This window comes from Elgaria multicarinata, chromosome 8 (assembly GCF_023053635.1).
Source record: "Elgaria multicarinata webbii isolate HBS135686 ecotype San Diego chromosome 8, rElgMul1.1.pri, whole genome shotgun sequence".
In the NCBI taxonomy this organism is placed as follows: Eukaryota; Metazoa; Chordata; class Lepidosauria; order Squamata; family Anguidae; genus Elgaria; species Elgaria multicarinata.
This window is the reverse complement of record NC_086178.1, coordinates 8,245,779-8,374,326: the sequence shown is the minus strand read 5'-3', so window position 1 is coordinate 8,374,326 and position 128,548 is coordinate 8,245,779. Positions and strand designations below refer to the sequence as shown.

General features: G+C 44.3%; 1 protein-coding gene across 2 annotated transcripts; it reads right to left on the bottom strand.

Moving 5' to 3' along the window:
• Positions 1-13,717: 13,717 nt before the first annotated feature.
• LOC134402405 (cytochrome P450 2C39-like) lies at positions 13,718-110,331 on the bottom strand. 2 transcript variants are annotated; one of them, XM_063131834.1, is made up of 9 exons: positions 110,161-110,331; positions 96,954-97,116; positions 92,018-92,167; positions 91,653-91,813; positions 87,716-87,892; positions 70,604-70,751; positions 65,400-65,587; positions 60,763-60,904; positions 58,908-59,133 (listed from the first exon to the last, which is right to left on the bottom strand). In XM_063131834.1, exons 1-9 carry the CDS (start codon positions 110,329-110,331, stop codon positions 58,937-58,939), a joined length of 1,497 nt encoding a protein of 498 aa, XP_062987904.1. In that variant the 3' UTR covers positions 58,908-58,936. The 2 variants fall into 2 exon arrangements, 1 of the variants encoding a protein (XP_062987904.1); XR_010025707.1 differs by lacking the exons at positions 58,908-59,133; positions 65,400-65,587; positions 70,604-70,751; ... (3 more) ...; positions 96,954-97,116; positions 110,161-110,331 and adding an exon at positions 13,718-13,797 and having other exon boundaries at positions 60,763-60,844.
• Positions 110,332-128,548: the final 18,217 nt, after the last annotated feature.

Here is a 128,548-nt window from a genome sequence, read left to right as displayed (position 1 = left end):
GGTGGGAACATGGGAGAGGGCCTTCTCGGTGGCTGCTCCGGTGCTCTGGAACTCTCTTCCCGGGGAAGCTAGGCCGGCTCCCTCCTTGATGGGCTTTTGGAAGCAGACTAAAACTTTTTTGTTCCAGCAGGCCTTTGGAGAATAATCCAGCCCTCCATCTATGTTAATGTCTTACAATTTTGTTGTGTATTTTTTAAATTGTTTATGGTTTTGTTTCCCTCCCCCCCCCATGTATATTTTAAACTTTGTAAGGCCGCCTTGAGGCCTTACAAATAAATATAATAATAATAATAATAATAATAATAATAATAATAATAATAATAATAATTCTGTTTTACCAAGAGGCAAATGGTTCTTTTTTAGGATTCAGAAACAATAAGCACACCAGTGGGTGAAGGTAACAATTTATTAAGCAAAAACCAAGCTAATAACAATAAAAAAAACCAGAACACTAATGGTAGCAAGAAGAAATTACAAAACAAGTTTATAATGCTTATGTTTATATTTATAATGATCTGGCAGCTAGGATGCTGTGTTTCTCAAAACCTCCTGCTTTCTTGGGAGACAATAACAAGGCTTGCTAAGTAATCTACGAAGCTTTATTCAAGCAATAAACATATGTTCCCACCTGAAGATAGGCTAATCCCTAGGAATTTTTCCCTAGGAAAAACTATGCAAACTAAGCAAGATAATTGTCCTTTCAAGAAGAATAGAAAGCTCTTTCCCAAGATGCGTTAACTTCAGAGAGACTAGTTCTGAGGCAGCTTCTGTAGAGATGCCAGCAAGGCTGACTTTCTCTCGCCTTCCTTTAGCTCTGCTGTTTAAGACTGCAGCGTACTCTAGGATCAGCTAACCTCTCTGTGCTCTCCCCTTCGGAAGAATATTGGCTTCCCACTGACTGTGTATTGTTTGCCCTTGAAGAGAGAAGCTCTGGAAAGTGTTCACTCCCAGCTGGTGAAGAATAAAACTTTGCATAAAATGAAGCAAAAGTCTTTGTTTATATCTGCCTTATTTGTCACTTTTCTTCCATTCTCTGACCTTTTCTATTTTGATCTGTGAAGAGCATGACAAACTCAGAAATACGTTGACTTTGGCCACAGATTGCGTTCAGAGACTGTGTTTGGTTCTGCAGGGTGCAAACGGATTTGAATCATTTATAGGATTGTTGTTTCAATTATATTTCAATATTTAACAGAATGTATTTGATAGTGGGATTTTACCATTTACTGTTTGTGGGCAAAGAGGTGATGATAATGAAGGTGTTCCTTCTGCCCAAACTGAACCAGCACAGACTAGACTTATAGTTGGGAAAAAGAAAAGATTGGTGAAAGTAGACTTCAAAGATCTTTCCATCCCTACTCCAAGTAAGGATATTGCAACAGTAGAGGCACCGTCCTAATTTCCCAGTTGAAATTTCACTCACCACACTGGCAGAACCTGATAACAACTCTGTCCAATGCAGTGGCCATAGCTAGATGGGGCTTTATCCCGGGGTGATCCCCAGGATCATCCCTGTGCATCCACATGATGCACAGGGGATCCTGGGATCAGGGAGGGATCATCCCTCCCTTGCCCCAGGATATAGCCCTCCCCTTTGGCTCCAGTTTTTCCACGGTCCTAGGCTGAGCCTGAGACCACGGAACATGTCGCCGGGTGCCACAGGTTGACCAGCTCCATGCGATTCCTCATGAGGAGCTGGGAGCCGCACACAGGTTGCAGCACTCCTCAAGAGTGTTGCGCCCATGGAGGTAGGGTGGGGGGAGCAGGGAAAGTAATTTAAATTTTAAAAATTACTTACTATTTGCACACGAATGTTCATGCGTTGCTGCCCCTTTAAGTTAAAAAAATGGCAGGCGCGACACCTCTCTTTCTGAGATTGTCACGTATCGCATGTAAACAGAGGGGGCATCTCACAATAAACACATTGTGAGATCTTCCCTCCTCCATCGCGGGCTAACCGGTAGGTCTAGGTAAGACCAGGGAGGAAGTGGCATGGTTCTGGGTAGGAGCCAATCCATTATCTTTCCCAATCTGCCACATGAGCAGATGTCTGACTAATGAGAGGGCCACCACTGAGTCCAAGACATCCGGACTCCACCAGGTTGGGAAAGGCTGGCCTAGATCTACTTTGGAAGTGCCAGCTACAAGCTTTAAAAAGTGGGTTGTTTCTTCATTTCTGTTACATGTTAGGCTTGGTGCATAGCTGTTATAAGACAAATCTATCTGCCCCTCAGTTGTGGTTGGGAATTGTTCAAAGCTGGTGTGGTGAGTGTATGTGTGAACGTAGTTCTGGAAGAACCTTCACAAGGTTCAACTTCTTTTTATCTTGCTCATTAATACCCACATAAAGCCAGTAGATGTAGTCATCCAGAGGTTGGGGGTCATCAGGTTCAAACAATGTTGTTCAAATACAGCTTTATTTCTCCTTTTCTCCTCTTCTATGTCCAATGTGGGATTCCATGGATGAAAACATCACATCATTGAGATACCGGATGAGAGTGAGTAATATGAAGCTTAATCCAAATAAGATAATGACTTGTTTGTCCTGCCAAGAGGTGGATAAAGAGTTCTAGGGTGCCTTGTACTAGCTTTAGCCAATCACACCTTTTCCTCTGGGAAATTAAGACAGTGCCTCTACTGTTGCAATATCCTTACTTGGAGTAGGGATGGAAAGATCTTTGAAGTCTATTTTCACCAACCACTTCTTTTTCCCCAACTACAAGTCTAGTCTGTGCCGGTTCAGTCCACTTCAGTTTGGGCAGAAGGAACACCTTCATTATTATCACTTCTTTGCCCACAAACAGTAAATGGTAAAATCCCACTATCAAATACATTCGGTTAAATATTGAAACAGAATTGAAACAACAATTCTATAAATGATTCAAATCCATTTGCACCCTGCAGAACCAAACACAGTCTCTGAACGCAATCTGTGGCCAAAGTCAACGTATTTCTGAGTTTGTCATGCTCTTACAGATCAAAATAGAAAAGGCCAGAGAATGGAAGAAAAGTGACAAATAAGGCAGATATAAACAAAGACTTTTGCTTCATTTTATGCAAAGCTTTATTCTTCAGTGAATCCTTCAGATATGGCTGTAGATTCATACTTGAGCACAGCAGGGGGCTACCTAAATGGTGGTGGGTTGCGACACCTCTCCCTCTGGTTCGAGGTGGGGAACAACATTAAACACACACACACACAAACACACACTTTTGCTATGTCTGGCTGGTAACAGTGGCAAATCATGATGCAGCAGCAAAAGCACAGAGGTTCTGTTAGCTGCCCCCTTCCACAGGGGTCACCATCTGCCCGGCCTCATCTCCACCACAACTCCATAGTGAAGATAGATGGCAGGTGTGCCATACTGGCCTCGCACCAGAGAAAAAAGTTGGGTCATGTCCCCAACTTATTTGCTTCACAGCTTCACAGAAAATCCCCACAATGGCTGCAAGGTGGCTACTGTGTCATGTAATCGACACAGCATCACCACACAGCCATCCCAGGGCTTTCAGTGCATATAGAGTGCCCCCAGGAATCTAAACCATCACAGAGGATCAAAAATGTGTTTGTTGTTTTTAACTCAAGCTGTTACAAATGAGGAAACTCAAAAAGCAATTGAGAAGCTAAAAAATACATAAATCCCTGGGCAGTGATGAATTTTCAGGGAAATTCTAGAAAATGTTTAGTGAGCTTGTAACTCCACAGTTAAGAAGACTCTTTAGTGCTGTACTAAATGGAGCCCCAATAACAAACACCTGGCACACATTTCAAACAAAGTCCACCCAGTGTGCGGCCACTGTAAAGAAGGCAAACTCCATGTTAGGCATTATAAGAAAAGGAATTGAGACTAAAACTCCCAGTATCATACTGCCCTTATACAAATTTATGGTGCGACCACACGAATACTGTGTACAATTCTGGTCACCAGAATTCTGGTCAACCTAAAAAAGGATATTACAGAGCTGGAAAAAGTGCAGAAAAGAGCAACTAAAATGATTAAGAGGCTGGAGCATCTCCCCTGTGAGGGAAGGTTACATCGACAGGGATCGTTTAGCTTGGAAAAAAGGAGGCTAAGGGGAGACATGATAAAAGTGTACAAAATTATGCATGGTATGGAGAATGTGGATAAGGAGAACTTTTTCTCCCTCTCTCAAAATACTAGAACCCGGGGTCATCCCAAGGGACTGATTGGTGGGAGATCCAGGTCAAATAAAAGGAAATACTTCTTTACACAGCACATTGCTAGATTATGATGTAGTGATGGCCACCAATTAGGATGGCCTTAAAAGGGAGTTGGAGAAATTCCTGGAGGCAAGGGCTATCAATGGCTACTAGCCCTGATGGTTGTGTGCTATCTCCAGTATTCCAGGCAATAAGCCTGTGTGCACCAGTTTCTGGGGAACATGGGTGGGAGGGTGCTGTTGCACCATGTCCTGTGCTTGTTCATCCCTGGCCTATGGCAGGTTGGCCACTGTGTGAACAGAGTGCTGGGCTAAATTGGCCCTTGGTCTGATCCAGCAGGGAACTTCTTATGTTCTTATCCCCAATGCAATCAAATACCCTTTATTATGAAATCCTATTAGCCTACAGAATTGATCTGTCAAGATGATACCCTTTATTATGAAATCCTATTAGCCTACAGAATTGATCTGTCAAGATGCTAATCTTTTCCCAGCAATATTGGCTCCCAGAATGAAAACATTCATTGCACAATATTACAGAGAACACGGGAGTGTTCTCTGTGTTAAAGGCGTTCAGTACATATAGCATTCCACCATGTTAAGGCCCTAATTGGGGGTGGGTCATTCTAGCATCCATAAAATGGAAAAAGTTTCACCAATCTTTCTGAAATGAGACCTGCCAGAAAGAAATGCTGGTTTTACATACCCTGGGATTTTCAAGAAGATTGGTGAAATATTAAGGGAAGGATGGTGGTTTAAAGAACAAAAGGGGGAAACCTCTCTAAACTAAAATGACACTCAAAACTACTGCCGGCAACCTTTTTTGCACACGAAAAGCTCCGAATTGGGAGCCTTACCTTCCAATCTATTGGTGGGATTGTGTTCCCCTGTCCTTCTCATTGATGGAATGGCCTTTCTTTTTTCAAAATTCGATTCCGTTGATTTGAAATTAATATTTCTTTGCCCCATTTTGCCCCATTAAAGTCAATGGAGGCCTCATAGAGCAGAGCATGCTCAGTAGAGTTGCTCTCCCCCCTCCCTCCTGTCTCAGATAGATTGGAATGTTGGAAATAAGATGGCCGCCTGGCTCATCTAGCAGCCATTTGCTTATGCAGTTGAGCCAAGGCCCTGTCTGGGCCCTCTCCTTCCCCACAATGCTATGGAGGCCAGGGAGGGAGAGAGAAATGATCTGCCTTGCCTGGAGGGAGGCCCTTCCCTGGCCTCCAAGGAAAAAGAAAGCCTGGCTGGCTCAGGTAGGGGGTTGATAGAGGGATTGACTTTTTTGTGTGTCTGTGATTGTGAAGAGGGAGGTGTGTGGGTGTGGGTGGGTGTGTATGAGTTTGAAGTGCTGGTGCATCCTTCTTAATTCAAAGTAAGAATACATGGCAAACTTTCCTTTGGGGTGGCAGCTCCTCGCCCAAGCCTCTTAAAGTTTAAACTTTATGGAAAGAAATATTGAGACTAAGAATGATTTTCATCAAGACCACATGGAGGAGGAGGAGAGGAGGTTAACCCTGGCCTATCTGCCATGCATGGTCCTGATTAAAATAATTTCTAGCCTCTTTCAATATTTCTTTCCATAAAGTTTAAACTTCTTCAGGTAGTGTGTTTCTTTAAAAGGTGCTGAACTACATTTTAAGCTTTCTTTTATAGATGTGTGTGTGTGTGTGTGTGTGTGTGTGTGTGTATTTGAATTTGAACACAGATATAGGTCTCTTAAAAAAAATCTCTGGTGTGAAGGGAGGTGAATGGTTTTGATGTGAAGAAAGGTGAATGGTTTTGGTGTTATAAGATACATGGATGTACATTTTAGGAAATATTTTCCTTTCTCTGTGTACTTGCTTCTTATAAGCAAGTCTAAATCTGCTGCTTTATGTTTGTATGAAAGGAAAACATTTTCTAAAATGTACATCCATGAATCTTATACCCAAAACATTACTTCACACCAGAGAAATGGTTAAGGGACCTAGTTTTTGCTACAACCTGGCACCTTCCAGTGGCTGTAGACTAAGATTCACAGAATCATAGAATTCAATGCCCCTCAGTAGTTGCAGTAGTCCAGGGCATGTAGTCCTCTTCATCCTCATCTTCATTTTATCCTCACAACAACCCTGTGAGGTAGTGTAGGCTGAGGGAAAGCAGGGAGGGGAGCATAAGGAAAAGAGCGGGGGAAGGATGTGGTTGGTGTGTGTGTGAGGGCTTGGGGGGGAAAGGAATTTTCTTGGTTTGGGTAGGTGTGTGTTTTGGGGGGAGGGGTAAAATGCAATGGCTAATGCTTAAATCTTTCCTGCAGTAGCTTGTTTTCAAATCTTGCAAGTGATATCAAGATTTGAAAACAAACGACTGCATGAAGGATTTAAACATTAGCCATTGCATGTTTTAAAAGAGCAACGGTGTTCAAAAAATATATCACATCTCCCATTATTTGATATTCAGGATTGCCAAACAATTCTACAGCTTGGATTATTGGGGCAGGGTTGGGAACTTGTTCCTGTATTCCAAAGCCTGCTTTTTGGTGGGGGAAGTCACCACCAAAGTCACTGGGGAAAGTCCGTTCAGACTAAGAAAGAGAAGTTTCCCAGTATCCCAAGTTACTAGTATCCCGTTTTGCCTATCCCCAACTCCAACTTTGGGATCATGTGATCATGACTCTGCCTCTCAGCACTTCAAAAAGGTACCTCTCCCGCTTTTTTTACCCGATTTTTCCAAAAATTATAGCAAGCGAACCGCACCACGCAGAGCGCTGAGAGTAGGCTCAAAATGACCCCCAGCCACGACTCTTCTCTTATGGCCGCTTCTCTCTGCCATGCTTCTAAGAGTCCGCGGTCCGCTTCTACTTCGCCCCTGGGCAAAGCGGAGCAGGCCAATTCGCTTCTGATTCTCCTATTCTAATCGGAGCGGAGCACACCTCTAGTTACTACACCCCAGTGCAGGAATGCCCAATGGGAATGGTGAGGCAGCAGAATGTAACATAATATAAATACTTTCTTGCAGGTTATGTATGGATTACGAAAACTAGGATTCCCTTACTGCATAGGTATATTGCATCCAGTTCTGGGCTCCACAATTCAAGAAGGATGCAGAAAAGTTGGAGCATGTTCAGAGGAGAGCAACCAGGATGATCAGCGGTCTGGAAACAAAGCCCTATGAAGAGAGAGTGAAAGAATTGGGCATGTTTAGCCTGGAGAAGAGAAGATTGAAGGGAGACATGAGAGCACTCTTCAAATACTTAAAAGGTTGTCACACAGAGGAGGGCCAGGATCTCTTCTTGATCCTCCCAGAGTGCAGGACACAGAATAACGGGCTCAAGTTAAAGGAAGCCAGATTCTGACAGGACATCAGGAAAAACTTCCTGACTGTTAGAGCAGTACGACAATGGAATCAGTTACCTAGGGAGATTTTGGGCTCTCCCACACTAGAGGCCTTCAAGAGGCAGCTGGACAACCATCTGTCAGGGATGCTTTAGGGTGGATTCCTGCATTGAATGGAGGGTTGGACTCGATGGCCTTGTAGGCCCCTTCCAACTCTGCTATTCTATGATTCTCTGTCATGGTCAGCTTTTCTATTGTGGGGAATCACGTCTAGGATGTGTGACATGGATTGTCATGGTAAGGGAAGCAGTGGGGGAAAGGAGTGGCCATTGGCAGTGGTTGAAAAGAGGAGCAGGGAGAGAGAGAAGGGGAGAAAAAGGAAAGGAGGAAGTTTTTCAGGGGATTTGGGGAAGATAAGAAAGAGAAGGCGATGTTGGACAGAATGGCTGTAAGGAGAAGGGAATTGGGCAAGTTGCGACAGTGAACAGCATTTCAGGAGTGGCATAAGAAGTTTATCCTTGCAACACACAGGGGCCTGCGGGAACAGTTAAACAGCTGTTTAGGAGTTGAGATAATTCAGGTAGTCACAGGGTGTTAATAGTGAAGTTGTTACTAATAAATTCTTAAGTTTTGTAAAAAGAAGGGCTTCCATGTTTGTCTAAGTCCTGGTTCCTCATCCAGATTCATAACTAACAGTTACAGATGTTGGTGTGACCAGAGAGCTGTGGCTATTGGGTGGTATAGAAATGTAATAAATAAATAAATAAATAAATACTCTTCCTTTCCCCCCCCCTTTTTTTTTTCCTTTTTGGGCTTGGGGTTCAACTACTGCACTTTAATAGTGATTTCTGACTTCCCTCTCATAATTAGACCAATCAAATTTCCTCTTCATCACAACAATTAAAGCTGAAGGTGCCCTTCCCTCTTTTAAATCTGGTCACTCTAGTATAGCTCCTGCACTTTAACTGTTGTGATGAAGAGGGAATTTCATCAGGTTCTCCATATATACAAATGACACCTGCTGAAATTCCCTTTTCAATACAACTGTTAAAGATACAGGAGCCCAGTCCTCCTTTTCATATGGTCACCCTAGCTATAAGGTCAGGCTTCATTAGACCATACTGATTGAATAGTTATTGAATAGCTGTATACTCTGAGCCACTGGGATTTCTCTTTGAGAGACCAAATTATCCGTTTTGTGGTTTGTTTTTTGAAGCATTGCCTGGAGGACTGTTGCATGATTATCTATTAACCTGATTAAAGCTAATTCATGCTGCCTCCTGTTTGGATATTGCAACATATCTAGGAAAGACTTTGGCATTATGTTTCATCGCTGACAACTGTCTACCGTTCTCAGCAATGCAGTACATCATTATGCGTCAAGCAACGTTGTTGCCAGATTTTCTGTTTTTCCTGTTTCTGATCATCTCCATCCTGGTAGTAGTAGACAGTGTAGCCTTCTGGTTTGGAATTCCTGGGTCTGTAGAAGTAAAAAGAAAGAGAAGGTATTACACCATGAAAAAACAGTAACAAAGTAAAATATTTCCTAGTCGGTAAAGATGCCTTGCCCCAATTCACATAGAGTGCCATGGGTATCTTGCAATGCACAGTGCTTAACATACTTAACTCTGTAACTGGAAATGCTTTGAATAATTGAACCAAAGGTTTTGAAATCCAATTAGAAATGGCAGATAGCTTCTTTTCCACCCTAAAGAGCCACTCCCTTACACAAAAAAGATATAACCCGCTCCTGCATTGGCTATCTCATAAGTTCCAAAACATTTGGCCAATCCCCTGGAGAGGTAAAAATTAGGGCTGTGCTCCACTTCGCTTCGGATCATAGAAGCGGCATCGGATCGGCCTGTTTTGCCTCCATTAAAGGCGGAGGTGGGGCGGGGCGGGGGGCAGTGGAGCAACACAGGGCGGGTCGTCCATTTGCGGAGCGACTCGCTTCTCGCGAAGCTCCACCCTCCATGTTGGAAGGTTTTCCCCATAGGATTACATTGTGAGAACAAAGTGTGTATAACTTTTTTGTTTTAAAAGCTACATTCTTGAAACTTACTGTGCTGAGAGAGTGCTTGTTGGGGGTCATTTGTGTCAATTTTCAGAATTTTTCAAAATGCGATTTGCTTGCTATTAATTTTTATATGATGGGTAAAACAGGAGGGGGAAGCTCTTCTTTTCCACCTAAGCCAGAGGGAGCCAGAGACAGTTTCCTTTCTCGGGGGGTTAGTTAGTTCTGTACTGTAGCTGCATTTGTTTGGAGGAGATAGGATTTAGCTTGGGGGGGGGTGTTTGTGTGTTTGCTGTGCACTACTTGTTAAGTGCAAAAAGCATTCAAATAAAGTTTGAGCATTCAAATAAAGTTTGGGCAAAGCACAATAAACACTTGTCCCATTTCCCCAAATAATAAATACATTATTAGTATTAGTCCTTCCTCCAGATGAAAAAGGCATTGCTGCCCACTTGTATCTGTAAAAAATGTCAGAGCGATTTGCATACAGATGGTACTTGGCTCCAAATCCCCCAATAACCACTCCCAATGGCTTCATACAGATGCTGAGAACATTGTGGACAAAGATGGTAGCCTGTGGAACTCCTATAGCCCTTTATGGCCTTCACAGTTTGTGACCTTAGATCTATGAAAAGCCACAATAAAATGAAATGTTTTCAAGTCCTTCTTAAAAGCCTACAAGGATAGTGCATGGCAAACCCCCGATGGGAGTTTGTTCCACAGGTGTGGGGCCACTGCTGAGAAGACCCTCACACCCATGTTCCCCAGCAACTGGAGTCCATAGGCATACACTTCTGATTCTAGAGGTAGCATATAGCCATCAGGACTAATAGTCATTGGTGGCTTTATCTCCCAAGAATTTCTCTAGTCCCCTTTTAAATCCATCCAAATTGTTGTTCATCACTACATCATATGATAATAAATGCCGTCGTTTAACTATGAACCATGTGAAGAAGTATTCCCTTTTATCTGCCCTAAATCTCCCACCAATCAGCTTCCTGGGATGGCCCCAGGTTCTAGGTTTAGGAGGGAGAGAGAAAAGTGTCTTCCTATCCACTTTCTCCACACCATGTATAATTTTGTACACCTCTAACATGTCCATTCCTTACTTGCCTTTTTCCCTAAACTGAATAATCCCAGCTATTGTAACCTTTCCTCTTAGAGGAGTTGCTCCAGTTTTAAAAAGGTATTGGATAAATTCCTGGAGTATTAATGATAATAGTAGTATAATTAATGATAATAGTAGTATTAATGACTACTAGTCATGATAGCTATGTGCTACCACTAGTATCAGTATCAGTATCAGTAAGCATATAAACACCAATCACTGTTGAACATGGGTGGGTGGATGTTGTTGCACCAGTACGTGAGGTACTGGTTCCTCTCTATTCGGCCCTGGTTATGCCTCATCTAGAGTATTGCATCCAGTTCTGGGCTCCACAATAAAAGAAGGACACAGACAAGTTGGAGCGTGTTCAGAGGAGGGCAACCAGGATGATCAGGGGTCTGGAAACAAAGCCCTATGAGGAGAGACTGAAAGAACTGGGCATGTTTAGCCTGGAGAAGAGAATATTGAGGGGAGACATGATAGCACTCTTCAAATACTTAAAAGGTTGTCACACAGAGGAGGGCCAGGATCTCTTCTCAATCCTCCCAGAGTGCAGGACACGGAATAAGGGGCTCAAGTTAAAGGAAGCCAGATTCCAGCTGAACATCAGGAAAAAATCCCTGACTGTTAGAGCAGTACAATGATGGAATCAGTTACCTAGGGAGGTTGTGGGCTCTCCCACACTAGAGGCATTCAAGAGGGAGCTGGACAACTATCTGTCAGGGAAGCTTTAGGGTGGATTCCTGCATTGAGCAGGGGGTTGGACTCGATGTTCTCGTAGGCCCCTTCCAACTCTGCTATTCTATGATTCTATGTCCTGCTTGTGGGATCCTGTTTGATAGTTCATTGGCTACTGCGTGAACAGAACACTAGACTAGATGAACCCTTGGTCAGATCCAGCATGGCTATTTTTATGTTCTTATTATGAAGACCCAAAAATAGTTAATTTAGGAATCATTTCATCATTATGTACAATTAAATATTAATACTGAACTTGGTTCTAAGAGTGCTGATCCCTATGTAGCTAAAGTAGCACCATCCATAAACCAGACATGCACTAGATCAAGGTGTGCAGGAATACCCCCACCAAAAAAATATTAAGGGGAACCCCTCCCTAAGGTTGGGCAGGGGAACCCCAAACAAACCAATGAAGACCAATGCCAGACCTACCCCAAGCAGGATATTACACTTTGAAAACAGTTCGAAAATAGCATATGGAATGTGCCATGGGCCCCAACAGTTGCCAATACCATTATAAACTGTAATAAAGCAGGAGTGTAGATCCTGCTCAAGTGTGCTCAGTCGGCACAGAATGATGATGGACTATTGAAATGGGGGGATGAGTAAAAGTGGGGTGGGATGGAATAGAGAGACTGGAATCCTAAACAAGAGCACTACACACTGCAACATTTGTCCCACTTGGAGAACCTTAAGTTGAGTCATGAGAAACCCAGGACTTAAAAGCCTTTCTTATTCAATGGCAGACTAAGGGAGGTTGATTTGGGCCTGCTCATGAGGAACGTCAGAATGGTGAGAGCATAATTCTGTCTGGTTTCACAGAGGGAAGTAGGCTGAGAAAGTTGAATACTCCTCACTGTCATACCTCATCTCAAGGGAGTTTCCTCCGATGAGGAAGAGGATAGAGAGAGCCAGTTCAATGTGCTGCTACCAGAGTCAGATGGAGATTTGGAAGCTTCAGCTGACAGCAGTCCCCTGGGACCTCTGGAAGAGCAGCCTGGCACCTCCAGCAGCATTCTGGAGATTCCTCAAGTGCAGAAGGCAGAGCTGGACATAATCCACATGGTTGAACACCGAAGAAGCAAGCGACAGGAGCAGTGGAGGGAGAGAGCACAGCATGCAGCCTCGCTTAAGAACAACACATGGTCCTAATGAGCCAGCTGTGCTGATTAACCGCTGGCTATAAAACAGCCCACAGTCACACCTCACTGCAGGCAAACTGTCATTTTCCTCATCTCTCTGGCTTCACTTCATGAAGAGACTCCGATTCCTGGATTCCTAGACCCACAGCACTCTCCTAGACCATTCCTTTGGATGACCTCTGACCAGCTGCAATGCTTGGTTCCATGATCTCTTGACAATTGACAACCAGACTGTTCTGACCTTGCCTTTGTCTTCTGCTGCACTCCTGGAATTCCCCAAGATGACTTTGACTGACTGCTCAGACCCCTGCCCAGGACACTTACCTGCCTTAGAACACAACACTGACCATCTGCAAGTTTTGACCTTGAATGAAATGTCTACAGCTAAGATAGGTGATAACCCCTCTGTAGGAATCTATCAGGCAGCAGGGTGGGGGTGTGGGGTAGTCCAAGGAAGGAGGATCTCAAGCCAGTTTCTTAGGAATGACAGCATCTATAGAAACCAGAATACAAATACCTTCTTTAATGTACTGCTAGCTGACAAGCTAGACTCCCCTGTATTTAAGCTCGGGGAGAAATTGCAGAGCCTTTGCTGGGAACATCCATCTTTTCTGCCTGAAAACCTTTCTGCTTGGACTTTCCATAGTCTGAGCTGTACCTTCTCCATCAATCTGGACCCTTGTTGGTTTGAACCTTGTATCATTGAAAACTTGCCCAGAACTGCCCTGAATCCTGGACTTAGTTGGCTTGGGAACATGGGGACCTCTACACTTGCAGATGTCTGGACCCAGCTCCTGTCTCCTGGAAGAGATGGATATGCAACAGCAAATGCTGGCAGTACACTACTACATTTATACACAGGACTAGTACAGTATTGAGCACTTGTGCATAAACAGCAAAGTAGAGGGGAAACATAATAAAAAGTTTGTTGAAACTTGATAAGGATTTATTTAACAACCAATTACAGCACATATCTGTTTCCAGTTCTGAGGTGGTGGTGAAGTACTAGGACAGAAAGAACTGAGCAATTCATGATAGAACTTCAGATTACGTGAAAAGTAATGAGAGGGACATTTACAGCAAAAAAATATTGTAATTACATGGATATGGTTTACAATGAGCGAAAGCGGGGAACTGCACAGATTTTATAAGGATGGGGATTTGTTGTCAACCCTGTTATGGATTCTTGGTTGAGTTCTTTCACTTCTTCTGGCAACTGAAACCTGAATGCCCTCAGCAGGCTGGTCAAGAAAATGAAGAGCTCTATTCTTGCCAGCTGCTCCCCCAAACACACCCGAGCTCCTGTTGAGAAAGCAAAGGAAAGACAGCAAGTGAGTAACAATCCGTTCTCCGAGGCATACAGCCCAATCAAGAATGAGGTGTTTCTCTGAGAAAGGAATATGAGTTGGTAGGCCATGCATCCTTCCCACAGGACTGCCAATATTATTGGGGAAAAGGCAGGATACAAAGAGGAGGAGGAGGAGGAGGAAGAATTGGGAAAAGGAACATGTGTTGGTAGGCCAAGGACTCCTCCCAGCTTCCAAAGTGACAACCAGGAAGTCCTGGTGCTACAACTGCCCACTACATACCTCCCTTGCACTCAATTGGTTAGCACCCCTCAGGGTGAGGAGGGGTAGCTTTGGCCCAGGATGCACCAGTAGCTGACCCTAATTGTATAAAGTTTCAAAACAGGTCCAAGTACTGGACATACTTAGGACAGGGAAATAATAAGGGCTGTTTTCCACTCCACTACCTCCAGCTTTGTAATGGCAATGCTTCATAGTTGATCATTAAATATAATCCTTGGTCAATACTGACAACTAGCCAACCCAGCAATAGTGGGGTATGTCACAAATACTCAAATGAAAAGATTGAGAGAGATGGAAAGGGAGGGAGAAAAGCCTGGATTGATATTTGTTCTCCATGTTAGGCATTATAAGAAAAGGAATTGAGAATAAAATGGCCAATATCATACTGCCCTTCTACAAATCTATGGTGTGACCACACAAATACTGTGTACAATTCTGGTCACCACACCTAAAGGATGATATAGAGCTGGAAAAAGTGCAGAAAAGGGCAACTAAGGCCATAGCTAGACAGGGCGAAATCCTGGGGTAATCCCTGAGAACGTCCCTATGCATCCACATGACACACAGGGGATCCCAGGATCAGGGAGGGATGATCCCTCCCTTGCCCTGGGAACTTGCCCTACCCTTTAGGCCTGTTTTTTCCATGTTCTTCAGTTGAGCACGAGACCGTGGAATGTGTGGCTGAGCGTCATGGTTCGTCCTGGCTCCTCACGAGGAGCCGGGACCCACACACAGGGCACAGAGCTCCTCAGGAGCTTTGCGCCCATTGGGGGTGGGGTGGGAGAGCGGGGAAAGTAATTATTTTTTAAAAAAAATAACTTACCTTTTGCACACAAGCGTTTATGCACTGCTGTCCCTTTAACCAAAAAAAATGGCGGGCATGACACCTCTCCGTCTGAGGTCGGCGCACACCGCATGTGAACTGAGGGGGAGATCTCATGATGAAAAAATCACAAGATGTTCACCCTTCCATCCTGCTAGACTGCTAGGTCTAGCTAAGGCCTATAATGATTAAGGACCTGGAGCATCTCCCCTATGAGGGAAGGTTAAATCAACTGGGATTGTTAAGGGGAGACATGATAGAGGAGACATGATTGAGGTGTACAAAATCATGCATGGTATGGAGAATGTGGATAGGGAGACCTTTTTCTCCCTCTCTCAAAATAATAGAACCCAGGGTCATCCCATGAAACTGACTGGTGGGAGATCCAAGGCAAATAAAAGGAAGCACTTCTTCACACAGCGCATAGTGAAATTATGGAACTCACTACCACAAGATGTGGTGGTGGCCACCAATCTGGATGGCTTTAAAAGGGGGTTGGATAAATTCTTAGAGGCAAAGGCTAACAATGGCTGCTAGCCCTGATGGTTGTGTGATATTTCCAGTATTCGAGGCAGTGAGCCTGTGTGCACCAATTGCTGGGGAACTTGGGTGGAAGAGTGCTGTTGCACCATGTCCTGCTTGTTCATCCCTGGCCACTGGCTGGTTGGCCACTGTGTGCACAGAGTGCTGGACGAGATGCACCCTTGGCCTTATCCACCAGGGCACTTCTTATGTCCTTATGTTCTGATTTCTTGATCTTAGAAATTGAAAACCTGAGTTAAACCTCACAGTTTCTGAAAAATATGAACGTGAGATAGTTTTGTTTCTACCTCATTTGGGAATCTGGTTTCATGCCAAACTCACTCAATTATATCTGATGAAAAGAACTGCAATGGTTTTAGGCTTGCCTGAAAGGAAGTCAGATTTTCTGCATCATCACACAGGGGGAAATTGTACTTGCTTACCATCGCTTCTCCACCTGCGCATTTGTCCTGCATTACTTCTTTTGAAACAGGAAGTAAATAACTTGCATGTGGCTCATTCAGTGGGCTGTTTTGACCCTGCTGATTCTCCTGCACAAAGCAGGAGATAGCGGCAACTTCCGCCTTTAAAAGTAATTTGGACTTACTGGGGTGTTTTTTGTGGTGCGGAGAAGGCTAGAACGGGAGGGAGGCACACAGGAAGCAGATGACATAGTGAGAGGGACCTGCGAAAATCCGTGAGTGCCCAGTAATGAGTGTGCAATAAAATGCTCATTTGATGGATATCAGCATCTCCTGGAAGCAATCCATGAAATATGTCTATAAATCACAAGCAGGTTGGGATTTCTGCATTTACCTGCTCCAAATACCTAAAATTCTTTCCTAGCCACAAAATTTCCATCCTTGTCCAAAAAATGATTTGGGTTGAACTCCTCAAGAGTCTCCCATCGTGCACAATCAAGAAGAACAGAGCGCAGATCTGGAATAATTAGGGGGCCCTGCAAAAAAGAACAGCACATTTCACGATTGTTCCTCACTTCCACCGTATTAATCATTGAGAGTTTCTCATATACATACATACATACATACATACATGCATGCATACATACATGCATACATACCCATACCACTATTTCTTGGTAGAGGACACAATGGGGGTTATCTTAGCCCAGCTCCATATTTCTCCATAAGGAGCTGTGAGCTGAAAGAATAAAAACTGTTCCTTTTTAAAACTGTTCCTTGCCAAGCAACAGCAGCCAGGCAGATTGGTGCCCACCCAAGTTAAAAGAAAAGCCTCAGAGCATTTCCCCACCCTAACATCCCCCCTGGGATGATGCTAGCAAGTGGGAAAACGCGCCAGGAGCTCTTGCTATGAGGTTTTGCATTCATTGGGGTGGGAGAGGGGGGAAGTCAACTTGCATGCCTGCAATTGCCTCCACAAGCAGCTGTAAAAGTGTGGGTGGGGTATTAAGCCACCAGTGATAAGGATCCCTTTCAGCCCCCACCTTGAAAATAATCAAAGTGCCAATTTCCATTTTGAAACCTGCACATGTGTGATTGTGGGTGGGTGGGGTGGGGGTGTTTCAGTTCAGCCCTAGAATTCAGGTGCTCCTTCTAAAATAAACACTGGGAGCTTAACTTTGAAATCCATCAGGATTGTACTTTTCAAACCATAAAAAATAATTTATTTATTACCGTATTTCTTCGATTCTAAGATGCACTTTTCCCCCCATATAAACATCTCTAAAAACGGGGTGTGTCTTAGAATCGCTGGTGCGATTATTATTCTTAAAATCAAAGCTTTTTTTCTGTTGATGGTATTGGAATTAGTGTGTGTCTTACAATCGATGGCATCTTACAATCGAAGAAATACAGTATTTATTGCGTTTCTATACTGCCCAATAGCCGAAGCTCTCAGAGCGGTTCACAAAAATTAAAACTATTCAATTTTAGGGCTTCTTTAGAGTAGAGGCAAATTGCATTCACATACCAGAATTTTGTTTCCTGTTTCTCTTGCACAATTGTAATGAGCAGAATTACATAGGAGGAGAGGGGTAATTGAAAACTTCCCCTTCTCTCAGTGCTCATAGTATTGAATGGGACAGTGCCCACTAGTGAGTGTTTTGTAGTATAACTTTGGCTGCACACAGTAGGAAATCCCAAGATATTTCAGAAGAATTGGGATATCCAAGTTACCCCCCCTAAAAAAAAAAAAAAAAAAAAAAACGAAAGGAAGGACCCAAGGAGGAGCAAGAGACATGCAGGAGGTTCAAGATGTCATCAAAATGACCCACAAACTTCCATGAGTGGCCCATCACAAATATGCTATAAATTGCTCATTTCGAGAAGCTCTATGAATATGTGGGATATAGGAATGCAACCGTCACTATATTCTGTACCTTGGGAATGAGAATACCATTGACTTTCACATCCTTTGCAGGTTGTCTTGGGATTCCAAATAATAAGGCATATTTTGAACGCTGGATCTTGTGAATTACAGCATTAGTATAGGGGAGTTTGTTTTTATCTTCATAGCAGGTTGAGTGAGAAGAACCTAAAACATCTTCTATCTCCTTGTGTACTTTTATCTGAGGAAAATTATACAAAAAGCTTTATTTTGAATATTACTTTTTATTTCAGAAAGCTTAAGTAATCACTGATGCCTATTTATTCTACATGATATTATTCCATACGAAACCCATATTCTTAATGAACCGCATATTCCAACTAGTTTATGACATTTATATCCTCACTTATTTCCAAGAAGGTAAAGACAACATACATGGTTCTCCTACACCATTAATCCTGCTAAGTAGCCTGTGAGGTAGATTAGGCTAAGCCAGAGCTTTCCAAACTTTTCATGTTGGTGACACACTTTTTAGACATGCATCATTTCACAACACAGTAATTTAGTTTTACTAGCAAACCAGAGGTTAAACTTACCCCTTATAAGAGATATGGACACATACATAAATTGTAATACGTTCGTGCGACACACCTACGCACTGCAGTCGACACACTAACGTGTCACAACACACAGTTTGGAAAGCTCTGGGCTAAGCTATACAGATTAGCCCAAGGTCATCCCAGTGAATCTCATGGCTGTGTGGGGATATTAATCTGGGTCCCAATCCTAGTATGACACTCTAACCACTACGAGGACTTTCAGACCGAGGAAATCACGTTTTCTTACCGTTGCTCTGCTTCCTGCTTCTCTTCCGCATTTGAAATGACTAGAAATTACAGTACATGGGGAAGAGAGCAGTGACCACACAGCCCATAAAGTTCAATGGGACAGCACCCTCTGGTGCACATTTTATAGTTCTACTTCACCTGCACATGGCAGGAAATCCTGACAAATCCCGACATATTGCAGAAGAGTCTGAGGCTTATTTTTTAATGCTACAACCAGGAAATGGAGTGGGAGACCCACAGGAAGCTCAATGCATTGTCAAAATGACCCACAAACATCCCTGAGTGACCAGTCACGAGCATGCTATGAATCACTCATTTAAACTGAACTGGTTACACAGCCTGACCTAAGACAGGTGACAAGAACAGTGCTGTAACTATAGAAATAGATGGTAAAAATTAAGAACTGGGCAAAAGGTAAGTCCCAGACATGATTAGGTCTGAAAAAGTTGAAGAATTACTGCACTAAATTTTTTATTTAGTTATTTATTTATTTATTAAATGTCTATTAATACTGTTGTGTCTGTCATACCTCTTATGATTGCCGTTTCTTAGTTTGTCACTCTTTATAAACTGTTTTATTCAGGCTGTGATTTTGTGTTTCGTACTAATAGTTGGTAGTCCGTACTGCCTCTGGCCGCTTAAGGGAGGCTCATGGATACATGATGGCATGCACTGACATTGTGGTCATATACTTGGTTTAGTTTTTTGCACTGTAGAAATGCAAAATGGATTGGGATGGCAGACGTGGTTATAATTTCAAGTCATGATCAGACAAGGTAAGATTAAGACACACTAGGGTTTGCAAATTCTGCAGCGATTTAGGACCTGTCAGGACCATTGGCCATTAATGAATCTTGATAGAGTATTGAAAGCTCTTAAACAATTTGGGACCAGGATACCTGATAGAGTGCCTTCTCCCCTACCAACCTGCTTGGTCACTGTGGTCATCCAAGGGCATGCGCCTGGTGGTTCAACATAGACCCATCCTCCGATTGGAGTCCACCAGAGGAAGAGCCTATAGTTTGGTAGCCCGCCTCCTACGGAATTTCCTGCCTCTGGAGGTCAGGCAGGCCCCAACTTAATATTCCTTTCGGCACCTCTTGAAAACGTCATTATTCCAAGAAGCCTTTCCTTAATGACCAGGCATGGTTCACTGTACATTTTGCTGCTTTTTAAAAAAAAAAAAAGTGTTTTTTTCAGTTTTTATTTTATTTTAACTTGTACACCACTCCAAAATTTTCAGTTGGAAGTGGTATATAAATATTGTAAATAAAAATAAATAAATAAATGTTAACAAATTCAGTGCTCCTGTCAAATCTTGGAGATCTCTGGAATTTAGAGTCTTGTTTTGCAAAGCTTTGTTAACTGCCGGGAGAGCTTTGGCTATGGGGCTGTATATAAATGTAAATAATAATAATAATAATAATAATAATAATAATAATAATAATAATAATAGTTTTCATGTGTTGTTTTCAGTGATTTGACTGTCACCAAGTATACCAACTCCAAGTAACTTGGGAGGAGAGAAAACAGCTTACCTTGAACCCAACTTACCTTGCAGAGCAAACCATTTTTATCCCTCTCCTCAAGGATAACCATTCCCATCCCTTAGCCCATGATACCTCCTACGTTGATTCTTACATCCCAACTTCGATATTTTTATGGCCTTTTTCTCACAGTGTATTGGCAAAGTTACTTATTTTTGTATCTTTTTCCCACTCCCCCTTCTCTTTCTTCATCAATTCTGCCTCCCCAACCGCAAATATCCTTCCCTTTTCTTAGTTGCTAAGCCTTTTCTCTTCCCTCATTTAAATCTCTCTTAAAGGCCCAATTCTTCTACAAAATGTTCCTTGAGCCACCTAAGCCTCACAATGGAGGCACATAGCTGGGGCATGACTACACCAGCTTTTTGTTCCAGGGTCTTCCCTGGATCATCCCTGTGTGTCCAAATTAGGCATGTGCTCCGCTCCGATTAGAACCGGAGAATCATAAGCGAATTGGCCTGCTCCGCCTTGCCCAGAGGTGGAGTAGAAGCGGACCACGGACCCCTAGAATCAAGGCGAAGAGAAGCGCCCATTTTCGGAGCGATCCTCTTTCCACGGACCGCTCCGATCTCCATTATGAAACATTTCGCCCATAGGATTGCAATGCGGAAAAGAAAAGGGGATAACTGTGTTGTTTTTGAAGCTATCTTTCTGAAACTTTTTGTGCTTAGAGAGTCATGGCTGGGGGTCATTTTGAGCCTACTCTCAGCTCTCTGCGTGGTGCGGTTCACTTGCTAGAATTTTTTAAAAAGTAGGGTTAAGGTGGGAAAAAGATTACCTTTTCGATTGCTGAGAGGCAGAGTCAACTCCCGGTCATGATCACATGATCCCAAAGTTGGAGGAGGGGATAGGCAAAATGGGTAACTTGGGATTCTGGGAACTTCTCTTCCTTAGTCTGAACGGACTTTTCCCAGTGTTTTTTAAAACAGTAGCCCCACCAAATGCACAAACACAACCTGAAATCATATACTAAGCCAATAATAAGAGATAGAAAACAAAGCACTGCTACCCACCCTAACTTTGGGGAACAACTGAATAGATGTGGTGCAAGGGGATGAGCTCCCCTAGGGCATGTGGACGTGCCCTCACTCTCCTGTACTTGGAGGGCCATCAGAGCCCTCCAAAGAGTAACCCAGTGGAGCAATGACTATCATGAGTTGAAGTGAGCGTTTGCTTCTTAAAAGACTGGTACCTAGACTGGACCAGTCAAATTGGCAGATGATTCCCCCTTTGGGCACACTCACCCACCCACCCCATTACTGGTAAAAGACAGATATAGCCTTTTTAAAAAAGTTATTCTTGTTGTTTATTCAGCAACACTGCTGCTTTTAATTCCACCCCTCCTTTGTATATTTATTTATTTATTTATTCCATTTTATATGCATTACTGGCTTATCCTTGGCTCATTTCCTTATGCCCCCAGAAATGTCTGCTGCCTGCCTGCCTTCCCTCTCTCCTCCCCTGCCCACCTCGCAGGGATGGTTTGTGTCTGGCTTTGACTCAGGGGAGAAGTCCTTCCTGTGCTCAATTAGACTTTTGGAAGTTCCAAATCCATTTTTCAAGTGTGGAAGAAGATTCATATTTAGATTGATCTCTACTCCCCAATTCATGGCATCTTGGGATTTCCTTTGAAATGGCCCCATTGAGCTGTATGCAGGTTTAAGCTCCGCCAAAAATCAGGGGATGATGGGATTGCCTTGTACCTTGGCATGATTGTGGGTCTAGATGGCATCTGTGAGTGTGCCCACTTCTCTTTTTTTTATCTGTCCAAATGTCAGAGAACAGTCCACGTCTGCAAATGGGGTGCCCGATTTTCATAAATTCCCCAAAAATCAGGGGATGATGGAACTGCCTTGAGTCTTGGTGAGCATTTGTATCCCTGGATAAGCTATCATGGTGGTGAGTTTGAGGTTTCTAACATGCAAATTGACGGAGCTATCGAAAGGGGTGTGAATGGGGTGCCTGATTTTCATAAATTCCCCAAAAATCAGGGGATGCTGGGATTGCCTTGAGTCTTGGCATGCATGTGTATCACTGGATAAGCTATCATGGTGGTGAGTTTGAGGTTTTTAACATGCAAATTGACGGAGCTATTGAAAGGAGTGTGAATGGGGTGCCTGATTTTCATAAATTCCCCAAAAATAGGGGATGCTGGGATTGCCTTGAGTCTTGGCGTGCGTGTGTATACCTCCATGAGGTGTCATGGTGCCAAACTTGAGGTTTCTAACTTTAACAGAAAAAAGTTGTATATTTATTTATTTATTTATTACATTTTTATACCGCCCAATAGCCAAAGCTCTCTGGGCGGTTCACAAAAATTAAAACCATCATAAAACAACCAACAAGTTAAAAAACACAAATACAAAATACAATATAAAAAGCACAACCAGGATAAAACCACACAGCAAAATTGATATAAGGTTAAAATACAGAGTTAAAACAGTAAAATTTAAGTTAAAATTAAGTGTAAAAATACTGAGTGAATAAAAAGGTCTTCAGCTGGCGACGAAAGCAGTACAGTGTAGACGCCAGGCGGACCTCTCTGGGGAGCTCATTCCAAAACCAGGGTGCCACAGCGGAGAAAGCCCTCCTCCTAGTAGCCACCTGCCTCACTTCCTTTGGCAGGGGCTCACGGAGAAGGGCCCCTGTAGATGATCGGTCCAGGTAGGTACATATGGGAGCAGGCGTTCCTTCAAATAACCTGGAACCAAACCGTTTAGGGCTTTAAATGTCAATACCAGCACTTTGAATCGGGCCCGGACCTGGACTGGCAGCCAATGAAGTTGTAAAAGGACTGGCGTAATGTGATCTCGCCAGCCAGTCCCTGTTGTAAACGGGCTGCCCTGTTTTGTACCAGCTGAAGCTTCTGGACCGTTTTCAAAGGCAGCCCCACGTATAACGCATTGCAGTAATCCAAACGAGAGGTTATCAGAGCATGGATAACTGTAGCTAGGCTATCACTGTCCAGATGAGGGCGCAGTTGGTATATCAGCCGAAGCTGATAAAAGGTGCTCTTTGCCACTGAGTTCACCTGTGCCTCAAGTGACAGTTCTGGATCGAAGAGCACCCCCAAACTACGGGCCCGATCCTTCAGGGAGAGTGCAACCCCATCCAGGACAGGGCAAACATCACCTCGCCGGACAAATGAACCACCCGCTAACAGTACCTCCGTCTTGTCTGGATTGAGTCTCAGTTTTAGCTTAATGCAAGCCTATGGGGGGGGGGGGAAACAGAGCTCCAATCTGGATCCGGAGCTCCGCAGCGGAGCGGAGCGGACATAGGTGAAGCGGGGGCAGAGCGAAGCAGCCCGATCCGCAAATCACGGATCTGGAAGAGAAGCAGAGCGGGGGGTCCGTGCACACCCGTAGTCCAAATGACACACAGGGAGCCCGGGGTCAGGCAGGGACAACCCCTGCATTTTCCCAGGATAACTGGTTGCTCAGTTATCCCAATTTTTGTTGTGGTCCAAAGACCATCCCAAGGACCATGGCTGGTGTGCTGCGCATTCCCAGGGCCTGAAACAGGCACAGAGCTGAGCGGGGTAGCTCCATGCCCATGGTGGGGACAGCAATTTAGCCATCTCAGGGATGGCAGGGGGGGTTGGGCATGGGTTTTTTCTTACCTTGTTTTTAAAAGAAAATGGTGGCAGTGACATCACATGGCTGTCACCATTTTCCGGGACATCGCACGGCTGACAAAACACTGGGTGAGGATCATGGAAGCAGGTAAGTCCATGATCCTCCACCTCCCTCCCTCTATTTATTTTTTTTATTTATTTATTACACTTATATACCGGCCCCATAGCCAGAGCTCTCTGGGCAGTTTACAGAAATTCTAAAATTGAGATAAAAACAAGTATACAAAATTTAAAATTTTTAAACATAGAACATACACACATAAAGCATTAAAAACCATTAAAAAAAAGCCTAAACATGTGGGTGATTAAGATGTGCTGCTATTTATTTATTTACTCTACACCCTTAGGTGTAGAACTGCCCCTGACCCTCCTCCAACCCAGTTTCATTAGTCATTCGACAGCTACTCCATCTCTTCTCATCCAAATAATCACAGATTAGAAGCTTTCTATGTAGGGTCAGGGAGTTTAGAAAAAAAATCATTCTCTGGTTTATTTTAATTTTATTCAACTGGTTCATCTTGATTATAAGTTCAAGAAGCTGTGAGAATTTTTTTTTTATTATTTATTTATTTATTTATTTATTACATTTTTATACCGCCCAATAGCCAAAGCTCTCTGGGCGGTTCACAAAAATTAAAACCACAATAAAACAGCCAACAGGTTAAAAGCACAATTACAAAATACAGTATAAAAAGCACAACCAGGATAAAACCACACAGCAAAATTGATATAAGATTAAAATACAGAGTTAAAACAGTAAGATTTAAATTTAAGTTAAAATTAAGTGTTAAAAAATTGAGAGAATAAAAAGGTCTTCAGCTGGCGACGAAAGCAGTCCAGTGTAGGCGCCAGGCGGACCTCTCTGGGGAGCTCATTCCACAACCGGGGTGCCACAGCGGAGAAAGCCCTCTTTCTAGTAGCCACCTGCCTCACTTCCTTTGGCAGGGGCTCACGGAGAAAGGCTCCTGTAGATGATCTTAAGGTCCGGGCAGGTACATATGGGAGGAGGGGTTCCTTCAGATAACCTGGCCCCACCGTTTAGGGCTTTAAATGTCAATACCAGCACTAAAATTGCCCTTGGAATGGGCCATGTGGTCATTACTGCTTGCTCTTTCTCTCCCCATGTAAAGAGATCATCACTATTGTGGGACAGCAGCAGGAGGCCATAGCGATGGTAGGGAAACACGATTTCCCCCATCTGATGACACTTCTAGTTTCTATGCTCCCGGCTCACCAATCCTGTGGACGAGCACTGTATTTGGAAAAAAATATGGAGTAGGGCTAAGACAGCTCATTCCCAGTGAGGCCTCAGTTCTAAGAGGGGTGTGTGGGTGTGTGGGTGTGTGTGTGAGAGAGAGAGGCTTTTGCTAGACCTACTTGTGGTTCTGGGATGGATGAGGGGAGATCTCACGTAAATAATGTGAGATCCCGCCTTCGTCTTGACATCAGGCGAGGCGACTGAAGTATAGAGACATCACACCCACCATTTTTCCATTTAAAGGGGATGACGTGCATGAACACTCGTGCACAGAGGTAAGTTTTTTTAAAAAAAAAATTGGGTTTCCCAGCTCCCCCTGTCCATAATCCCCCTGTCCGCAATCGCCCATCTGCGATCTCCCCCGTCCGCAATCCCCTGTCCGCGATCTCCCCCTACCCTGCTCTGTCCTGATCTCCCCACAGCCTGCTCTGTCCCGATCTCCCCCCACCCTGCCTCGATGGGTGCAGCGCTCCTGCGGAGTGCTGCGCCCCATGTGCAGCTTCTCTCGGCTCCTCACGAGTAATCACTAAAGCTAGGAGAAGTCTTGGAACAGCCCACATGCTTGCGGTCTTGGACTCAGCCCAAGAATGCAGGAAATACTGGGCCCAAAGTGGAGCCTGTTATCCTGGGGCAAGGGAGGGCTACCCCTCCCTGACCCCGGGATCCCCTGTGCATCATCTGGATGCACAGGGGTGATCCCAGGGTTCACCCCAGGGTAAAGCCTGGTCTAGCAAAGGCCAGAGAGAGAGAGAGAAGGGGGGGGCTGTAATTAGTACTGTGAAAGTGAAGAACAATCCTGAAAAGTGCTGTCCTGGGTGCATTCAGAGTCTGCAGTAGTTTATTTATATTTAGCCATAAGTCCTTTCAATCAAACCACAATAAAACAAAGAAACAAAACAAAATAGCAGCAACGGCACAGGCTTATTCTTCACAAACTCCCTGTGTAATTTCTTTGCCTCTAAAGTAAACAGGGCTACAATGCAACTAACATAGGGTTGAGCGTCACACAAATTTATTTATTTATTTATTTATTTATTACATTTTTATACCGCCCAATAGCCGAAGCTCTCTGGGCGGTTCACAAAAATTAAAACCACAAAAAACATCCAACAGGTTAAAAACACAATTACGAAATTCCATAGTTTAACTACATGCTGCATGTAGTCCCTTTATCAGTCCTGAATCACCCACCAATCAGCTTCATGAGATGACCCTTTATGGTTCTACTGTTATGAGAGAGGGACAAAAATATCTCTCTACCTACTTTCTGCAGACCATGAATAATTTTGTACACCTCTATCATGCCCCCCCTTACTAACTTTTTTCTAAGCTAAACAGTCCTGAGGTTGTAACCTTTCTTCATTCAACAGTTGCTGCAGCTCCTTGGTCATTTTGGTTGCCATTTTCTGCAAGATTCCAACTCTACAACTTCCATTTTTAGCTGCACTGACCAGAACTGTATGCAGCATTCCAAGTGTGGTCATACAATAGGCCGTTTGATTTTCTATCCCTTTCCTAGTTATGCCTAACATGAAATTTACTATCTCTCTTTTCTTTATACAGCAGCTGTACACTGAGAATCAACATTTTTATCAAGCTGACCAGGACAGCCCAAGTTCTCTTTTTTGATCAGTCACCACTAGCTCAGATCCCATCACATATATGTGAAGTTAGGATTCCCTCTGTCCACCCAACATGCCTCATTTTACACTTTCTTACACTGAACCATGTTTTCTATCTTGATGTCCATTCTCCCAGCTTGGAGAGATAATTTTGGAGATTTTTCCAATCCTTAAGCAACTATCCTAAATAATTTGATGTCATCAGCAAACATAGCCATCCTAATTCCAGACCATTTATGAACAAGTTAAAAAGCATAAAACCACGCAGCAAAATTGATATAAGATTAAAATACAGAGTTAAAACAGTATAATTTAAATTTAAGTTAAAATTAAGTGTTAAAATACTGAGTGAATAAAAAGGTCTTCAGCTGGCGACGGAAGGAGTACAGTGTAGGCGCCAGGCGGACCTCTCTGGGGAGCTCATTCCACAACCGGGGTGCCACAGCGGAGAAAGCCCTCCTCCTAGTAGCCACCTGCCTCACTTCCTTTGGCAGGGGCTCATGGAGAAGGGCCCCTGTAGATGATCTTAAGGTCCGGGCAGGTACATATGGGAGGAGGGGTTCCTTCAGATAACCTGGCCCCACCGATTATTATTATTATTATTATTATTATTATTATTATTATTTATTTATTTATTTATATAGCACCATCAATGTACATGGTGCTGTACAGAGTAAAACAGTAAATAGCAAGACCCTGCCGCATAGGCTTACAATCTAATAAAATCATAGTAAAACAATAAGGAGGGGAAGAGAATGCAAACAGGTACAGGGAAGGGTAAGCAGGCACAGGGTAGGGAAAAACTAACAGTAGAAAGTAACAGTAGAAGTCTGCACAACATCAAGTTTTAAAAGCTTTAGGAAAAAGAAAAGTTTTTAGTTGAGCTTTAAAAGCTGTGGTTGAACTTGTAGTTCTCAAATGTTCTGGAAGAGCGTTCCAGGCGTAAGGGGCAGCAGAAGAAAATGGACGAAGCCGAGCAAGGGAAGTAGAGGCCCTTGGGCAGGCGAGAAACATGGCATCAGAGGAGCGAAGAGCACGAGCGGGGCAATAGTGTGAGATGAGAGAGGAGAGATAGGAAGGAGCTAGACCGTGAAAAGCTTTGAAGGTTAACAGGAGAAGTTTATATTGGATTCTGAAGTTAATTGGAAGCCAATGAAGAGATTTCAGAAGCGGAGTAACATGGTCGGAGCGGCGAGCTAAGAAGATGATCTTTGCGGCAGAGTGGTGAACAGAAACCAACGGACTGATGTGAGAAGAAGGAAGGCCAGAGAGAAGAAGGTTGCAGTAGTCCAACCGTGAAATAACCAGTTCATGAACAAGCGTCTTGGCAGAAGAGACAGACAAAAATGATCGAATCCTGGCAATATTATACAGGAAAAATCGACAAGATTTAGCTACTGCCTCAATATGAGGAATAAAGGAGAGCGAGGAGTCGAAGATAAAGCCAAGGCTACGAGCTTCCTTGACCGGAGTAAGCGTAACATCATTGACATGTTTAGGGCTTTAAATGTCAATACCAGCACTTTGAATCGGGCCCGGACCTGGACTGGCAGCCAATGAAGCTGGAAAAGGACTGGCGTAATGTGATCTCGCCAGCCAGTCCCTGTTAGTAAACGGGCTGCCCTGTTTTGTACCAGATGAAGCTTCTGGACCATTTTCAAAGGCAGCCCCACGTATAACGCATTGCAGTAATCCAAGCGAGAGGTTATCCGAGCATGGATAACTGTAGCTAGGCTATATCTGTCCAGATAAGGGCTTAGTTGGTATATCAACCTAAGCTGATAAAAGGTGCTCTTTGGCACTGAGTTCACCTGTGCCTCAAGTGACAGTTCTGGATCGAAGAGCACCCCCAAACTATGGACCCGATCCTTTAGGGAGAGTGCAACCCCGTCCAGGACAGGGCAAACATCACCTCGCCGGACAGATGAACCACCCGCTAACAGTACCTCCGTCTTGTCTGGATTGAGTCTCAGTTTGTTAGCCCTCATCCAGTCCATTACCGTGCCCAGGCACTGGTTCAGAACAGTCACTGCCTCACCTGGGTTTGATGAAAAGGAAAGGTAGAGCTGGGTATCATCCGCATATTGATGACACCTCAGTCCACATCTCCGAATAACCCCCCCCCCAGCGGCTTCATGTATATGTTAAACAGCATAGGGGATAAGATAGAGCCCTGTGGAACCCCATGGCTTAGGAGCCACGGCACAGAGCAATAATCCCCCAGCACCACCTTCTGGAATCAGCCATCCAAGTAGGAGCAGAACCACTGAAACGCAGTACCTCCAACTCCCAGCTCAGACAACCTATCCAGAAGGATACCATGGTCATTAGTATCGAAGCCAGCTGAGACGTCCAGGAGAACCAACAGGGTCACACTCCCCCTGTCTCTCTCCCGACAGAGGTCATCCCACAGGGCGACCAAGGCAGTTTCTGTTCCAAAACCAGGCCTGAAACCCGATTGAAATGGATCTAGATAATCCGTTTCATTCAAGAGTGCCTGGAGTTGTCCTGCAACCACCCGCTCAAGCACCTTGCCCAGGAAATGGATGTTAGCCACCTGCCTGTAGTTAACATCCTCCGTCTTGTGAGAAATCGTTTTCTTACATAAAAGGTGAGCCAAGACTTTCAGGTTAGTTCTGTCTTCTAGAACTCCAGCAATACAGTTTTTCAAGGAAGCTTCTAGGAGGCATTATTAGAGTTAAAGCTTTGCGAGCAGAGAACGAACTCATGAAATAAGACACAGACACCAGAGGTTGGGATAAATTAGGGAAATTCTCCCCTCCCTGGATCTGTACGTGAAAGTGCTGGAATCTTAACTGCTCTTACTCCAGGCCACTAGCCTGCATTTATTTATTTATTTATTTATTTATTTCATTTCATTTCATTTCATTTCATTTCTTACTGCCCAATAGCCAAAGCTCTCTGGGCGGTTTGCAAATAAAGGGCGAGCCACTCAGTTGAACACAGAGAGCTTCGGCTATTGGGCGGTATAAAAATGTAATAAATAAATAAATAAATAAATAAATAAAACACAGGGTTTGGGTAAACCCGGCCCCTTTTCCAAGCTACACTTCAGCATATGGAGGGACCACCCTGCATCATCCCCACCTGGGGTTGCACAGCTCCAGGTAGATGAGACAGGAAGGACCCGAAAGGCAAATCATATCCTGACACAAGAGCTGCACAGCCCCCGAGGAGCAGGACCTTTGGATTGCCAATCACCATAAAGGTAACAGAGTGCTCACCATCCCTATTCTGACCTCATGTAATTCCCGCACAACCCTGATATCCCCGAATTAACTTATTTATCCTCCAATGGTAATGATTAAGGCCAGTATGAAGCAGGCAAAAACCTGTGCATCACTAAATGCCAGGGAAAATTCCTAATCAGCCCCCCTTGCAAAAGGAGTGATTGGCTTGTCCCATACTACCTGCTAGGGAAGGAGGGTGGGGACAGAACTAAAAAGAGGCCGAGAAACACGAGCCTACAAAGGCTGGCCCCACTCAGGCCGAAGGCGGCATGCGTGCGACACACCTGTGCAGCATCTACTTGATTCCTCCCTGCCTGCAAAGACAACCCCCACCAAAGCTTTTAAAAGCTTCCTTATCTTAGCACATCATTTACGTGGCCCTTGCTCCCATGGGACAGATCTCTCTCACCTGGGATATCTGGATGATTTGTCAGGAGAAGCAATGCCCATTTCAGAGCAGTGGTGGTGGTGTCTGTTCCCACAAAAAAGAAGTCGTGAATACACTGAGCAAGGTTCTCTTCGTCATAGGTAGAGTTGGGATCATTCCTGCTCTGATGTTGAAAACAGGAAAGGTGAAATTCCATTTGCAATGAATTACAGTCTGCCCTTCAACATTTACTTTCTCGGAACCCCCTTATTATCCTAGTTTAAATCATGTTCCATAGTTGAGTATGATGAGATCATTGCACTCACTCATGTGCATCCCACATCTTCTGCTACATGTAAGGATCTCTGGATTGTGAAATTGTGCTTGGAGGAAAATGTTATATAATGTGATATACTGTGTCTGACATAAACATTAAACCACACCTTAATGTTGAATTACTAATGCTCTGTATTTCATATTCCTCATGCCCACTCCTTAATAACTCTAATTGTGAATTCAATAGGTTGGTTAAAGGATATTAAGGTTAACTGATCCCCATTAATTGTTGACCATGCATCAGGAACACCAATATTGTCAACTCTGACTGGCAGCAGCTCTCCAGGGTTTCAGGCAAGCTTTTATTTTTCCAGCTCTATCTAGAGATGCCAGAGATTGAATTTAGGACCTTCTGAATGCAAACAAGATGCTTCACCACTGAGCTGCTGTCCTATATCAGGATTCAAGATTCTAATCTGAACTTATAATAGTGAGGATGGAAGCTGTGTAATATTTATTTCCTATGCAGTATTAAAGAATGAGGAAGTACCTGTGGCATTACTTAAACTATGGTATTGTATTACTGTTTACTTTCAAGATCAGCTATGCTGGATTAGTTGTTCTTTCACAGTTTAACCATTTGTGCAGCAAAACCATTGCAACATACTGGCTAAAGTGCTAGATGAGTGACAGACAGGTTCAAATTCATGCTCAGCCATGAAACTTGGGCAAATAACATGTTCTCTTTAAAATAAAATAAAAAGTAATTATTTTAACATTCTATCTTTTTTTTTTCCTATTTGTATTTTTATTGTTCACTGCTCCAGAATCTGTCTAGATGTGGAGCTGTATACAATGGGCATGTCTACACCAAGGGAGGGGAGGGGAAGGATTTTGCGATATGGTGATTGCGAGATCCTCCCCCTTAGTCCACACGCGGCGCACAACATCCCGGGAGGAAGGAGGCTGTTGCACCCACCATTTTTTTTTACTGAAGATTTTTATTATTTTATTATTTATTATTATTTATTTATATAGCACCATCAATGTACATGGTGCTGTACAGAGTAAAAACAGTAAATAGCAAGACCCTGCCGCATAGGCTGCAAGAGCACTCCATCGAAAAGGTAATTTAAAAAAAAGATTCTGCTCCCTCCCTCCCACCTCCTCCTACTTGCGAGGAGCCAGGACAAAGCCAGGACAGCCACCCACACATCCTGCAGTCTCAGGACGATCCCGAAATGGCAGGAAAAACTGGGGTAAAAGCCATCCCTGTTATCGCAGGGAAAGGGAGGGATCATCTCTCCCTGCCCCCGGGATCCCCTGTGCATCATGTGGATGCACAGGGATGATCCTGGGGCGATCCCTGGGAGAAGGCATAGTGTAGACATCCCCAATGTTGTACATAAATAAATAAAATAATAAAACGTGGGGAAGAAAACATGAACGCATACATAAGATTAAAATGCAATCAAGAAATGATGTCAGGATGATTAAAAAGGTCAATCTTTTTGTTGGTTTTTCAATAATGCTTTTGTGTGAAATGGGCCCAAACCCATTGTCATTTTACTTATAGAAGCAAAGGTCCCTATGCAAGTTGCCTTAACCTATAAGTTCCCACTCAGCAACAGCCGTCCTATCACATTCCCAGTTGGGATTATGAAAATACCTGCCTTTCTTTTTTCCAGACATTTGTGTGGATGCACTTACGGATGATAACTTATTTTAGCAACTTAATTTAATATTGGTGAAGTTTGGGAGAGGGATTGAATGCAAATATTATGTGAGACCTAGGCCTAATCTACACCTGCCATTTATCCCAGGATAGTATCAAGGTCATCTCAGTGTGGCCACATGATGTACAGCTGATCCTAGGGTGATGCGGGAATGACCACTCCACTTTCCCAGGATATCAGTGACTAGATTTGTCACTATTTTTCCCCTGTATTGGGACAATCACAAGATCTGTGGGCAGTGTGCCCCCTCCTGAGTTCATTGCTGCTCTTTGTGAGTAACAGGGCTCAGCAAACAGGCAAACAGCTGTGTGGTGGCGAGCCCATGAGTATCAGAGCATTTTCACCATGTTTTGGATGGGTCTTGGTCTCTTCCACTCCTGAGAGTGTTTGTTTTTAAATATCACCACTTTGTGCATGATCGCAACTCTGCTCTTGCGCAAGTGTCAGGAGTAGTACAAAAAACCCACTTGCCCAGAACATGTGGTCCATGAGAGACAATCGCAGGCACAGAAAACTCCATGATCACCACCCCACTCCCCAAAGGGCTGCAGGTGTAGATTATGCCCTAGACTCATGATTTTACTATTCAGTCGCAGCAGGGAATGACACAGACACAAGTAGTAGTCAAATAAAAAGTGGGCACTTATTTTCTCTATCTGAAGTAGATAGAAATCCATGAAATCCTGAGGCTCATGGGAAGACAGTTGCTGCTTATGCTTCTCTATCTTCTCCTTTGCATGTGAAAGCACCATCTCCACAGCAGACAATGCTTTCTTGTGAGGCCCTGGAAGATGTTTCATAATCCATGGGAACATGTCATACAACTGTAGGGAAAACAAAAACAAAATCCGGACATCAGCAAGGAGGAGGCTGAATAACAGGGTCAACTATCAGCCAACCCCTTTGGATGAGCATTTCAGTATCATCCTCTGGATCATTCTTGAGGGCTAGCATATTAATTTGATTCTTCCTCAGTGAAAAGCTGGATCTATTATGCTTTAAGGTGGGTTCCTTCATTGAGCAGGGGGTTGGACTCAATGACCTTATAGGCCCCTTCCAACTCTACTATTCTATGATTCTATCTATCTATTCTATGATTAAGCATGGAGAAAATCAAGTGTTGCTGAGGAAAATCAGCATGACTTTTGCAAAGAATCAGCATGGCTCCTGCTTCACCAACCTCTGGAGGTTTTTGGCAATGTCAACAATTATGTGGGTGGGGTGATCTGGTCACCATCTCTTCTTATACTTGCTCAGAGAAAACTTTTGACTAGGTACTTCACCAATGGTTCTAGAGTAAATTAAGCAATGATGCTATACGATGAAGTATCCTCTTATGGACCAGTAAGTAACTGGCCAAATTATAGGAAGCAAGGGATAGGAGTAATGGATGGTTCTAACAACTGAAGGAAATAAGTAGTAATGTCCTTCCAAAGGATTTTTTTTATTGCAGCCATACATCTGAATAATCTAATCAGGCAATAATTATGGAGCAGGCAGACTCAATTCCTATATATCCACTTGACATTCAGTAAAATTATCTAGATTATCACTTGCACTGTCTAGAGGGATGGAAATTGTCTATGGAAATTGTTTTATTGCTTTTTTATATTATTCATATATTTATGAATAAATATATGTACATAGAATCATAGAATAGCAGAGTTGGAAGGGGCCTACAAGGCCATTGAGTCCAACCCTCCACTCAATGCAGGAATCCACCCTAAAGCATCCCTGACAGATGGTTGTCCAGCTGCCTCTTGAAGGCCTCTAGTGTGGGAGAGCCCACAACCTCCCTAGGTAACTGGTTCCATTGTCATACTGCTTTAACAGTCAGCAAGTTGGTCACTAATAATAGTTACCAATTATTTACATGGAACAAATATTAAGCTAAATGGATTGCACCATGTTCACTATCCTGTTTTCTACCATACAAATGTAAACCGCCCAGAGAGCCCTGGCTATGGGAGCGGTATATAAGTGCAATAAATAAATAAATAAATAAATAAATGAGGTTCAGTCTTGCCTACTTTAAAAATATCATGAACATATACAATGCTTTTTACCATTCTGACTGAAGATGATGTATGAGATATCTGTGACGACTCAGTACCTTTGTACTATAAATGGCCTCACTTTCCACACTTATAACAAATTCTTCCATCACCTTTATTAGGAGGTTTGTACAAATGATCCTGTCACATTCTCTTTAGGCTAAGAACTCAGTTCCTTACGTTTTAACTGCTCCCCTTTCAAACCCATAAAATGACCTCTGAAAATCAGTTTGTTTGTAAAGGTTTTCTCTGTGGAGACGGCCTGTGCCTCCCCTTCTGTTCAGCAAAATCAACCACCTCACGCACATTCTAAGGGCCTTTATCCCTTACTAGCAAATGGTAGGAGGATCATGAATTCTCCCCTTTGTGTCTGCTTTGGCACTGCTTATTCATTTACCAAATAAGTCAGGCCTTAGCTAGACCTACCTGTAAATCCAGGCTAGAGGAGGGAAGATCCCGCAATGCAACTATCGCGGGATCTCGCCCTCGTTCACACGCAAGGCGCAACGAGCTCTGGAGGAGACCCGTCGCGCCTACCATTTTTAAAAAAGTTTTAAAGGGCCAGCAGTGCAGGAGCGCTCCAGCAATAGCAGGTAGGGGTTGTTTTTTTTAAAAAAAAAAATCCCCGTTCCCCCCACCCCAGCCCGGATGGATGCAGTGCTCCTGGGGAGCGCTGCGCCCCATGCACAGCTCCCGGCTACATGCAAGTAATCACATAAAGCCGGGGAGAAGCCGCTTCAATGGGCTCAGCCCGAGACCGTGGGGAAAACTGGGCCCAGTGGTGCCCATTATCCCGGGGCAAGGGAGCGTTGACCCCTGCCTGAGCCTGGGATCCCCTGTGCGTCATCTGGATGCACAGGGGCAATCCCAGGTATCAGCCCAGGATAACCCCTCGTCTAGCTAAGGCCTCAGTGAGCTTCGCACCCAATTCCACATATGACTCACCGTACTGTAAATGACAAGATCTAAAATGTTTTCTGAAGTAAGCTGGCCCTAGTCTGAATCTTTTATACACAGCTTCTTTGTGTTCGTCATAGTTTAATGGGTGATCTGAGGAGAAACTATGGTATATTTCTGCCAATTCTGCTTTTATTAAACTGGGAAGCTATTTAATATATTCCTCTTTAGGAATGTCCCACAAATGTGCTCCTTTTACAAATGTTGAAAGGAAAACGTGGAGATCTTCACTTGCCACATACAGCAAAATCTGTGGGTGTTATTTTGGGATTTTAAGGCTCTCTGCCTCTGCCCTCTCTTTTACTTTTCTCTGCTTTTCACTCCACCTCTATAAGTTTCTCCAGCTCAAATTGTTGTTGTGTCTCCTTTTCCTCAATTTCAATTCTCAGTTGCCTCTTTTCCCCCTCCGTTTCCACTCCCTGCCTCAAATGTATGTTGTTTCTCCTTTCCCTCTAGCTCCATGGTTTTAACACTATTCTGTTCCTTCAGAATTTCTAAATACGCAGGGCCTGTGTTCTTTACCTCAGGGTTTTTCCTCTACCCTCCTCCCCCCCACTTCGCTAGAGGCTTCCACCTGGTGTTGTATCAACATCACTCTCAATTCTCCACGCTTTTCCCCTCAGGAGAAAAGTTTTGGACTTCTCCCTTAGGTGCCTCTCTTTCATGCGTATACATTTTGCCGTTTTCCCTCACACTTTTCTCTCACATTTCAAATTCAACAACTCTTTTCTCATATCTTGAAGGACCTGCAACAAAATGTTGTAGTTTGAATGCTGCTGTTCAATGCTCCAGCTAGCCAGCCAGCCCTCTTTTGGGGTATTCTATCTTATTCCCCTCTCCCCATTTCCTGGTTTTCTGTTCCCCATATATTACTTGACTCTTGGTATTCTGCAGCCTGTAAGAATCCTCTTTTCCAATTTGGGGTTGCTTTAGGGGTTTCTTGCTCCTTTCATTTTTCTCCCCAAAGATATTTCTATCTAGGCAAATTTTAGGGTTCCACCAAGAATACTGATACTTTACTTTTGTTTCCCAATATTTTCTTTAAGTTATATATCTGTTATAAAACAGCACCTGATTGCTACTACCGTATTTCTTTGATTGTAAGACGCCATCGATTGTAAGACGCACACTAATTTCAGTACCACCAACAGGAAAAAAAAAACCTAAGACACACCCGCGATTCTAAGATGCACCCCATTTTTAGAGATGTTTATATGGGGGGAAAAGTGCATCTTAGAATTGAAGAAATAGCGTAGTATATTCAAGGAGACTGGAACAAAATGTTGCAGTGTGAAGTGATCCTGTGCAGGGTTCCAGCCAGACTCCTAACCTCTTCCATCATACCTCATTCATTCCGTTCCTCCCTCCCCTCTCATTTTCTATTCCCTCCCACTAGCAAACACTCGCTGTTCTGTGACCATTGAGCATGCTGATTGGGGCATTTGGGGGAGGTTTGCTGCCTTAGATTCTTTTTCCTTAAGGACATTTTGTACATCTGCAAACTTTAGACTTCCGACCTTGCAGATACCTCTTATTTCTCAGTGGTTCTGTTTTGTTTACGATTCTGTTGGCATTCACTAACTGAGTTCACTATTACAAAGAGTGATGATTTAGGAGCCTTGAATCCAGAAGTGTGTATGCAACTGGTTGTAGTAGCAGTTGCAGTCTAGCTAAAGAGCCAGATACATGGGGGGCATGTCTAGATGGGGCAATATCCCGGGGATTGTCCCGGGATTGCCCCTGTGCATCCACATGACACACAGGTCATGCCGGGAGCAGGGAGGGATGATCCCTCCCTTGGCCTGGGATATCACCATACCCTTTCATTCTGATTCTTCCCATGGTTTCAGGATTGTCCCAAGACTGTGGGAGGTGTGGGCAGCCATCCTGGTTTTGTCCTGGCTCTTTGTGAGTAAATGCAAAGAGCCAGGAACCGGGCATGGGGCACAGAGCTCTTCAGGTGCTCTGTGCCCATCAGGGCTGGGGAGGGGAGCAGGGTCGGGGCTTTTTGCTGGAGCGCAAGTGAGCTCCAGCTCTTTTTCTCTCTAAAAAAAATGGCCTCTGGGACACAGATGTGTTGCCCGGGATGTCGCACAGCCCATGTGGACTGAGTGGGGAGATCTTGCCATCAGCATATCACAAGATCCTCCCCCTCCCCTCCCCTGGTGTAGACATGCCCCTGGTCTCACTTGTCTTAAGTCCAGCAGTCTATCCACTATCAAAAAGATTTTCAGAATGTGACTCCTCTGCTGAGAGAAATGCACTGGCTGTCTATTTGCTGCCAAGCCAAAGGTTAATGTTTTGTTATTGGTGTATAAAGACAAGGTTATTTTAAAAAAGAACACCCCTTCTCCTCTATCACTCTTCTGAGTCACTGAGGTGATCAGAGGAGGAACTCCTGGAGGTTCTGCAAGCGCCTGAGATCTGGTCAGAATCCTCTTGGAGTAGAGCCTCTGGAGTATTGACATCCTCTCTGTGGAATTCCCTACAAGTTGATGTCAGGCAGGCACAAACATTGCTTTGTTTTTCAAGTCTCCTAAAGACATTTTTTATTTAAACAAGCTCTTCCTGAATGGCCAGCTACAGTTTTACTGGTATAACATGATCTTAAATATGTTGATTCTTTTGTATCTTTATACCTTTTTACTGTTCACTGCTCTGGAATCTGTTTTTAGATATAGAGTGGTTTACAAATTTTGCACATTAAATAAATAAGATTTTCAAATTACTGAAAAGGAACATAGATCTTTGGGAGGCCTGTCTGTCTCAGAAAGAAAAAGACTACTCACAAAATTAAATAAGGTGCCTCCAAATTTTAAGCCAACATCAACAGCTTCAATCAGTTTCTGCAATTTTTAATCTTCAAGAGAAAACCGGTGTCCAAAGGTCACAGCACATATCACATTGGAGACTGTATTAGTGATGGGCAAGGAAGGGTCAAATGGCTGTCCTGCAAATTAAGATATATTAATATTAATCCAACCTCTCCTATTAATAATGAGAGTGAGATTTCAGGGTGTTACATGGAAAACTATTGGGATATCAGGCAATTTGTTTTTGAGTTAGAAATCAAGTAAAATACAACAGATTCCATTCCACTGTGTGCAGAGTACAAGAAAACATTTATGCAGACTGTGATACATGTTAGGCCGGCATCATCTCTTGTACTACATACCCTTTGCACCAGCAAAAGTCTCCACAAGCTGATAGGCCTCCTCTTCTATTTGGCATTCCACGCCTTTGTTCCCCAATCCCAGCTTTCGCATAGTAACTTGTCCAAACCATCTTTGCTGCTTCCAGGTGTGCCCATTTGAAAGTACCAAACCCGAGGTCATCAGGAATCAATGAGGAATTATTACCCTCAGAATTAATGTAAAAAATCTTTAAGTCCATGAACTAGAAGAGGCTCATGACCGTGCAACTAAGAGCTGCCTATTCTTTCAGATGTTTTAAACTGCATTGCTGATGCAGACCCAGGGCATGTCTATACCTTAAGGGTGTAGAGGAAGGGGGGAGGATCACAGACTTACCTGCTTCCATGATCCTCCCTCAGCATCTTGACGGCCATGCAACGTCGTAGAAGGAAAGAGGGATATCGCAACCACCATTTTATTATATAAAAAGAACAGCCCCGTGCACACACGTAGCAAAAAGCAAAGGTAAAAAAAAATCCTATGCCCAACCCCCAACCCCCACCATCCCAGGAATGGTGAAATTGCTGTCCCCAACCCCAACCTCATGGGCATGGAGCCACCCCTTGCAGCTCCGTGCCCATTTCAGACCCTGGGATCATGCAGCATACCAGCCACAGTCCTCTGGATGGTCCTGGGACCATAGCGAAAATTGGGATAATTGGCCAACCAGTTATCCCAGGAAAATGCAGGGGTTGTTCCTGCTTGCCTCCTGTGCATCATTTGGATGCACAGGAACAATCCAGGGATGTGATGTCCCTAGAAAAAAGGTCAGTCTCTGTATGCATGCAGCACCTAGTGAAATTCATTCATCATAACAGTTAAAGCTGCAGGAACCCTACCCTAGAGTGACCAGGTTCAAAAGAGGGCAGGGCTCCTGCAGCTTTAACTGTTGTGATGAAGAGGGAATTTCACCCAGTGCTGCATGCATACAAATGACACCTGCTGAAATCCCCTTTTCTATGCAACTGTTAAAGATACAGGAGCCCTGTTCTCCTTTCCATATGATCACCCTAATGGCATACTCCGCTCAAAGACCTGTAAGTAAACTTCAGCTGCCTTTCACCATTGTTCTTGCTAAATTCTTGTCTGACACTAGGCTCTGAGAACTTGCTTGCTTTGTCCTTGGAATGACTTTACTTTGCTAATTGCCTGCACTTTGACTGAATTGGACTTCATTTGTGGACTCTTTGATGTTTCAACTTGAGATGTTATTCCCTATCCAAGCCCCAGCCCTATAAACAAGACATTATTACAAATAGTTCATATCAACTTTATTGTCTTCTGAGTTTTGGCGATGTTCTATATAACACAGATCTTTTGTCCGCTTCAGTTTTCTCTGGATAAAAGACCAGTAAAACTCTTCACAACTTACCCCTTTCTCTTCCTACAGCTTTAAAAAAAAGGAAGCACTGGTCACTCAGAGAACTCTTCTGAATGTTTGATCAGCCCTTCTTTCACAGCTTGGAATCCAGACAGGACTATCATAGGTTGGTGTCCTATCCATATAGTGTAAATGTTTCCATATTGCTTTGCCAGCTGCCATTTGTGTCCAAGTATGGAAGAGAAATGTTACAGTTAAACAAGTTCCTATGTGAATGTTAACCTTCCTCAGATCCTCAACTTCACAACTCCCGGCCATGTGCAATTCTCCTCTCTGCCGTCTCTCTCACAGATTATCTTTCCCCCTCAGATTCCTGCCAAAACCTTATCTTTTCATCTTCCTATCCACATTTTCCAGCAATATTCCCTCTTCCACTCTCCCTTATGTATTCCCAATCCATTTTGTTACTCCCTCCTCCTTCCCACCTTACCTTGCTTAGGTTCAGAGTAACAGAGAGTCCCATCAGTTTTCCCAGCCTCACTATGACAGACAAGTAGGTACTCAGTCCACAGGCTTCTTTGCAAACAACAAAACCTTTAGTGCATCACCATTTTGATGGCTGAGGGCCAGAACAGACATTACTTTAAATGCTAGTTGAGCAGCTATGTCAAAGTGGAGTAGAGGAGGGTGGGTTTAAGATCCAGACTTGGGGTAGGGGGTGGGTTTTTACTTACCCTTGAGTAAAAATGAAAAAAAGATATAGCAGCTAGTCACACAGCTAAACTTAATTTGATTTTGGCCATTGGAGCAACCTTCTGCAACCACATGTTCCCCAGATGTTTTGGACTACAATTCCCACAATTCTTGAAAATTAGCCATGCAGGGTGGAGCTGATGGGAGTTGCAGTCCAAAACATCTGGATTGCACCAGGAAGGAAAGACTGAGTTAGAGCATCGGTCTCCAACTGGATGGCCAGGACCCACTATTGGGTTACAGCTCAAGTTACAGAAAGCCAGATTCTGGCTGGACATCAGGAAAAAACTACCTAACTGTTAGAGTAGTATGACAATGGAACCAATTACTTAGGGAGGTTGTGGGCTCTTCCATACTAGATGCATTCGGGCGGCAGCTGGACAGCCATCTGTCAGGGATGCTTTAAGGTAGATTCCTGCAATGAGCAGGGACTAGATGGCCTCATAGGCCCCTTCCAACTGTACTATTCCATGATTGCAAGAACAACAGCAGCACTGTACAAATTATATGATAAAAAATTGAGAAGTTGGTCCCAATTGCATATTCAGCTTAAAGTTGGGTTCCTGGTTTGAAAAAATTGGAGATTACTGGTTTGGAGAGAGTTAATGGGTATTTGGGCCTGCTTGGAATTTAGTAGGGATGTGCTCCGCTCCGATTAGAAGCGGAGAATCAGAAGCGAATTGGCCTGCTCTGCCTTGCCCAGAGGTGGAGTAGAAGCGGACCAGGGACCCGTAGAAGCACGGCGAAGAGAAGCACCTATACGCGGAGCGCTTCTCTTTTCGCGGACCGATCCGATCGCCATTTTGAAAAATTTCGCCCACAGGATTGCATTGTGGAAAAGAATAGGGGATAACTGTATTTTTTTTAAGCTATCTTTCTGAAACTTCTTGTGCTTAGAGAGTCATGGCTGGGGGTCATTTTGAGCCTACTCTCAGCTCTCTGCGTGCTGCGGTTCGCTTGCTAGAATTTTTGGAAAAATCGTTTTTAATACTATTTAATACAGAAAGTGGCTGTGAAAGAACAATGTCCCTGCTCCTTAGGACTTCTATCACAATCCACAAATTTTAGTTTTGGCTGTCTTGTTCATTAATATCTGCATGGTTATAGTCATCCAGAGGATTTGGGGCGCGGTATCCTAAATATGCTGATGACACACAATTCTATTTCTCCTGATCTGCGTGTAGCATGGGATTCCATGAATGAGTACTTAAAATCAATGAGAAAGAATAAACTGAAGCTCAGTCTGGACATGACAGAGATGTACATAATGGATTATTTATCCTATCAGGAAAACAGTGTGTCCTAGAGAGCCTTACATCACCACTTGCTAATCATACCTGGAAAATAAGGAACAGCACCTGTATTGTGTTGCAACATCCTCACTTGTAGTTCTTCGGAACTATTGATGGTATTCCAGAAACAACAGAGCATAAGATGAGCCATGCTGGATCAGACCAAGGGTCCATCTAGACCAGCACTCCATTCACACAGTGGTCAACCAGCTGTCCACCAGTGAACCACAAGCAGGACATGGATGCAACAACACCATCCCTGCCCATGTTCCTCAACAACTGGTGTATATAGGCTTGCTGCCTAAGATATTGGATGTAGCACATAGCTATCAGGACTAGTAGCCGTTGCTAACCTTCTCCTCCAGGAATTTATCCACCCCCTTTTTAATTTTTATTTATTTATTTATTTTATTTACTTTATTTATATACTACTCCCCATTCAGAATTTCGGAGCGGTATATAAATATTGTAAATAAAACTTGAGATCTCCTCTTTAGCCCCATCAAACCCTCTTGTAAGGAGATAAACTTGTGAGCAGCCCAATTTGGATACAGAATGGCTCATCTTTTCTGCCCATGAATCTTTCCCCATATCCTCGTGTGTGGCCATAACCAGTGGAGAAACCAACTGGAACAATATCTTTAGCCAGAAGAAGATTGCTGCTTTTAGAGCTAACGTTTGAATTGAGTGACACGCTGTTTCCAGCCGGACAATATCTTTGGATGTAGATCTGGGGACCCCAAGCGCTCTGGATAGAAATTTATGTTGCTCAATCGCTAATGGTGTAATATCAGCAAGGGCCCATACAGGCACCCCATACAGAATCTGTGGGAGTAATTTAGCTTTAAATAGTTCTATTAGGGGAGCTGTCATCTTCCCTCCAGGCCCAGCTGCAAAACGGAAGAAAGCATTTGCAGTTACATTGGCTGATAAAGCTGTTCCTTTTAAGTGCTCGGACCAAGATCCCAAACTCTGGAATGTTATTCCTAAGTATTTGTCTTTATTCACCTGGTCGAGCTGGCGGTTGTCAATCTGCCAATGGTATATCTTCCTTTTTTTCCCAAAAACTAAAATTTTGGTTTTGTCATAATTAATCTGGAGAGCTTCACTCGTACAGTATGCGCTTAGAGCTCTTAGCATCCTTCGCATACCCACTTGAGTGTATGTGTTATCTGCATACAATAACACAGAGATGTTCCTATCCTTCAGGTGGGGTGGGTTGAAATCAAGGCTGGACAAGGAGGAAACAATATCATTTACATATAAATTAAATAGCAGTGGAGCTAACAAACACCCCTGCCGTACTCCTTTGTTAGTGGCGATGGGCTCTGATAAATCACCATCATTGGAGGTTCTCACACATAGGCTAGAGTTATAGTACAACCCCTGTATTCTTCTAAGTAACCTCCGGTCTATATTTAGTAGTGTTAACTTCCGCCACAGGCGGGGTCAGGGTATGGAGTCAAAGGCCGCTCTAAAATCTACAAATGCGGCAAAAAAAGAGTGGTAAGGGGGGGATGTATACTTCCCTGCTAGATGTTTTAATAAAAAGCAATTATCTATTGTAGATCTGCCGCATTGAAAGCCTGCTTGTTCTTCAGCCAAAAGATTTTCTCCAGTCACCCATGATTCCAACTTGTCTAAAAGGTGCCTTGCATATAGTTTGCTAGAAATATCGAGAAGGCTTATAGGGCGATAGTTTTTGGGGTAAGCCTGGCCCCCTTTTTTAAAAATAGGCACCACAATTGCCATCGCCCAGTCTTTAGGGAATTTCCCAGAACTATCAATAATTGTAAATAAAGCTGCAAGCATGGGGATCCACCAGTGGGGGTAGTCAATAACTCCTCCTTATCTTCAACTCTTGATAATCTTGCTCCATCTACAACTCGGATAGTTCGCCCCTCTCAACCCCAACCGTGGCTCACCTCTTTCCTCCGCTACCTTCGCTCTTGTTCCCAGGCAGCCAAATGCCTGTGGCGTAAGACCAAGGATTGGGCGGACTTTGTCCACTACAAATTTGTTCTCTCCTCTTTCTCTTCTGCCATTTCACTGGCCAAACAGCAGCACTACTCAACGTTGATTCAGTCAAATGCTAAGCACCCTCAGCGGCTCTTCGCGTCCTTCAATTCTCTTCTGAAGCCTAATCCGCCATCTCTCCCCGCCTCTCTGTCTGCCAATGACTTTGCCTCTTTCTTCAATGCTAAAATCCAAACTATACGCTCCGATCTAGCCAGCTCTGCTCCGCTTCCAGCTCCTGTCCCTCACCTGTCAGTTCCTCCTGCAACTCTCTCGGCATTCCCTTCGGTCTCAGCTGATGAACTGTCTAAAATACTGCGCTCGTCAAAGCCTTCCACTTGTTCTCGTGATCCGATTCCCTCTCGCGTCTTTATTAATCTTATCCCCGCTATCCTCCCATCCTTGCTTCACATCATTAATTCTTCTCTGTCCTCTGGTTCATTTCCTTCTGCTTTTAAACATGCTACAGTCTCTCCCATTCTCAAAAAACCCACTCTTGATCGACTATCCCTGTCTAACTACCGACCTGTCTCTCTCTTGCCCTTTGTCTCAAAGATCCTGGAACGTCTGGTCTACTCTCATTGTCTTGACTTTCTCTCTAATAACTCTGCTCTGGATCCCTTTCAATCTGGCTTCCGTCCTTTGCATTCCACTGAAACAGCCCTTACCAAGATCACCAATGATCTTCTTACTGCCAAGTCTAAAGGCCATTATTCCATTCTTATTCTCCTCGATCTAACCGCAGCCTTTGACACGGTTGATCACGATCTTCTCTTAGATTCCCTCCATGACCTTGGACTCTGTGGCTCTGTCTATAACTGGTTCGCCTCCTATCTAGAGGGTCGCTCTTTCAGCGTGTTGGCTAACGGCAGCTTGTCCTCCTCTTTTCCCCTTTCAGTTGGGGTTCCGCAAGGCTCGGTGCTTGGCCCGTTGTTGTTCTCTCTATACATGCTGCCCTTGGGTAAGCTTATTCAATCTCATGGCCTCCAATATCACCTGTATGCCGACGATACACAATTATATCTCTCATCTCCGGAACTTTCTCCTGATGTTCACGATCGTATCTCGGCATGTCTTTCAGATATCTCAGCCTGGCTGCTTCATCGTCGTTTGAAACTTAACATGGCAAAGACTGAATTGCTTGTTTTTCCTCCTAAACCTTCTCCTCACCTCTCATTCTCTCTTACTGTCAACGATGTCACGCTTACTCCGGTCAAGGAAGCTCGTAGTCTTGGCTTTATATTTGACTCCTCGCTCTCCTTTACTCCTCACATCGAGGCAGTAGCTAAATCCTGTCGTTTCTTCCTGTATAATATTGCCAGGATTCGACCATTTTTGTCTGTCTCTTCTGCCAAGACTCTCGTTCACGCACTGGTTATCTCTCGGTTGGACTACTGCAACCTTCTTCTCTCTGGCCTTCCTTCGTCTCACATCAGTCCGCTGGTCTCTGTCCACCACTCTGCCGCTAAGATCATCTTCTTGGCCCGCCGCTCTGACCATGTCACTCCACTTCTGAAATCTCTTCATTGGCTTCCAATTCACTCCAGAATCCAATATAAACTTCTCCTGCTGACCTTCAAAGCTCTTCACGGTCTAGCTCCTGCCTATCTCTCCTCTCTCATCTCACACTATCACCCCGCTCGTGCTCTCCGCTCCTCTGATGCCATGCTTCTCGCCTGCCCAAGGACCTCCACTTCCCTTACTCGGCTTCGTCCTTTTTCTTCTGCTGCCCCTTATGCCTGGAACGCTCTTCCAGAACACTTGAGAACTACAAACTCAATCACTGCTTTTAAAACTCAGCTAAAAACTTTTCTTTTCCCTATAGCCTTCAAATATTGAGTTTGTTCTGACTCTATACTGTTAGCTTCTCCCTACCGGTGCCTGTTTACACTTCCCTGTGCCTGTTTGCATTCTCCTTCCCTCTTTATTGTTTACTACAACTTATTAGATTGTAAGCCTATGCGGCAGGGTCTTGCTATTTACTGTGTTATCTGTACAGCACCATGTACATTGATGGTGCTATATAAATAAATAAATAAATAATAATAATAATAATAATAATAATAATAATAATAATAATAATAATAATAATAATAAAGGTCTGGTGGCATACCGTGCCTGCCTGGGGCCTTTCCAAAGTATAATTACTGCCCCGGGAAAAGCCCCTTTATACCTAACTTCTGTTACTTCACATGAGTTGAGATGGTTATTTACCCGGTGCAGATTAAACTCACTCCAGTTAATGGAGGTGAAAGCACGTTACAGGACCCATCCACGCGCTAAAGCTGACTGCCCTGCCGGCTGCCCCAAAACTGAGGACATGACACACTTTCTAGTTGAGTGCCCAGTGTATGTCGAGCTGAGGAAGCAATACCTTGTGCCCCTGATTCCCGGGTTCAACCACATGTCACCTAAAAATGTAACCCAGATATTATTGTTAGGCTCTGATCATTATATATCATACAGGACTGCAAAATTTGTACAGCGGGCGCTGGAGGTACGGAAGCTTCTGTTTGCCATATAGGATTAAATTTTACTAATCTGAGATTACTTGCAGGTACTCCAATTGAGCCTACTATCAGTTTTATATTATTAGCTTGTATTATTCTTCTGACTGTGGTGAGATTGAGTTTGGATATGCCATTATGTTATTATGTTAGTATGTTATTCTGCTACTATTTTATTTGTTTGCGAATGGCCTGATTGGCTAACAAGCAATAAAGTTTAAGTAAATAAAACTGGTGTCCATTGTCCTGCTTCCCCAGGACTCCTCATTGGAGAAATCTCCAATGGATCCTGGGGAAGGGACTAGCAGCAAGGTAGGACAAGAGCCCTTATTTTCAAGGGGCAGGTAAGACCCAGCTGAAGCCCCTTTAACAGAGCCTGACAGTGATGAAGGGGATCAGGAAGTTGTTCCAGCCCCAGCCAAGTGCTGGCTAATGAGGGTGAGGGATCAACCAGAGCTTGGAGGCTACAGGGCTAATTCCAGCACCTGATGTCAAGTTGTCAGGAGCTAAAAGATTCTGAACAGCCCAGGAAAGACGCTGGAAACAATGTGCGACCCCCAGTGGTGGACCCATCCAGTTCTCCACGTGTTTGGACTCCACAGTGAACCTAGACTCCTTGAACTTCGAGCCCAACTCTGCCTGTATCTAACATCCTACTCAGTGACCACGCTATTCAGCTCTGCTGGCATACCAGGCAACTAAGGAATCCAGCTGCAGTTTTCCTGCTTGGTCCACACATTTAATAAGGACAGCCACAAATCTCCACTCTTAGCAGGCAAAAATTGAGTTTGTTTCAAGCCCTTAAAAGAAAAGGGAGATAAGGTAGGAGGCTTAAGTTAAAGGAAGCCAGATTCCAGCTGGACATCAGGAAAAACTTCCTGTTAGAGCAGTATGACAATGGAATCAGTTACCTAGGGAGGTTGTGGGCTCTCCCACACTAGAGGCCTTCAAGAGGCAGCTGGACCACCATCTGTCAGGGATGGATTCCTGCATTGAGCAGGGGGTTGGACTCGATGGCCTTGTAGGCCCCTGCCAACTCTGCTATTCTATGATTCTATGATTCTATGAAATACGTATGGGATTGATTTTCCTATTTATTCTTTTCTGGTCCTTACCTACCCTTTAAATAAAATCCATTTCCCTAATAAAGTACCTCATGACCAGCTATCTTAATGGCATGCTATATAGGGTGACCATATGAAAAGGAGGACAGGGCTCCTGTATCTTTAACAGTTGCATAGAAAAGGAATTTCAGCAGGGGGGAATCCGCACGTCGTACCGAGACCGCTTCTAAGCGACCCCAGTGCGACGTGAAAGCGATCGTGTAACTTGCCTTTGGAAGAGCCAAGGAAGAGCCGTCCTTGCTGCCGCCTCCACCCACAGACCTCCTCGCCGGCCGGCGAGGAGAGCTCGGCTGAAGAAGGTGGGGTGGAGAGCGGAAGAAGCTCTCCACCCCGCCTTCTTCCCTCGAGCTCTCCGTCCCAGCCGGTGAGGAGGTCTGTGGGTGGCGGCGGCGGTGGTGGCGGCATGGACAGCTCTTCCTTGGCTCTTCCAAAGGCAAGTTACACGATCGCTTTCACGTCGCACTGGGGTCGCTTAGAAGCGGTCTCGGTATGACATGCAGATTCCCCAGGTATCATTTGCATATATGGAGAACCTGGTGAAATTCCCTCTTCATCACAACAGTTAAAGGTGCAGGAGCTATACTAGAGTGACCAGATTTGAAAGAGGCAGGGCATCTGCAACTTTAACTGTTGTGATGAAGAGGAAATTTCACCAGGTTCCCCATATATACAAATGATACCTGCTGAAATTTCCTTGTCAATGAAACTGTTAAAGATACAGGAGCCCTGTCCTCCTTTTCATATGGTCACCCTAATGCTATATTACAGCAAAAATATATCAATGATGATATTAATGTAATAATACCTTCCACTCCCAAAAATAATAATAATTTTATAGATTGATTATAATTATATACCACATGTTTTTCCTCTAAAGAACCCAGGGCAGGTTACATAATAGTCATCCTCTCCATTTTATCATCACAACAACAACCTTGTGAGGTAGGTTGGGCTTAGAGTCCCCACGGCTGAGTGGGGACTGGGACCCAGATCTCCCAACTCCCATTCCAACATTCTAGCCACTACACCACACACTTATTATTATTATTATTATTATTATTATTATTATTCCATAGTAATAATAATAATAGTAATAATAATAATAATAATAATAATAATAATAATAATAATAACTCTTGTTCACACTTCCAACAGCAACAATGTACTATCAGTGTACAGAGCACTTTGGAGGATGCAGTAAGGCCACAGGCTGAGTTCCCTTCTTTAAAGGGGAGCAGTGAATTGTGAGGTGCAGCAAAGGGAGAAAGGCTGGTAACGAGCAATTGCACAGCTGCAGTTGATCTGGACTATCAGTAAAAAAAACAATTGTGGATGCTTCATTTGGTAACATTTGTCACAATTTTCATAGGCATGATAGGCATTGGGCTGGATCCATTGGTGAGGGACAATGGGAATGGGCTTCCTGATCCCCCATGGTGAGGATTCCTGTAAGGGATCTTGGGGACATGGCAACAAGACCAGGCCAGTATGGGGGCTGAGAGCTGTCCACATCCAAGGTGATGTAAAGGGGTTCCCATTAGCCATTCATGCCATCCACCACCAGTGTCCTTGACACGCGGGCTAGGAATGGAATCAGTCAGTAGGTGGGCGGGTTCATTTTAGGATCCATGCCCTTTTTCACTGCCAACCCTATTCAAGTGAGTCCATAAAGTTGTGGCCAATTTATTATCCCAGCTGTGGCTGTGTGTCTAATTTGTTCTTGTCTCTTTGCCAACCAGACCCACCGAAGGACTGCCCACACAATGAGCACTCAGTCCCTGGTGGTTGTATCTCTCTCAGCATGAGATCTGTATCTCTAGCTCTGAACTGTGCATATGAAAGGAGAGAAGTTTTGCCTGCACGTTTGCCCTGGTTAACATTCTAATTATCCGCCCTCATTTCCGTAGCATATGAAAGCTCGCAGACTTACACTTGTATGTTCCAAGCGTCTTTACACTTTTCCTGTACTGCACGCTGAGGTTTACTCTCAAAATGTTTTTGCCATCGCCTCCACTCATTGATCTCCTTTGCACCTCCTCCTTACAGTTTATTCGTTGTTGGAAGGTGGAAGTTGGACAACTCCACCTCCATTCATCCTTACCGACAGCCGGGTCTTGCAGTACTTTTTCATTGGGAGTAGCTTCTCTTGTTACTGAACAGTTTGGGAAAAGAACTCTTTGTCCCCTAAGTATTGGCAATGTATATTCACAAGGCTTGACTAACTGTTTCTGCCTGGGGGGTTAGGCACATTGCATACATAGCTTTTAATAAAACTATTTCTGAAATCCCAAGCAGCGGTATATCTCCCAGGACAGGGTGGGTGTCTCTTACAGCTGGTACGAAATATTTCCAAATGAAGCAATACTTTTTGCTCCAGAGTGACTGCTTATAACCTACATGAAACATTTCCCCATATATTAACTCATTAATCAACTACAACCACAATCAGCTGCCAGTGGAGGATGGAGTGTTCCCAGAGCACTTCTTTCCAGTTTGCTGTTTTATAGGGTGACCATATGAAAAGAAGGACAGGGCTCCTGTATCCTTAACAGTTATATTGGTAAGGAAATTTCAGCAGGTGTCATTTGTATATATGGGTAACCTGGTGAAATTTCCTCTTCATCACAACAGTTAAAGCTGCAGGTGCCCTGCCCTCTTTTAAATCTGGTCACTCTAGTATAGCTCCTGCACCTTTAACTGTTGTGATGAAGAGGGAATTTCACCGGGTTCTCCATATATACAAATGACACCTGCTGAAATTCCCTTTTCTATGCAACTGTTAAAGATTCAGGAGCCCTGTCCTCCTTTCCATATGGTCACCCTGTTTAACATCAATCCAATGTTCTATTAAGGCACTGCGCAAGATTTTACTTGTCCCACATTTTACCAGTGCCACTAGGCACAAGGCTCATGCCTGCCAGGAAACAATATGAAAGCCCTAATCACTACACATGTTAAGTGATTAGGTGAACTAACTGAAGTGTTATGAAGAAGGTTAGTATTGTTCAAAAGTAACTCTTTCAAGATGCCAGAGGGTTGATGTTTTCTCCATCCTTTTTCAGGAATCTGGGGCTTAATCTGCACCTACATCCCTATTGCAACAGAGAAGGGGTAATTGCAAGGGTTCCTGCTTCAACAGTCATCACTCATGGGGCACAAGCAAGGAAGTTTCCCACAAGTAAAGGAGAGCCATTGCAGGAGGACAGGTGCCCTGTGACGGCATTGCTGAATGTGTATTGGGAGAAGTGGGTGGGACTGGACAAATGACTACGGAGCACAGAATTATTTTTTTTAAATATCTCCTTTGAGATTCGCACCAGCGCAGACACACAGCAATGCAGTTAGCTGGCAAACCATGCCCGCAAAGGCTTCTGGGTGAATGGCTGCTTCTGCTTATAAGCTAGCAAACTGTTATTTCCTTCCGTACCAGTCAGCAACGTTCCTTTGTGTTATGGGAAAGATGGGTCAAAACCACAATTACAGTGATCTCATGAGAACCTCAGGTGTCTTATCTATGTAGCCTGGTACTGTATCTGGAGGCTCTTTACGAGCTGATATTCCAGTATTGCCCTATTGAGGGGCCATGTCATAACAGCCCATCCATCCAATTAGTAAGTGAACCTGGGTGAAAGAGATGTGCTTATGTGTGCCAAAGAAATGCCAAGTAATACCTTGTTTACATTTGTTTATTAATAACAAAGCAGTTCTCCTCATCACAAGAATCCATAGCACAAGTCTACAGTAATGCCTTGTTTACCTGTGAGTCTGACTACTTTGTCTCCTTGGCAACCCTGAAAGAACCTGAAAGCTCACCTCTGAAGCTAGAAGGATTGGAACGACTGGCGCAGTGAGGAGCAGGATAAGCCAGGTGATTCAAGTATGTTCAGATTCAGAGGGAAGGAGGGAGCAGGGGCAGCCAGGAGGAGTAACCGGCTCCCAGGGCAGCCACACAGTGAGATGTGGAGTCTGGCCACTCAACACCTGGCTATTCTCTGTGGGCCTGTAGCCTGGCCAGAGGTAGAACAGGAGTGCATGCCTGCTAGCCTATTGACTGCAATAGAGTCACTGCAGCTTAGTAAGCTGTCAGCTAAGAAGAAGCAGGGTGCTGGCCCTTTAGCCTGGCTGTTGCTGACAGCACTGAAGACTGTAGGGCGGAATGAACTAGAGTAGAAAGTGAAAGTAGAGCAGCTACAAGACAAATTAAGCAAAGAGCAAGTTTTTCAGAGTCCTAACCAGAGAAACTCTGCAGGGCAGCCTTGCTACTAACGAGGTATGAGAGCACAAAGCAGAAGAATTGGCAGTCAGGCTGATTTGCAGGACAAAGAAAAAGTGTCCTAGGTGCTAAAAAATGTGCAGTCTGATTACAACTCCCGGCTGGGGTCCAGCCAGATGGTATCCGTGGGATGATCTGTCAGAAGAGGAAGATCTTGCCATATGTGAGAGTGAAGAAGAAGCTGAAGCTGCGGCACAGGCTAGACCCCTTTTAAAGAAAAGAGCTCACCAGAAGACAGTCCCAGGGCAAAATGCACCTGTGATAGACATGTTGCAGACTATGAAAGACAACACCAGCCAGGAGTTCATTGCTTTGCAGCAGCAGTACCAACAGAAACGAAGTGATTCTGGCTTGGTTAGTCAGGATTCAGGACACAGGTGGTGATTCTGTGCAGCTAACTGGGGATGAAATGGTAAAGCTCAGTGGAGTCACCACACAGCCAGCACTGAGGCAGATACTTTGCATGGCTCCCACAGTTCCAGGAATATGTAGCTGTGAATTTGGTCTTTTTTAACCTCCGAACCTACACCAAATGGGTCTGAAACACCCCAGTGGGGAACCAGTGCTAATCCAAATAGACAAACATTTACTCCCAACTGACCAGCATCACCACAGACATGACTGTAAATAAGAATCTATTTATTGTAAAAATTGCAAAATTAAACAAGTGGCATGCGAGATGATGCTGTCACGGTGATGCATGCCATATACCAGCAAATTTGGAAAACACAAGAATGGCCATCAGACTGTAAAAAATCAACTTATATCCCCATACCAAAAAAGGGAAACACTAAAGAATGTTCAAACTATTGGACAGTGGCACTTATTTCACATGCCAGCAAATAATGCTCAAGATCCTGCAAGGTAGACTCCAGCAATTCATGGAGCGAGAATTGCCAGATGTACAAGCTGGGTTTAGAAAAGGCAGAGGAACCAGAGACCAAATTGCCAATATCTGCTGGATAATGGAGAAAGCCAGGGAGTTCCAGAAAAACATCTATTTCTGTTTTATTGACTATTCTAAAGCCTTTGACTGTGTGGATCATAACAAACTGTGGCAAGTTCTTGGTGGTATGGGGATACCAAGTCATCTTGTCTGCCTCGTGTAGTATCAAGTGTAGAATCTGTATAACAAACAAGTAGCAATGGTAAGAACAGACCATGGAACAACGGACTGGTTTAAGATTGGGAAAGGAGTACGGCAGGGTTGTATACTCTCACCTTACCTATTCAACTTGTATGCAGAACACATCATGCAACGTGCTGGGCTTGACGAATCCAAGGCTGGATCCCTGGGGAAGGTAATGGCAACCCACCCCAGTATTCTTGCCATGAAAACTAAATGGATCAGTACAACCAGAGATATGTCAGTATACCATCGGAAGATTGACTACATCCTTTGCAGCCAAAGGTGGCAGACATCTATACAGACAGTAAAAACAAGACCTGGAGCTGACTGTAGTTCAGATCACGAACTTCTTATTGCACAATTTAGAATCAAACTAAAGAGAATAGGGAAGACCCACAGATCAGTTAGATATGAGCTCACTAATATTCCTAATGAATATGCAGTGGAAGTGAAGAACAGATTTAAGGGACTAGATTTAGTAGATAGGGTCCCGGAAGAACTATGGACAGAAGTTCGCAACATTGTCCAAGAGGTGGCAACAAAAAACGTCCCAAAGAAAAAGAAAACCAAGAAGGCAAGATGGCTGTCTGCTGAGACACTGGAAGTAGCCCAAGAAAGAAGGAAAGCAAAAGGCAACAGTGATAGGGGGAGATATGCGCAATTATATGCAAAATTCCAGAGGTTAGCAAGAAGAGATAAGGAATTATTTTTAAACAAGCAATGTGCGGAAGTGGAAGAAGACAATAGAATAGGAAGGACAAGAGACCTCTTCCAGAAAATTAGAAACATCGGAGGTAAATTCCAGGCAAAAATGGGTATGATCAAAAACAAAGAAGGCAAGGACCTAACAGAAACAGAAGAGATCAAGAAAAGGTGGCAAGAATATACGGAAGATCTGTATAGGAAGGATAATAATATCGGGGATAGCTCAGACGGTGTGGTCAGTGAGTTAGAGCCAGACATCCTGAAGAGTGAGGTTGAATGGGCCTTAAGAAGCATTGCCAATAACAAGGCAGCAGGAGACGACGGTATCCCAGCTGAACTGTTTAAAATATTGCAAGATGATGCTGTCAAGGTGATGCATGCCATATGCCAGCAAATTTGGAAAACACAAGAATGGCTATCGGACTGGAAAAAATCAACTTATATCCCCATACCAAAAAAGGGAAACACTAAAGAATGTTCAAACTATCGGACAGTGGCACTTATTTCACATGCCAGCAAGGTAATGCTCAAGATCCTGCAAGGTAGACTCCAGCAATTTATGGAGCGAGAATTGCCAGATGTACAAGCTGGGTTTAGAAAAGGCAGAGGAACTAGAGACCAAATTGCCAATATCCGCTGGATAATGGAGAAAGCCAGGGAGTTCCAGAAAAACATCTATTTCTGTTTTATTGACTACTCTAAAGCCTTTGACTGTGTGGATCATAACAAACTGTGGCAAGTTCTTGGTGGTATGGGGATACCAAGTCATCTGGTCTGCCTCCTGAGGAATCTGTATAACGAACAAGTAGCAACGGTAAGAAGAGACCACGGAACAACGGACTGGTTTAAGATTGGGAAAGGAGTACGGCAGGGCTGCATACTCTCACCTTATCTATTCAACTTGTATGCAGAACACATCATGCGACGTGCTGGGCTTGACGAATCCAAGGCTGGAGTTAAAATCGCAGGAAGAAACATTAACAATCTCAGATATGCAGATGACACCACTTTGATGGCTGAAAGCGAGGAGGAGCTGAGGAGCCTTATGACAAAGGTGAAAGAAGAAAGTGCAAAAGCCGGGTTGCAGTTAAACCTCAAAAAAACCAAGATTATGGCAACTAGCTTGATTGATAACTGGCAAATAGAGGGAGAAAACGTGGAGGCAGTGACAGACTTTGTATTTCTGGGCGCAAAGATTACTGCAGACGCTGACTTCAGCCAGGAAATCAGAAGACGTTTACTTCTTGGGAGGAGAGCAATGACAAATCTTGATAAAATAGTTAAGAGCAGAGACACCACACTGACAACAAAGGTCCGCATAGTTAAAGCAATGGTATTCCCCGTAGTAACCTATGGCTGCGAGAGCTGGACCATAAGGAAAGCTGAGCGAAGGAAGATAGATGCTTTTGAACTGTGGTGTTGGAGGAAAATTCTGAGAGTGCCTTGGACTGCAAGAAGATCAAACCAGTCCATACTCCAGGAAATAAAGCCAGACTGCTCACTTGAGGGAATGGTATTAAAGGCAAAACTGAAGTACTTTGGCCACATAATGAGAAGACAGGATACCCTGGAGAAGAGGCTAATGCTAGGGAAAGTGGAAGGCAAAAGGAAGAGGGGCCGACCAAGGGCAAGATGGATGGATGATATTCTGGAGGTGACAGACTTGACCTTGGGGGAGCTAGGGGTGGCGACAGCTGACAGAAAGCTCTGGTGTGGGCTGGTCCATGAAGTCACGAAGAGTCGGAAACGACTGAATGAATAAACAACAACAACAAATTCTTCCTCATGCACACTATTTGAATCTAAAAGCTATGCTAAAGCATTACTAAGTTTCTTTGGACATGTGAAGAGTAAAAGCAGAAGTTAGAGTGAAAGAGAACATCCAAGACTTGGAAATAATTTCAAGTTCCAGCTTCAGAAAATAAGTCCAAGTCCTAAAGTCTTGAAATGCTCTAAGTCCCAACTTTCAGGCAAATACTCTAAATCCCAAAGTCTAAAAGCATAAAGTAGTTTCATAGTTACCCAACTCCTTGGGTCCATCAATCCACAAGTCTGATGTGAAGTTGAAGAGAAGAAGAAGAAGAAGAAGAAGAAGAAGAAGAAGAAGAAGAAGAAGAAGAAGAAGAAGAAGAAGAAGAAATAAATAAATCTGCCTTACAGCCCTACTACCTGTGCTTTTATACACTTGTTCTGGCCCAAAGGTGGGGGTCAATGAGTGATGAGACCACCATCTCCCAATCACAATTGGCATGAATAAGTGATTAGACCACCCATTCACCAATTAGAAGTTTGATGTCTCCCCCTTCCCAATATCTCTCATGTTATACTCATGGGGTCCAGAAAACATGGCTGCCATATGGGCGTATTATCTTGAGTGGTGTGTTTATGTCTAGGACATCTTCTTTGAGCTCCCATTCCTCTTCAGACATATCCACCCAAACACCTCCTCCCAGGTGTCATGTTTGCTCAGTATTATGACTTTCCATACACAACTTCGAGTGAGGACGTTCTTTTATCAGCAGGTGCACACCACGAGATGTCAAAACAGTTTTTTTTCCTCCTAGTGGATCATACAATCATAGCTGTCTGAGCATGCTCAGCTCTCTCATCCAGCTTGCTCACACACTCTCCCAGCACACTGTGGCCTTGAATGTACTCTAAGAAGCCGCTTGTAAAAGTCCACAGTGGGTTTTTTTTTCCTTTTCCTCAAAGACAGCCCTACAAGTCTTACCTAGAGTCTTAGTTAATGGTATAACATCAACTAGCATAGAATCAAACTTCAAGGTCTTCATGTCCATGGCTCATGGGTCTGGAATATACATTTGGGGGTATTTTAGATATGAGTCTCAGGTCTTTTAGGGGGTCTTGTAAATCTCCCCAAAACCCTCACTCAAGCCACACCATTCCAGATCAAATCATCCATATTTAACTTGAAGTAGCCTTCGACATGTAGCATAATTTAACCCTTTAAGCACCAGATTAACAGTAGCCTCACAGTCTGGATCATCCTAGCCATGCGCCAGGCATGTCCAGATTAAACTGAGGTAGATGCTGTGACCCAAACCTGATGCACCCTGGGTGAAGCCCAAGCCCAGCTGAGAGAGTTAGAAATGGCCAGGCCTGAACCTGTTTTGTCGTGACCACATCCCTTGCCTCTGGCCCTGCTGGAACCCTGCTGTTCTTGGTCTTGGACCCAGACCCGGACCCCTGCTTGAACTCAGGTTTGCCTTTGGGCTCTGAAACCTGCTTATTTCTGGACTTTGCCTCTGCTTGGACTTTGTGTCAGGCAGGGTCCATAGTCACCGGAACAGGCTACAGCAGATCCAACAGGTTGCGTTGCTGCAGCAAAGGCTAGAGCAGAAATGCTGGTCTTATATAGCCCTTACCCTAACTGCTCTCAGCTGATCCACATTAGCCCCCATGGAGTACTGCTGGCAAAGGGCCTGAGTCCAGCAAGCACTCTACAGCAGAACAGCTCATGACAGTGGACCTGGGTCCTGCAAATACTCTGCACTAGCACAAATCCTGACACTTGCTCATGGTCGCCCTGCAGATTTTAGCACGAATGCTCCATCTGTGAGGGGCTACATCCATGCATCAACTGCCCTATGGTCAAAGGTTGGAAAAGACCCGGTCACAATAATCAAGATGGACACAAGCCTGGTGGGGGGCAGCAGCTCCCGCCCCAAAAGCCCAGTTAGATTGGAGCCACTTAAGCAGCTCTTGTGGCGGTATCCACAGTATGAGGATGCTTTAAGGAAGACATTCAAATTCCTTTTCAAGCACAGCATACAGCCCACTTTGCACACAACCAGAAGTCCATCCTGGGCATGGAAAATGATCAAGATAAAAAATGACAAAGAGGTTTCAGCAGGTCAGGTCACTGGCCCCTTTACAAAACCACCACTTATGAACCTAAGGGTGTCACCTTTAGGGATAGTGCTTAAGAAATCACCTGGGAAGTTGAGACTCATTCGCAACCTCTCTTTTCCTAAGGAACTGTGAATGTCGAAATTCCTGAGCACCTTTACTTGGGATATTACACTTCTTTTGATGCTGCAGTGAAAATGATGCAAGTTTATGGCCATGGTGCATTATTGGGGGAGTATGACATAAAGTCAGCCTTCCATATAATGCTCATCTACATAGATTTTTGCCTTTTGGAATTCTGCTTTAACAGCAGATATTATTTTGATAGTACCCTCCCCATGGGTTGCTCCATCTTCTATGCCATGTTTGAGAAGTTTAGCACCTTCTTGGAATGGGTGAAAAGATATAAGGCTGGAATTCAAAGCATTATCCATTTTTAGACAAGTTTTTGTTCACTGGCCCATGTAGTTCTACTCAATGTGCCCAGTTCATGAGAGACTTTGAGCTATTGGCTGCAGAGGTGTCCCCACAAATAAATTTCCCCTCCCTTAGATTGCTGATCATAATTCTATAGCAGGGGTGTGAAATGTACTGCCGGTTGGCCACTTGCACCTCATCAGGTCATTTGTGGTGACCCACCAACCCCTCCACATATCTGCTGCCATGGCTTTCCCACACTAGTACTGATGAGAGATCAGAGATAAGGAAGGGATTCTTTTGCTAACACAAGCCATAGAAAACAAACCCCCACAAATTCTCTTGCTAGCAATAGTGCTGGTAAGGGAACCTCTTCTCTTATTTTTGATCTCTCACCTTGCTAGAACTAGCAAGAGAATTCCCAGGCTTGTGTGTTGGTGCGCATGTTTGTTTGTACACATGTGCATGTGTGCATGCATGTGCAGTCTTCTGGCACTACCCATGTGGTCCTTGGAGCCAAAAGGTTTATGCACCCCTGATCCGGAAGGACAGAAGGCAGAATAATTAAATGAGAAATGTTACCAAGTAGTTTATTCAATGAAAAGGGTCCCCCTTTTGTCTTTGAAAGGCACAGAATAAGAAATGTCTAGTTTTATCATTGTCTTTTTTCTGGTAAGGGAACATCAAACCGACCTGCTAGAGACTTAAAAGTAATAGATGAACAAATGAGTTGAAAGTAATATATAGTAAACACACACTGGCTGGAATGCTTGCAAGTGCCCTCTTCTTCATTGCCCTGTCTCCCAGCATGATACATTTATATACAGGAAAAAGTACATGTGCACGAATGGCAAACTAGAAGGGGAAATCTCTTTCTGGTGATGAAGATTTACATAGCAACCAGTAATGTCACAGATCTATTTCAAGTTTGGACACAGTGAAGAGGTTCTAGTATAGAGTGAGCTAATCAAAGCAAGGGAGAAGATCAAAGTAAGTGAAAAAATAATGAAGGAGAAATTTACAGAAATACTACATCATAATTATTTCTGTTAGCTTTGTGAAGAGCTACAGCGGGGAATAGCACAGATTTTATAGGGATGAGGATGTCTTGTCACCCCTGTTATAGGTTCTTCATTGAGTTCTTTCACTCCTTCTGGCAGCTGAAACTTGAAGTTCCTCAGCAGGCAGGTTAAAAAGATGAAGAGGTCAACCTTTGCCAGCAGTTCCCCCAAACACACTCGAGCCCCTGTGGAGGAAGGAAAGGACAGACAGCAAGTGAGCAATAACCTGTTCTCCAGGGCACATATCCCAGTTAGGAATTAGGTGTGACTGTTATGAGGCCCTCGGCCATGGCCTCCTTCCACCTCATACTCTTGCTGCTACAACTCCTTTTCCATACCTCCCTTTAACTCTTTTGGTTTGCATCCCTGAAGAGGAGTGACTTTGGCCTAGGTGCACCAGTAGTGGATCCTGATTATACACAGCTTCAATGCATGTCCAACTACTGGAAGTACCTAAGACAGGGAAATGAAAATTGATGCTTTCCACCCAACTTTCCCAGCCTGTATAAATAAACATGTGGATAGGGGTAATGTGGCAGACATTGATTACTTGGACTTTCAAAAGGCTTTTGAGAAAGTCCCTCACCAAAGACTCCTGAGCAAACTTTACAGTTATTTAATAAGATAAGAGGTCTTGTTATGGATTAGTAACTGGTTAAAGAACAGAAAGCAGAAAGTAATAATATTTCTCACAATACAGTGATGTAAACAGTAGGCTCTCACAGGGGTCTGTATTGGGGCCAATGCTTTTTAACTTGTTCATAAATGGTCTGGAACTAGGATGGCTATGTTTGCTGATGACATCAAATTATTTAGGATAGTTGCTTAAGGATTGGAAAAATCTCCAAAATTATCTCTCCAAGCTGGGAGAATGGACATCAAGATAGAAAACATGGTTCAGTGTAAGAAAGTGTAAAATGAGGCATGTTGGGTGGACAGAGGGAAGCCTAGCTTCACATATATGTGATGGGATCTGAGCTAGTGGTGACTGATCAAAAAAGAGAACTTGGGCTGTCCTGGTCAGCTTGATAAAAATGTTGATTCTCAGTGTACAGCTGCTGTATAAAGAAAAGAGAGATAGTAAATTTCATGTTAGGCATAACTAGGAAAGGGATAGAAAATCAAACGGCCTATTGTATGACCACACTTGGAATGCTGCATACAGTTCTGGTCAGTACAGTTAAAAATGGAAGTTGTAGAGTTGGAATCTTGCAGAAAATGGCAACCAAAATGACCAAGGAGCTGCAGCAACTGTTGAATGAAGAAAGGTTACAACCTCAGGACTGTTTAGCTTAGAAAAAAGTTAGTAAGGGGGGGCATGATAGAGGTGTACAAAATTATTCATGGTCTGCAGAAAGTAGGTAGAGAGATATTTTTGTCCCTCTCTCATAACAGTAGAACCATAAAGGGTCATCTCATGAAGCTGATTGGTGGGTGATTCAGGACTGATAAAGGGACGTATGCAGCATGTAGTTAAACTATGGAATTAGTGACCACATTATGGGCTGATAGATTGAAAAGAGGCTACCAGTAGCTACTAATACTGATAGATTTAAAAGAGGCTACCAGTGGCTACTAACGATGAAAGCCAGTTATTGGAAACACAAGTCGGAGGGTGCTATTGCACCCATGCTCTTCCTGTGGGTTTCCCACAGGCATCAGGTTGGCCACTGTGTGAACAGAATACAGACCAGATGGACAATTGGTCTGATCCCTCATGACAGTTCTTAGGTTCTTATCTTCTGGGGAAAACCCAGAAAATATATTGATAGCTTATCTACAAATCACAAGCAGGTTTGGATTTTTGCATTTACCTGCACCAAATGCCAGAAATTCTTCTCTAGCCACAAAATTTCCATCCTTGTCCAAAAAATGATTTGGGTTGAACTTTTCAGGAGTCTCCCAGTGCTCAGGATCGACAAGAACAGAGCGCAGATCTGGAAAAACCGTGACCCCCTGCAAGAAAGATACAATTGATTGCTTTGTCCTCTGTATGTGGAACCAAGAGCAAAATTAATTTCATACAGCATGTCTCAGTAACTCAATTAGTCACCCCAGGATATCATAGTGGAACATTTGTGTGACGGTCAACCCTATGTTAGTTGCATTGTAGCCCTGTTTACTTTAGAGGCAAAGAAATTACACAGTGTCTTTGTGAAGAATAAGCCTGTGCCGTTGCTGCTATTTTGTTTTGTTTCTTTGTTTTATTGTGGTTTTATTGAAAGGACATATGGCTAAATATAAATAAACTACTGCAGACTCTGAATGCACCCAGGACAGCACTTTTCAGGATTGTTCTTCACTTTCACAGTACTAATTACAGCCTCTCTCTCTCTCTCTCTCTCTCTCTCTCTCTCTCTCTCTCTCTCTCTCTCTCTCTCTGGCCTTTGCTAGACCAGGCTTTACCCTGGGGTGAACCCTGGGATCACCCCTGTCCAGATGATGCACAGGGGATCCCGGGGTCAGGGAGGGGTCAGCCCTCCCTTGCCCTAGGATAACAGGCTCCACTTTGGGCCCAGTATTTCCTGCAGTCTTGGGCTGAGTCCAAGACCGCAAGCACGTGGGCTGTTCCAAGACTTTTCCTAGCTTTAGTGATTACTCGTGAGGAGCCGGGAGAAGCCACACATGGGACGCAGCACTCCGCAGGAGCACTGCGCCCATCGAGGCAGGGTGGGGGGAGATCGGGACAGCAGGCTGTGGGGAGATCAGGACAGAGCAGGGTGGGGGGAGATCGCGGACAGGGGATTGCGGACAGGGGAGATCGCAGATGGGCGATTGCGGACAGGGAGATCACGGACAAGGGGAGTGGGGAAACCCAATTTTTTTTAAAAAAAAACCCACTTACCTTTGTGCACGAGTGTTCATGCACGTCGTCCCCTTTAAATGAAAAAATGGTGGGTGTGATGTCTCTATACTTCAGTCGCCTCGCCTGATGTCAAGACGAGGGCGGGATCTCACATTGTTTACGTGAGATCACCCCTCATCCATCCCAGAACAACAAGTAGGTCTAGCAAAGGCCTCTCTCTCACACACATACACACACACACACACACACACACACACACACACCTCTTAGAACTTAGGCCTCACTGGGAATGAGCTGTCTTAGCCCTACTCCATATTTTTTTCCAAATACAGTGCTTGTCCACAAGATTGCTGAGCCGGGAGCATAGAAACTAGAAGCGTCATCAGATGGGGAAATCGTGTTTCCCTACCATCGCTATGGCCTCCTGCTGCTGTCCCACAATAGTGATGATCTCTTTACATGGGGAGAGAAAGAGCAAGCAGTAATGACCACATGGCCCATTCCGAGGGCAGTTTTATTGTGCTGCTTTTCTGCACACAGCTGGAAATGGCAGCAAGTTTCGCTTTAAAAAACAAGTCAGATTTTCTGAGTCTCTGTGTGTGTGTGTGTGATGGAAAAATGAGTGGAAGGAGCAGGAAGAGTGCAAGAGGTGGATGTCATCATCTAAAGGACATGTGAAAAACCGTGAGTAGGCAGTAACGAGCGTGCAATAAAACATTCATCTGATGACGCTCTACTTCAGGGAAAGTAGGAGGCATGTTTGCTTCCTTTCTGTTTTTAAAAGCTTCCTATGTAGGCAATGGCAGAAAGGTAGATGAGATTCTGTTCCTTCCCACTGCCCCGCCACCCATTGCAACACTCAAGATTCCCCTGGGATGATCTAGCAGATGGGGAAATATGGCCAGAACTCTTGCTTTGGAGTTTTACTTTTAATGTTAGTTTTACTTTCCTACTGCCCTTATACAAATCTATGGTGCGACCACACTTCAAATACTGTGTACAGTTCTGGTCACGAAACCTAAAAAAGGATATTATGGAGCTGGGAAAAGTACAGAAAAGGCCAATGAAAATGATTAAGGGGCTGGAGCATCATGAGGGAAGGTTACATCAGCTGGGATTATTTAGCTTGGAAGAAAGGAGGCTAAGGGGAGACATGATAGAGGTATACAAAATGATGCCTGGTGTGGAGAATGTAGACAGGGGCAGGATCTATACTATTCATTACACCGTTGTTTAAGTGCATTGTTGCGTCCTCCCTTGCTACGTTACAAAATGCAACTTGAGCCCAGTCAATCGAAATACCTTTTCTTCTATCGTTTTACCCCGGCACACTCTTCTTTAGAACGTTCTTCATTATGCTCATACCGGCTCTGAAGTAAACCTCCTTCTTCCGGTGACTCTGAGCTAGACCTGCCAGGATAAGCCGGCAGGGAGGCGGGGCGACGCATAGGGACGAGGGAAGCCCTGCAGCGTCTTAAAGGGGCCACGTGCGCCCCGAAAGATAAGCAGTTTTCTTAAAAAATTAAGCCTCTGTCCCCTCTTTCACCGCCCTCCCTCCCCTCCCCCTCCCCCTCACCGCGTTGTGCCAGCTCTCCCTCCCCTCGTCTAGAAAAGCCCTCACTTGTCCTAATCAGGAAGCAAAGACCATGGTCATGAGACATGACTTTGAAAGACGGCATTGAAAACAACGAAAGGTTGGGGCACATTGTTAGTTTTTAAACGATTTTAACAGAAAGTGGAACGGTTTTAAAAGTCAGAAGAAACGTAACAACAACAGCATCACGTGACTGCTGACGTCATCTCTGCCAACTTGTTACGTTTCATCTAGACAAGTGTAGACGGACCCAGGGAGACATTTTTCTCCCTCTCTCAAAATACTAGAAACCCAAGAGGTCATCCCATGAAGGTGATTGGCAGGAGATTCAGGACAGATAAAAGGAAGGACTTCTTCACACAGCACATAGTTAAATTATGGAATTTACTACCACAAGATTTGGATGGCAACTAATTTTGATGGCTTTAAAAGGCCATTGGATAAATTCCTGGAAGTAATGGTTACTAGCCCTGATGGTTGTGTGCTATCTACAGTAGTCGAGGCAGTAAGCCTATATGCACCAGTTGCTGGGGAACATGGGTGGGAGGCTGGTATTGCACAACGTCCTGCTTGTGGCTCCCTGGATGATGGTTGGTTTGTGAACAGAGTGCTGGACTAGATGGATCCTTGGTCTGATCCAGCAGGGCACTTCTTATGTTCTTATGTTGGGAGTAGAGGAAGGAAAGAAGCCAGCACACATGCCTGTAATGACCTGCAGAAGCTGCTTTTAAACTGAAAAAAGAAGATGGGGATTAAGCCACCAGTAAAAACCTGCTTCGCATGAAGAAGGTCCTTGGCATCTCCAGATAGGGAAAGAAAAGCTCCTGCCTGAAACCTTGAAGAACTGCTTATCAAATTTGCAGATGACACAAGATTGGGTGGGATAGCTAATACCCTGGAAGACAGAAACAAACTTCAAAGTGATCTTGATAGGCTGGATTGCTGGGCTGAAAACAACAGAATGAAATTTAATAGGGATTAATGCCAAGGTCTACACCTTAGAAAAAGAAACCAAATGAACAATTATAAGATGGGGAATAATGTACTACAAATGAGAAGGATCTTGGAATTGTTGTAGATCACAAGCTGAATATGAGCCAACACTGTGATGTAGCTGCAAAAAAACCCAAATGCTATCTTGGCCTGCATTAATAGGAGTATAGCTTCCAAATCACATGAGGTACTGGTTCCTCTCTATTCAGCCCTGGTTAGGCCTCATCTAGAGTATTGCGTCCAGTTCTGGGCTCCACAATTCAAGAAGGATGCAGACAAGCTAGAGCATGTTCAGAGGAGGGCAACGAAGATGATCAAGGGTCTGGAAACAAAGCCCTATGAAGAGAGAATGAAAGAACTGGGCATGAAGAGAAGTCTGAGGGTAGACATGATAGTACTCTTCAAATACTAGAAAGGTTGTCACACAGAGGAGGGCCAGGATCTCTTCTCGATCCTCCCAGAGTACAGGTCACAGAACAACAGGCTCAAGTTACAGGAAGCCAGATTCCAGCTGGACAACAGGAAAAACCTCCTGACTGTTAGAGCAGTACAACAATGGAATCAGTTGCCTGGTGAGGTTGTGGCCTCTCCCACACTAGAGGCCTTCAAGAGGCAGCTGGACAGCCATCTGTCAGGGATGCCTTGAGGTGGATTCCTGCATTGAGCAGGGGGTTGGACTCGATGGCCTTGTAGGCCCCTTCCAACTCTTCTATTCTGTGATTCTATCAGTCAGTGTCAACAATACTGGGCTAGATGGACCCATGGTCTGACTCAATATTAGGCAGCTTCCTATGTTTCTAATGTCCCTATACTTCAAAACCTTTCCCACCTGCTCTTGAAAATAATCAGAATGCCCATTTCCAATTTGGACATAGGGGAGGTGTTTCAGTTCAGCCCTAGACTCCACATTTTCTTTCCATAATAAAAGCTGGATGCTTACAGTTGCACCTTTGAAATATGTCAGGTTTGCACTTTTGAACCCATCCAAAACAAATCATAAATATGTGAAGCTCCTTCCTCCTGGGATACAGGATTACAGCCACAACTGTATTCTGTACCTTGGGAATGGTCAAACCATTTATTTTCACATCCTTTGTCGATTGTCTTGGGATCCCAAAATATAAGACATATTTTGAACGCTGGATCTCGTGAATTACGGCATTAACGTAGGGAAGCTTCTTCTTATCTTGATAGCAGATTGAACTAGAAGAACTTAAAACATCTTCAATCTCCTTGTAGGCTTTATCTGGGGGAAATGATGAAAATGCAGGGGGTAATTTGAATATTATTATTTTCTTTTTTATAGAAAGCTTGAGTAGCCTCTGACAGAAATAATAATAATAATAATAATAATAATAATAATAATAACTTATTTCTTACCCGCCTCTCCCTTTGAATAGAGGTGGGGAACAGCATTAATAAAACAATATATTATAAATCAAATGCATAAAACTAATTAAAAGAGCATATAAAACCAATACAATATTAAAATAGCAGTCATATTTATTCTACATGATATTATTCTCTATGTCTCTTAATGAATCCCAAATAACAATACATTTATTATATTTATTATTATTATTATTATTTATTTATTTATTTATATAGCGCCATCAATGTACATGGTGCTGTACAGAGTAAAACAGTAAATAGCAAGACCCTGCCGCATAGGCTTACATTCTAATAAAATCATAATAAAACAATAAGGAGGGGAAGAGAATGCAAACAGGCACAGGGTAGGGTAAACAGGCACTGGGTAGGGTAAAACTAACAGTATAAAGTCAGAACAAAATCAAGTTTTAAAAGCTTTAGGAAAAAGAAAAGTTTTTAGCTGAGCTTTAAAAGCTGCGGTTGAACTTGTAGTTCTCAAATGTTCTGGAAGAGCGTTCCAGGCATAAGGGGCAGCAGAAGAAAATGGACGAAGCCGAGCAAGGGAAGTAGAGACCCTTGGGCAGGCGAGAAACATGGCATCAGAGGAGCGAAGAGCACGAGCGGGGCAATAGTGTGAGAGGAGAGAGGAGAGATAGGAAGGAGCTAGACCGTGAAAAGCTTTGAAGGTCAGCAGGAGAAGTTTATATTGGATTCTGAAGTGAATTGGAAGCCAATGAAGAGATTTCAGAAGTGGAGTAACATGGTCAGAGCGGCGAGCCAAGAAGATGATCTTAGCAGCAGAGTGGTGAACAGAAACCAACGGACTGATGTGAGAAGAAGGAAGGCCAGTGAGAAGAAGGTTGCAGTAGTCCAACCGAGAAATAACCAACAAGAGTCTTGGCAGAAGAGACAGACAAAAATGATCGAATCCTGGCAATATTATACAGGAAAAAACAACAGGATTTAGCTACTGCTTCAATATGAGGAATAAAGGAGAGCGAGGAATCAAATATAAAGCCAAGACTACGAGCTTCCTTGACTGGAGTAAGTGTAACATCATTGACAGTAAGAAAGAATGAGAGATGAGGAGAAGGTTTAGGAGGAAAAACAAGCAATTCAGTCTTTGCCATATTAAGTTTCAAACGACAATGAAGCAACCAAGCTGAGATATCTGAGAGACATGCCGAGATACGATCGTGAACATCAGGAGAAAGATCCGGAGAAGAAAGATATAATTGTGTATCATCGGCATACAGATGATACTGGAGGCCATGAGATTGAATATGATTACCCAAGGGCAACATGTATAAAGAAAACAACAGCGGACCAAGCACCGAGCCTTGCGGAACCCCTACAGAAAGGGGAAAAGAAGAAGACAAGCTGCCATTAGCCAACAAGCTGAAAGAGCGACCCGCTAGATAGGAGGCAAACCAGTTATAGACAGAGCCACAAAATCCAAGGTCATGAAGGGAATCTAAAAGAAGATCATGATCAACCGTGTCAAAGGCTGCAGTTAGATCAAGGAGAATAAGAACGGAATAATGGCCTTTAGACTTGGCAGTAAGAAGATCATTGGTAATCTTAGTAAGGGCTGTTTCAGTGGAATGCAAAGGACGGAATCCAGATTGAAAAGGATCCAGATCAGAGTTACTAGAAAGAAAATCAAAACAACGGGAGTAGACCACACGCTCCAGGATCTTTGAAACAAACGGCAACAAAGAGACAGGTCGGTAGTTAGACAGAGATAGCCTATCAAGAGTAGGTTTCTTGAGAATAGGAGAGACTGTAGCATGTTTAAAAGCAGAAGGAAATGAACCAGAGGACAGAGAAAAATTAATAATATGAAGCAAGGAAGGGAGGATAGCAGGGATAAGGTTAATAAAGACGCGAGAGGGAATCGGATCACGAGAACAAGTGGAGGGCTTCGAAGAGGGCAGTATTGTAGACAGTTCATCAGCTGAGACCGAAGGAAACGCAGAGAAATTTGCAGGAGGAACTGACAGATGAGGAACAGGAACTGGAAGAGGAGCAGAGCTGGCCAGATCAGAGCGAATAGTTTGGATTTTAGCATTGAAAAAAGAGGCAAAGTTATTAGCAGACAGAGGCGGGGAGAGATGGTGGATTAGGCTTCAGGAGAGAATTGAAGGACGCAAAGAGCCGCTGAGGATGCCTAGCATTTGACTGGGATATTTATATCCCAGCTTTGCCCAAGAAGCTCAAGACAACATACATAGTTTTCCCTCACCATTAATTCATGCAAGTACCCTTTTAAGCTGAGAAATACAGACTATCCCAAGGCTAAGAAGGGATATAAGCTTATTGGGCTGTTGAGGGGGATGGGGGATAGACTCCAAGAGTTTAATGGTACAAGGCAGGTGGGTTCATAATCCAGGAACAGCAACAATTTTGTTTAGGAGCAACGTTTTGTTTAGGACCAACATTATTGGTCCAACAGTGGAATGGTTGAATCTGCCTGTTTAGCTCTCTCCCACATCCACATTTTTTAAAATATCAAGTTGCGAGTGGAGAAGGAAGTTCCAGAAATAAACACACGGACAACAGAGTATGGGATTAAACAGGGTCTCTTTATTTATATATGGAGATTCTCCTCTCCATGGATCTGTGTGTGAACGTGCGGGAATCAATCTTAAACCCAGCTCCCTTTCCAACCACACTTGTCTGTTTGGAGAGAACAACCTGCGTCATCTCCACTCAGGCTGCACAGTCGAGTAGATGAGACAAGAAGGTCCCCAAAGGCAAACCATATCCTGGCACGAGAGCTGTGTAGCCCATGAGGAGCAGGACCTCTGCCTTGCCAATCGCCATAAAGGTGCCAGAGTGCTCACCATCCCTATCCCGACTGCCCAAAATTACCCCACAACCCTGCCATTTATATTCAACCTAGTTATCCTCCAACTCTAAAGATTGGATCCAGTAGAGAGCATGCGAAAACCTGCACATTGGTAAATGGCAGGGAAAATTCCTACTCAGCCCCTTCTCCAAAGAAGGGAGGGAGGGTGGGGCCGAGTGCTTCGTGGGGGTGAGCCTTTATAGCCTTGGCTCCACCTCCACCTCATGGGGCAGCACATGTGCAGTTCGTACTGCATTTCCTTTCTGCCTCCTCCCCCCTCGCAACCATCAGCCACCGCCCAAGCCATGCCTGCTGGGCTGTGAACGGCCTTCTTTCTGTCCCTTTTATGAAGAAATATATGCTTTTTGGCTAACTCTAATCAAAAGCAAATGAAACAAAATTCTTACCCACTGACACTGGCCAAATTCAGTGGATACAGCGGTTTTCTCCTGAAACTGGTGGGAGTAGTTCTCTCCAAAACAGGAAAGTAGAATCATGGAGTAGAAAGTAGAGTTGGAAGGGGCCTACAAGGCCATCGGGTCCAACACCCTGCTCAATGCAGGAAGCCACCCTAAAGCATCCCTGACAGATGGTTGTCCAGCTGCCTCTTGAAGGCCTCTAGTGTGAGAGAGCCCACAACCTCACCAGGCAACTGATTCCATTGTCGTACTGCTCTAACAGTCAGGAGGTTTTTCCTGTTGTCCAGCTGGAATCTGGCTTCCTTTAACTTGAGCCCATTATTCCGTGTCCTGCACTCTGGGAGGATCGAGAAGAGATCCTGGCCCTCCTCTGTGTGACAACCTTTTAAATATTTGAAGAGTGCTATCATATCTCACCTCAATCTTTTGAGGGGAGCATACAGGTCTGATACAGAGCAGACAGAACATACAGAGGGGATCTACACTATTGCTTTTAAAGCACTTTAAAGCACTTTGAAAACGTTTTGAAAACTGTATATGCAGTGTGTCCTGGGCTCCAACAGTTGTCAAAACTGTTACAAAGTGCTTTAAAGCAGTAGTGTAGATCCCCCCCTGGTCTGATTTGCATAAGCCCTGTCCACTGGAATGAGTGTGAAGAGCAACACCCTTGAGGGTATACTCCATCCATTGCTGAAAATGAAATAATCATGTGAAGTAGGGTGACCATATGTAAAGGAGGACAGGGCTCCTGCATCTTTAACAGTTGTATTGAAAGGGGAATTTCAGCAGGTGTCATTTGTATATATGGAGAACCTGGTGAAATTCCCTCTTCATCACCACAGTTAAAGCTGCAGGTGCCCTGCCCTCTTTTAAATCTGGTCACTCTAGTATAGCTCCTGCACCTTTAACTGCTGTGATGAAGAGGAAATTTCACCAGGTTGTCCATATATACAAAGGACACCTTCTGAAATTCCCTTTTCAATACAACTGTTACAGATACAGGAGCCCTGTCTTCCTTTTCATATGGTCACTCTAACTGTTAAGTCCAATGTTATATTTTCTTATTTGTTAAGCCGTTTCTCTCTGCTCATGTAAGTTTCTCTTCAAAGTCCAATCCTTCAGCAACACTTTCCTTGAACCACCTAAGTCTCACAATGAAAGAACATCCACTTTACCTGACTCTCCCATATCCCATTCCCAATTTCATTACACATTTTTCATTTTGTTATTGCACATGTCCCAATCATTCACGAGCTACTCCATCTCTTTTTGTCCAAACTCTGTGGAGACAGGGTGTTCAGACAACATTACATTCTCTTGTTTCTTATAATTCTACAAATTATAGGTCTCAGGAACTACATAGAAAGTGAAGAATAATCAAAGTCCTGTGAGTTAGTTCACCCCCATGTTTTCTAAAACTCCAGTCATGAACTCATTTGTTCATAAGTTCCATTTCTTCAAAGAACCTTTTTGGAAGAACACATTTTAGAGATGAAACTGGATGTGTGTGTTTTTAACTTCCTTATCTTAGCATTTCATTTGAAATGAAATCTTAAATGAATTACAGTCAATGAGAAGGATCAAGAGTGTCCCTTGCTTCTATTGGACTGATCTATCTCACCTTGAACATCTGGATGATTTGTCAGGAGGAGCAATGCCCATTGCATAGTAGTGGCAGCTGTGTCTGTTCCAGCGATGAATAAGTCGTGAATACTCTGAGCCAGGTTCTCGTCATTGTAGGTAGAGTTGGGCTCATTCTTCCTCTGATGCTGAAAATAGAAAAAGTAAAAAATTTGGTCATTGCTCAATTTTGGAAGGACCTAAAAGGTGTTTCATTGGATACCTGGTGGACCTGGGTTTGGAAGATTGCCTTATCTGGAAAATTAACAGACAAGTTACAACTGGCAAAAGGAAGTAGGGAACATGATACATTCGCTATAGATTGGTATCAATTTATTATGTATGTGGTAACACTCCATTTCATAACGCTCTGCCTGTAGCACATCGGTCTCTCTGGTTCATGTGAATGATGGATTTTATATTTTTCTGCCTTGGTTTATTATAATTACTGAATGCTTGGACTATCACATGTAGGGGTTGGGGGGAGGAAATAGAGTGTTAATTTTCAAAAAAATTCAAATTAAAATCAAATTTGTATCAGGAAAAAAAAGGAAAAAATAATTTACAATTCATTACAGGCTGCCCTTCAACACTTCCTTCACTTTCTCTGTCCCCTCCCTTTATTATCCCAGCAGCAAATCTTGTTTCACAGCAGAGTGTGATGAGGCTGTTTCACACATTCATGCGCACACAGCGGCTGTTGTTGCATGTGAGGGATCTGAGTGTTGAATAACTAATTAGAACTGTCTGTTGACCTCAGACAAGTTCAAGGCGAGGATCGGTGCCTCAGAGAGTTACTCAAGCTGCTTCCAAATCTGAGGTGAAGCACGCTTCTTTAAGGAGTTGGCTCCCGGGGAGGACTTCTAACACCTTTTTAACTTTTGATACATTTTGGTAACCTAACCTCCCCCATCTCTTCATAAATAGAAAAGGCCAAGCGGAAAAGAAGGGGAAGGCAGAGGAGGGGTGTAGTTCCTGACTGACAGTTCTAGCTTCCAATCAGTGCTTCTAAGAGGAGCATAAAAAGAGGCTGTTCCTACTTGGAACTAAATGCCACTGTATCCAAAGTGTGGTTAGGACTGAAGCTTCAATGATTTCTCTCCTCTTTGCTAGTTGACTGAGCTCCATCAGGTGACCATTTTATTGCATGGTCGTTGCTGGGAACTCATGGATTTTCGCAGGTCCCTCTCACAACATTGTCTGCCTCCCACATGCCTCACGCCCCCTGCTAGCCTTCTTCACGCCACAAAAAAACACCCCAGTAAGTCTGACTTATTTTAAAGATGGAAGTTGCCACTATCTCCTGCTCTGTGCAGGAGAAGCAGCGTTATCAAAACGGCTCACTGAATGGGCCACATGCACGTTGTTTACTTCCTCTTTCAAAAGAGGAAGCAATGAGAGACAAACGTGTGTGCGGAGAAGCGACGGAAAGCAAACGCGATTTTCCTCGTCTGATGGAGTTGGTGGCTGGTTGTGTCCTTTGGTTTCAGAGGTTTGAATGGCTTTTCCTTCTGTTCCTTCCTTGCTTGCTTATTGCAGGGTAGACTTTTCCAGAAATCCACTCCCTTGCACTTCTATTCCTGAGGTTTGCATTTCCCTTTAGGCCATTTTTCTGGCCAAGCCTGAAGTTGTAGCCACCAAGTGCCAAAACATGGCCTTTCCCAAGAGAAGGGAGTGTGGGAGAGGGGCCAATCTGTGACACTGCCTGAAGAGGCATCCAGTGACCACCACCTGGCATTTCCCAGGGGAAGCACTGGCCGGAAGCATGCCAGCTTGAATGCTGCCATTTCTGCACACAGTGCTTTCAGGAAGCATCCAATGCCACAGTCTTTTCCAAAAGAAACACTACTCTGGAGTGTAAGGCTTGTCCTTGTACTGCTTGTCACACATTTCAGCAGAATGACTTAGAATCATAGAATAGAAGAGTTGGAAGGGGCCTACAAGGCCATCGAGTCCAACCCCCTGCTCAATGCAGGAATCCACCCTAAAGCATCCCTGACAGATGGTTGTCCAGCTGCCTCTTGAAGGACTCTAGTGTGGGAGAGCCCACAACCTCCCTAGGTAATTGATTCCATTGTCGTACTGCTCTAAAAGTCAGGAAGTTTTTCCTGATGTCCAGCCGGAATCTGGCTTCCTGTAACTTGAGCCCGTTATTCCGTGTCCTGCATTCTGGAAGGATCGAGAAGAGATCCTGGCCCTCCTCTGTGTGACAACCTTTTAAGTGTTATCATGGTTCCCCTCAATCTTCTCTTCTCCAGGCTAAACAGGCCCAGTTCTTTCAGTCTCTCCTCACAGGACTTTGTTTCCAGACCCCTGATCATCCTGGTTGCCCTCCTCTAAACACTTGTGAAAGGCTGTGGATGAAATCAGGTACATCAGCAAACCAAAGTATATTCCCGTGCATACTGTGTTTGTACGGATGCCACCAAGCTCCCCGACTCCCCGATTCACAGCACTGCATGAGCTTCTTTGCAGCCCAGCGAGTGCCAATGAAGCCGTAAAGGCCTTATTTACAAAACTGGGGAAATAATACGCAATTTCCAGAGCCAACATTGTTCTGTTCAATGGAGACTCAAGAAGAGAGCAAAAGACTGCTGGCGGCTGCCAAGCAAGGCGATGCTCAAAGAGTGGGCCCACAAACACGCTGAAGACCAGCGAGCTGGGTACAGGGCAGTCCCCAGACTCCCAGACCCAGTCATTCTATTTCATGCAATCTCTGGCTGTGATACTGTATCCCACATTGTTGAACATAGCAAGAAAACTAGGGGTGTGCACGGACCCCCCGCTCCGCTTCACTTGCAGATCCGCCATTTTCCGGAGCGGGTCGCTCCGCTCCGCCCCGCTCCGCCCACTTCCGCTCCGCTCCGCTCGGAGCTCCGGATCCGGATCCGGAGCTCCGTTTTTTCCCCCCCATAGGGTTGCATTGAAAGCTAAAAAAGTAAACAACTTTTTTTCCATTGAAGTTAGAAACCTCACGTTTGGCACCATGACACCTCATGGGCGTATACACACACACGCCAAGTTTCAAGGCAATCCCATCATCCCCTGATTTTTGGCGAATTTTTGAAAATCGGGCACCCCATTCACACCCCTTGGGATAGCTCCGTCAATTTGCATGTTAGAAACCTCAAACTCGGCACCAGGGCAGCTTATCCATGTGTCCACATGGACGCCCAGACTCAAGGCAGTCCCATCATCCCCTGATTTTTGGCGCGGCTCTACCCTCTAACGCACCACCCATAACCCTAATTCACACCCCTTTAGATAGCTCCGTCAATTTGCACGTTAGAAACCTCAAACTCAGCACCATGATAGCTTATCCACGTGTCCACGTGGACACCAAGTTTCAAGGCAATCCCATCATCCCCTGATTTTTGGGGAATTTTTGAAAATCGGGCACCCCATTCACACCCCTTGGGATAGCTCCGTCAATTTGCATGTTAGAAACCTCTAACTCGGCACCAGGACAGCTTATCCATGTGTCCACAGGGACGCCCACACTCAAGGCAATCCCATCATCCCCTGATTTTTGGCATGGCTTAACTCACCCCAAATTGTCCCATTCTACAACTACGTCAATTTGCATGTTAGAAACCTCAAAGTCGGCACCAGGATAGCTTATCCACTTGTCCACATGGACGCCAAGTTTCAAGGTAATCCCATCATCCCCTGATTTTTGGCGAATTTTTGAAAATCGGGCACCCCATTCACACCCCTTGGGATAGCTCCGTCAATTTGCATGTTAGAAACCTCAAACTCACCACCATGATAGCTTATCCATGTGTCCACAGGGACGCCCACACTCAAGGCAATCCCATCATCCCCTGATTTTTGGCGCGGCTTAAACTTTTTAACTCACCCCAAATCAAGTCCCATTCTACAACTACGTCAATTTGCACGTTAGAAACCTATCCTTTGGTCCCATGACAGCTTACCCATGTGTCCCCATGGACACCAAGTTTCAAGGCAATCCCATCATCCCCTGATGTTAGGGGAAGTTTTGAAATTCGGACACTCCAATATGTCAGGGATTTAAAGTTGCAATTGCAGACAGATCAATGGGGCCAGTTCCAAGGCAATCCCAACATGCCACGAGATAACCCTAAATCTTCTGGCACATTTGAAAAAGGGATTATTGAACTTGATAAAGTCTAAGTGAGCGCAGGAAGGACTTCTCCCCTGAGTCAAAGCAAGACACATCCACCATCCCTGCAAGGCGGAAAGGGGAGAAGGGAGGGAAAGCAGGCAGGCAGGCAGGCAGGCAGCATGCATTGTAGTGCCACAAGGATGGCTTGAGCACTAACGCATAGCAAACCAACCCGTAAGCGGGCGCAAGGAGCAAGTGAGGCAAAGATGGCTGGTTGTTTCTTTCTAAGCCAGAAGTTACGCCTTGAGGGGCACAGAGGAGGATGACTGGGAGCAAGCGTGCCGGAGGGTGCTGGGCACGAACCGCAAAGCCCATCTCCCAGGCACCAGGCGGGCAGAGCAGGCGAGGAGTCAGTCCTGGCAGATGCCCCACCACAGCAGCACCCCGGGGGAGGCGGGCAGACAGGCAGGCAGGCATGGGTTGGCGGGCCCAGAAAAGCTGGTACCTTGCACAAGTAAGCCATAGATCTGCGGGGGAGTCAGTCCCAGCAGATCCAGCTACCTCACAAGGACGGCTCCCAGGCAGGCGGGCAGGCGCCTCCACTGTAGTGGCTGTGCTCAACTCGGTGGGCGCACTACAAGACGAGTTGAAGTGAGAGCTCACTTCTCAGGAAACGTAGTGGCTGTGATACGGGAGATCGGTCGACTGCTGGAGCTTAGCTTTTTCTCTGAGGGGAAGTCCATGAGTTGAAGTGACAGCTTGCTTCTCAAAGACAGGGTTACAGCGGAAGAGGGGTGGGACGAGACTGGGGAGAGAAGCTGGACCAGCTTCTGCTACTAATCCTCACCCACATCCTGGAGGACCACAGCATCCCACACAAAGTGGCTGTGGTGAAGTCAATGGCTCATGAGTTGAAGTGAGTGCTCACTTCTCAGAAAAATTAAACTGTCCGTACACACTAAGTGGCTGTGCTATGGGCGATCGGTGGACGCCTGGAGTACCACCCGCACATAGGGGAAGTCCATGAGTTGAAGTGACAGCTTGCTTCTCAAAGACAGGGTTACAGCGGAAGAGGGGTGGGACGAGACCGGGGAGAGAAGCTGGACCAGCTTCTGGTACTAATCCTCACCCACATCCTGGAGGACCACAGCATCCCACACAAAGTGGCTGTGGTGAAGTCAATGGCTGTCATGAGTTGAAGTGAGTGCTCACTTCTCAGGAGGAAACTTAAACTGTCCCTATGCAGTCAGTGGTTGGGGAGAGAGGCACGGCCAGCTGTGCCTCCACCGTAGGGGCTGTGCTCAAGTTTCTGAACTTGAAGTTGAAGTGAGAGCTCACTTCTCAGATACCTTTAATTGCTCCATATGAGACTGGGGAGAGAAGCTCGACCAGCGACTGCTACTAATCCCCACATCCTGTAGGACCACAGCATCCCACACAAAGTGGCTGGTAAAGTCAACGGCTATCATGAGTCGAAGTGAAAGCTCACTTCTCAGGAGGAAACGTAAACTGTCCCTATGCAGACAGTGGTTGGGGAGAGAGGCATGGCCAGCTGCGCCTCGACCGTAGGGGCTGTGCTCAAGTGTCTGAACTTGGAGTCGAAGCGAGAGCTCACTTCTCAGATAACTTTAATTGCGAGACTGGGGAGAGACGCTCGACCAGCTGCTGCAACTAATCCTCCTCACCCACATCCTGGAGGACCAGAGCATCCACCGGAGTGGCTGTGCTCAACTCGGCGCACTACAAAACGAGAAGTGGCTGTGGTGAAGTCAATGGCTGTCATGAGTCGAAGTGAAAGCTCACTTCTCAGATAACTTTAATTGCGAGACTGGGGAGAGACGCTCGACCAGCTGCTGCAACTAATCCTCCTCACCCACATCCTGGTGGAACAAAGCATCCACCGAGAAGTGGCTGTGGTGAAGTCAATGGCTGTCATGAGTCGAAGTGAAAGCTCACTTCTCAGGAGGAAACTTAAACTGTCCCTATGCAGTCAGTGGTTGGGGAGAGAGGCACGGCCAGCTGTGCCTCCACCGTAGGGGCTGTGCTCAAGTGTCTGAACTTGAAGTTGAAGTGAGAGCTCACTTCTCAGATACCTTTAATTGCTCCATATGAGACTGGGGAGAGAAGCTCGACCAGCTGCTGCGACTAATCCTCCTCACCCACATCCTGGAGGAACACAGCATCCAACACGAAGTGGCTGTGGTGAAGTCAATGGCTGTCATGAGTCGAAGTGAGAGCTCACTTCTCAGGAAACTTAAACTGCCCCTATGCACTAAGCGGCTGTGCTATGGGAGTTCGGTGGACTGCTGGAGTACCAGCCGCAATTGGGGAAGTCCATGAGTTGAAGTGACAGCTTGCTGCTCAAAAAATCACCAGACTGGATCACGAATAGTGCATCTGATCCCTGAGCTCTCCAAAGGGCGACCCATGGACTGCTGGAGTTAACCTCCCTCAATTGGGGAGTGACGGGCAGGCGGGCATGGGCAGGCAGGCAGGCAGGCGGGCAAAAAGGAGCTACTAGTTATTGAAGCAGTTACTTTGAGTATGGAAGATTTGTGTGCATGCTTGGAGGATTAATGTTGCTGCTGAGCCCTCCAAAGGGCAACCCTTGGACTGCTGGACTTTACCTCCCTCAGTTGGGGAAGTGAATGATGAGTTTAAGTGAAAGCTTGCTTCTCAAAGACGGGTTACAGCAGAAGGGGAAGAGGAAGAGGATGAGACTGAGGAGAGAGAGAGAAGAGAGCATCCACTGTAGTGGCTTTGCTAGTGGCTGTGCTACGGGCGATCGGTGGACTGCTGGAGTACCTCCCACACATAGGGGAAGTGAATGAGTTTCAGTGAAAGGTTGCTTCTCAAAATCAGCACACAGATCAAGGACTCCATTTGATCCCCGAGCTATCTAAAGGGCGACCCGTGGACTGCTGGAGTTTTCCTCCGGTTCCCGGTGGCTGGGATGGGTCTCGGCTTCTCAAAGCAATGGCACTGCTGCATATGCAGTGCAGCTTCTCGTAAGAAAGCTGTCCCACGGACAAACGGTGCATTACTGGAGCTTAGCTTTTTCTCAAAGGGGAAGTCAATGAGTTGAAGTGAAAGGTTGCTTCGGAAGTCTATGGCTTTCATGAGTTTCAGTGACAGCTTGCTTCTCAAAGAGGGCATTACAGCGGAAGAGGGGTGGGACGAGACCGGGGAGAGAAGCTGGACCAGCTTCTGCTACTAATCCTCACCCACATCCTGGAGGACCACAGCATCCCACACAAAGTGGCTTTGTTGAAGTCAATGGCTGTCATGAGTTGAAGTGAAAGCTCACTTCTCAGGAGGAAACTTAAACTGTCCCTATGCAGTCAGTGGTTGGGGAGAGAGGCACGGCCAGCTGTGCCTCCACCGTAGGGGCTGTGCTCAAGTGTCTGAACTTGAAGTTGAAGTGAGAGCTCACTTCTCAGATACCTTTAATTGCTCCATATGAGACTGGGGAGAGAAGCTCGACCAGCTGCTGCGACTAATCCTCCTCACCCACATCCTGGAGGAACACAGCATCCAACACGAAGTGGCTGTGGTGAAGTCAATGGCTGTCATGAGTCGAAGTGAGAGCTCACTTCTCAGGAAACTTAAACTGTCCCTATGCACTAAGCGGCTGTGCTATGGGAGTTCGGTGGACTGTTGGAGTACCAGCCGCAATTGGGGAAGTGAATGAGTTTCAGTGAAAGGTTGCTTCTCAAAATCAGCACACTGATCGAGTCACCCAGAGGACCACAGCCTCTACGTAGTGGCTGTGCTGAAGTCAATGACTTCCATGAGTTCAATTGAAAGGTTGCTTCTCAAAGGCGAGGACTTGCCTGTTTCATTTTCGCAGCGAGACAGGCAGCTGCAGTAACACTCACAACCACACACACAAGGACAGCTTTTGCACAGAGGCTCATGAGTTCAAGTGACAGCTTACTTCTCAAAACCATACTTCTGGATCAGGGAGTACGTCTTCCACTCCCAGGGCACTCCAAAGGGCGACCCGTGGACTGCTGGAGAGAGGCAGCCTGGCTAGTGGTGGTGGTGCCAGGCATTGCCTTGCCCCCTGCTTGCACCTCACCTAAACACGTGCAGTCAATCATGGAGTCTTTTGGAACTGGGTGGAAAACTATCCGGATGAGTTGACTAAGCTGTACCGGACGCCACAGAAATGAAATGAACTCAAGTGCGGTGCTTTGCCCTCACAGTCAGTCACACACACGCACGGTGACAAACTCTGCCTAGTGCCTACAGAGACGAATCGAATGATTCAGAGTTGATGTTGTGAACTGTAACACAGCCACTAAATAATAATAATAATAATAATAATAATAATAAGAAGAAGAAGAAGAAGAAGAAGAAGAAGAAGAAAAATATAATAAAAATAATAATAAAAGAAAAAACCAGCCTGCCTGAACTGTAGTGTGCCTGCCAACCCAAGGAGGGGTGGAATTAAAGGGAGCCTGCCTGTCACTCCCACGAGGGCTTGAGGGTGGGGTATCCCACCAGGGGGAGATTGCCCTTCAGAAAGACCAGCTGCTCCACCAAGTCCGGCTCCAAGCGAGAGCGGTGAGGGGTCACTATGCCGCCCACCATAGAGAACACCCTCTCGCTTGGAACACTGGTGGGTGGGCAGCTGAGTCGATCCATGGCCACCCGCGACAGGTCCGGCCAAATCTGAAAACGGGATGACCAGTAGGCCAGGGGGTCCATGGAGGAGTCCTCGATGGGCTCTGACAGGTAACGCTGCACGGTGGTTGCAGCGTCATCCTGGCTGGTGGCTGGGGAGGGTCTCTGCCCAAACACGGTGTGCAGAGCCTCTTCCCAATACCCCTCGCCTGTGCTGCTGCTGGGAGGGATGCACGTGAGGCTGCTGCTGGTGCTGCTGGTGCTGCTGCGGGGAGGGGTGGCCTGCAACTCTGCCTCACTCTGCCCCACCCTCTTGGCCCATGCCGCCCGCACTTCGCCCACCAGCGTTTCCACCCAGTGCTGCCTGCTATTTGGCCCACAAAGCCCATCCTTCACACGAGGGTCGCACATGGCTGCCAACATGTGGACCCTGTCGGTTTGGATGGGCTCCAGCCTCCGCGTCACGCCGTCCCTCAGCCTAGTCACCGCTTCGCGGACCTCGGGCTCGAAGCGCCTGCCGGTGACGGGATCCCTGTACTCCAGAATGTCGCCCATCTGTTTCTGGAGATGCCTGCATACAGGGATCACCTGGCTGAGGAGGGCAGAGCTTTTGCTCAGGGTCTCGGTGGCGTTCAGGAACGGCTTGAGGACCGCCACCAGCTGGGACATGGCGTCCCACTGCTGCTTGCCCATGTGGTGGACGCCCATGTCCCTGACCCTGAACAAGTCGTGGATGGCACGCTGTTGCTCCACCATCCGCTCCAGCATCAGGTTGGTGGAGTTCCAGCGTGTCACCACATCCTGCACTAGCCTGTGCTGCAGGAGATTCAACTCCTCCTGCTTCTCCCACAGCAAGCGACTACCCTTGACGCTGTGGTGGAAATGGCCTGCCACCTTTCTGCAGCTCTCCAGAAGGTTACAGATCCCGGACAGGGGACCGAGGTTGGGCTTGCTGCTGCCCATCCCAAGGCCATCCCTCACCACCAGGTTCAAGACGTGCGCGATGCAGCGGACGCCCTCGAATCCGCCGTCGCGCACCGCCTTCACCATGTTGGCTCCCCCGTCCGTGACCATGTAACCACGGGTGACCTTCTGCCCAGCTAGCCACCCATCCACCATGCGGTTCATGGCCTCCGTAATCTCCGCTGCCGTGTGGGACTGGTCCATCACTTGCGTGTGGAGGAGGGCCCAGCAGTAGCCCTCCTTGCCAGTCCCTGTAGTGCTGGATCCTTCCTGCCCCAAGGCTGCCCACCAGTGTGCCGTCAGGGACAGGTAAGCGTGCACTCCGCCCTCGCTGGACCAAATGTCCGAGGTGAAGTGCACCATCCGTGCCTCTGCCTGGCACAGACGACCCAGCACTAACTCCCTGCAGGAACGGTACAGGGAAGGCACCACCCGCCTGCTCAGGGTGGTGCGACACAGCAGCTTATAGTATGGCACCACAAGCGCCATCAGCCTCTTGAAGCCTGCGTTGTCGACGAGGCTGAATGGCTGGTTGTCCAACGCCACCATCTCACCGATTGACGTGGTGATCTGGGAGGGCGTTGGAAAACGCCATCTTGTGGTTCCATACTTCCCCCACCCCATTTCCGGCAGGGTTGCCTGCCTAACCCTTGTGGGGATGGGAGATGGAGAGCTGAGACTGGAAGTGCCAGCAGCAGCAGCAGCAGCAGCAGCAGCCGCCTTCGGCTTTCCCCTGGAACCAGTCGCCTTGCCCGCCTCTTTCCCCATCAAGACCGACTGGTGCTGCCTGTGAAGATGCATCTTCATGCTGCTGGTTCCATAATGCCCTGTCGATGAACCCCTGCTTAGGCTGAGTTTGCAGTGGCGACAGACAGCAAAGCGGGGATCCGCTCCCAACTCAAAGTGGTCCCACACGATGCTTGTCTTTCATTTCAATTGCCCGCCTGAGCTCTCTGGTGTTGCCACAGAAACAGGGGTGTGGGATGAGACTGGGGAGAGAGCCTCGGCCTGCTGCTGCTCCTCCTCAGCCCCCACATCCTGGAGGCCCACCGCCTCCTCCTCCTCCCCCCCTCCACTGTGCTGAGGACCTCGTCTAGGTCCATCAGCGGGCTCGTGGGCTGAAAGGAGAATGAAGGAGTTGGGGATACGCCTCCTCCTCTAATGGCACTGCTGCCACGTGCCTCTTGCAAACGGGCACTTTTCCCATTCCCACCCTCAAAAAGAGAACGCCGGGCACAAGTTGCAGAAGAGAGTGGCTCTGCCTGCTGCTTGTCCTGCTTCTGTTTTGGAGCAGTCAGCCAAGGAGTTGCCCGTTTGATTTTCACAGGAGGAGAGGCAGCCTGCTTACTGCTGCCAGCCTGAGCCTTGCTGCTTTCAGCACGCCTGCTTCCTCTTTTCATGATGACTAATAAAATATTAATACTACTAATACTATGTATAAGGTACTACTAAGAATATGTATAAGAAGAATATAATATGTTTAAATGTAGGGAAATGGGACAAGAAGAATAAAATATTATACTACTACTAATATGTATGAGAATATACTAATATATATATACTACTAAGAATATCTAAAAGAATATAATAATATGTTTAAGAATATTACTAATAAATGTAGGGAAATGGGACAAGAAGTGTGTGTATGCTTTCCCCAAAATGCTCAATCTGTGGCTGCCTGTTGAACTTCACAAAAGCAGCACACTCCGTCCAAGTTACACAGAGAAGAAAAAGAGAATCAAATTTTTTTGGTATATTTTGGTATATAGAAGATAGAAGGAAACACAATCAGGATTTAAGAGAGGGGAGGGGGGAAAAGAACCAACCACTACTATAAGAAGAACAAAATATGAATACTACTAATAATATGTATGAGAATATATACTAATAGACTACTAAGACTATGTAAAAGAATATAATAATAATATGTTTAAGAATAGGGAAATGGTGTGTGTATGCTTTCCCCAAAATACTCAATCTGTGGCTGCCTGTTGAACTTCACAAAAGCAGCACACTCCGTCCAAGTTACACAGAGAAGAAAAAGAGAATCAAATTTTTTTTTGGTATATTTTGGTATATAGAAGATAGAAGGAAACACAATCAGGATTTAAGAGAGGGGAGGGGGGGAAAGAACCAACCACTACTATAAGAAGAACAAAATATGAATACTACTAATATAATATGTATGAGAATATATACTAATAGACTATGTAAAAGAATATAATAAAATATGTTTAAGAATATAAATGTAGGGAAATGGGACAAAAAGTGTGTGTATGCTTTCAAAAGAAAGCTTTCACAAAAGCAGAACAGTCAGGCTTTAATACAGGGAAGGGGGGGGCAACCAACCCAACCAACCCAAACACACACTCCAAAATTTAAAAATAAAGTTTATATTAAATCAAAGTAAGGGGAAAACACAGGGCAAACTAAGCTATAAGTCAGAAAGAAGCAAACAAACACACACACACGCCAAACTAAACCTATCCTAATCTATCTCTAAAGTCCAAAGCAGGAGCACTAACTAACTAAGTGTTCCCTCCACGAACGTCAACCCACAAAGAGACAAAACAGAAAGTTCTGAGGGTGGGTCTGCCTTAGTCCCCCCTCCAACGCTGGGATTGGAGGAGGATGCTTTGTGAGGAGATCAATTCTCATCAGGATTGGGAGTTGAATGTGCCTGTCATCGCTTCCAAAAAAATAAAAATAAAAAATAAAAAAAACACAAACCCCGATTTTTAACAAAATATTGCACGTGAACCACAGCACGCAGAAAGTTGAGAGTAGTCTCAAAATGACCCCCATCCACGACTCTCTGTGCACAAGAATTTTCAGAACGATAGCTTAAACCCCCCCCAGTTATCCCCGATTCTTTTCCGCAATGCAATCCTATGGGCGAAAAGCCGAAAACGCCGTTTGAGCCGCGCGGTTGACCCGATTTTCAAAAAAATATAGCACGCGACCCGGACAACGTAGAGAGGTGAGAGTGGTCTCAAAATGACCCCCATCCACGACTCTCTGAGCACAAGAATTTCCAGAACGATAGCTTCAAAAACAACGTAGTTATGCGTGATTATTTGCCGCAATGCAATCCTATGGCGAAATGTTTTCAAGATGGCGATCGGAGCGCTCCGCCTGAACTCGGAGCTCCGAAAAATGGCCGCTTCTCTTCGCCTTGCTTCTAGGGGTCCGCGGTCCGCTCCCACTCCGCCTCTGGGTAAGGCGGAGCAGGCCAATCCGCTACTGCTTCTACGCTCCTAATCGGAGCGGATCACACCCCTAAAGAAAACCATATGAAAAGTATTTTGCTCAGAACATGGTCTTCTTTAAAAAAAAAAATCTAGGAAAACACGATCTTCACCAACAAACCAACAAGTCAGCTGAGAAATTTGTCTGCAATGTGTACAATTTTCCAAATGAAGGCAGCTATGATAAGGCAAGACTAGTTTTATTTGTCAAATGCCGATCACCTGAAATATTACCTCCAACAAATGATGCACTTAAGTTCCACATACTGGTGGCACAGATTCACCGCTGAACCATGATGCTCACTTAGGCCAGGTAGGGCACAATCCTATTTGCAGCCTATTCCAAGACAGCTGGAGCATGGAAGGGATCTTCTCTTCTGTGCTCCAGCTGCCTTTCATTTTGCCTACGTAGGTGATTTCAAGAAGGGGAGGAGCCGGGAGAGCAGCATAAAGCAGCTCTCGTGGTCTTTTCCCCTCCCTGCTCATCTCTGCACTCTGTTTCCAAGCATGGAGAAACAGCTAGAACCATAACAGCCAGGAGGGAGAAGCGGGGAGCATGGTTTCTAGGCTCTGAGGATGGTGCCCTGTAGGGCTGTGCATCAGCCCCCTGAACCGCTTCATGGCCTGATCCGGAACTTTTGGATGGGGCCTGAACCAGTCTGCGCTGATCCGACCCTCCCTCAATGCGTTCCAGATCGTATCCTGGAGCGAGATCCAAAGGCTCGGATCGAGATTCACCTGCCATTTTGCCCCCCTTCCCCACTTACTTGCCTCCATGGCAGAGGCAGGCAAGTGGGGAAGGGGGGATAAAATGGGGGGCAAATAAGTCCCCCTTCCCCTTACCTGGTTGCACCATCCACTGCCACACAGACCATGGTGGTGGTGGGCGGCAAAGCCAGATAAGGCCCCCTCCCCACCACCACTTACCTGCCTCCATCGCGGTCCAGCGCCAGCTTCAACTGAGAGCCAGGCCTCTTCTGGTTTGAGGCCTGGCCCTCAGATGAAGCTGGTGCCGGACCGTGATGGAGGCAGGTAAGCCCCCCTCCCCCCTGCCCCCTGCCCCCTTATCTGGTTCCACCGCCATCACTGCATGGACTGTGGCGGAGGCAGCACCAGGTAAGCCCCCTCCCCCACACTTACCTGTCTTCGGAGCTCTGGATTGAGGTGAAGTGATCCACTTTGTCTCGATCCACAGCTCCCCTGACCCAATCTGGTTCCACCTTTGGCGGAGGCGAATCAGGCTGCTCCGCTCCCGCTTCTACGAACCAAAGTGGAGCGGAGCACAGCCCTAGTGTTTTTGACATGGGTTCCCAGAAACCAAACAATTGTATGCCCCCTCGGCAGCATCTAGAATAACATGAGGTCAAAACCAATACACAACTACATAAAGTCCTTGGAGGAAGAGTGGTATTAAAATGGAAGAAATAAATGAAGTCGCATAACCTAGTTGATTAAAAAGGTCAATCTTTTTTATTGTATCAGGACATGTTTTCATGTGGAATGAGCAGTATTTATTTATTACATTTATATCCCACCCTTTTTTCCTCCAAGGAACCCAAGGCAGTGTACATCATCATCATCCTCTCCATTTTAACCTCACAACAACAACCCCAGGAGGTGGGTTGCGCTGAGAGTCTATGACTGGCCCAAAGTCACCCAGTGGGTTTCCATGGCCAAGTGGGGACTAGAACCCGGATCTCCCAAATACCAGTCCAACACTCTAGCCACTCCACCACACTGGCTCTCCATAGCCATCCATAGTAATTTCAAGTATAGAAGCAAGAGTCGATAGGCAAGATCCCTTGACACATTCGTTTCCATTCAACAGCCACCTACAGTCGGGGTTATGGAAATATCTGCCTTTATGAGCCATGTCACTGAACACACTTATGTATGAACTACCCTACTTTAGTAATTGAATTTAATAAGGGTGAAATATGGGAGAGGGACTGAGTGCAAATATTATTTGAGGCCTAGAGAAAATTAGGAAGAGGGCTTTCTCTGCTGTGGCACCCTGGCTGTGGAACGAGCTCCCCAGAGAGGTTCGCCTGGTGCCTACACTGTACTCTTTCCATCGCCAGCTGAAGACCTTTTTTATTTTCTCAGTATTTTAACCCCTAATTTAACTTAAATTCAAACCTTGTTTTAATTCTGTATTTTAACCTATATCAATTTTTGCAGTGTGGTTTTATCCTGGTTGTGCTTTTTATATTGTACTTTGTATTTGTGCTTTTAGATTGTTAGTTGTTTTTTATGCTCTTCATGGTTTTAATTTTTGTGAACTGCCCAGAGAGCTTCGGCTATTGGGCGGTATTGTGATATGTGGATGTATATACCTTTGAGAGGCCTGTAGCTGCTAGTCTCCAGGTCCTCATTGCCACATAATATCATTTCGTAGAAGAGTCCTGAGGGGAGCTGTTAGGCTGGACTCATTAGGTATGTATTGGGCCAAGTATTGAATGGTGCCCAGAATTCTTTGGAGACCTTTCTTATCTTCAGGGGGAGGTAATCGGATGATTGCTTCCACCTTGCTGTTGACCCATGCTGTTGGATTAGTCACCTTTGTAATGACTCCCTTTGTCTCTAGGTCTTCCAATGTTGTTTTCAAAGGGGCTATGACTGCATATGGAATCTTTCTGCATCCATGCACCACAGGTGATTCTGTGGGATCCACATGAATATGATGCACACCTGGGAAACGACCCAGGCCTTCAAAAACTTCAGAATAGTGTTTGAGGAGACCCTCCATCTTGGTTGGAGAATGCACTGCTAATACGTGCACATGTCTGATCAAGTCAAGGGCTACACAGGCTGACCGACCCAGAAGTGGTGGATCTCCAGTTTCTGTGATATAGAAGGTTAGATTTTGATTCTTAAGACCATTTTTGCAAGGAGCTACAATGGTACCTCTTGGTTTGACCTTTGCTCCACCAAAGGCAATTAGTGTCACATTTGTCATTGCTGTATGCACTTTATCCTGCAAGCACTCTGCAATGTCTTTTGGAATTGTGTTAGCATCAGATCCAGAATCTAACTTGAAAACAACTGGAAGTCCTGCCACAACTACTGTGCTATACCAGGCTTCTGGGCTTCCCATGAGCCTAGCTTGATGGCATGTAGTCATTACTCCCATGAATAAGGCATTTACATCTTTGGTGAGACTGGAAGGCTCAGATTGTGTCCTACACATTTTAGCAAAGTGATTCCTTCCTGCACACCTATTGCAGGTCTCTCCAAAAGCTGGACACTGCCTGGGCCTGTGAACATAACCGCATCTACTGCAGGAATTGCCCCTTGCCGCTGTAGGTTTAACTGTTGCAAAGGTCTGCCTTGGGGCCTTTTTACTTTCTTGGTAGCTTATGGTCCTTCTGCTTTTATGTTGGATGGCTAAGATGTTTGTTTCTGAGGTCATTGCTGTTGCCTGAGCCCTGATAAGAGCCTTTGTTCTACAGATGGTAATAGCTTGCTCTAGAGTCAACTTAGGGTCTTCTAGAAGCTTTTCTTGCTGTCTGAGATGCTGAAAACAATTTTGTCTCTAAGCATCTGGTCTGTGGAGGCCCCAAATTCATAATGCTGAGATTTTTCTCTAAGGGCTGTAACAAAACAGTCTATGCCTGCTTCCTCATTATAAGGAAGCTGCCAGAACTGGTGCCGTTCAAAAACAGGGTTTCTCCTGGGCTCACAATAATTTTTGAATGCAGCAAGGGCTTCTTCTAGTGTCTGACTTTCAGGATCTGCATAGATATTAGGAATGGTGTTGTAAATTTCTAAAGCCTTTTCTCCTATGCAGTGCAGCATTACAGCAATTTTGTAGTCTTCTGACTCTTTCTCCGCTTTTGTAACTGTAAGGTATACTTGTAGTCTCTGTTCCCATTTCCTCCAATTTTCTCCTAAGTTTAAACCTCAGAAGGAGGTTTAAAATGCTCCATGTTTTATTCCAATATGGCGGCGGGCACTAAAACCCCTCTTCAAGTGGATTTTTGAAGGGGATAGTCCACTTCTGACACCATGTAGTATCCCTCAGGCATAGGGACCATACTGCCTGAGGGATACTACAGGTATAAAAATGTAATAAATAAATAAACCAATAAATACTGGTGAACCATCAGATATTACTGTTCAGTCGTAGTATGGAATGGAATGATTCCTTGAATGAGTTGTATTCAAACAGAAAGTGAATACTTACTTTCTCCATCTTAAGAAGATAGAAATCAATGTAGTCCTGTGGGTCATGAAAGGACTTTTGCACCTTATGTTCCTCTATTCCCTTCTTTGCAAGTGAAAGCACTGTATCTCTGGCAGAAAATGCCTTTTGGTGAGGACCTGGAAGATGTTTCATGATAGATGGGAAGATTTCATACAGCTATAGAGAAGAAATAAAGCAAAATTCCAACATTATCAGGGAGAAGGCTGGGTAAAACTATCAGTCATCTAACCCCTTTGGACTAGCACTTCAATATCGTCCCCTGGATTTTTCTTGAGGGCTAGCATTTTAATATGGTTCTCATTGAATGAAAAGCTGGATTTAGCAACTTTTTAAAAATTGAATCCATGGATTCTCGTAATCTATTCTAGTGGAAGATATACATGAACATTAGGGCAGCAACGATTTCCCCAACTTATTTATGTATTTATCTAATTTGTACCCTACCTTTTTACAAAACAAACAAACCAAAACAGCACTCAAGGTTGCTTGGAGGTTCTCTCACATAACTGGGCACAATTCACAGCCTGTATAACTAAATCAACCAGGCTGGTCACCCGTACACCTACGGCCCTATTGTTGTTCCTTGATCAAAATGGAGAGGCGGGTAAGAAATAATAATAATAATAATAATAATAATAATAATAATAATAATAATAATAATTCCAGTTTAAAAATCTCTTCACTGGCTGCCAATTAGTTTCTGGGCGAAGTATAAAGTGTTGGTTATCACTTTTAAAGCCCTACATGGTTTGGGTACAGGCTACCTGCGGGATCACCTTCTCCCGTACAATCCGCCCCACACACTCAGGTCCTCTGGGAAGAATCTACTTCAGTCTGTCAAAATTAGGCTGACAGGTATTACCCAGAGGACCTTCTCTTCTGCTGCTCCCAGACTGTGGAATGGCCTGCTGGAGGAGATTTATCAACTTAACTGTCTTTTAGCATTTAAGAAAGCTGTAAAGACTGATCTCTTTTGGCAGGCCTATCCAGTGGAATTTTAGGGTGCTTTTAGGATGCTTTTAGGATGTTTTTTAGGATGTTTTTTAGGAAGTTTTAACAATGTATACCATGTTTTTAATCAATATTTTATGTATTTTATATTTATTGTTGTTCCTCGCCTCAATCGGGATGGAGAGGCAGATAACAAATATTATTATTATTATTATTATTATTATTATTATTATTATTATTATTTAGAATTTTTTGCATACGTCAACATCCATTTGCAATTTTGTTGCCCATTCACCAGTTTGGAGAGATCCTTTTGGAAATTTTTAGCAGACCCATGCAGGTTTCCACATGTGAACACCTCATTGTTCACCCTTGACTCCAGAATATTTATCAAATGATTAGCATCACTTCCAATATAGAACTTAGGGAGACATTACTGCTTACTTCTTTCGTGTAAAAACTATTTCCTCCTACTGTCTGCTTCTTATTATTTGGCCACTTGCAGAACCATAAGGGGATCTTTCCTCTTATCCCATAATTGCTGCATTTACTCAAGGGTCCTCGCTGAGGCAATTTGTCAAAAGTTTTGGGGGAGTTGAAGTATAAGATTACTACCAGGCCACTAATATCCACAAGCTTGCTGAGGCAGGAGTTCCCTTGAGAGAAGCCATGCTGATTCTTCCTTGGCAAGACTTGATTTTCTCTATTTTTAATAATTCTATCATCAATAAGGATGCCCAATTATTTACATGGAAGAGAACTGCAAATATGTGAATATTGAAGTATAACTGCATTTCAGTTTAGGAAATAAGGTTGCATTAAAATGTGAACCAAATAAATGTCTCTTCCATCCCTACTCTTAAAATTACCTGTTTCCGGAGGTTTGGGGCTGTTAGATGTTGCCCTGCTCTGAATTTACTTAATTGGTTTATCCTGACGACACTAGGAACTATTTTATTTGGGTGTTTTCTTAGGTGTTTTGGAAGCAACCCAATGCATCTTTAGACAGGAAAAAGTCTGGCCTGCTGGGCAATGCTAGGCGTTGTAGGACTTTGTCAGAACTTGACCCAGCCTGCTGGAATGATAGCTTGTGACATCATTTCTGAGTCAGAGGTTGATACTGTGGAGGCAGGCTCAGCCATGAGAAGCCAGGCTTCTGAGAATTCAGTTCTACTAGAACGCCCATCTGGTTATGAACCAGGAGGTGGTGACGTTCAGGATGCTAATATGACCTATCTTTCACAGCTGGAAGACTTGACCTTGATGAAGGCCCCTGCTTCTCAACCAGGGGTGTCTTCAATGGGAATGGGGCAGCAGGAAGAGCACTTTGCAGGGGAGGGGACTTATAGAGTGTGTCCCAGGTTGCAGCGACAACTCAAGAGGGTGGAACAGAGGTAGTGGGAAGGCATGACATTTGTTTGCAAGCTAGATTTCCCTGCCAGGATCAAACAAGAACCACAGGCAATAGAGGTTGTTGAATGGAATGTCTTAATAACCTAAAAATCTTTCTTGTCTTGTTTCTTTGTTAGAACTATAAAGTCATTTAGTCTTATTCTGTACTCTGAATCCAAGGCCTTCCTAGATGGGGCTTTAGCCTGGTGCGAGCCCTGGGCTCACCCCTATGCATCCAGATGAACCCTCCCTGGGCCTGGGGTAACCGGCACCACTTCAGGCCCGGTTTTTCCTGCAGTCCACAGGCATGTAGCCAGGTCCGCCACTTTTCCCAGCTACCGGATTTACTCCTGAGGCTACGGTGCTACCGAGGGCTACAGTGGGGACATGGGGGTGGGTGGGAAATGGAGACCGGGGAGATCGGGGGGGGGGAATCGCGGCCCAGGGGACATCGGGTGGAATTGCAGGCGGGGGACGTCGGGTGGGAGATCGGACATCGTGGGCGGGGGGGCGGGGGGAATCGGACATCGCAGGTGGGGGGGCAGGCAGGGGATCAGACATCATGGGTGGGGGGATGGGCAGGGGAAGGAGAGCAGGGCTGGGGGGAGATTGCAGATGGGGGGAAGGAGAACGGGGCCAGAGGGGGAGATCACGGATGGGGGGAGGAGAGTTATTTTTTTAAAAAAACCTACTTACCTTTCCTGGCTCCTGTGCTGCTGCTGCCACTTTAAAAATTAAAAAATTGCAGCTGCAACGGCTCTCCTCCAGAGCTAGTCGCAGCTTGCGTGTGAATAAGGGCGAGATCTCATGTTATTTATAATGTGAGGTCTCCCCTCCTCTCCCCCGGATTTTCCACCAGGTCTAGCAAGGCCCTTGTCTGTTAGGAAACCCAGAGACTGGTCCTAGTTAAGGAACAAGGTTGTAATCTGTTCACTGCTGCTTTATATTGGGACTGTAAAAGCTCAGAGCCAGTTATTAGAATTACTAGAATAAAAGCCTTACTGAAACCTGAGCCTCACTTGACAGACTTTTTCTGCATAGGATTGTACCTTTAATTGTGATTATATTTATGTTTATGCATCATTGATTTGGCCCTGGTGTTTATGAGCATCTTTGAATATTTTAGAAAAAAGCAAGGTAGACATTTGGTAGATAAATGTCAACTGTTAAACTTAGAGGATTCATTATTCAGGTGAATAATTATTTCTTCATATTGTATTTTCCGAAAAGTTCAGTGTAGTGTACATGGTCTCCCCACCTGCTTTTATCTTCACAATAATCATGGGAAATAGTTAGGCTATAAGACAGTATGGCCATAGCTAGACCTAAGGTTTATCCCTGGATCGTCCAGGGGTCAAACCTGTTCACCTAGATGACACACAGGGGATCCAGTGCTCAGGCAGGGGCAAACCCTGGATGATCCCAGGATAAACCTTAGGTCTAGCTGTGGCCTAAGTCTATGAAGTGACAATAAGTCCAGCACTCCCATAATGATTTTCAAAATACTGAAAGGGAACATAGGTCTTTAGAAGATCTGCCTGCCTCAGTAAGAAGAAGAAGGAAGACTACTCACAAGATAAGAGGAGGTGGTTGAAACTGCTAAGGAATCATGGATGGCTTCAATCAGTTTCTGGAATTCTTTATCTTCAAGAGAAAAACGGTGTCCAAAAGACAGACCACATATCACATTGGAAATTGCATTGTTGAGGGCGAAAGAAGGGTCAAGTGGTTGCCCTGAAAATGAAAATATATTCATATTAATCCAACCTCTCTTGTTAATACCCAAGTGGGATTTCATGGTGGTGCATGGTAGACTATTGGTACATCAGGCAATTTATTTTTGTGTTAGAAATCAAATTCCACTCCAAAATGTGGAAAGTACACAAAGATTTCTGTAGACTGGGACATGTGCCTGCATCAACTCTTAATCTTACATACCCTTTGAACGTGCAAATGTCTCCACAAGCTGCTGGGCCTCCTCTTCTACTCTGTGCTCCAAACCGGTCTTCCCCAGTCCTAGTTTCCTCAGAGTAACTAGACCAAACCGTCTCTGCTGCTTCCAGGTGTGACCGTTTGAAAGTACAATACCTGTGACCATCAAGAATCAATGACATATTATTACTCACAAAATTCAAGTTCAAAAATCATTAGGTTGCTACTACGCATGTGCTCCGCTCCGATTAGAAGCGTAGAAGCAGGAGCGAATTGGCCTGCTCCACCTTGCCCAGAGGCGGAGTAGAAGCGGACCGCGGACCCCTAGAAGCAAGGTGAAGAGAAGCGCCCATTTTCGGAGCGCTCCGGTTTCCGCGGTCTGATCCGATCGCCATCTTGAAACATTTCGCCCATAGGATTGCATTGCGGAAAAGAAAGGGGGATAACTGTGTTGTTTTTGAAGCTATCTTTCTGAAAATTCTTGTGCTTGGAGAGTCGTGGATGGGGGTTATTTTGAGCCTACTCTCAGCTCTCTGCATGCTGCGGTTCGTGCGCTAGAATTTTTTTAAAAAACGGCAGGAAAAATACCTTTTCCGAAGGGCTGAGGGGCAGAGTCAACTCCTGGTCATGATCACATGATCCCAAAGTTGGAGGAGGGGATAGGCAAAACGGGTAACTTGGGATTCTGGGAAACTTCTCTTTCTACTCTGAACGGAGTTTTCCCAGTGTTTTTTTAAAACAGTAGCTCTACCAAATGCACTAACACAACCTGAAATCATACTAACAGATAGGAAACATACAGCAGTGCTACCCACCCTAACTTTGGGGAACAACTGAAAAGATGTGGTGCAAGGGGATGAGCTCCCCTAGGGCATCCCATGTGGATGTGCCCCCACTCTCGCCTGTACTTGGAGGGCCATCAGAGCCCTCCAAAGAGAGTAACCCGGTGGAGCAATGCCTATCATGAGTTGAAGTGAGAGTTCTACTCCTCAGAGCTCTCATGGTGGAGCAATGGCTTTCATGAGTTGAACTGACAGCGTTGCTTCTTAAAAGACTGGTCATTAGGACCAGTCAAATTGGCAGCTGCTTCCCCCTCCTCTGGGCACGTCCCCCTATTGCTGGTAAAAGACAGATATAGCCTTTTTAAAAAAGTTCTTCTTGTTGTTTATTCAGCAACACTGCTGCTTTTAATTCCTCCCCTCCTTTGTTTATTTATTTATTTATTCCATTTTATATGCATTACTGGCTTATCCTTGGCTCACTTCCTTATGCCCCCAGAAATGTCTGCTGCCTGCCTGCCTTCCCTCTCTCCTCCCCTGCCCGCCTTGCAGGGATGTTGTGTGTGTCTGGCTTTGACTCAGGGGAGAAGTCCTTCCTGCGCTCACTTGGAGTTTTGGAAGTTCCAAATCCATTTTTCAAGTGTGGAAGAAGATTCATAGGTTTATCTCTACTCCCCAATTCATGGCATGTTGGGATTTCCTTTGAAATGGCCCCATTGAGATGTCTGCAGGTTTAAGCCCCGCCAAAAATCAGGGGATGATGGAACTGCCTTGAGTCTGGGCGTGCGTGTGTATCCCTGGATAAGCTATCATGGTGGTGAGTTTGAGGTTTCTAACATGCAAATTGACGGAGCTATCGAAAGGGGTGTGAATGGGGTGTTGGATTTTCATAAATTCCCCAAAAACCAGGGGATGATGGGACTGCCTTGAGTCTTGGCGTGCGTGTGCATCCCTGGATGAGCTATCATGGTGGTGAGTTTGAGGTTTCTAACGTGCAAATTGACGGAGCTATCGAAAGGGGTGTGTATGGGGTGCCCGATTTTCATAAATTCCCCAAAATTCAGGGGATGATGGGATTGCCTTGATTCTTGGCATGCATGTGTATACCTCCATGAGGTGTCATGGTGCCAAACGTGAGGTTTCTAACTTTCACAGAAAAAAAGTTGTATACTTTTTTAGTTTAATGCAAGCCTATGGGGGGGGGGGAGAAACGGAGCTCCAATCGGGATCCGGAGCTCCGCAGCGGAGCGGAGCGGGCATGGGCGGAGCGGGGGCGGAGCGAAGCGGCCCAATCCACAAATCACGGATCTGGAAGAGAAGCGGAGCGGGGGGTCCGTGCACACCCCTAGTTGCTACCAGCATTTACTGCAGTTCATGCCCATGCACCCAAAACCTTCCTCTTCTTTCAGAACCTAATAAATGCATTCCTGATGCAGAATAAGTGTCTGTGTTAATTCACTGATATTGGCCACTGCTTCATGCTTCAGAAAATGCCAAGAGGGCTTCAGTGGTGGTGGTGGTGGGTAAAACTGCCTACTTAAGGTTAGACAGCTGATGTCTATCCCCTGTTCTGGTTCTTCCCCCAACCAGAGAGTATGGCCATAGCTAGACCTAAGGTTTATCCCGGAATCGTCCAGGGGTCAAACCTGTTCATCTAGGTGACACACAGGGGATCCAGTGCTCAGGCAGGGGCGAACCCTGGATGATCCCAGGAGACACCTTAAGTCTAGCTGTGGCCTATGTGGTTGTTTTCCCAGTCTTTGCTCAAACCTTCTGGTGCTGTTGTTGAATGTCAGGTCACTTTGTAATAAAATCTCTCTCATGTATGACCTGGTTATGGATGAGGAGGCCATCATGGTATGGATATCCAAGACCTGGATAGGGGATTTCAGGGAAGTTAGCCTTTCCTAGCTATGTTTTCCTAGGTATTTTGTTCAGCATGAAAATAGGTTTGAGGGTCAGGGAGGGGAAGTTGCTGTGATCTATAGGAATTCTTTCTCTCTCTTTCTTTAGGCTTCCTGTCTACCTGAGTACCACCCTGGAGTGTTTATATCTTGTGTTTGGTAAATGGGACAAACTGGAGCTTTCGCTAGCAATTTTGCATTGCTGCTGTTTTTATCTGGTTGAGCTTTTATATTGTATTTTATATTATGGTTTTATACTGTTGTTTTATACTTTGAATGTTTTTAGTTTTTGTGAACTGCCCAGAAAGCTCCAGCTATTGGGCAGTATAGAAATGTAATAAATAAATAAATAAATAAATAAATAAAATACCTCCCTCCTCTGCTGCCCAGGAGTCTCCCTACCTAAGCTGACAGGAGTAGTCTCTGGCTTAGTGCTGCAGGCTCCCAGGATGATGGTCCTGGGGAATCTCCACATCCATGCTGGGGTCACTGGCTCTGGGGTTAAGGTTAGATGGCTGCCATGACAACCGTGGGGTTGTCCCAAAATGTCATCAGCCCAGCACAGGTAACAGATACATCATAGATTTGGGTTCTCTACTAGGCAGAAGGATAGTAGTTTGAGAGTGAAGGATATTGTAACATGTCCCTTGTCATGGTTAGTCCACTTCTTATTGAGATATAGGCCTTAGCTAGACCTAAGGATTATCCCAGGCAAATGGAGGGGTCATTCCTGCCTGCTCCCAGGATCCCCTGTGTGTCATTTGGATGCACAGAGATGATCCCAGGACAATCCCAGGATATAGGCCTGGTCTAGCCACGGCCATAGACTAACAGTGGCTGTCTCCCTCGGCAAGGGTGGAGGACCTACTAGGATGGTTCACCCCTGATGGATTCCAAAAGATTCCAGAGGGCTCTGTGGGATTTTCCAATTGGTATGATTGGTGCTCCTGTCAAAGCTCTGATTAATCTGTGGAATACGGAGATGACTAGGGCAGTTCACATGAGTTACCTTTCCTGCTTCACAGAGCCCTTTTCACTCCTTGATACACACCTGAGCTGAGGGCAATGAAGCAAGATGGGAGACATCTAGAACCCAAGTGGAGGAAAAGCTTGAGTGAATAAAATGAACACAAGAAAGAGCTCATAACATATTTAAACAATGGAGACAAGTTTAGGGTGATTCATTGTATTTATAAATTGAGAGAGAAGTTAGCATTAGATGGGAATAATTCCAAGATAGTGGCAAAACCAGCAGATAAAGGAGGAACCATAGTGATTTTACCCGAAAAATCCCAAAATCTAGATGTTACTCTAAAACTCCTCAAATGAAGGTCTTGAGCTCTTCCAAAGCCTTCCAGTTGCTATTATGCCTATGCTTGCTTGTCTGCCTGCCTATCTCTCCTTTGCCCTCCCTTGTTTCTTTCTCAGAACCGCCCAAATACTGCCTGCCTCCCTGCTCTTAGTCATGGTATTTCCATAGGTACTTTTCAGCCAGCAGGATTTATCCATGAACACTTTTATCACTATGGCCTTAGCTAGACCTACCTGATAGTCCGCGATGGAGGACAGAAGATCTTGCATTGTGATTAACGCGATATACCTCCTTTGTTTACACGTGAGGCATGATGACTTCAAGAAGAGAGGCATTGCTCCCACCATTTTAATAATTATTTTTAAAGAAAGAGGAGCGCACGAATGGTCATGCGCAAAGGTAGGCCCTTTTTTAAAAAAATAATTTGATTTCCCCGCTCCCCCCACCCTACCCCCGATGGGTGCAGCACTCCTGAGGAGCACTGTGCCCCATGCACAGCTCCTGGCTCCGTGTGAGGAATCATGCGTATCTGGGTCAAACCGCGGCAATGGGCCACACACCCGAGACTGCGGAAAAAGCAGGCCCGAAGGGGAAGGCAAGATCCCGGGGCAAGGGAGGGATCATCCCTCCCTGATCCCGGGATCCCCTGTGCATCAGGTGGACACACAGGGATGATCCCGCAGGATATCATCTGATCTAGTTAAGGCCTATATGTTCACGTTACCTTTGTTGTCTTCTGAGATTACGGAATGCTCTGTGTAAAGGATTTTATACATTCATTGTAACTAATGTTATAGAAGTTGCACTATATTTACCAGATATTTCCAGAGTTCACCTGTGATATCTCCAACTTTCATAGAGGCAACATTTCTTCTGTTTTGCTGACATTCCTCTTATGTTTTATTTGGAGAAAAGACCAATGCAGCTTCTTATATTTCATAACTTACCTTTATTTTTTCCTATAAATTTAATGTAAGAAGTTACTGGTCGGTCAGCAAATTCATCTGAATGGTCGATCAGTGCTTCTTTCACAGCTTGGTATCCAGACATAACTATCAAAGGTTGATATCCTAGCCATAGAGTGAAAATGCTTCCATATTGCTTTGCCAGCTGCCATTTCGATAAAAAAAAAGGGAAGAGAAATATTGCAATCAAATAAAGCAGACAATTTCAACTGAATATGTGATCAGTAACTGGTTAAAGGACAGAAAGCTGAAAGAAGGAACAAATAGTAAATTATCCCAATTGAGGAAAGTAAATAGTGATGGCCCATAGGGATCTGTTATGGGACCAATTCTTTTCAACTTGTTCATAAATGATCTGGAATTAGGAGTAAGCAGTGACATGGCCAAGTTTGCCAATGACACCAAAATATTTAACGTGGTTAAAACAAAAAGAGACTATGAGTAGCTCTAAAAGCATCTCTCCAAGCTGGGAGGGTAGGCATCCAAATGGTGGATGCAGTTCAATATTAGCAAGTGTAAAGTGATGCATGTTTAGACCAAAAAAAAAAATCCCAATTTCAAGTTTAACTTGATGGGATATGAGCTGGTAGTTACCGACCAAGGGTTGTGGTGGACAGTTCAATGAAAATGTCAATCCATTGTGCATCCGGAGTAAAGAAGGAAAACTCCATGTTAGGCATTATTAGAAGGACTGAGAATAAAACTGCAAGTTTCATACTGCCCTTATACAAATTTATGGTGTGACCATACTTAAAATTAGGGGTGTGCACGGACCCCCCGATCCACCCCGCGGGCCGAACCGAAAATTTCGGATCGGCCCGCTCCGCTCCGCGCCGCTCTGCACCACTCCGCCCATACTCCGCTCCTCTTCGCTGCGGAGCTCCGGCTCCGAATCGGAGCTCCGCAGTGGAGGGGAGTGGCGCCAAGTAAGCCCCCCCTCCCTCCTCTCCCTTACCTGCAGGTAAGGGAGAGGAGGGCGGGGGGGTTACCGGGCCCTGCCATCGTCGCCACCATCCAGCTCATTTAAACAGCACAGGGCCCAGCTTGGAGAGCTCCTTCGAAGGGGGTGCCGAACCATTAATTAATACACACTGAGCACAGTTGCTCAACCAGCTATGGATCCACCTAACTGTAGTATTGTCTAATCTATATTTTACTATCTTATCAATAAGAATTTCATGGGGAACCTTGTGAAATGCTTTGCAAATATCAAGATATACCGTGTCCACAGTACGCCCATGACCTACAAAACTGGAAATTCTATCAAAAGAGAAAAGATTGGCCTGACATGACTGATTCCAGACAAACCCAGATTGACTCCTAGTAGTCAATGCATTTTTTTCTAGATGCTCACAGACTCTGGCCAGGCTCATAGGATTGTGGGGGGTAAAAACCGAGTAGGTCTATGAGCAGGTTCATTGGACTCCACCAGTAGCACCATGGACCCTCATGACATCCCTACTTTAGAGTTGAACTTTAGACTTATTTAAGGTTGCCAAGTGCTCTCTAACCATGTACTTACTTATTCTGGGCTGCAAATCCCTCCATATATCATTTTTTATACTTTCCCCATGTTGAACACAACTCCTCTTGTGAGAGAATACTGAGGCAAAGGAGTTTTTCATCCTGATTCAGAAGTGAGATGGGGCAATAGGAACCCACAGGCTGAGGATCTTTGCCTAACATGGAGGAATATCACCCTGAGCCTTTTCCTTTTGCGGCTGTCAGCAGATGTGAAAAATACAACCAGACCTCTGTGAGGTAATAGAAAAGATTTATGAGCCTAGCACAAAAGATTTATGACTCTTCTGTAAAGCCTTACATTAAAGCAATTAAACATCCAGGTGGGAAAATCCCCTCTCTGAAGCTGGTATTTTCAAATAAACTCTATAGAAAAGTTTTTTCAAGAAAAAACAACCACGGGAGAAATAAAAACTGCTAAATTCCTAAAGATTTAAACCTGCATTTGCTACCGAGGAGCTCAAGGGGAGTAATTTTAAAAATTGCTTGTGAAACTGACAAACCATGACCACCAGCATGGTCCTTAGAAGGTTGTAAGACACTGGCGATCCCCCACCCCACCCCACCCTGCCCTGCCTCGTATCCCAAAGGAAAAGGCAAATGTGATTTCATCATTTTCCCCCTTTAAAAAGAGGTTTAAAAAGAAGCAGTTAACTTTCATACCGATACTTTAGATTGGTTTGTGGATTATTCATGGAATAGGCATGGGAAAGGCCCAAAACAGCAATTAAAAAGAGGAGCAGGGGATAAACATGGCAACTGAAATTGCTCAAGCTGAAAGTCTTGAAGGTTTAAGCCTGGGGGGTTGGAAAGGACCATACTTATTAACTAAAGAAAGAGCACTTGAACTGAAATTGAAAGTTATTTTGCCGAAGTTTTACAAGCAATAGCCCCTTAGGGCCTTGCTAGACCTACCAGCTAATGCGGAGAGGAGAAGGAACGAGGCCACGCTACAGCTAGCGCGGGCCGTCGTCCTTTTCTACACATAAGACGCGACGGGGGGGGGGAGGAAAGCCCCGTCGCGTCCTGCATTTCAAAAAAACCTTAAAGGGCCATGTGCGCAGGAGTGCACCAACGGAAAGGTAAATCCTTGTTTTTTAAAAAAAGGGTTCCCCACTCCCCCTGCCCCCGATTTCCCACATACACAATGTATGATGCCCCCCGCTCGCCCCCCTCGCTCGCCCATTCGTCCACGCACCCTCCCTCTCGCCCCCTCGCTCGCTCGGCCGCTTGCTCACTCACCCGTCCACCCCCTGCTCGCCATGTCCACCCCCTGCATGCCATGTCCACCCCCCGCTCGCCATGTCCACCCCCTGCATGCCATGTCCACCCCCCGCTCGCTCACCCACTCGCCATGTCCGATGCCCCCTCCGCCCCGTCCGTGATCTCCCCACTCCCCAGCCCAATAGGCACAGCGCAGACCGCTGTGCCCAGTGCGCGGCTTCTCCCAGCTACTCGCGAGTAAGCGAGCAGCCGGGAAAAGCCACGGAACTAACTAGATCTTCTGCAGCCCCGGCCTCAGCCCGGGGTTGCAGAAAAACCAGGCCATAAGCGGATCCGGTTATCCCAGGCCAAGGGAGGGTTTAGCCCGGCCTGACCCCAGGATCCCCTGTGCGTCGTCTGCAGGCACAGCAGGGAGCCCGGGCCTCGCACCGGGCTAAACCCTCGCCTAGCAACGGCCTTAGAAGACCCAATGGATCAGGAAGGAGATGACTGTCCCACGGATATAACAATTGCCCTATTATGGATAGAGGGGACAAGACCTCTTGCCGTGGACATTTAGAGCCAAAAGAAATAGTTCTTAAGAATCATATTCCAGGGCAGATCACGACGACTGCTAGTGTTCCAGAAGAGCAGGAAGTCCCAGCAGAGGGCAGGTAGCAGACCCAGGGCACGTCTACACCAGCCCTACATCCCGGATAGTCCCGGGATCATTCCTGTGCATCCAAATGCCACACAGGGGATCCCGGGAGCAGGCAAGGATGATCTCTCCATTTTCCTGGGATAACCCTTAGGTGTAGAAAGGGCCCCAATGAGCCAAATGGCTGCTGGAGAGCCCACACTCCTTTCTGCCCTGAAGAATAACTGCTCCCACCCTGCAACTGCGATGCTGCAGGGTTTTAAGGAAATGCAGGGCTGAAGCAACTCTGTGAAGACACACACACCCCTGTCAGTGCATCATGGATTTTTTTTTACCCCTTTTGACTGCCAAAAGACTGATATTAGAACACTGGAGGGACAAAAGTTCACCTCCTACAATACATGGATTGAGGACCTAACAACATTTTCAACATTATTTGAATGGGTGGTATAGGCACCACAGGTGAATTAATAGAACCATAGAATAGCAGAGTTGGAAGGGGCCTACAAGGCCATTGAGTCCAACCCCCTGCTCAATGCAGGAATCCACCCTAAAGCATCCCTGACAGATGGTTGTCCAGCTGCCTCTTGAACGCCTCTAGTGTGGGAGAGCCTACAGTCAGAAAGTTTTTCCTGATGTCCAGCCGGAATCTGGCTTCCTGTAACTTGAACCCGTTATTCCGTGTCCTGCACTCTGGGAGGATCGAGAAGAGATCCTGGCCCTCCTCTGTGTGACAACCTTTTAAGTATTTGAAGAGTGCTATCATGTCTCCCCTCAATCTTCTCTTCTCCAGGCTAAACACGCCCTGTTCTCCTGATCATCCTGGTTGCCCTTCTCTGAACATGCTCCAGCTTGTCTGCATCCTTCTTGAATTGCGGAGCCCAGAACTGATAAATACATGGATATTTAGTTTGCTTTTCTTGATGGTTACGCATATTTTTCAGTCTTTTTTTGAAAAACAAAATGTATTTAATGGAATACTGATATTTCTTACGTATGATTTTTGTTGTTGTTGTTTTCCTTTCTTTCGATTTCTTATTTTACATGATTTGTTATGTTTTGTTTTGTTAAAATCACAATAAAAAATTAATAAAAAAACCTAGAGAAAAATCACAATAAAAATAATAATTAAAAATTCACTCCTACATTATTAAACCTTGATTTTAATGATTTGATTGGGAAGTGCTTAGCGTCTGACTTTCATATACCAAAATCGGCAGATACTAAAGTCCCATTATTGTTGTATGCAGATAATGCTGTTCTTATGACATTGTCCAAAATAGGACTTAAACATTTATTATTATTATTATTATTATTATTATTATTATTATTATTATTATTATTATTTTACTTTTAGTAAGGACAGTTAATTTTAGTAAAACAGACATTGTATTTCCCCCCTTAGGCATAGATCAACAAATAAGAAGATAATAGATGGACAGCATTTAGAGCAAGTCAAGAAGTTTAGATATATGGGTATTATGTGGGGGGTTTTAGGGGTGTGTGCACCACTTCGGTCCTGAATTTCGAATCTGAGTCAAAGTGGATTTGGCACACCCTGACCCGAATCCAAGTTGGGACTGGATCGGGCTGTCTTGAACCGAAGTGCTTCAGGCCACTCTGGCCCAATAGTGAGCTGCTGAACTCTGCCCACCCATGAGGCATACCTGACTCATCTGCTCATGCAAGCAAGCCACCTATCCTCCAGGAGAGCCACCATCTTTAAGGAAGATAGTGTCTCTCGCCTGCTGTAGTTCTACTGTTACAAACAAGTAACAGTACATAAGCCCATTTTCCCTCCACCCGGATGCTCAATTTTGTCAGGGTCAAATTCAATACTTGAACCACTTTCAAAATATGTTGACTCTTTTTTACGGCCTTTGGTGACAGCTACGCCTGCATTCTTAAGAGACACCACGGACTTTATCAAGAAGCTTGAGGGATTGCATGTTCCATCACAATCCTTATTGGTCACTATGGATGTGCAGGCTTTATATACCAACATCCCACATGATGAAGCCCGCGTTGCTGCAGAAATTTATTTAAATAAGCGCAGTAATAATGTTCCACCGACTCATTTTTTGCTACAATTAATTGACATCATTTTGGAAAAAAACTATTTCAGGTTTGCTGATGAATTCTTTTTCCAAGTAAAGGGAGTAGCGATGGGGAGCCCATTTGCACCTAGCATTGCAAATCTATTCATGGCTAATTTGGAGGAATTGTATATTTGTCATCCTATAACAAATCCCCTCTATAAGGAGTTAATTGTCTATAAACGGTTTATAGATGATATCTTTTTGATTTATAAAAAACCAAACTCTTTTGAAGCCTTTAAAAACTGGATGAATACACTTCATGATCACATTAAATTTACCTTTCAGAGTGATATTAGGTCAATATCTTTTTTGGATTCAATTACATATCGGAAAAATAATATGTTGTGTTTTAAAACTTTTGTAAAACCTACAGACAGGAATTCTCTCCTTCATTATTCATCTTTCCATCCTCGCCATTTACAAAATAATCTTCCGGTGGGTCAACTTTTTCGCTTTAAACGTATTTCAATGGATTACTCAAATTTCAATGATCAAAATGTAACATTTCGTCAATCACTACTAGATAGGGGTTACCCTCATAGGGTGATTAATGAGGCTGAGCGACGCATGAATTCCGTTTCTAGGAACTCTCTATTGACCAGATCTTCACGTCCAACTACTGACCGACTCTCATGTGCATTTGAGTACTCACCATCTGCACATGTTATTATGAGAATCATTAGACGTCATTGGCATATTATCAACCATCTTCCAGGATGTGCGGCACCACCACAAATAGGCTGGAAAAGGACTAAGAATCTTAAAGATTATCTAATACGTTCAGACATAGATCCACCAAAGAACCCCCCACACATAGCATAAAAGGACATTATAGGTGTTGGGGTTGTTCAGTATGTGACTTGGCATTACAAATTAAGAAATTTCAACATCCTACAGAAAATCGCACCTTTGATTTAAAATATTTCTCTAACTGTTCTACGGAGAAGGTGGTCTATATCATTATCTGTCCTTGTCGTTTAATTTATGTGGGCAAAACTATGAGGAGTGTACGGGCACGAATAATTGAACATCGTTCAAAACTTAGAAATGGGATAACGGAGGCACCATTAGTTCAACATTTTATTGAGTGCCATCATCGTTATAATGAATTCCAGTTTTTTGTTATTGACAGAATCTTTCCCCTTCAGTATAATTATCGTGATTTGAACAAGGAACTTCTCCAAAGGGAAGCTGAATGGATACATCGTCTTAATTGTATTCAACCTTTCGGACTAAATGCTACTTTAGAGATCACAGCTTTCCTCCCCTAGGATGATTTATTAGCCAATGAAATCACTTAAACTACTATAAGAATCTGGGAGCTTTTTTGAAAACTCTTTTAAGGGACTGAGAGCATGTCTTGTCGGCTTGAGGAAACGAGAATGATATGGTGGTAAGCCTAGATAGTTTTTACAGCATGGTTGTGCATCATTTACTAAGGTTGTGAATTGTTTGTAATGATAAAGCTCATTATCTTTTCTTTAGATAAAACCTGGTGGGTTTCTTTCTAATTGTGTAGCCGTGGCTCCTTCTGTAAACTTAGTGGGTGAGGCCAATATTTTCTGTTTTGTTTTCCATTGCATAACAACATATGTTATTGCTTATAAATGCTGAGTATGGTGTTTTTGAATTACTTTTCAGCGTCATACTGAGGAAGAATCTTCGAAACAGCAATTAGTACCGGACTACTGTTTATATAAAAGACGCTTCATGTGAATAGTTCACCATATGTATATTAGATTGTTGATATTGCAGGCTTTGTTGTGAATGTTAGTATGAACATCTTATAAATATTGTTGATGTGCCTGTTCTTTATACATTTGTAAAATTTCTGAATTATTCATCTATGTAAGTTGTTTTGATGTCTTTGTGGTTTGAGTGTTACCACTCTTATTATACTACTGTTACAAACTACAGAGGCCAGAAAAGTCCTGCAGGTGGGCAGCAGCAGCTCACTAGGTACAGGGGCGAGTGAGATGGGAGTTGGCAAGCAGGAGGAGAGTCCTATGGACTCACGGTCAGTCGCGCACCCAGGAAATTGCAACAGCCAATGCGCTTTGGATTGGGATCCAAATCTGAAGTTGGCTGGGACAGTTTTGAGGCACCCTGAGCTAAATTGGGGCCAATTCAGAAGCTTCGAATTGACCTCCTAGCCAAATTAGGGAGGGGCTGTGCATAGCCCTATTTTTTCCTACAATCTCTTGGGCCATCCATAGATGGTTTGCAGTCTAAGCAGCTCAGAATGCTATTAAGGTCATACTCTATTTTTTTCTGTATTAGGGGGGCACAATTCATTCCTGCTGCCTTATAAGTATTCAAGGTGAATTTTTGTCCCAATTATTGTATAGTGCACCAATAATGATTCATGGATTTAATCCAACTGTTGAGAGTGTTCTTTCAAACTTCTTGTACTCGTTTTGTTTTTTTGAATGCCAAGATGTGTGTCACCTGCTAGTCTATGTCTGGGGGTTGACTTTGCATCTATAGAATGCAGGCCTTGGTTCCTTGCCTTTTGATATTGGCTAAGGGTTGCATATGTTGACTCACCCTTAAGTTACCTTTACCAGTTCATGGTTTAAGGATTTTACTGTTAAATTGCATTTATTAGGCCTTTCTATGGATTTCCTCTGTACATAAGATTATTCTGTTGCAAAACCTATTTTAGAACAGCAGATCAAAGACATTGATTTTCAATATTCTATGTCAAATGCTCATACATCTTGCTCTCCAATACACTTTGGTTTAATTTCTGAATTCCCTAGATATGCCAGGTATCTGGATGATCTGTCTACCCCCAAATATCACCTTGTCTTCTCTAGGGCTACATTTAACTGCCTCCCCTGTGTAATATTGGAAAGGTACTACCAGGGTATCCCATATGAGGCTCATTTGTATCAGTATACGCCAAACCCACCTTTGCCTGCCCCATCTGTTGCTAACCAGGCCCTGCTGGCCACCTGACCCTGCTTGCTGCATACTGCCCCAAATGGTTGCCCCTGTTCTCCCTACTAGTGTTCTTGTGGAGATGAAGACCGTTGCTAGATGAGGAGTTAGCGCGGTGTGAGGCCCGGTCTCCTTGCTGTGCATCCAGATGATGCACAGGGTATCCGGGCTAAGTCCTCCCTTGACCCGGGATAAGCGGATCTGCTTATGGCCCAGCTTTTCCACAGCCCTGGGCTGAAGCCGGGGCTGCAGAAAGTCTAGCGACTTCCGTGGTTTTCCTGGCTGCTCGCTTACTTGCGAGTAGCCAGGAGAAGCCACGCACTAGGCACAACATTCCATAGGAGCGCTGTGCCCATCGGGCCGGGGGGAATCACGGGGGGGAGATGGGGGCCGGGGGAAAGAGTGACCCAGCAGGAGAGATGGGGGGAAGAAGAACAGGGACAAGGTATGGCAGACAGGGACAGGGCATGGTGGACGGGGGGGAAGAAGAATGGGGACGGGCATGGCGGACAGGGACAGGGCATGGCAGACGGGGACAGGGCATGGCGGACAGGGGAAGAAGAATGGGGATGGGCATGGCGGACGGGGTCAGGGCATGGCAGACAGGGGAAGAAGAATGGGGATGGGCATGGCAGACGGGGACAGGGCATGGCAGACAGGGGAAGAAGAATGGGGATGGGCATGGCAGATGGGGACGGGCATGGCGGACAGGGACAGGGCATGGCAGACGGGGACAGGGCATGGCGGACAGGGGAAGAAGAATGGGGATGGGCATGGCGGACGGGCTCAGGGCATGGCGGATGGGGACAGGGCATGGCGGATGGGGGGAAGAAGAACGGGGACGGGCATGGTAGATGGGGACAGGGCATGGTGGATGGCGAGCGGGCAGGGGGGCATCAGACATTGGGGGGAAATCAGGGGAAGGGGGAGCGGGCAACCCTTTATTTTTTAAAAAAACTAATTACTTTTCCATTGGTGCGCTCCTGCACACATGGCCCTTTAAGATGGAAAACACTGGAGCACGCAACGTGGCTTTCCCTTACCCCGTCGCATGTTTACGTCTAGCTAGGGGCGACAGTGCAAGCTAGCTTTAGCACAGCCTCACCCCAACTCCCCACCGGATTATCTGGTAGGTCTAACAAGGCCCGAAGTTGTTGAAACTTTAGATCACTTTTTTAAAAAAATGTAGCTTTCATAGGGTGGCATGTAAGAGACTACTTTGCCCTATAATGAGGAAATGCCCTGGAAGGACATCAGAACAGTATTTGGGACATTTCTTGGCTGGTATAAGCAAGTCAACAACAGAGTTAATGGCTAAGTTCCTCTTCTCCGCTCAAAGGTGATTTCTTCATCCTAATTGTAATTTGTATTTCATGTTTTTACCTTTTGTATCACACTGTGTTTTAATTATGGCCATATATTTCAAAGATGTGTCTGTTTTAATGACTGTTCCTCAGCTTATTGTGTAATAAAACAATGATTATGCTTTTGTGTTTTTAATGATTACGATTCACAGTTCGTTTGTTCTAATGGGTCTGTGACCGCATAATAATAATAAAAAATTTAAAACCCCACATAAAGTGCATTACTGTAATTTAAAGACGAGGTTACAAACACATAGACTGTGGTGGACAGCAAAGGGCATAGCTGACATACCAACATGAGTGGATAAAAGATGCTCCTAACCACAGAAATCACATGGGCCTCTAATGACAATGATGAATCCAGGAGCACCCAAGACTATGTACCTGCTCTTTCTGAAGGAATGCATCCCCAACAAGAACAGACAAACTCCCCAATTCTCATACCTGAGAACCATCCACCCATAATCTTCACCTTGTCAGGATTCAATCTCAGTTAGATGTGCTTCATTCTAAAAGGTAGGTAATATTTTCTCTCAATAATGCCTGATTTAATATTTTAACCAGACTTGGAGTTAGCAAATTTTATTTATTTATTTGTAATATTTATATACTGTGAAACGTAATAAAACTCCTAAGTGCTTCACATATAAATATGACAGCCCTCTGTCAGAGATGCTTTAAGGTGGATGGACTCGATGGCCTTATTGGCCCCTTCCAACTCTACTATTCTATGATTGTATGATTCTATGATTAACATCACTGTTAAAATACAATGTAAAAATACTGATGACCCATAGGATCTCTCTCTTATTGGAATTCAGCTTCAGTTTATTAGCCCTCATCCAAGCCATAAATGCAACCAGGCACCAGTTCAGAATGTGCTTCTCCCAATTCAAATGTCACAGAGAAATAAAGCTGGATGTCATCAGCATATTGGTGATATCTTGTTCCAGATCTCCTGATGACTGCTCCCAGGGCTTCATATAGAGATTTAATAACTATGTGGACAGGATGGCGCCCACAGTTCTAGGTATGAGGCTGAGGTGCAGTCACCTAACGTTATTCTCTGGAACAAAGCCCACAGATACAAGTTGAACCTCTGTAGGACAGTGCCTTTTGGATCTACCACAATGGTGTTACCAACTGAAGCCTCCATATCTATTTTTCTAGGGCCACAGCTAGACCTAAAGTTTATCCTGGGATCATCCAGGGTTCACCCCTGCCTGAGCACTGGATCCCCTGTGTGTCACCTAGATGAACAGGTTTGACCCATGGACGATCCAGGGATAAACCTTAGATCTAGCTATGGCCTAAGTCAGTTGGTGTCATTCAGTAGGGATGGATGAAATCACCTCCATCCACACTTAGGCCCTGTTCAGAAGACACCTTAAACCACAGCTTTAACCATGGTGGTTAAGCCAGAAAGCCGAGCTGTTTTCAGAAGACACCTTAAACCACGGCTTTCACTACATTGAATAAGGCTTTTTGCCTTAGTCACTGTGGTTAAAGCCGTGGTTTAAGGTGTCTTCTGAACATGAGATGGCTTTCTGGCTCAACCACTGTGGTTAAAGCCATGGTTTAAGGTGTCTCCTGAATGGGGCCATTCACTTCTATCTTCCAACTATTCTTGGAATATTCACACTTTTAACCTTGCATAAATGACAGCTTTAGGGCCCTATTTGCATAAGAGACATAAGAATGTAAGAAGAGCCATGCTGGATCAGACCGAGGGTCCATCCAGTCCAGCACTCTGTTCACACAGTGGCCAACCAGCTATTGACCAGGAACCCACAAAGCAGGACATGGTGCAACAGCACCCTCCCACCTATGTTCCCCAGCAACTGCTGCACACAGGCTTACTGTAAGGCTTGCAGACTTACTCAGATACTGGAGGTAGCACATAGCCATTAGGACTAGTAGCCATTGACAGCCTTCTCCCCCAGGAATTTATCCAACTCCCTTTGTAGTGATGGCCATCCAAACTGGTGGCCATTATTGCATCTTGTGGTAGTGAATGCCATAGTTCATCTATTTATTTATTTATTTATTTAAAATATTTATATCCTGCCCTAGATCTCAGGGCGGCGTACAGATAAAAACATAGAGTATAAAACAATAAATATACAACAGTTAAAAACAAATTAAATCATAATCCAAGTTAAAACAATATATAGTTTAAAATGAATAGATGCAGTTAAAACAGTTAAAACAATGTGCCAGTGAGTTTAACCATCAAAGGCTTTGTTAAAAAGCCATGTTTTTACTTGGCGTCGAAATGCAATCAATGTTGATGCCAATCAGGCCTCCAAAGGGAGGGCATTCCATTATCTATGTGCTTTTATCTGTCCTAAATCTCCCACCAATCAGCTTCATAGGATGAACATGGGTTCTAGTAGTATGAGAGCATGAGAAAAATGTCTCCCAATCCACATTCTCCACCCCATGTATGATTTTGTTCACCTCTATCATGTTTCTCCATATCCTCATTTTTTTCCAAGCTAAACAATCTCAGCTGTTGTAACCTTCCCTCACAAGTGGAGATGTTCCAGCTCCTTCATAATTTTAGTTGGCATCTTCTGAACTTTTTCCAGCTCTACAGTATCTTTTTAAAGTGTGATGACCAGAACTGAACACAGTATTCTCAGTGTGGACCTGTTGATGGCATTATGAAAAGGATCCACAAACTTCTGTGAGTGACCAATCACGAGTCTGCAATAAATCGCTCATGTACAGAAACACATAATATAATACTGTAAAGGTATCAGTGGTTTAGATAACGAAGGCTTTTAAAAGATTCTGCTAAATATAAATCCTGACGTTTCCTGTATTGCACATATATTCTTATTTTTATTAGGGTGACCATATGAAAAGGAGAACAGGGCTCCTGTATCTTTAACAGTTGAAGAGAGCAGGTGTCATTTGTATGCATACAGCATCTGGCGAAATTCCCTCTTCATCGCAATAGTTAAAGCTGCAGGTGCCCTCCTCTCTTTTGTATCTGGTCAAGAAGACAGGACTTCTGCAGCTTTAATTGTTATGATGAAGAGAAAATTTCACCAGGTGGTACATGCATTCAAATGACACTTGCTGAAATTCCCTTTTCTATACAACTTTAAAGATACAGGAGCCCTGTCCTCCTTTTCATATGGTCACCCTATTTTTATTGTACTGTAATGTGCTTTTTAGTACTTGAAGAACCTTTTGGGCAAAAAGCAGTATGCAAATATACCCTAATTATTATGAACAATAATATTTCGCCGTATCAATTTTTTGCCAGGATGTTTTACTAGTACAACATTTCTGTCCACAGTCACCATAGAAAGAAAATCGTTCAAAATTCTCTCCATTAATTCTGTTACTCAGCTTAACGAGTTATTGGTTAATTATGTAGAAAGACATACCTTCAAGAGAGTATCGTCAGTAAATCTAAATCCCATCCGCCATATGTTTCCAATGAGAGGAAGTGAAAGAGGTCCAGGAGGGTAGTGTCTGCGTGACCAACGTTGTTTCAGGAAATGCAGAAGCAGAAGAGCCCCTAGCACAGCAATCAAAAATGCCCGTATCCCCATCATTCTCCTGCTTTTTCTTTTGTTCTGATTCTTTCTAGGATGTCTACTAGGTAGGCTGGACCCTCTTCTCCTAATAGCTTTTTGCTTTCCTCAGAGACGTGGCCACTTCTCTCTCTCTCTCTCTCTCTCTCTCTCTCTCTCTCTCTCTTTCTGTTTGTACTAACATGTGTTTATATACTATGATTGTAAAAAGCATATAGGCCACAAATCTTCTGACATCATATCAAAGTAGCCTTGGAATTTGACCCTCCAGATATGCATCATAGTGCCACACTGGTCTTTACATAGTGGCTAATTCTGATGAGTCACTCAAATAATTGGGAGGAAGACATAATTTTAATTTCAAAGGCTAGTATAATCCACAAATGGTGTGCCACAGATAGGCAGAACAATTGATGTACCCTATGTTCTTGACACGTTCATGAACATTAAGAAGAGCCCTGCTGAAGCAGGGGAAAAGCCTATCGTGTCATACATCCTATCTCCAAACTTGGCCAATGAGATACCTACAGGAAACCTATGAGCAGGATATGTGGGCGACAGCTCTCTCCTGTTGTTGCCTGCCAGCAATTAGCATTCAGAGGCAAACCGCTGCCAACCCGGGAAGTAGTTTCTAATCACCATGATGAGTAGCTATTGATAGCCTTATCCTTTATTTTTCTTAATCTTCTCTTAAAGCCATCTAGGTTGCTAACGTAATGGAAGAGCACATCCTGTCTCTTTTATTTCCAGTTTCCTATTTTGCCTCTCTGGACTCTCAGCTATCCAAGGAAAGTAGGGGTATACACGGACCCCCCGCTCCGCTTCTCTTCCAGATCTGCAATTTGCGGATCGGGCCACTTCGCTCCGCCCTCACTCTGCCTATGTCCGCTCCGCTCCGCTGCGGAGCTCCGGATCCGGATCGGAGCTCCGTTTCCCCCCCATAGGCTTGCATTAAGCTAAAAAAGTATACAACTTTTTTCTGTTAAAGTTAGAAACCTCAAGTTTGGCACCATGACACCTCATGGAGGTATACACACGCACGCCAAGAATCAAGGCAATCCCGTCATCCCCTGATTTTGGGGGAATTTATGAAAATCGGGCACCCCATTCACACCCCTTTCGATAGCTCTGTCAATTTGCATGTTAGAAACCTCAAACTCACCACCATGACAGCTTATCCAGGGATACACATGCACGCCAAGACTCAAGGCAGTCCCATCATCCCCTGATTTTTGGGGAATTTATGAAAATCGGGCACCCCATTCACACCCCTTTCAATAGCTCCGTCAATGTGAACGTTAAAAACCTCAAACTCGCCACCATGATAGCTTATCCAGGGATACACATGCACGCCCAGACTCAAGGCAGTCCCATCATCGCCTGATTTTGGGGGAATTTATGAAAATCGGGCACCCCATTCACACTAGGCATGTGCTCCGCTCCGATTAGAAGCGCAGAAGCAGGAGCGGATTGGCCTGCTTCGCCTTGCCCAGAGGCGGAGTAGAAGCGGACCGTGGACCCTTAGAAGCAAGGCGAAGAGAAGCGCCCATTTTTCGGAGCTCCTCTTTCAGACGGACCGCTCCGATTGCCATCTTGAAAACATTTCGCCCATAGGATTGGATTGCGGAAAAGAATCGCAGATAACTGGGTTGTTTTTGAAGCTATCGTTCTGAAAATTCTTGTGCTCAGAGAGTCATGGATGGGGGTCATTTTGAGACTACTCTCAACTTTCTGTGCCCTTTGGTTCGCGTGCTATGTTTTTTTAAAAAATCAGGTACATTTACAATACAAACGGTAGGGTAAACCTGGCTTCGGCGCAGCGGGGTTTATTTTAAGCAATGACAGGCACATTCAACTCCCAATCCTGATGAGAAATGATCACCTCATGAAGCATCCTCCTCCAATCCCAGCGTTTGAGGCGGGGACTAAGCCAGAGTCACCCTCAAAGTCAGAGAGCTCTCAGCGTCTTGTGGGTTTTGCGTTCGCTGTGTTTTGGACTTTGGAGATAGCATTTAGCTTGGCGTTTGTGTGTGTTTGTTTGATTCTTTCTGACTGTTTGCTTAGTTTGCTCTGTGTTTTTCCCTTACGTTGATTTAATATAAACTTTATTTTTAAATTTTGAAGTGTGTGTTTGTTTGTTTGTTTCTCCCCCCCCCCCCCAGGAGGTGATAAAATCATAATAAAACAATAAGGAGGGGAAGAGAATGCAAACAGGCACAGGGTAGGGTAAAACTAACAGTATAACGCATACCCCTCTTCCAACGCACACCACGCGCGCGCACGCACACACACACACAGCTTCTCTCTCCCTCGCTGGGTCGCTCTCCTCCTTCCTTCCCTCCCTCACTCGCTCTCCCTCACTCACTAGCGTTCTCTCTCTCTCTCTCTCTCTCACACACACACACACACACACACACGCACAGAACTCAGGAGAAGCAGAGAAAAGGACTGTGCGTGGCTACTCACAGGGAGCTGATTCGGTCGATAACACTCTTCATCTGGGGAGCAGAGTGCATTAGCCTCACAACAGCCCTGTGATGTAGCTCAGGCCGAGGCAGGAGGGCTTGCCCAAGGCCATGCAGTGCAGGGCACCAATCCTAGATTTCAAAGACCCAAACCCTCCTCACATCTAAAACAACCAGATGCACCCTGAGCACCTCCCTTCTCCCCTTCTTGCCTTGCAGGGATGGTGTATGTGTCTTGCTTTGACTCAGGGGAGAAGTCCTTCATTATTATTATTATTATTATTATTATTATTATTATTATTATTATTTATTTATTTATATAGCACCATCAATGTACATGGTGCTGTACAGAGTAAACAGTAAATAGCAAGACCCTGCTGCATAGGCTTACAATCTAATAAAATCATAGTAAACAATAAGGAAGGGAAGAGAATGCAAACAGGCAAAGGGTAGGGTACACAGGCACAGGGTAGGGTGAAACTAACAGTATAAAGGCAGAACAAAATCAATTTTTAAAAGCTATAGGGAAAAGAAAAGTTTTTAGCTGTGATTGAATTTGTATTTGTAAAGATGAGGGGAGCATAGAGTTTGCCTTGTTCAAAAGCCCGGGAGGTGTGTGTGCAACAGATCTCCTTGGTGAGAGGTGCAACGCGTCTTTGCAGGAAGGGATCCCAGGAGTTAGAGAGGCAGGTTTGTCTTCAACGTACGCTACAGAAGGGTTACATCTCTGCATGTCAGAAAGGAACGGGGAAAAGCAGGTGACCGCTTTACCTAATGAAGGGGTAAACGTAGCCCAAATTAAACCTTGGGGAGACAAAGAGCCTTGCTACTGCGTAGCTCCGGACCCAAGTCCTCCTTTGCAGGAGCGCAGAGTAGACGATGTCAGAGGGGTCAAAGCAAGCACAGGTCTCTTGCCTGTTGGGACCCCAGTTAGAGCAGAGGAAGGCAGAACCCAAGAGCACAGCAACAGTAAAAACCCCAACAGCGCTTGTAACTCACCACCGAAAGACCCTTGTTCAGCCAGGATAAGATAGCTGAGGAAGCATCCCCAAAGCTTTTCATAGGAGGTTCTACAGCTCACTTAGACTTTATCAAGTTCAATAATCCATTTTTCAAGTGTGGAAGAAGATTTAGGGTTATCTCATGGCATGTTGGGATTTCCTTTCAACTGGCCTCATTGAGCTGTCTGCATTGCAACTTTAAATCCCTGACATACTGGAGTGTCCGATTTTCAAAAATTCCCCAAAAATCAGGGGACGGGATTCCCTTGAAACTTGGCGTCCATGTGGACACATGGATAAGCTATCATGGTGCCAAGTTTGAGGTTTCTAACATGCAGATTGACGTAGTTATAGAATGGGACAATTTGGGGTGAGTTAAGCCGCGCCAAAAATCAGGGGATGATGGGATTCCCTTGAGTCCACGCATCCATATAGACACATGGATAAGCTTTCATGGTGCCGAGTTTGAGGTTTCTAACATGCAAATTGACGGAGCTATCAAAAGGGGTGTGAATGGGGTGCCCGATTTTCAAAAATTCCCCAAAAATCAGGGGATGATGGGATTCCCTTGAAACTTGGCATCCATGTGGACACATGAATAAGCTATCATGGTGCCAGGTTTGAGGTTTCTAACGTGCAAATTGACGGAGCTATCGAAAGGGGTGTGAATATGGGTGGTGCGTTAGAGGTTAGAGCCACGCCAAAAATCAGGGGATGATGGGATTCCCTTGAAATTTGGCGTGCTTGTGTATACTTCCATGAGGTGTCATGGTGCCAAACTTGAAGTTTCTAACTTGAACAGAAAAAAAGTTGTATAATTTTTTAGCTTTCAATGCAAGCCTATGGGGGGGGGAAACGGAGCTCCGATCCGGATCCGGAGCTCCAAGTGGAGCGGAGTGGACATAGGCGGAGCGGGGGTGGGGCGGAGCGGGCTGATCTGAAAATTGCGGATCTGTAAGTGAAGCGGAGCGGGGGGGTCCGTGCAGACCCCTAATTCACACCCCTTTTGATAGCTCCATCAATGTGCACGTTAGAAACCTCAAACTCACCACCATGACAGCTTATCCAGGGATACACATGCACGCCAAGACTCAAGGCAGTCCCATCATCCCCTGATTTTTGGGAATTTATGAAAATTGGGCACCCCATTCACACCCCTTTCGATAGCTCTGTCAATGTGCACGTTGAAAACCTCAAACTCACCACCATGATAGCTTATCCAGGGATACACAGGCACGCCCAGACTCAAGGCAGTCCCATCATCCCCTGATTTTTGGGGAATTTATGAAAATTGGGCACCCCATTTGCAGACTTGGACTGTTCTCTGACATTTGGACAGATAAAAAAAGGGAAATGGGCACACTCACAGATGCCATTGAGACCCACAATCATGCCAAGGTACAAGGCAATCCCATCATCCCCTGATTTTTGGCGGTGCTTAAACCTGCAGACAGCTCAATGGGGACATTTCAAAGGAAATCCCAACATGCCATGAATTGGGGAGTAGAGATCAACCTAAACGAATCTTCTTCCACACTTGAAAAATGGATTTGGAACTTCCAAAACTCTAAGTGAGCACAGGAAGGACTTCTCCCCTGAGTCAAAGCTAGACACAAACCATCCCTGCGAGGCGGGCAGGGGAGGAGGGAAGGAAGGCAGGCAGGCAGCAGACATTTCTGGGGGCATAAGGAAGTGAGCCAAGGATAAGCCAGTAATGCATATAAAATGGAATAAATAAATAAATAAATAAATAAATAAATAAACAAAGGAGGGGTGGAATTAAAAGCAGCAGTGTTGCTGAATAAAAAACAAGAAGAACTTTTTTAAAAAGGCTATATCTGTCTTTTACCAGTAATAAGGGGGGTGGATGTGCCCAGATGGGGAATCATCGGCCAATTTAACTGGTCCTGTCTAAGAACCAGTCTTTTAAGAAGCAAAGCTCTCACTTCAACTCATGAAAGGCATTGCTCCACTGGGTTACTCTCTTTGGAGGGCTCTGATGGCCAAGTACAGGAGAGAGTGAGGGCACGTCCACATGCCCTAGGGGAGCTCATCCCCTTGCACCACATCTTTTCAGTTGTTCCCCAAAGTTAGGGTGGGTAGCAGTGCTGTGTTTTTTCTATCTCTTATTATTGGCTTAGTATATGATTTCAGGTTGTGTTTGTGCATTTGGTGGGGCTACTGTTTTAAAAAACACTGGGAAAAGTCTGTTCAGACTAAGAAAGAGAAGTTCCCAGAATCCCAAGTTACCCGTTTTGCCTATCCCCTCCTCCAACTTTGGGATCATGTGATCATGACCGGGAGTTGACTCTGCCCCTCAGCAATTGAAAAGGTAATCTTTTTCCCGCCTTTACCCTACTTTTTAAAAAATTCTAGCAAGCGAACCGCACCACGCAGAGAGTTGAGAGTAGGCTCAAAATGACCCCCAGCCATGACTCTCTAAGCACAAGAAGTTTCAGAAAGATAGCTTCAAAAACAACCCAGTTATCCCCTTTTCTTTTCCGCAATGTAATCCTATGGGCGAAATGTTTCAAAATGGCGATCGGATCGGTCCGCGGAAAGAAGATCGCTCCGAAAATGGGCGCTTCTCTTCGCCTTGCTTCTAGGGGTCCCCGGTCCGCTTCTACTCCACCTCTGGGCAAGGCGGAGCAGGCCAATTCACTTCTGCTTCTACGCTTCTAATCGGAGTGGAGCACATCCCTAAAGGAAAGCCTGTGGTATCTCCTGAACCCTCACTTTTCCAAACAACTTCCGTGAATGCAAAAATTTGGGGGTTATTCAAACCTCAAGAAGCAATTGCTGGCTGTTTATGATGGGAGTAGAAGTCCAACATAGCTCGACAGCACCAGGTTGGGAAATGATGGCATAGACCAACCTGGCAAGTGCTAACTACTGTTTCTTCATTGAAAGGATGTTTCTTCCACCCTCCACATGACATTTTGCCAATAAATGCTCCAAGCCAGCTCTGTCTGCACAACTTGTGGATGGGAATTGATCAAAGTTGTGGTGGTGACGAGTATGAATGTATGTGTGAACCAGTGAGAAGAGTCTGGATTTCCCCAAAAAACTGGGGGCACATGGCTCTCAAAGAAATGCAACACAAATGTTCAGAAAGACTTATTTGTTGAGGAATTGAAGCATATGATTATTTTATCTCGGTATTTAATATAATAAAATATTTGTGCCCTGACTTTCTGCATATATGGAAATGTAATGTTTTAAGCCATCAGTTTCAGGGAAGGTTGGATGCAACCATCTGAAGTCACATTGAATAGGATTTAAAGATGCCAAACCTTCACTGGGCTGTTAAATGCAAATGACCTTTTTAGTGGATTAAAAGCCTTTTTATAGTATCTCATCCACCTTTGCTACATATGTGATTGTTGGTAGTGATGAGATCCCCCCCCCTTTCTCACATCTCACGTTTTTTATTTCAAGGGATCTGGATAGTTTTTTTCTTACCTATTTGCCATGTTCCTATCCATACATTGTTAGGATTGAGGTGAAATAGAGGGGTTCTCTGGCTCCTTGAGGATAGGTAACAATCTGCTGCCCATGCAGGAAGAAGATTTTGGTGTCTCAAACTGGTTGGATGAAAATGAACAGTAAAGGATTAAAGATTTGCTCATTTTTTGGGCATTGTGAACAGTCAGGTCCAATTTCTTCTACTAGAAATCCCATTTTCCAGTTGGACTATGCTATGAAACTACTCCACCATTATTATTATTTTAAAAGTGTCACTAACTTATCCCAGATGCATAATTATTTGCTGCTGCTTGTTGTTATTTTCAGAGTTTAATTTTTGAAAGGGCTGGAATTGAAGAGATGATAGTGGTGGTTGATGGATAAATCTACAAGGAAAACCAAGGAAAACACCTATAGTTGCTTCAAGGAGAGAGAGAGAGAGAAAGAGAGAAAGAGAGAGATTCTCCACACAGGGCTTATATTGCGCAATCAAGATTGGTTGCTCATGGAAGTTTAGATGGTGTTGTCAACCTCCAGGACGGACACACACCTTTATTCTGCTTTCAAAAAGATTGGAAATAATGCAATGAGGGATGTTATTCCAATCTATCAGCTATATGAAAAGACAGAGTAAGTGCTATAACCACAGCACCATCTAGAAGCTGTACAATGAAACGTATAGAACTTGCCAAAATTGGAAGTCTTCAACTGCAAATCATTTATCTGCCCATAAAGGAGACAATCTTAATCTGGAAGCAGAAAGCCCTGGTAAGGATGCAGGATTTCAGCTTCATATGATGAACCTCAAAGAGAGAGAGAGAGAATAAACTATGGCCACAGCTAGACCTAAGGTTTATCCTGGGATCATCCAGGGTTCACCCCTGCCTGAGCACTGGATCCCCTGTGTGTCACCTAGATGAACAGGTTTGACCCCTGGATGATCCAGAGATAAACCTTAGGTCTAGCGATGGCCTATAACAAAGTATGATCTACACTGAATCCCCTTTCATTTGTGACACACTGCTATGTCGGTATTATTTTTTTCAAATGCAGTTGCTGTTCTGTTAATGAGAACAATGCTGTAAGCACAAGGTTTAACCTTTGTCTGTCTCACTAATTAATACCTACAAGGAACCAGAGAGTACAGTCATCCAGAGGCTTGGGGGTGAGGCATTCAAAGAATGCTGGTGACACCCAGTTCTATTTTTCATTTTCTTCTGATCCACGTGTAGCAGAAGATGAGAGATTGGATGAAGGAAAATAAAGTGACACCCAATACAAACAAGACAAGAGATGTTTCTAGTGGATGTGTCTTGGACAGTGTGTACTGTCATAATGTAGCAGGTTTGTATAAATGTTATGAAGGACATTGTCCCCAACAAGACCTAGTGGTCTAGCGGGATGGAGGGGTGAAGATCTCACGATATTTTTATCATGAGATCTCCCCCTCTTTTTACACGCAACGCGCAACGACGTTGGAAGGCGAGGATGTCGCAGCTGAAATTTTAAAATTATTTCTTAAAGAAGTGTGCATAATGCTCGTACGCAGAAAGGTAGGGGTTTTTAAATTTAAACTTAATTTTTCCCCTCCCCCCACCCCACCCCCAATGGGCGCAGAGCTCTGCACCGCATGCGTGGGTCCCGGGTCCTTGTGAGGAACCAGAACAACCCGCGATGCCTGCCCACAAGTTCCAAAGTGTCAGGGTCATCCTGAGACTGTGGAAGAAGTGAGCCTAAAGTATAGGGCAAGACCCAGGGCAATGGAGGGATCATCCCTCCCTGATCCTGGGATCCCCTGTGAGTCATAGCACAGGGATGATCCCAGGGATCGCCCTGAAATTTCACCCCGTCTAGCTAAGGCCATTGACAAGTTGGAGTGTGTCTAGAGAAGGACAACTAGGGTGTTGAGGGGGTCTGTAAATCAAGACCTATGAGGAATGTTGGAAGACCTAGCTAGTTATGTTTAGCCTGGAGATGAGGAGATTAAAGGGAGTCATGATAGTGGTCTCAAATATCTGAAAGACCATCCTGCAGAAGGTGGAGCAGACTGTTCTCTGTTGCTCTAAGGGCAGGACTAGAACCAACAGGTGGAAACTGCAGGGAAGCAGATTTTGGCTAAGTATTAGGAGAAATTTCTTAATAGTCAGAGCTATTCAGCAGTGGAACACATTGCCACAGAAAGTGGTGGGTTCCCCTTCACTGGATATATTTAAGCAGAACCTGAATGGCCATCTGTCAGGGATGCTGTAGCTGCACCTGGCAATGAACAGCCTGCATTGAGCAGGGGATTGAACAAGATGATCTCCAAAGTCCCTTACAACTCTATGATTCTATGACATTTGGCTAATCAGACCTTGGCTACATGGAAATAGAGACTTGCAATATACTTTCTTACAATTACTTAGGGATATATACTGCTGGTCTAACGAAGTGTTACTGAATGTGTTCCTCTAGACACTACAAACCTATGCAAATTGTCAAGTCACCTAAAAGCACCTTTTATTATTGACTATAGGATGTCTAGGAAAAGGACAGCCAGTGACTCACACACTTACTCAGCTTCTTCAAATCAAGTAATAGGCCATGGCCTATTTCTGGGATGATTGAGAAGATCATTTCAGTGCCATCTTGGAAGGACTGTCTTTCCAGCAAAATTAATGACATTGTTGACCTGTTCAACCCCCCAAAAACCATAGTTTAAAGCAAAAATCACATTTGTATGTTGATTGGTTGAGAAAATGAGACATTTCAGTGCCATCTTGAAATATGGCAAAAGGAGTACTCTGACAAAATTACATATTCTTTGAACTCCTTGACCCTGAAAACCTATAATTTGATACCAAACATAAGATAGTTACTTCTGTGGTTGTCAAAAACCAGTGACCTAAAGAAAATTGTCTGCCATTTTGAAAATAGACCCTAAAAAAGTTTTGTGCAAGTATCCTAATGTCTACCCAAGACATTATGTTATTCCAAAACCTCAAGATCACATATCAGCAGAGAAAATCTCTGGTCCTCAAAAATTTTATGGAGGTTTATTGTGGGGCCTGGATTGTTAAGGCATATGCCAACGGTGATCTTTAGGTGCATGCTAAAAATGTTTCTTTTCACACAGACCTTTCCAGATTAATTTTTTGTTGATTACCCCTGGTGCTGGTTACTCTTTTACATATGTATATCTATTTTTAAATTGTATTTTATTGTGCTTGGATTTAATCTTTTTATTGTACATCACTTTGTTAAATTCCTTTGTTCAGCAGAATATTAAACAAACAATCTGTGGCAAGAAGTGGATTATGGAGAAATTGGCTTATCGTGACAGCTGAACAGAGATGTGAAGGCCCAGGGGGGAAATGGAAAAATTCGGGGGGGGGGGGCGAACATTTTTTCATTTTTTTAAAATGTTTTATTTTAGCATGATGAATAAAATGTTTAAGTCATAAATAATTGCCTTTATTACTAATGTTGATGGTTTCTTCTGTGTGTTTTTTATTGTTTTTTACCTGCTCCTTATAAACTTATAAACTATATTGTTGTTGTTGTTTTTGTCTACTCCTTATAAAGTGGCAAAACCAAAGAGGATCTGTCTGCCAACTGAGAAACAGAAAACAATGTGAAGAAGAAAAATACGGTTTACTGATTTTGGTATGTATGTAAGGTCTTAATTTTGTGTTGACTTCCTGGAATGTTAAAGAACTATATTGTTGTGCAATGGCACAGACCTTGGCCTGTTTAGGAAAAATATAGCTAATTAGCTTTTTGTATACTGTGTAGATATAATACCGGAAGATGGTCTCACCTTGAAAAACTTAATAAAGAGAGATTGTGTGAGCTTTCCACTGCCTCTTGGAGGTAAGTTGACTGACTAAAGCAATTTGTGGTGTTCTTATCTTGTGAACCAGCCAAAAAATAAGAAATAAATGAGAGTTGTTACTGTGGAGTAACTCTAATCAAATGTGTTTACTTTGGAATTGTTATTATTTTTTACAGAGTACGAAGACCAACGTTTTTGAAGAAGATACTTCAAAACAAGGAATAACATGAACCTTGTTGACTAAATTTGGTCTTAATGTACTGTTTATATGATTAGATAATAGTTTAATGTCTATGGGTCGGATTTCCATGCAATGACTGTTTAAATCTGGTTTGAAATTATTGTTAACTACAATTGAATGCTATACTGATATGTAATGAAATGCTACACTGATGTGATAGTTGATTATTGTAGACTTGTATTAGTATTGGATTGTAAATAGTTATTCTAGTATAAATAAGTGTGTATAATTTTTGAATGACGATTTAATTCATTGGGTTTATTTTGTTTCTACGGTGGTTGCCTTTGGGGTTCCTTTTGTGTAGTTGTTTGAATATAGTGTACTTTTAATATACCAAATGTTATAATTTTATGCCAAACCAACTCATACATAATTGCATTTTATGTTCCTAAATAAGAAAGTGACTTTCAATCTGTAAAATGTGCTAGTATTGCATTTGTTTCAAAAAAAATACATCATTTTTTTCTAGGGGAAATGGAAAAAAATGTTTTTTCCCCATGGTTTCAAAATTCCCTGGTACAAAGTGGCTAGGCTCCAAATAAAACATTGGTTCAAAATTAGATCAAAACTGCACATACACACCTATGGGTGTGTATGGGTGTGACTTACCTCTAAAAAAAAAAGTCTGGTTTTAGCTGCATTGGAGTTGCTGAGAATGCTACTGAGAAATTGCTAATACATCTTTCTCAAAGAAATATAACATTTCTATAAGATGCCAAAATAAAGAACCATCAAAAATGTTTTATGATACATATGTAAAAATAGAGATTGTATTAGAGGAGACAGAGAGCACGAGCAGATTTGCAATGAATTCTGCGTAATTGATATCAAGAACTAACTGGCAAAGAGGTCTGGATAACGTCTAAAGAAGAATGCAGACTTAATGCCCATCACTAAAGGTCAAAGGTTATTTGAGGAATGAAGAGTGCTGGGGATAAAACAAAATAACTATTACTTAAAGTCAAAAGTGTGCTTTGAATTCAAACGTGTGCTTTGGCAAGTGTGCTTTGGCTATATAGCTTATATTTTATAAGCTATACAGTATCAAATTTATAATTATGATGTTTGAAAAAGTTTATACAATTAGATTTTTAACTAGTAAAATTTGAGACGGGAGGTTTTCAAAAAGATAGGATTTAGCACCAATCTTGTGTGCTATAAGATATAAATTAACAAGCTGAAAGATATAAATTAACAAGCCTTTTTGTATTTTAATCTCATTGGCATTTTTGAAGAGTTAAGACTGAGCTCAAATACATGGGATAGTAAACAATGAACTAAGGCCATAGCTAGATTGGGCGATCCAGGATATTGCCCCAGGATCGTCCCTGTGTGTTCACATGACACACAGGGGATTCCGGAAGCAGGGAGGGATGATCCCTCCCTTTCCCCGGGATATCACCCTACACTTCTAGCTGGCTTTTTCCGCTATGTCGGGATGATCCCGAGACCACGGAATGTGTGGGCAGGCGTTGTGGTTTGTCCCGGCTCCTCGCAAGGAGCCGGGCACAGAGCTCTGGAGCTCTGTGCTCATCAGGGGTGGGGTGGGGGAAGGGGGAGGGCTTTTTAATATATATATATATATATATATATATATATATATATATATCACCATTTATGTACGAGCACCCGTGTGCTTCTTCTCCTTTAACAAACAAACAAAATGGCGGCCGTGATGTCGCACGCTGTGTGTAAACAAGGGCGACAATCTTGTGATCATAAAATCAAGAGATCAACTCCCTCTGACCCCCTTGTCTAGCTGAGGCCTAATAGTGTAGGAAGTGTATAAACATGCTCTGATATTTTTGACATATCAACAGCATCTCAACATCCAGAAGCTATCCAATGGCAGTGTACCTGCTTATCAGCTGGCCAACCTATTCAGAGCTGGGTAAGAGATTTGCACTTAGAAAAAAGCTCTCCTCTTAAACTCTTCAGCTAAGACTTTAGAAACATGTGCATTTTTATTGCTGTTGTTTTAACCTACGAAGTTGTATTTTGATGACGTTTTATTAAGAATATATGTTATTGAATAAAAATTGCAAAAGTATATACTAATACTAATTTGTATATATGCAAATATATATACGAATTCTTGCTAGTATAATACCAAGACAATTTGTGGGGAACTCTTGTTTAAAGTGTTTAAATTATTATAAATAGCTAACTGGCAGCCAAGTGTTTTCTAAATTCAGTGATATAGCTCAGTTATACTTCACGGAGGCAAAATCTGCATCAGGGGGTGCAGAGTTGGAGGGTATAATTTATTCAAGGACCTCCTTTTTTAAAAAAAAAAACCAGTTTCTTGGCAGTTAATATATGGTCACTGCAAATGTATTTTCTGACCTCTTATGACCACCAAAAGATTGATGTTACAACACTGGAAGGATAAATATTCGCCTCTTATAAAGCAGTGGATTGCTATGAACATTTGAGCGTGTCCCATATATAGGTTCCACTCACAAATGGATAAATATATGGATATTTGGTCTTCTTTTCTAGAAGCCAGTCTGCAGTTATGCACGCTGAGAAAGCAGCCCCATAGACAATTAGATTCTAGCTGTCCTAGCAGTAAATCCACAGTAAATCCACAAAAGCTGCATTCATTCCAAAGACTTTAGGCACCTCTGGTCAATCATTTTCTTGATATGGGACATTATTATTATTATTATTATTATTATTATTATTATTATTATTATTATTAAAATTTATATACCACCCCATAGCCGAAGCTCTCTGAGGACAAAGACCTGAGATTCTGGACTATTGAAAGGATTCACGGACATGGGACGAAACTATACCATCAATTAAGAAGGTGGGAAATATTTTGTATTTTCACCTTAAGAACATTATAACCTCAGGGGCTCAATGAAGAGTGTAATTGGATGCCTTGGCTGTAACCTTGTTCTTCCATTTCAAATTACAGCTGTATTCTGTCATTTCTCATCATTGTTTTGATATATATTTCCATATTTGTTTTCATTCTTATATGTAATAAGTATTATTAGGTTTGTATCAACTATGCTTTTAGCAATATATTAGCATTATATTAGTCCATTCAGTCCCCTTTAAAGGAGTACATAGGACGTAAGTACAGTTGTTACACATTTTAGGACTTAACAGGCAGTTTAATTAGGAGCAGACTTTTGAGATTATTTATTTATTTATTTATTTAAAACATTTATATCCCTCTCTATATCATTAAGATCTCAGTTGGCGTACAGATAAAAGCATGCAGTATAAAACAATAAATATACACAGCTAAAAACTAGGGGTGTGCACGGACCCCCCGATCCGCTTATCTTCCAGATCCGCAACTTCCAGATCGGGTCTGCTATGCTACGCTCTGATCCACCTATAGTCCGCTCCGGTTCGCTGCGAAGCACCGGATCCGGATCGGAGTTCCGCTTTTCCCCCCATAGGTTTGCATTGAAATCCAAAAAAGTCTATAACTTTTTTCTGTTAAAGTTAGAAACCTCAAGTTTGGCACCATGACACCTCATGGACGTATACATGCCAAGTCTCAAGCAAATCCAAGCATCCCCTGATTTTCGGGGAATTTTTGAAAATCGGACACCCCATTTTCAGACATGGACTGTTCTCCGACATTTTGACAGATAAAAACTTGGAAGCAGGCACCCTCACAGCTGCCATCCAGATCCCATCCCCTGATTTTTGGCGGGGCTTTAACCTCTAACGCATCACCCGTAAACCCAATTCACACCCCCTTAGATATCTCTATCAATTTTCACGTTAGAAACCTCAAACTCAGAACCATGATAGCTTATCCATGTATACACATGCACACCAAGACTCAAGCCAATCCAAGCCTCCCCTGATTTTTGGGGAATTTTTGAAAATCGGACACCCCAGTATCTCAGGGATTTAAAGCTGCAGACAGCTCAAAAGGGGCCATTTCAAAGGAAATCCCAACATGCCATGAATTGGGGAGTAGATAAACCTATACAATTCTTTTTCCACACTTGAAAAATTTATTTGGAACTTCCAAAAGTCTAAGTGAGCTCAGGAAGGACTTATCCTCTGAGTCAAAGCAAGACATACACAAACCATCCCTGCGAGGTGGGCAGGGGAGGAGGGAGGGAAGGCAGACAGGCAGCAGACATTTCCGGGGGCACAAGGAAGTAAGCCAAGGGTAGTTCCAAAGCCATTAATGCAAACCATCCCTGTGAGGTGGGAGCAGCACAGAGAGATGCCTTTTCTTTTGCATCCCATAACTAGGAGGCTAGGAGGATAAGAGTGAAGCTTTGTGATCCTTGCTTCAGAGTTGATTGACTGCACTGTGATCACAGCCATTATTAAACAACAACAATAGTAACGTTAATAATAGCAGTACTAATTAATATTAATAGCAACAACAACAATAACAACAACAATAAGGAGTTGAACCACAATGAAAGCCTGACTGACTTCACTGAAGAGGAAAAGCCAGGAGAGCTTGGGCTATGGGGTGTAAATATAAAATGGAATAAATAAATAAATAAATAAATAAATAAATAAATAAAGGGGTGGAATTAAAAGCAGCAGTGTTGCTGAATAAAGATCAAGAAGAATTTTTTTAAAAGGCTATGTCTGTCTTTTACCAGTAAGAGGAAAGTGGACATGCCCAGGGGGAGGGGGATATTCCAATTTTTGAATCGCCCTAAGTAAGTACTAGTCTTAAGAAGCAACCTGCCACTTCAACTCATGATAGGCATTAGTAGTCTCAAGGGCAGGACACAGTGTGTGTGCACTGGGCACGTCCACATGCCCTAGGGGACCTCATCCCCTTGCACCACATCTATTCAGTTGTTCACCAAGGTTAGGGTGGGTAGCAGTGCTGTGTTTCCTATCTGTTATTTATTTGCTTAGTATGTGATTTCAGGTTGTGTTTGTGCATTTGGTGGGGCTACTGTTTTAAAAAATACTGGGAAAGGTCCTTTCACAGATTAAGAAAGTTTCCCAGTATCCCAAGTTACTAGTATCCCGTTTTGCCTATCCCCTCCCCCAACTTTTGGATCATGTGATCATGGCTGGTTGTTTACTCTGCTTCTCGGCACTTTAAAAAGGTACCTCTCCCGCTTTTTTGACCCGATTTTTCCAAAAATTATAGCAAGCGAACCGCACCACGCAGAGTGCTGAGAGTAGGCTCAAAATGACCCCCAGCCACGACTCTCTAAGCACAAGAAATTTCAGAAAGATAGTTCAAAAAACAATACAGTTATCCCCTTTTCTTTTCCGCAATGCAATCCTATGGGCGAAATGATCCAAAATGGCGGGCGGAGTGCTCCGCGAAAAGAGAAGCGCTTCTCCTATGGCCGCTTCTCTTCGCCATGCTTCTAAGGGTCCGCGGTCACTTCTACTCTGCCTCTGGGCAAGGCGGAGCAGGCCAATTCGCTTCTGATTCTCCGATTCTAATCAGAGCAGAGCACACCCCTACTAAAAACAAATTAAACCATGAACCAAGTTAAAACAATATATATTTAAAAGCAGTAAAACAATTAAAACAATGTGCCATCTTAGTGAATTTAACCATTAAAGGCTTTGTTAAAAAGCCGCATTTTCACTGGGCGCCAGAATAAAATCAGTGTTGGTGCCAGTCGGGCCTCCAAGGGTAGGGTATTCCACAGTCAGGATGCCACAACAGAGAAAGTCTTCCTTAAGGAGCTGATAACACAGCTGGAGTAGGCTCAGGAGACGACCTGTAGCCAGCAAATAAAAACTCTTATCATTGAGAATATGGCTCCCAAGCTTATGGTGCATATACCTTTGAAGTCAGTGCATTTCACAAGCCTACAAGATAGATGGATAATATTCTGGAGATGACGGACTTGACCTTGGCGGAGCTAGGGGTGGTGACAGCCAACAGAAAGCTCTGGCGTGGGCTGGTCCATGAAGTCACGAAGAGTCAAAAGTGACTGAACGAATAAACAACAGCATGAACCAGAGATATCATTTATGCATCAGATATAACTTGGGAGTCAAGGTAAGATTTATATATATTTTTCTAAAGTGAGCATTTTGTGGGAGTGTTGTTTTAGATTATGCCGTTTTGTAAAAGCTAATTAGGGTGTGTGTGTTTTATCCACCAGCCTCATGAAGACAGGAGGGAACGCCTAGTCCCCCATCTTTTTTGCCATCTTTTTGAAGATTTATAGGAGCCAACTTTTGGTAAATACTTATTATTAGATTAAATTCTTGGGCTCCAAAAAAGGGGGAAGAGCACTAATAGGCATTTGGAAATAATTATTTATTTATTTCTTTTCTGTTTTCCAGGTCCTATTGGAAATCCCTGTATCTGGGGCATAAAAAAGTTGTTGTAAAATTTGCATATTAAGTTTTTTTTTAATCCACATATTATTCTTTCCCCAGTGATGAAGACCTTTAGGGTCGAAATGCGTTTGGAAATTATGTTTGATGTTTGTTGTATGTGGACCATTCTGTTTGACATATTTTTCTTACCGGTCTCCTTAAACCTATTTTGCTTTAAGGTTTGTTTTTGGTTTAAGATAACACTTTTTTATTAGACTTGTCATGAAGGCAGCCCCATAGACAACTAGATTCTAGCTGTCCTAGCAGTAAATCCCCAGTCTCTTCTTGTTCCTTTTTTGGCTTCTGTTTGTCTTGGTCAGGAAATAACACATTATAGATTTTAACAGCTCATGTGAACAGATGCCTGTATGAAGATGTTGTAAACAGGATGTAGCATGGTCAAATATAAATAAAACGAAGGGGCAAAGGATGCAATCCCAGAAGCCAGGGGCTTGCAAGTGCTGAGATGCAGGGCTGCCCTTGAGCTGAGCACAACCAGTTGTGTCCATGAGGGCCAGACTCAACAAGACACTCGTGACATCCCTACTCATTCACTATGGCTACAATCCTATGGACACTTGCTTGATAGTAAGCCGCACCAGACTCAGAGGAGCTTATTTTAACAGGGGAGCATACAAGTCCCCTGTTAAAACAGCTTCCCTGGCTTCCGGCCTGTTTCTGGGCACAATTCAAAGTGCTGTTTATCACCTATAAAGCCCTCTACAGATCAGGTCCAGGTGATCTGAAAGACCATATTCTCCCATATGAGTCTGCCTGTGCTCTGAGATCTTCTGGGGAGGCCTTTCTCTCAGTCCCACCAACATCCCAGGCACGCCTGATGGGTACCCTCGAGAGGGCCTTCTCAGTGGCTGCTCCAAGGCTCTGGAACTCCCTTCCCAGAGAGGCTAGGCTAGCCCTCTGTGCTACTGTTTTGGAGGCAGGC

Coding starts and splice junctions, on each gene's coding strand:
- LOC134402405 (XM_063131834.1), bottom strand. CDS start 110,331: ATGATGGGGATACGGGCATTTTTGATTGCTGTGCTAGGGGCTCTTCTG. Junction 91,814..92,017: donor GACATTTGCACGTTCAAAGG/GTATGTAAGATT, acceptor TTTCATTTTCAG/GGCAACCACTTGACCCTTCT. Junction 70,752..87,715: donor ATCTTCTTAAGATGGAGAAA/GTAAGTATTCAC, acceptor TTCTATTTTCAG/CATCAGAGGAAGAATGAGCC.